This window comes from Neofelis nebulosa, chromosome 17 (assembly GCF_028018385.1).
Source record: "Neofelis nebulosa isolate mNeoNeb1 chromosome 17, mNeoNeb1.pri, whole genome shotgun sequence".
Taxonomy (NCBI): Eukaryota; Metazoa; Chordata; class Mammalia; order Carnivora; family Felidae; genus Neofelis; species Neofelis nebulosa.
This window is the reverse complement of record NC_080798.1, coordinates 4,767,755-4,911,933: the sequence shown is the minus strand read 5'-3', so window position 1 is coordinate 4,911,933 and position 144,179 is coordinate 4,767,755. Positions and strand designations below refer to the sequence as shown.

At 40.3% G+C, this 144,179-nt stretch overlaps 4 protein-coding genes across 4 annotated transcripts; 2 read left to right on the top strand and 2 right to left on the bottom strand.

Annotated features, from left to right (window-relative positions):
- Window positions 1–21,232: 21,232 nt before the first annotated feature.
- On the bottom strand, window positions 21,233–22,286 carry LOC131499844 (phospholipid scramblase 1-like). The gene is given in 2 exon segments (XM_058708280.1): window positions 21,233–22,125; window positions 22,128–22,286. Coding segments are annotated over 2 exon segments (963 nt in total). The 5' UTR covers window positions 22,246–22,286; the 3' UTR covers window positions 21,233–21,280.
- An 11,811-nt stretch (window positions 22,287–34,097) lies between these two features.
- On the top strand, window positions 34,098–35,532 carry LOC131500109 (KRAB domain-containing protein 5-like; the record flags this gene model as incomplete). The annotated part of the gene is made up of 2 exons (XM_058708848.1): window positions 34,098–34,242; window positions 34,743–35,532. Coding segments are annotated over 2 exons (252 nt in total), but the record flags the coding sequence as incomplete, so codon positions are not given.
- A 16,811-nt stretch (window positions 35,533–52,343) lies between these two features.
- On the top strand, window positions 52,344–57,225 carry LOC131499840 (zinc finger protein 345-like). The gene has a single exon (XM_058708272.1). The coding sequence runs from the start codon at window positions 53,513–53,515 to the stop codon at window positions 55,943–55,945; it is 2,433 nt and encodes an 810-aa protein (XP_058564255.1). The 5' UTR covers window positions 52,344–53,512; the 3' UTR covers window positions 55,946–57,225.
- A 23,686-nt stretch (window positions 57,226–80,911) lies between these two features.
- Window positions 80,912–136,014, bottom strand: LOC131499839 (zinc finger protein 345-like). The gene is given in 5 exon segments (XM_058708271.1): window positions 80,912–83,549; window positions 83,551–85,682; window positions 96,896–96,991; window positions 97,495–97,621; window positions 135,566–136,014. Coding segments are annotated over 5 exon segments (2,640 nt in total). The 5' UTR covers window positions 135,575–136,014; the 3' UTR covers window positions 80,912–83,273.
- Between the last annotated feature and the right edge of the window lie 8,165 nt (window positions 136,015–144,179).

Sequence of the window (144,179 nt, the reverse complement as noted above, 5' to 3'; positions counted from 1 at the left end):
TCTCTGGTCGTGATATCACAGTTTCATGCATCTGAGCCCCAGTTGGGCTCGGCACTGGCAGCACAGAGCCTGCTTAGGATCCTCTCTCTCCCTCTCAAACCCTCACCAACTTGCACTGTCTCTATATCCCTCAAAGAAATAAACTTAAAAAAATGATAAAAATAAAAATGAACTACCCTTTGTGTGTGTGTGTGTGTGTGTGTGTGTGTTCCTGACAACCTAATTCTAAATTTTTTTGTGTGCCTTTAATATAGAACAATTGTTTTGACGTGAATTTTCCTGATGTATATATTTTTAGGTTGAAAGCAGATGCATAAAGTTTGGGACAGGTGACATTTGTGGTGTGTCTGTATCACAACAAATGTAAAAGTGTCACAAATATTAGTGTGCTAAAAACTCCTTGCATTATAAATGCATTACTTCTGGTTCGTAGTTAGTTTTCTTAAGTCCATTTTTAATACCAAATATTGTTTAGGTTGGTGACCTCTCTTCAGGCCAATACTGTCCAGATGGTATAAATTTGTAAAATAAATTTTCAAAACTGACCATTCTTCTGCATTCAAGAGCAAAGCACATACATGCTTGTGTAGAGCTCAGAGGTGGAATACATTTCTCTTGAACATTTGGGAAAACATGAAGTCTTTTCAAGAACATCTGAGAAACAGAATAATCCTAGCCTGCTGACACTAAGGAAAAAAACTTGCCTGAAACTTTGATTTTGTTTCTTAGCAATTTCTGTTGCTTAGAGAGCTCAAGGGCATGGTTTGGTTGAGGATCACTAAGAAACTGGGTGTCCTTGATTGGAGACCTGTGAGGCCATGTTAGCAGATGTTACTTGATAACTTCTGCTGCCACTTTGCCTGATACCCCAGAGGTGTATTCCATCTCAAAAGACTTTGAGTTACAAAAATATCTTCTTTTTCTTAAAGGATTTATTAGGTGCATCTGGTAGCTCAATCTGTAGGGTAGTGCTGATTAACTGCTTGTAAGCTAGTGGGGTTACATTGCTATCTCTTGAGCTTCGGCTGCATATTCTTTGGCTGGCACAGCTGGGACTGGGGCCAATATGGCCTGTAGTGTGCATTTTCTGCTCAGGTCCTGGTCTCTGGGTGGTGAGTTCAAGCCACATATTGGGCCTCTACTTAAACACCAAAAAAAAAAAAAAAAAAAAAATTCTCTTGGGCCTACAATGTATCAGTTGTCTTTGGCCCCAAAATCCTTTATGCCAAAGTTACTCATCTTGGGGCAACCTATCCTCGGCCCCTAGGGAACATTGCTTTAAGGTATTCTCTGCATACAGAGCTGTGTATCATGTTAGATAAACTCTAGGTCAGATAACCTTGGTAAAAGCTTGTTTTCAATTTGTTGGTTGTTTGGCAAAATACTGTCATAAAAGCCAAAGGAATTATATATTTGGTCTCAAATTATTTTCATATTTATTGTTTTGCATTAACTTATAAAGAATTGTTACAAGGCTGTCTAGTGACTACTTAATGTTTAAAATGGATTGCTGTCATAATTCAGATACCAGGAGAACTTGTACTTGCCATAAGAGCATTCGATTCAAATTCTTCAAGTAATAGCTTTTTTAGGAAATGATTTTCGAGAATTCTACATTGCCCTCTCTCCTCTATCTACCGAGGGCAATGTTGGGCTGGAAATTTGAGAATCTCCAACACAACTCATATTCCTATTTTTTTTTTTTTTTTTTAATTTTTTTTTTTTTTTACGTTTATTTATTTTTGAGACAGAGAGAGACACAGCATGAACGGGGGAGGGGCAGAGAGAGAGGGAGACACAGAATCGGAAGCAAGCTCCAGGCTCTGAGCCATCAGTCCAGAGCCCAACGCGGGGCTCGAACTCGCAGACTGTGAGATCGTGACCTGAGCTGAAGTCGGACACTTAACCGACTGAGCCACCCGGGCGCCCCTCATATTCCTATTTTTAAAATAAATGGATTTTGTTCTATCTAAACCATACCTGGTCACCATTTTGGAGCAAAGATGGAGCCCTGGGATGTAAAGACAAAGTGTTTTACATCCAGATTGGTGGGAATGAATCAGCAGATGACACAGGTTCGGTCCAAAGGCGAAGGAGGAGACTGCACCTTGCCATGTAGTTTGAATGGAAATGATTTTCAAGAAGCTTCAGTTCATTGATCTTTCTGTCACCAACAGACAATCCTAACACTCACCAAGCTTTTACATCCTGTGACATTCTCGTTCTTCTCCCCTGCTCTTCCATCGTATTCAAAGTGAGAGGCAAAGAACTTTCCATAAGCAGTTAGGGTCTGCAGGATCTGTCTACTTTCCTATGGTTTTTGGGGGTCTGGGGAAATTTGTGCAATTTTCTGAGGAACTCTACACTAAGCCATTTTCTAAGTTCCATTTTGCCCTCATGACAGAAGTTGCTTTTTACCGTATTTCTTAACAAGTAGGATATTCTAGTTTTATTTATGTGAAGTTCCTGTGACTGTGTTCTATATATATTACTCAGCATATTTAACAACAATTATAGTGTTTCTTTATGCAGAAATTTCTTACTGTTGTTGCTGTTGCTTGCAAAGGACGAATAACACCCTTGGCATTTTCTGTAACAGTGAGATTATCTCTTAATAAAAAATTCTCTAATGTCATTTAAAGGCTTATCATAAAATTTTTCTTACCACCCATTTCTTTACTTCCAATTTCGGTCTCAGTTATTACAACCCATTGCTCAGTAATAATGGATTGTCTGAGAAATTTATTTCTTTAATGTTTCTTTATTTTAAGAGAGAGGGCAGGGAGGGGTAGACGGAGTGGTGGAGAGAGAATCCCAAGAAGACTCCTGGCTCTCAGTGAGGAGCCTGCTGTGGGGCTTAATCCCCGGAACCATGCGATCATGTCCAGACAGAAATTAAGAGTTGGACACTTTATCTACTGAGCTACACAGGCTGTCCCTTCTGAGCAATTCATGTCATATAACATATGCTAGTGCCTCAAATGCATGGGATTTTTGAGTGTACAGTCTCAGTTTATACTTATATGAAAGGATCCTTTTAAAATAATAAATGTTTTATTCAGATTTTTTTTGTTGCAACTACTCTTATTGTTGTTTTGTATTTCAATAAAAAAGCTTCCTTTTTTGTGAATGGAAAATAGCTTTATTTTAAAATATCTTTTTTTCCTCCAAGTTTTTATTTAAATTCAATTACTTAACATATAGTATAGTATTGGTTTAAGGCTTTGAATTCAGTGGTTCCTCACTTACATACAACACCCAGTGCTCTTTACAGGTCCTCTCCTTAATGCCTGTCATCCATATGGCCCAGCCCACTACCACCTCCCTTCCAGCACCCCTCAGTTTGTTCTCTATACTCAAGAGTCTTTTTTTTTTTAATTTTTTTTTCAACGTTTTTTATTTATTTTTGGGACAGAGAGAGACAGAGCATGAACGGGGGAGGGGCAGAGAGAGAGGGAGACACAGAATCGGAAACAGGCTCCAGGCTCCGAGCCATCAGCCCAGAGCCTGACGCTGGGCTCGAACTCACGGACCGCGAGATCGTGACCTGGCTGAAGTCCAACGCTTAACCAACTGCGCCACCCAGGCGCCCCGATTTCATTTTACTTTTAATGACATGCCAATGTGTCGTTGTTTTCTACCACTACCACAATCAATTGCATGCATTTAGGAGCTATAAAAACATAATTCTGTTTAATAAGTCTGAAATTCAGTGGACTTGGCTGAGCTTTCTGTGGAGGACACTCTAATGTTAAAATCAAGGCTCATGAGGCATTGGATCTACTTGGGAACCTCTACAAGAGCAGTCACTTCCAGGACCATTCAGGTTGTTGGCAGAATCCATTTTTTGTTACCATGGTTTCCACATGATCTCCATGGACACACCTTGTGCATGGTATGTCCAAAGAAGAGAAAAAGTGTTGAGTCTCACTGTTTACTCAAGATTTCAACTGTGGTCCTTCATTGTCTATTCAGTTGAAAGGATTACTGGGTGCTTTATAGAAGTAAGGTTTTTGCCTCATGGGCTGAAATTCGAAACCGTTCACAATTGTGAAATCAGAGAATTAATGGGTAGAATGAATTCATGACAGACAAATGGACCCTGCAATTGTCATCTCCCCCAGCTGCACCCCTCTTCTCCTCTGTGTCCCACATTGTGACCTCAATCTCTTCACTCCTGGAGCCTCTAGATATCCATGAAACCTGACTCTTTCCCTGCAAATGACACTTCTGGTCGTCTTCATTGCTGTTCTCCGTCCGTCAGGTGCAATTTTTTTTATTTCTATATGTTTATTTAATTTTGAGAGAGTTTGAGCAGAGGAGGGGCACAGAGTGAAGGGGACAGAGGCTCTGAAGTGGGCTAAGCACGACAGCAGCAAGCCTGATGTGGGGTTCAAACCCATGAACCGTTAGATCAAACCTGCGCCAATGTTGGACACTCCACCTACTGAGGCACCCGGCATCTATGTTTCTTTCTCATTTAAAAAATAAAATAACATGTTCATTTGCTTTTGAGAAAGCATGAGCAAGGGACAGGTAAAAGGAGAGAGCGGCAGGGGATCTGAAGCTGGCTCTGCATGACAGCAGCGAGCCCTATGCCATCAGGTGTATTTAGACCTCTATACAAACAAAGCACATTTCACGTCATCCCAGAGCCCTCATCCCGAATTTCCTTCCCTTCCACTGCCCCTAAATACTCCATTCTCCATTCTTTCCTCCTTCCCCATTCCAATACGTCAGCCCACTTCCTGTGTCTTTTATGTCCACTGCTCTCGTGTGCCAGCCAACATTTATCAGGAGTCTTTACTTCCTCATGACCCAGAACTTATTATCCCCACCCCTACACTTCCTGACTGTTTCTCATGGGCTCTGTAGCTTACTGATTCCCGCCGTTCTCCCAGTTGTCAATGTCCCCGAACACCCACGCTAATCATCTTTTCTTTCCACACTTTCTCTCTGGTTGGAGCACTGAATTCTCTCTGGACTCCATTCACAGGCAACTATCTCCTTTCCATCCCTATGTTCTCTAACCGTTCATAGGCAGAAAACGTTTGTATGCTCTTAACCCAACCTTGCCACTTCACTCCCTTTCGCGAATTAATTTGTCATCCATTATTCCCCTCCTTCCTAGGATTTTTTTTTACCCTCTTATTCTCTCCACACATATAGGCCAGCCTTACTGTCCCTGCCTACACTCCACTCCCAACCTCAAACCGGTAGTGCACCTTAACCCCTCAGTCACATTTCACAACCTAGTGTCTTTTAGCCTTAGTGTGGGTTACATAGTGTGCATCAAATAAATATGCCCGAGTGCTAACCCTCAGTACCTGTAATTGTACCCTTATTGGGCAGTAAGCTCTTGGCAGATGTCTTTACATTAAAATGAGGTCATGCTAGATTTGGGTCAATTTTACTCCAATGACTGGTATCCTTATAAGAAAAGAAAAATGAAGACACACAGAACAAGATGTGATGATGAAGGCAATGATGGAGTGAGATACACCGACAAGCCAAGCCAGACCAGGGACAGCTGACAGTCCCAGGAGGTAGAAAGAGCAAAGTCTCAATTCTTGAGGTACAGTGTGGCTCTGCCAACTGCTCGCTTCAGACTTCAAGAGCCCCCAGAACTGTGAGACAGTAATTCCTCAGTGTGCTTAGACTAAGAGACCAATGCAGCATTGCTCATTTTAGCCAGCCTATATTGTATATATGCAGCATATTATCTACGCAACTGACTATGGACACAAGTTATTTTCATGTCTTGGTTATTATGAATAATGGGGCATGTTGTTTAGTTTTTACATATTTGTGAGTTTTCTAGTTTTGTCGTTTTACCTGACTCTAGTTTCATGCCATTGTGGTTGAAAAGCTGCTTGATGGGATTTCACTCATAAGTTTATTAAGACTTGCTTTGTGTGCCAACATATAATCTATACTGGAGAATGTTCTGTGTCCGTGTGAGAAGAATGTGTTTTCTGTTGCTGTTGGATGCAATGTTGTAGGTCCGTCTGCTGAATGTCCTTGAAGTCCGATGTTTCCATATTGATGTTGTGTCTGAATACTCAATACATTATGGAAAGCGCAGTGCTGAAGTCCTGCTGTATACTTATATAGGTGCTTTTATGTGGGGGGGGGGCGGTAAATATACAAGTTCTATCCTTTGGTGGAGTTGACTCCTTTATTTTTGCAGTTTTCTTCTTAGCAAAAGCAGCTTATATTTATTCCAAAAAACTGTAAAAGTTTACTATATATCTATAAAAGAAAATGATTTTAAAAATAAGTGATGCGTATGTATCCAAATGTGACCAAATCAACACAACAATTCAATGCACAATAAGAGTATTATGTAACTCATGGAACAAAAAGCAAGACACAACTAAATGGTTTGTCAATACAAATGCTACACACATTTACAAACCTACAGCTGTAATGCAACACAAACAAATCCTAAGTACATGGGATACCTGCCTTTCTCCTACATTAAAGGAGTGAATGTCTTCTATGTAGTAAATAGGCATATAATGTATAAAAACTTTAGTCACATATAATGTAATCTAAAATGTGGGACCCAAGTGGAATGTAAGGTTAGCTTATGGAAAGATACACATTTCAGAAATAACTCAACTTGAAATAAATCTGCTATATTGACACAGTGATCCATAAAAAAACCATCATTGCAAATGTATACAAAGAACTGCCCAGAAATATCAGAAATCTTACTGAGAGGTATTATGGTACCCTGCCTGAAATAAAAAATAACTTGCTTGATGTGTTTATAAGCGTAGATAACAATGAAAATTAAATACCATGTGAGTGAAAAAAATTGCAAGGTATAATAGCACGATGTTTCAAAAGTGAATAATCTGGGAAAGATGTATTAGCCTGTACAGGTTGGTTTTGATGAACTCTTGGCTGCTTTTGCAGTAAATTACCAAGATTTTCATTGCAACAGTATTTTCCCCCACACTTCAAAATCTGGAAGCATTAGTCTTTCCAACATTGTCATTTAGCGTTCTTTTTTTTTCCCCCAACCCTCTAAACAGAGCAATCGGTTTTTGAATATCAAGTTGCCATTTCAAGGAGTCATAAGATACAGATGTTCAGAAACATTACACAAACTACAACTCAGGCACCTGCACAAAAACCACCAACACTTATGGAAAAAGGTGTTTCTTTTCAATGTGGTCAGTACGTGAGTTAAAGAACCACACTATTACTGTCCTCCAAAAACAAAATGGGGGCAAACTTTATTGTAATTCTGCCAAACAGCACATTAACTAGAAACCCTGCACAAACTGACCTGTTTGTTTAATACTGACCTTTGCCGTGTCTTATTATAGTCCTTGCACTCAATTCTATTTTGTCTGAAGCATAGCTACCCCATTTCTTTTGGTTTCTGATTGCATGCAATATCGTTTTGAATATCTGCACTTTCAGGCTGAGTGTGTTGTGAGTCTTGTGAAGGCAGCATAGTATTGGGTCTTGGATTTCTTTCCACTCAGCCAATCTCTATCTTTTGATTGGGGAATTTAGCCCCATTATATTTAAAGGAAGCATTGATACAGGCATGGAGTTACTGTTGTCATTCTTTTCTTGGTTTTCTGGCTACTTTAGAATTCTTGCTCCCTTTCTTATCCATTTTCTCTTTACCTTTGTGATCTGATGATTTTCAAGAATAGTAAACCTTGATTCTTCTCTCTTTATCTTTTGGGTATCGATTGCCACTTTGGCTTGGTGGTTACCATGAGGATTCAGAAGACATGACAGTCTATTTTAAGTTATATACACCTTAGATTTGCCTACTGAAATTCCTTCAGGCCTGAGGTGATTCTTCAAAAATGTGAATGTAGAATCCTAGCCATTTTAGGAAGGTTTTGCTATTCTCTTTCTGATATCTGTGAATGTTTTTTTTCCTTTCAATCACATCAGTTGATATTCTGTACTTGTAACTATTGCTATGATAAGCCGCATTTCGTTTTTGAGTGGACTGACCCTCTTTTCCTTAAAGACCATTTACTACAACATTTTATTTGTAATAGACACGTTTAGTTGAAATAAATGGACAATGGTGTCCTGAACACCTCTTTCATGATAATTATAGCAAGGTTAGAAGCACAGAAAGTATCTCCATTTAGATTGTATTCAACTCTTCTTCACATTCCTTGGAGAATTACATACGTATAAGTCCGACCTAAAGAAGAAGGGAACTCATATCATCGATGTAGCAACAGTCAGGCACATACGTTCACACACCCAGTAGGAATAAATGAATTTTCTGAAGTGATTTGAGAATAAGAAGTATATTAAGGTTTACTAGTCACAAATCTTAAATAAGGTTAATGTAAAAACATTGAGATTATACCTATGCAAAACTCCATCCCTTTTATCATTTAAAGCATAATAACGTATACATTATCTAAATGTTTAACTTTGTATTATTCCTTCTAATAAGTGTTTTGATGTAATGTCTGAATACACTGACTTACTGCTTTCTGCTGTGAATCCTGTGACACGTGTTGACATTTTATGTTCAGTTACATATGTTTTTATTTTATTTTATTTTATTTTTAATTTTTTTTTCAACGTTTTTTATTTATTTTTGGGACAGAGAGAGACAGAGCATGAACGGGGGAGGAGCAGAGAGAGAGGGAGACACAGAATCGGAAACAGGCTCCAGGCTCCGAGCCATCGGCCCAGAGCCCGACGCGGGGCTCGAACTCACGGACCGCGAGATCGTGACCTGGCTGAAGTCGGACGCTTAACCGACTGCGCCACCCAGGCGCCCCCAGTTACATATGTTTTTAAATACTTCTTTCAACTTACGTTCTTTTTTTTAACTGAATAGAAAAAATTTTATTTTATTTATTTTTTTTCAATATATGAAATTTATTGTCAAGTTGGTTTCCATACAACACCCAGTGCTCATCCCAAAATGTGCCCTCCTCACTACCCATCACCCACCCTCTCCTCCCTCCCACCCCCCATCAACCCTCAGTTTGTTCTCAGTTTTTAAGAGTCTCTTATGCTTTGGCTCTCTCCCACTCTAACCTCTTTTTTTTTTTCCTTCCCCTCCCCCATGGGTTTCTGTTAAGTTTCTCAGGATCCACATAAGAGTGAAACCATATGGTATCTGTCTTTCTCTGTATGGCTTATTTCACTTAGCATCACCCTCTTCAGTTCCATCCACGTTGCTACAAAGGGCCATATTTCATTCTTTTTCATTGCCACGTAGTACTCCATTGTGTATATAAACCACAATTTCTTTACCCATTCATCAGTTGATGGACATTTAGGCTCTTTCCATAATTTGGCTATTGTTGAGAGTGCTGCTATAAACATTGGGGCACAAGTGCCCCTATGCATCAGTACTCCTGTATCCCTTGGGTAAATTCCTAACAGTGCTATTGCTGGGTCATAGGGTAGGTCTGTTTTTAATTTTTTGAGGAACCTCCACACTGTTTTCCAGAGTGGCTGCACCAATTTGCATTCCCACCAACAGTGCAAGAGGGTTCCCGTTTCTCCACATCCTCGCCAGCATCTATAGTCTCCTGATTTGTTCATTTTGGCCACTCTGACTGGCGTGAGGTGATATCTGAGTGTGGTTTTGATTTGTATTTCCCTGATGAGGAGCGACATTGAGCATCTTTTCATGTGCCTGTTGGCCATCCATATGTCTTCTTTAGAGAAGTGTCTATTCATGTTTTCTGCCCATTTCTTCACTGGGTTCTTTGTTTTTCGGGTGTGGAGTTTGGTGAGCTCTTTATAGATTTTGGATACTAGTCCTTTGTCCGATATGTCATTTGCAAATATCTTTTCCCATTCCGTTGGTTGCCCTTTAGTTTTGTTTGTTGTTTCCTTTGCTGTGCGGAAGCTTTTTATCTTCGTAAGGTTCCAGTAGTTCATTTTTGCTTTTAATTCCCTTGTCTTTGGGGATATGTCAAGTAAGAAATTGCTACGACTGAGGTCAGAGAGGTCTTTTCCTGCTTTCTCCTCTAGGGCGTTGATGGTTTCCTGTTTCACATTCAGGTCCTTTATCCATTTTGAGTTTATTTTTGTGAATGGTGTGGGAAAGTGGTCTAGTTTCAATTTTCTGCATGTTGTTGTCCAGTTCTCCCAGCACCATTTGTTAAAGAGACTGTCTTTTTTCCATTGGATGTTCTTTCCTGCTTTGTCAAAGATTAGTTGGCCATACGTTTGTGGGTCTAGTTCTGGGGTTTCTATTCTATTCCATTGGTCTATGTGTCTGTTTTTATGCCAATACCATGCTGTCTTGATGATGACAGCTTTGTAGTAGAGGCTAAAGTCTGGGATTGTGATGCCTCCTGCTTTGGTCTTCTTCTTCAAAATTACTTTGGCTATTCGGGGACTTTTGTGGTTCCATATGAATTTTAGGATTGCTTGTTCTAGTTTCGAGAAGAATGCTGGTGCAATTTTGATTGGGATTGCATTGAATGTGTAGATAGCTTTGGGTAGTATTGACATTTTGACAATATTTATTCTTCCAATCCATGAGCACGGAAATTTTTTCCATTTCTTTATATCTTCTTCAATTCAAATTACGTTATTTTTGGTACTCTCTGCTGTTTTCCAAATGGTATATTTATGAAGAAGGGCTTTCTTCATTCATTAGGTTTGTATGGTTTGAACTCACATGCATTTGGAGATATTGAATAAGGATTGAATTCCAGATGAAAGCTTTGTCATTCTCTTTACATTTTAGAGATTTCCTCTGATATGAGAACTATGATTTTGAATAAGGTAGGACTTCCACCTAGGGGTTTGCCACATTCATCACATTTGCAATGTTCCTCCTATGTATGAACCATGTGATAGTGACTAAGGCTTGAGCCATGTGAAACGTTTCACCACATTCTCTACAATTATGAGGGTTCTCTCAAGTATGAATTTGGTGGTGTGGAATGAAGATTGAGCACCATTAAAGGGCTTCCTAGATTCTTTCTATGTGGAAAATCATTTCTATAACACATTCTTTGACAAGAAATCAGGGATCAGCATTGGGCAAAGTCTTGCCACATTGTTTACTTGTGTATCGTTAATCTTCCATGTGGAGTCTGTGATGTGGAGTAGCATTGAACAGTCCTTAAAAGTTCTCTTAGAGTCTTTGGGCGCCTAGGTGGCTCAGTCACTGAGGCATCCAACTTTACCTCAGGTCATGATATCGCGAATTGTGGGTTCGAACTCTGCCTCAGGCTCGGAGCTATCTAGTCCGACATCTCAGACTCTGGAACCTACTTTTGATATTGTGTGTCTCTTTTTCTCCACCCTCCTACTCATTCTGTCTAAGAAAAAAAAAATTTTAATAAAAAAAGTTCTCTCAAAGTCTTAAACTCTGTCTTAAACGTTTGCTCCAAGATAGTTTGTGTGATATTGAATAAAGGGTGAATGGTGATTAAAGCCTTTTGCACACTCGTTACATTGGTAAGGTTCTCAACTGTGAATTTTGTCATGTCGAGTAAGTTTTGAGTGTTTGGTAAAGGCCTTGCCACATGTCTTACATTGTTAAGGTTTCTGTCCAGTATGAATTCTGTGATGATCAGTAAGGTTTGACTGCAACCTAAAGGCCTTGCCACATTCTTGACATTGGTAAGGTTTCTCTCCAATATGGATTCTGTGATGCTGAATAACGCTAGAACAGAAATTAAGAGTTTGCTGCATTTGTTACATTGGTAAGGTTTCTGTCTGGTATGAATTCTGTGATGTCGAGTAAGGATTGAGTACTCACTAAAGGCCTTGCCACATTCTTGACATTTGTATGGTTTCTCTCTGGCATGAATTCTCTCATGTTGAGTAAGCTGTGAGTACACCTTAAAGGCCTTGCCACATTTGACATGTGTAAGATTTCTCTCCAGTATGAGTTCTGTGATGTTTACTAAGGTGTGAGTGCTGGATAAAGGCTTTGTCACATTCTTGACATTGGTAAGGTTTCTCACCAGTGTGGATTCTGTGATGCCGAGTCAGGGTTGAGTATTCACTAAAGTCCTTGCCACAGTCTTGACATTTGTGAGATTTCTCTCCAGTGTGGATTCTGTGATGTTGACTAAGGGATAATTGCTAGCTAATGGCCTTGCCACATTCTTGACATTTGTGAGGTTTCTCTCCAGTGTGGATTCTGTGATGTTGACTAAGGGATGTTTGCTGGCTAAAGGCATTGCTGCATTCTTGACATTTGTAAGGTTTCTGTGCAGTATGGATTTGCCTGTGTGCATGGAGTGATGACCCATGCTTAATGGTTTGACCACCTTCTTCACATTTGTCAATTTTTTTGCAGTATGCATTTGCTGATGTTGAGGTAGTGTCGAGTGCCTGTCAAAGGTTTTGCCACATTCCTTGCAAATGTACCTTTTCTCTCCAGTACCACTTGTCTTATAGGTATTTAGGCTTAATGGTTGATTAAACATGTTCCCAGATTCATTATATGTGTATGGGTTTCCACCCCCATGAATCCTCTGATGATCAGCAATACTGGAGGACTGCTTCAGAGCTTTCCCACATTCATCATACTTGGAAGTATTTTCTCCCCTCTGCGTACTCTTACTCTTGGTACATTTGGAGTTTGGATAAAAGACTTCCTCATCTTTATTAGATTAAAGATGGTTTTCTTGCAGAGGAGTCCTCAGACGTTTGCTAACATGGGATCCCTGGTTAGACTGTGTCTCAGATTCACTGTATTGAGCCAGTGTATCTCCATTGAAAATGCTCTGGTAATGTTGCAGGGTCACCTCCTCTGTGAAGCACCTCCCAAATTGAGACGTCCTAGGCCTTTTATCTTCATTTTTGAATCTCTGAGTTTTAGAAATATTTGACTGAAAGGCCAATCCAATCCCACTTTCACAACGGTTCAAAGCATTGTTTTCAGCGTGGACGAGGTAACTTTCCAAATGTTCCAAATTTTCGTTGTACAAATATGTATGTTTGCATATTTGAATGGAACTTCTGCTTACAGGTGAACAGTGCTTTGCACAAATAGTGGATGTAAAAAGGGCAGTTTTCCAAGAAGTTTTATGTCCTTGGCCACCTGCAGCTATGAAGTTCTTGTTATGGGCGGTCGTCTCAATTGGACCACGTCCTTCATGAAACTTCTGATGTGCTTCATTCTTTCTTCCACTGTCCCAGTTTATCATTAAGTGTAAATTCGCAAGGGCACGATGTTTCCATGTACCCAGTGACACATTTTGGGAAGAGGTTTCTATGCATGGCTTTGGCAGGAGGCTCTGGGTGCCATGTGAAGATATAGCTGAAAGATAGCAAATAACAAAAAAAGGAACATCATTCCAATTACTACTCTCACATGAATGTACTGACAACTTCTAATATACAACCTTCAAATCAGTCAGAGAATGTCAGGAAGATGTTGAGAAGGATTCATCGGGAATTCATTCTTCCTTGACACAGAAACTTACACACAACGTGCTGAAGATATAGCCTAATAGATCATTCTGTAGTTGTTTAACAGTGTAGCACAAATCACATTCCTGTGCCACAAATAATCAGGAAAGTACTTTATTAGCCAAAATTTAGAAGGACATTTAACTGAAAAGTCAAACAGAAATTATGCAAATACGATATAGCAAAAGTAGGAATAAAACAACAGGACGAGTTTGTTTTCAGAAATAACCCAAAAATTTCACAGATCTATAACGCCATCAAGTAAGGATGAAAAATTGAAGTTCACCTAAAATCTGAAGTGAAGAAATAAAACAAGACACAGTGCAAGTGATATCATAGAAATAAAAGTAATTATAATTGGGAAAAAGGATAATAACATGCTAACAAATATGTATCCAAAAAAAAACACCAAAAACTACGTATTTCAAAAAAGGTATAACCTACCTGACATCATCATGGAGAAAAGAACATAATGAAAGGGGAGCCTGGGTGGCTTAGTTGGTTGAGTGTCCAACTCTTGATTTTGACTCAGGTCATGATCTTAGGGTCATGTGATGGACCCCAATATCAGGCTCTGCCCTAAGCATGAAGTCTGCTTAAGATTCTCTCTCTCTCTCCCTCTACCTGCTCCCCCACTCACTGAATCTCTCACATTCAAAAAAAAAGAAAAAGAAAAAGAATAAAGTCAACTGATTTACAACCACTAAGTATATTAAAACTGTGACAAATAAACTCCCAACAAGGAAGTCCTGTGCCACATGAATTCACAGGATCATTCATAGACACACACGACAAAGTACTAGAAATCTCCCCAAACATTTCCAGGGAGGGAAGAGAAGGGAGATTATGAAACCACTTGATCATATGAGCATTAACAGGTTATCAAAGCCAAAGGAAGATGCGACAAGTATACAAGAATATGAATTATTACCTGTGGGGAATATTCATGCAAAGTCCACCATAAAACTAAGCAAATAGGGGAGCCTGGGTACCTAAGTCAGTTAAGCACCCAACTCTTGACTTCAGCTCACATCATGATCTCAGTCGGGAGATCAGACCCCATGTCCAGCTCATTGCAGACTGTGAAACCTGCTTGGGATCCTCTTTCTTCCTCACTCTCTACCCCTCCCCTTCTCCTCTTCCTCCTTCTCCTTCTCAAAAAAACAAAAACCAAACTGAATCAAAAGCACATTTTACCATTTTACAACATAATCAACTGGGAATTCTTCTTGAAATTCAAGGGTGTTTCACCATATGGCAAACTATCGAGTTGGGACTGAGTTGGGACTGCACATTACAGACTAAAGATCACAAAGAGAGGATAATCTCAATTGATACAGGACAGGAAGTGAGCATATTGGACACCATTTTACGATTAAAGATACTCAATAAAGGAGAAATCAAAGGAAACTTAGTCAACCTAATAAAGATCATGTATGTGTGAAAAGCTGAAATCTAACATAATCAATGAGAAGACCAAAAGCTCCTCCTATAGGATCAGAAACAAGGTAATGAAGCGACTATCCCACCCTCATTCCACACAGTACTGGGACTCTTCACAACAATTAGGCAAGAAAAAATACATAAAAGGAGACCAAATTGGGGGCGCTTGGTTGGCTCAGTCAGTTAATTGTCTGACTCTTGGTTTTCAAGTGGCTCCTGATCTGACACTTTGTGAGTCTGAGCCCCCTTGGACTCCTCTGCATTCAAAGACTATCCTTGAACATGCCTTGGAGTGCTGTTCCAGTGGTCACAAACTCCTTTAGTTTCTGTTTGACTGGAAATCGCTTTCTCTCCCCTTTAGTCTGGATGATAGTCTTCCTGGATACAGTATTCCTAGCTGCATATTTTCCCCATTCAGCATTTTGTGTTTTTTTTTTAATTTTTTTTTTAACGTTTATTTATTTTTGAGACAGAGAGAGACACAGCATGAACGGGGGAGGGGCAGAGAGAGAGGGAGACACAGAATCGGAAGCAGGCTCCAGGCTCTGAGCCATCAGCCCAGAGCCTGACGCGGGGCTCGAACTCGCAGACCGCGAGATCGTGACCTGAGCTGAAGTCGGACGCTTAACCGACTGAGCCACCCAGGCGCCCCCACCCATTCAGCATTTTGAATCTACCTTTCCTCCCATCAGGCTTGCCAAGTTTCTGTTGAGAAATCTTGAGCTGGTCTTATGGTTTGTTCATGGTAGGTGAAATACTTCTTCCACATTGCTGCTTTTAAGATTTTGTCATTCTCATCATCGTTTGCAAACTTGATTCCAAGATGTCTTGGTGCTGGCCTCCTTTTGGTGATTTCAATGGAGTTCTGTGCCTCCTGAGTCTGTAGGTCTGTTTCCTTCAACTGATTAGGGATGCCTTCTGCTACTGTTCCCTGAAATAACTTCTCTAACCCCCTTTCTCATCGTCTTCTGTGACCCCTGTAATATAAATGTTATCACTTTTGATGGAGCCCCTGATTTCCTAAGTCTATTACATGTTGCCTAAGTCTCCTCTCTCTGTCTGTCTGTCTGTCTCACTCTCTCCACCTTAAGCTTCACTATTTTCCATTATTTTGTTTTCAAGGTCACTAATTTGCTGCTCTAATTCCCCCAACCTGCTGTTCATTGAATCAATGTGTTTCTCATCTCATTTATTGCATTCTGCATCTCTCATCCTTTGTTAAACCTCTTGTCTCTGTGTTAAGAGTCTCACTGTTGTTGTCTTTTCACAAGCCCAGTGAGTATCCATAATGTAGTTCCTTCAGTTTACTATTGAAAATGTTACTGACAAAGGTTTCACTTAGAACTCTGGCTGTGGCCATAACTTGTTCTTTCATTATGGATAAAATCTTCCATCTTGGCATTTTGTCTAAGTCTCTGGCACCCTCTGTATGTTAAAACATTCAGTTATGTCTCCTGCTCTATCGTTGTGGCCAGTGGTCTGCTGAGGCTCTCCTTCCAGGGTTTGGACCCTGTCCTCAATGGATTGAGTTTTAACTAGTTATGCTGTGGGCTGCTTGTGAGATGAGACCTGACATCACCTCCACCAGAACTGAGGCCCTACAGAACTGTGTGGTCACGTGAGGTGTGGGAAACAGCTTAAGTAAATCTCTTGGGGAGGGGCAGCCTTGCTGGGATTGAGTCAGGCTTGACTGAGATGGGCAGTCCCACCAGAGGATAGGGGCTTGGGGCTTGCTGTAAGTAAGGCAGACAGCCAGTGTCCCCGCTGTGCCCTTTCTCTCAGGGTGCTCTGTGTTCCTGCTGAGGAGGATGGGAAGGAAATGGAATGAGCCAGCTCATTTGTTCCCATCATGCACCTCATTGAAGGGCCACTAGGATATCAAATAATCTCACTCATGTGTGCCCCAAGTGCTCTTCACATTGCTGTTTCCATGCTGTCTACCCTCAGGTTGTGGGCCTACCTTCTGTTCAGGAGCAGTGCAGAGCCCTCTAGAATCTTTCCCAGCCAAGCTTGCTGATCTTGAAAACTCGAGGCTTGAAGCCACACTGCTTGCAAGAACACAAAAAATGCAGGCCTTCTCATTTTCCAAGACAATGACACTAGGGAAATATTCTCCTTGTGCATTCTTCTTTGGGCTCCACTCTCCTACCCTTCTCCACAACCACTGCTCCCTGCTTTCAGCAGCACTATAATCTGTTGCTTCCCCAGCCAAATCTCTATACTTCCTACAATCTTCGATGTGCCTCTTCTCTCTCATTAGCTGCGTAGTTCCTCTTTCAGTCTTAAGGTTGCTTTTTGGGATACTTAGGATAGCTTGGTGGTTATCTACATGTGTGTGGGTGGGATGTGATGAGGGTAGGATACTCCTAGTCTGTTACGATACTATTTTCTTTTTCTCTGAAGAATCCCTATTTTTTTTTTATTTTAAATTATTTTATTGGAGAAAGAGAGTTTGTGCAACTAGGGAGAGGGGCACAAGGAGGCCAAGACTCTCAAGCAAGCTCCATGCGGTGTGGAGTCTGAGGCAGGGCTTGATTCCATGACCTTGGGATCATGACCTGAGCCAAAATCAGCAGTCAGACACTCCACCAACGAGTCAGCCAGGTGCCCCTGAAGAATCCTCATTTTGAAAAACTTATTAAAACTCAAACAAATTTTACAAAATTGGAGATTACAAAACCAACACACAAAAATTCATTCTTTATACACAACAAAGAACAATTCCCCCAAAGATATAATTACAGTTACATTATTGTCACAAAGAATAAACTGCTTAAGACTTAAAATAATGTTAGAGGTCAAAACTAGTGAAAAGAAAACTATAAAATATTGTGAAGAATCGAAAGAAGTAAGTGAAAACACATCCATGTTCTTACATTGGAATACATCAAATTATCCAACTGTCAGTATACTCTAAATGATCTACTGATTTCTTGCCCCCTCCATCAAATTCCCAATGACATTTTTGGCAGAAAGATCACAACCAAATGGAACATTCACATGGATATTACAGGATAATATATAACCACAATAATCTTGAAACATAAAGAGTACTCTGGTGGCACCACACTTCCTGATTTGCAGCATACTAGAAAATCATTTATCAAAATAATATACTACAGAAGAAAACAGAGGCATGCAATAATGAAAAAGTGATGGTGACCTACACGTGCACTTCAATGTCAATGTGTATGAAAACAAACAGAGCATCTTCTTAAAACTCACATTTTGATTTGGATTTTTAGGTGGGGCCTGAGTTTCTACATTTCTCACAAGCCTGAAACTCATGCCAACATCTTCACTTCAAGAGCCACACTTCTATATTCCAAGAAAAAAAAAAAAAGAAGAAGAAATCACGGAGGACTTTGAACTTGAAGAATAATGAGCAAATTACTACTCCTCATATCATGAACAGAAACAACCATTCTCCTTGAACACTTACTACACAGTACAGACCATTCTAACAGTTTTGCATAAATTCACCCACCAATCCCAGTAACTTATAAGAACAATAGTATTGTTTTTCATCTTTCAAAAGAATATGTGGCACAATTGCAGTAATAGTATAGTATGTGTCTTTATCCAGATGATCTGACTTAATTCACCTAAGAGAAACACACCAACCATTATACAGAGATCATCCTATAAGAAGGTTCACAGAAAGTTTCAATATGACAATGGTAATGCAAATATGATAAAACCACCAAACTGAGTAACATAAAGCGAAAAGTGAGGATACCACATAAAATACGAATATTACAAATTGAATACAAAAGAATAAAAGTGATAGAATAAAATGTTTACTCTCCCTAAAACTAAGAAATGTTTTCAATGACATAAAGTTTAAATATCTATTGGTGGAGAAGGGTTTGGTGACTTGCTAACACCACAAATATACACACTCACAAATAGAAATAGGTATTGTTTTTGAGTCTTTTATAGCATTCAAAGTCTAGGTCTCAATTCTCTTTTGTGCTGGATTACATTTTACAATTTGAAGGCATTTGAACATATATGATGCATATTTTCTTTTTCTGGAGCAACAGAAAAGAGATAAGGAAGAGTATATATGGGTCACACAGGCAGAATACAATGGAAATTTACAGGACTGAGCCCTGATTCACAATCTCTACTTCAAACAGCAATTCCTACAGCACACATAGGAGAAATCCTTCATTCCAAAGCAGACAAGAAACAAAGAGAAATGAAGGAGGAAGCTTCCAGAATAAATGAGATGATTATGCATATCTTCCCGTAAAGATACTTAATGATAACAGAGAAAATATATCCACCTTCTAGTGGAGGGATCCAGCATAGAGCACACAGGAAATAAGGAACCTGTAATGGGTCACATTGGGATCAAGTGCCTAACATTCTTCAAAGGACATATATGACAGCTGTGAAATAAACGTCCAGAACAAATATGTAATCAGTGTCTACATGCCAACATGAAAATATCCATTTTATTCAAATACCAAGCCAATAAAGCATGGCGAACAATTCAAATGATCATCTTAGAGAGACTCCTGGAGGAAGAAGAGGGAACACGTAACTAAATGATATCAGGAAAACTCTGCACGACCAACAGGTCAACCCAAATGATCTACCTCATACCTCATGAGGTGCATGCCATGTCAGAATTTCGATCTAATGAATCAGAAATGAATCTCATGAAGAACCCTCAGAAAGTAAAAACGTTTATGACAAAGACACAGGAATTTGCTATTATACAAGAAAAAAAGTTGGAAATGATGAAGTTACTAAGAAATAATGTAACCATTGAGACTTCATTACAGATTGTGAGTTCTAAGTTCTCAATGTTCTAGTTCCCCTGTGGCATTAATGTTGGTAGGAATGCGAGAATACACATAGACTAGTTCACCATTGAGGAATGGAACACATAGAGTGGAAATTTCTTATAGTTCATAAGAAAAATGAACTTCTGAAGTGAAACAGAGGATGAGATTTTCTCATTTTAGAAAGTGCTTTTTTATCTGATGAAAGTACTCAATCTCAGTGTTGTACGATGAAGATGAAAGCCTCAGTGGGGCGCCTGGCTGGCTCAGTTGGTTGAGCATCCGACTTCAGCTCAGGTCATGATCTCATGATCTGTGAGTTTGAACCCCACGTCAGGCTCTGCGGTGACAGCTCAGAGCCTGGAGCCTGCTTCTGATTCTGTGCCCCTCTCTCTCTGTCCCTCCCCCACAATGGCTCTGTCTCCCTCTCTCTCTTGCTCAAAAAGAAATTAACATAAAAATTTTTTATATCCATAATTTTTAATTCAGTTGTTTGTTCATGTAAATAACAGACAGTTACTGCAGTTTCTACTCAGATGGAATATATATGTTCTATTGAACACCTGAGTGCTCTCCTAACTATCATGCTCTGTGAAAGACAGAATGAATACTGGAGCTAAACATTCCACGTGTAAATAATTACTTCAAAAATTATAACAATCCTCCAGTTCTATAATCAATTTTTAAATGCATCCTTCTTTAGGGCATGTCTTTTTCAGAAAATCATTTAAAAAATCTGTAATTTATTTTCTTATCAATAATGAAAGTTTTTTTATAGTAGCAGATTAGCTTACAAAAGAAGTTTAATATACTGTGACTTGCTGAACAAAAGACAAATACATGTTTTATTTTTCTTTGGTAATATGAATATTAAGTATTAGTTTAACATAATTGTAAAGGAAACAAATTATATTCATTTTTAACTTTTTTGAACATACATTATTTGGAAAATAACAACTGTTACGTGTGAAATAAATTGGAACCATATTTAATAAAATGCACATTTATATTTTAAAATTAATAAGGACTTAATTTGGTGTAAAATTTGAAAATAAAACAGATTGTAGTTCAGAACAATTTGCCACAGGAAGTTTCATGATTAAATATAAAAAAATTAACATATCCTTTCTCTAAAATACACAATGAAAAAGAAAATGTATAAAACAAAACAAAATGCATAAAAACATTTATAGGTAAGTGATATAGAAAATAAACTCTATAATTTGAAAAGTCATCACATATACCAGGCATCACAGTAGAATTCACAAATGCTAGAAGTCATTTCAATAAAGAAAAGAAAACCAATTAGTTTTTCCTTGACAAAGTCCCAGTAAGTATACAGACTTCACACTTTCTTTTTTTTTTTTTTTTTTTTCAACATTTTTAATTTATTTTTGGGACAGAGAGAGACAGAGCATGAACGGGGGAGGGGCAGAGAGAGATGGAGACACAGAATCGGAAACAGGCTCCAGGCTCTGAGCCATCAGCCCAGAGCCTGACGCGGGGCTCGAACTCACGGACCGCGAGATCGTGACCTGGCTGAAGTCGGACGCTTAACCGACTGCGCCACCCAGGCGCCCCTGGACTTCACACTTTCTGAGGCTTTCGTTGATCCCCTACCACACTCCTTCTTTTTATTCTGTGTTTCCACTCCTTTCAAAAAACAAGAAATCAATGCGGAAACATGCACCAAGCATTACAGCTTTCATTTTCACATCAAGGTCTAAAGGGAACTGGATACCAAAGTTATCAGCATCCGTAAATGCCTCTCTCACAAAACCAGTCCACTGCTTGGAAATCTTGCCAACTATAGTTTCTTCATCAAGAGATTTAATCTCAAAATCAACATCTGCACAACAGCTGCACACAACACATGGACCAATAATTTTTAGTACATCCTCTCTCCTCTCATTTTGAATTGTAAACCTTGGCAGGCATGGATGCCAGGTCTGAGTAACATAACCTACAGGTACACCAGGAGGAGCATGGACTTCAATCTTCTGAAGGTAGCAAGGGCAACAACAGCTGTCACACCTTAGTGGTCTCTCCAGAGTTATAACTTCTTGGCCCATATTATCAATAATCCTCATGGTAAAAGGCCGAGAAGCCCCACAGCAATTCCGGGTACAGCAGTCTGTATCCTCTACTGCAAAGTAAATCTTCTGTCCAAAGCTGTTCTTAATTTCATATTTGTTATTAGTTTCAAAACCTGTTATGACTTCCAGAAGCTCAATTTGCTGATGAACCAGTATCTGATCTATCTGACTTAAATATTCTAATCTGGGTGGACAGCCTGATGGAGGTGGTGGTGCTGGCATCCAGGGTACCCCTGCAGGTCCACCTGGCTGATTATACACAGGCTGGTGTTGGACAGGAAACCCTACTGGGCCAGCACCTGAATAACCAGCCGGTGGAATTGAGTAGCCAGCCTGGGGGCCAGGATAGCCAGCCTGGGGGCCAGGGTAGCCAACCTTTGGCCAGGGTAGCCAGTATGTCCTGGAGGTCCTTGGAGTATTGCTGAAGGATATTGAGGGGGATAGTCAGATGGTAAATTCATTCCTGGGTGAGGAGCATTCAGTTGTCTGTTTTGCTTTTCCATGATTTATAGAGTTCTGGGGCTACAGGTGCTCTACACTGCCGAGAACCCTAACATAAAAATTTAAGAAAAGAATTAAAGCCTCAGTAGCATTGGAAAGCATAAACCAGAAATCACATGATCCCTGTCCCCAGTGTTCTTGCGATTTGGGCACCAAACACAGTATGTCCACCACTACCCTGACACCCGTCTCACAGGAGGCAAAACAGAAATTGGCAATGGCTTAGGATAGAATATCTCAGAAATATGGAGAATTCCCCAGGCCCCTCAACGCAATGGAGAAGCTCTAAGACTTTGGAGACCATCAAACTCCAAGGGGGGGTCTCCTGGCACTCACTGTGGAGATGATGGACCATCACTGGAACAGAAGAAAGAATCCTTAGAGAATGTAAGAGCATGATGTGTTGGATAGCTGATGTCCTGCCATGAGAGGGACAGACATAATACTAGGCTTCTCAAACTAATTTCCATTCAAGGAGAGCTACTCCCACCACATTTTAAGGTCTAGTTCACCCTGTTTACATTTCACTTTTGTCATCTTTTCATTCATGCCCAGCAACCTAGGGGTGAGGCTACAGTCTTCTTTCTCTTCACATTCCAGAGCTCCCTCTTTTGTTCTAAAAAAAAATAAAATAAAATAACCAGGTCTGGATTTGACACAGTGACACTTGGTTATCAGAAAAAAAAAAGGAATGTAACTATTTCTCAGATTCTACCTTTCAACCCAATATTGTGCTCAGTACACAAGAGAGGACAGTGCAGAATTCTAGAAAATGATTTCCCAAATGCTGTGGCCCAACAGCCCCTTTAGTACACTCAACAGGAATTTCCAGTGTTCACATCATAACCTCACTTCCAAGTACTACCACTACAGAAAGGAGTAGCAGTTGGGAGCATGCATACATGGGCAGTACCAATTTATGCCACTCAATGTTTACAATTACCACTCATCTATAGATGATGATGCTCTTACCAAACCTTAGAGAAGGGGAATCTACAGCTGAAAAGGACACCTCATGAAGATATTTCTCTGTATCTACAAACTCCTACTTCTTTCCCTGACTGCAGGGATCTGAATCCCAGTCATGCAAAGAGGAAGTTTCCAAGAGACAGTCTTCAAAGGAAGGAACAAATCCCTGAGTGTGGTTTGGGAAGTCTGGAAGGAGTTATCCTCACCCAAGAAGAGGAGGTGTCCATAGGTCCCTAACATCACATCCCTGTACATTTCTCACTGACTCTGGTTCAGGCATCCCCACTCGTCCTGGGAGAATTCTGTGGCCACATCCCTGAAGGTCAGAAGTCCCTGCAACAAATGCCACAGTTACCAAGTAGCCATAGGCAGCATTCATAATGGTACCTAAGATGCAAGAGGGAGTTAATGTCACCAGCTGGACCCCAAGACATAACCTTCTCTGCTTACTTGTTGGTACCACTGCCCTTGGGCCCTCATTTTATTTCACTTCTTCTTTCAACCTTATCTGTTACTTCAGGCAACAACACCCCAGGGCCATCTTATCCTGTGATGGAAACAGAAGGTATACAACAAAAGATAATGTCTTCTGAGAAAGAGCTTATACCCACCCTGTCTGAGCTCATCCCCTGACTCACACCTAAGCACGTGGACAGTGTTGCCAACCAAGGGAATAAGATTGTTACCATGACCTCATTATAATACTAAACTCTCCAGCCAAGGGCAAGCACAAACCTCATTTACTATGTAACATCCAGAGTATGTATAGAAGGGTTTGCTTTAAAAAAGAAAAAATTCGAATGTGTATTTATTTTTGAGAGAGAGACAGAGCATGAGCACGGGAAGGACAGAGAGGGAGACACAGAATCAGAAGCAGGCTCAAGTCTTTTGAGTTGTCAGCACAAAGCCCAATGCAGGGATCGAACTCACAAACCACAAGATTTCGAGCACACAGCCTGCAAGATCATGACCTGAGCTGAAGTCGGATGCTCAGCCAACTGAGCCACCCAGGCACCCCTGTGTACAACTGTTTTCTTCAGGCCAAAATGGTGGCATGAAACCAACAGCAAGTCTTGCTATTAAACTAAGTAAGCTTTTTTTCTATTGGGGAAACCTCTCCTTATCCCTTCTTACTTTTTTTTTTTTTTTTTTTTTTTTTTGTCTTTAAGGAACAAAGTCCCACACTGGAAATATGATGACAAAGGCTGGCAACACAAACACAATTCCTGATGAAACCTATGGGTCGTGTATTTCCCTATAACCCTCCCCCCCAACCCCCAGCCCCTTCTTCTGGGTGGGCTTGCAAGGTTGAAGGCTTTAACCTGCTTCAGCCTCTTCTGCCAAGGAAAACAATAAAGCTCTTATTCCTCTTTTGCCCAAACTCTGTCTTCACATTATATTTTAGCTCTGAAGAACAGAAATCAGTTTTTAACAGCAGAAAGAATGTGTATGAGAAGACAATTTTTCTTCATCTGTTCTCTGTTCTTTGGCCAGCCTATCAATTAAACTGACATAAGGCATGGTCACAAGAGAAAAAAAATAATTTCTTAGTTATGAGAAACTGAAAGATGATGAGACTCAAAGTCAGGCAGTTGATACTTATATACCATTTTGAATTAAGGAGAAGGGGATAGGGATTTACATCTCAAAAAGGAGGAAGTACGTTCAAAGAGAAAGGAAAGAGCAAATGTTTATCCAACATATGTTTGCCCTGCCAGGCAGGTAACTCTTTATAAAATGTTCATCGTGGGTGCACCTGAATGGCTCAGTCAGTTAAGTGTCCCTCCTTGGCTTAGGTCATGAACTAAGTTGGTTAGTTTGAGCTCCACATGGGGCTCTCTGCTGTCAGCAAAGGGCCCACTTCAGATCCTCTGTCTCCCTATCTGCTCCAACCCTGCTCGTTCTCTCTGTTTCTCTCTCTCTCTCAAAATAAATCAATAAACTTTACAATAAATAAAAATTAAAGTCTCATCTTTGCTATTAGCTCCTTCCTGGTAGAGGTCCTTCATTAATTTATTCTTGGTATATGTATCAGCCTCAGAAAAGAAGGACATTTTTCCATTGCCAGCAACTTAGAGGTTGCTAGAGGATATTTTGTTAAGTTAAATAAACCACATACAGAAAAATATATACTGTATGAAATCACATACACGCAAATCTTAAAAATGGCAAAATTATTAAAGATTAGCAAGTTTGTTGCCAGGGGCTGAGGATGGGGGAAATGTTTAGATGTTGGACAACTGGCAAAAGACACTACTAATGCAGGATGTGTGAGCAGTGAATGTTTACACCTCGGTGAGTGTGCTTAATACTAGTGTATTGTACCCTTGAGATTTGCTAAGAGAGGCTATCGGAAGTGTTCTCAAGACACACGGGTACACACACACAAATTAACAATGGGAGATGAGGGACATGTTTATTGGATACATTGTGGTAATGACTTTGTAAGCAGGACCCAAGGGTACAGGAGCACCTGGTTCCAGTGGCCCCAGACAGACCCAGTTCTGCCACTCATGGCTGACCAAATCCAAGGGCAAGACAGAGGACTTTTGCTGCCTCAATTTTGACCTCAAACTTCCTCACTGGGTTCCTTCCAGCTTGTCTCCTGGCTCAGGAGGAAGGCACTGAGGACGAAGTATCCCTCAGGGGAACTGGAACTACCCCTCAACCCTCAAAGACTGTCCTGAGCCAGAAAGACCCTACCCTAGACTGACTCCTAGAAAATGACAGACTTCACTGTCTACCTGCAGGTCTTGACTCCTTTTGCCCCTACACCCACCTCTCCCCTTTTCCCTTCCATACACCTGGAAGTGTATCCAGCACTTTGGAGACAGGCCTTGAGACATTAGTCAGCCATCTTTGCAGTGTCAGCCTCCCTGAAATAACTTCCTGTCTTGTTTCACCACCTCTCATCTCTCTGCCTTTGGATTTTGTCACTGGCAAGTGGCCAAACCTGGTCTCTGTGGGTCCCCCAGAGAAGGCAAGAACAGCAGTGGGATGAGTGGTGATAAAACAAGAAGGAGATTTTCTTCACGGAGGCCAACACTGAGAAGAGAGGTGACCAACAACTCAAACACTGTCCCCAACCTGCTGAAAATCCTTCCAGGTTTATATAAAGAAAATGTATGACGAAGGGTGGTGGTGCATGAAGGTGATGAAGGTCAGGCCAATCACTGCACTGCTGTGAGGCATGTGGGGTCTTGCTGGCTCAGGGCAGTGCCTGTTGCTGGAGGGGGTAGTTTCCTTTCCCATCCTGGGATGCTTTGCCTGCTGGGGCTTCTTCCTGAGCTAAATGCTGACCTGGAAAGAAGAATGGAATCAGTTAGAAAGTACAGACAAGGTCAAAAGAGAGACAGTTGAAGGCACTGCTGGGTCTTCTTTCCATTTCACAAAGTCTATGTATATTTACTTTTTAAAACTTGACTGACCTCTAGATGTTCAGAAATGGGAAACAGGGTGATGAATGGGTTGGCTCCTGAAACTCCCATGGAGCAAGAATGTCCTATCCCCTTTTGGGGGTGTCAGAATTCCTGTCCCTTTCTGGTTGTTCAGGCTGAACTAAGAAATTGACATGAGACTGGGTGGCTCAGTTGGTTGAGGGTATCTTGATTTTGTTTATGAGATCAGGGATTGTGAGATCAAGCCCCACATCAGGCTCTGCTCTGACAGCACAGAGCCTGTTTGGGATTCTCTTTGTCCCTCTCTCTCTGCCCCTCCCTGGTTCTCACTTGCTCTCTCTCTCTCTCTCTCTCTCTCTCTGTCTCCCATTCTCTCTCTCTCAAAATCAATAAACTAACATTTTTAAGAAAATTGAGACTGGCAAAGACTATCCTTGTAACCTGTTTCTTTTCAAAAGAGTCAATTGACATCAAAGCTCAATATAGACCAAGTGAACTTCAGCACATCTATCCATTTCAGTTCCTCAGCCTGGAAATGTCTATTCATTATTGACTACCACCAGCTTTCTTTTTATATGTATCAGCTGACACATTCACCTGCATTTTCTTCTGTCCCAGGCAGTTCACTATTACAATTATAACTGAAAATACTTAAACATGCTAACGGATTTCCTAGAGTATTTCATCTGTCAAGACATCAACATTTCTCCTAGGATACAAGACACAATGTTCACCACTTGGTCTGTAATGCCTGCATTCCCTAAAACCTAGCTTTCCCTACAGCTTCACCTGTAGTCAGTTGCATTACAGTTCAGAAACAATTTCCCTTACCCCTGTTTCTTGAAGGACCTTCTAACCTTTAAACTGTCTTTGTGCAACAGTCTTCAAACTCTGCACCCAGATAAATTGGGAAACTATAATGTCTCATATTGAAAGATACACATTCAAAGATAATTTCAAGTGTTTCTTCATTATTACAGGGAAAACTGTTATATTACTGCTAAGACTCTGGCCTTATTGCTGGAACCATTAACAACATAATTGTTAATAACAAGCTGCTTATATGATAATTATGAAAGGTTTCATTTTATGCCTTAATTTATTATTTTTTACTAGATAGATTACATTTTTTCTTAGTTTATTTTAATTAATTTATTTTGAGAGAGAGAGACTTCCCGCACAAGAAGGGGAGGGGACAAGGAAGGGAAGACAGAATCCCAAGCAGGCTCCACATCATCAGTGCACAGCCTGATTGGGGCCGAACCTCAAACCGTGAAATCACCTTAGCCAAGATCAAGACTCAGAGGCTTAACCACCTTGGGCCACACAGGCATCCCTAGAATACATTACTTTATTCACGATTTTACTTACAACGTCACTGACATGTAATTGATATAACACTCTGGGAGGCATGAATATATAAATGACTGACAGGAAGAACAACAGACTACATTTTTCTCATGAGATGGGGGAGTTTGGGTATAAAGGTTACAAAGATGCTCCCTAGGACAAGGATGCTTGAGGTAGCTGTTATTTCAGGAGACAATCTACTTGTGGTACTACTCCTATCAATAGGTTGTCCCCTCAGCTTGCACATGCATAGAAGGAAAACCATAAATGAGTCCTAAACACAAAATATCTGAGGTGTGAGGATCATCATCCTGTCTAGAGGATGTGCGAGTCTGCAAAAGAAGTCTTAGGAAGTTTAGGAAGAGTAAAATCATACAAGTATCTTATTTTGGCTACCATGGACAGAAACTAAGTTATTCTTTGCTTTTAATGTGTATTTATTTGAGCGAAGTGTGAGTGGTGGAGGGGGAGAGAGGCTCCATACTCACTGTGGAGCCCCATGTGGAGCTTGACCCATGCCCATGAGATCAAGACCTGAGCAAAATCAAGAGTTAGACACCCCACCAAGTGAGGCACCCAAGCACCTCTAATTCCATTTTTAGTTATTTTAAAACCTCATCTACTGCTCTCCTGAATGGCTCCTGCACCACTTTGCATTCCCACCTACAGTGCAACAGGGTTCCCCTTCTCTTCATCCTCGCCAACACCTGTGTTTCTTGTGTTGTCAATTTTACCCATTCTGACATATCTCATCAGTGGAAAGTGATATTTCATTTGTGTTTCCCTGGTGATGAGTGATGTTGAGCATCTTTTCATGTGTCTGTTAGCCATCTGCCTATCTTTCTCCCAAAAGTGTCTATTCATGTCTTCTGCCCATTTCTTAACTGGGTTGCTTGTTTTTTGGGGTGTTGATGTTGAGAAGTTTTTTATAGATTTAGACTTTTCATTCAAGTCTCAATTACTATGTCATCCCCATATTTCCAAATGATAGGGTTAAGTTTGTCCTTTTTTGGTAAAGTACATAAACTTTGAGCTATAAGAGAGAATTTTGGAATCGAATTTCAGAAAAAACCAAACAGTCACAGAAAGCCTCAGAATTAGTACTTAGTGGTAGGTTTTTGATTTTCAGGATGCCTTGAAACCTAGTCCTTGTTCTGACAACAAGTGCCTTAAATACCCATGCTGGTTTTGAGCAAACCGCAATTTTTCTTTGGACACTTGATGTCTCTTTAAAAAACCACAAGTTTTCACAGGTGTATGCTGGTGTCATGCAAAGAATCTTGAGAAGGGGAGCAGAGAACAAAATTATGTACATACTATAACAAAGGAGAGCCTGCAGAAAATTTACTATCATCCAATATACCCTTAAGATTGTCATCCATAGGATGGACTCTCTGTGGGACCCTTAGGCATTACTGCCCAGGTATATTGACTTTCCTCCCAAGTAAAGGTAAAAAGATACTGGATATCCCTGTCAAATGGACTCTTTTTAAAAGGACTACATGGGCCAGTTTCAGGGAAAAATTGGTTTTCAGTAGGAATCGATGTCATTAGGGCATGAATGTTGGGAAAAACAGGATACAGACAGATACTAATGTTATTTATTGCTCAAGGGTCCTAATCAAACTTCCATCCTCAGCCTTCGGGTTTTCTCACAGGTACAATAGGGGTGACACAGGACTGGAACAACTCCCCTCCTGATATACCCTTCCCTTGCCAGGACTCTCCTTCCCAGGAACCCCCTTTCCCCCAGGACCCCTCCTCTTCCCCAAAGGAGCTCCTCCACCCCCTGCTCTCTGCCCCCTCACCCAAGGCTACCATGGTCCCAGGTCCTGGTCTTCATAGCAGCAGTGGCCCAATATGGCTTGAGCATGACCATTGATCTAGGGCCTAAGCCTTGTAATCCACTATAATGTGCTTGATGCCTTGTTCTGTTTCTTTCTTTATAGGGTAATAATTCCAGGCATAGATTTTGAGGGATCTATTTGAAACTCAATGAGTGATGCCCTGTGGACTGTGCCAATATTCATTGAACATTTTCCTCACAAGAAGGTTGGTAGCTCATCCAATAGGACTAAATGATCAGTTCCGCTAACCTCACCTCAAGTGCCATCAGAGACAGAGCATAGAAAACACGTTGAAATGTCATTTATCTCCCCTTGTTTCCAAATGTGGTTACTATACTGTCAAATCCTAGATTTTCCCCCTTTTTGGGAAAAAGAAATTTTAGCATGACATTTTCCAAAGAAATCTCAGTCCAGTAAAGGAACTGTGGCAAGTGAATTAGGAGAAATGGGTGTGTAATGCTCCAAAGGCCTAGACACAAAGGAATAAGTTCATAGACAGGGACCCATTGGTATTTATTGAAGACCTGTATTCTTTGAATTGTTTTAGTTCTCTGAGGCAGGGGCTGCTGGTAACATTGGGTTGGAGCATTAAGAGTGTAGCTCAGGTGTCAGTAAGGACAAAGACAGGTTTATTCCCAGGGCACAGAGTAGTTTCTCCAAGCCAGCTGACAGGGAGGTCTAGGAAGACACCTGTGGTTCCTTGGAGCCCTGTCTTTGGGAATTAGGAAGACATGGAAAAGGCTGGCTAAAGAGCTGAAGGTGTGTTTGGCTCTTAATTTTGTAACTCTATTTTTTCCAATGTCCACAAACTCTGATCAGTGGGGAAGAAATGGGTTTAAACCTGGATAATAACCAAAGCCTTCCTTACTGCTCCCAATGGTTCCCAATGGGATCGCGTGTGGAGTTTCAAAACTGACCCTTGCTGTTGGCCCCCTCCTGAGATTCTGTCGATTGTTGTGGTGGGAAACAACAGTGTTGACTTAATTAAGTGCTCCAGGTGATGCTACCTGAGGCCAGAGTCAGTCGGCAAGGCTTCCCATTAATTTATGAGATTTGAGTGCAGGCTTTTGCTCAAGGAGAGGTAACAGGGTCTCCTCTACGTGAGTGTGGGAGGATTAGGTCTGCGCAGCACACTGTTCCTATGCTGTAGCAGAATTGTGGGTGTCTGTGGGAGTGGAAGCCACTGAAACTATACAAGGAAAACTCAAGAGATTGGGCTCCAAGTACATAGTCTCCGTTTCTGAAAAGCTCCTGACACAAAAAACTCGGAAGCTTGGCCCACCTGCATTTCAAAGTCCTCCCTGCCAGTGAGCACTTTAATGGTGAAGACGTTCTATTGGTACCTTTGAAGGCATTTTCTCCTGATGTAGCTGAGATTTGTCCAGAAATACCTTCTGAGAAAAAAATCTAGAGGACAAGGGGAAAGAAGAAATGGACAGCTCTCAGGTAAGCTTGGTGTCCCAGGTCAGAGGCTGTGTCACCTTTTCCCCCTAAAATTCCATGCATTTAGAAATCACAAATGTTGATTTCTCTGTGTTTGGTGTTTCTGCCATATGTTTTCACCAAAGCTTTAAAAACTTCTCAGGAAAGATATTCAAGGTTAGGTCTTGAGAACTCTTCCCCCATATAAGCACGGGTCTTCTCTACATTCTCAAACAAGGCTTTCACTAGGACATCAACACTTGTCACTTTGAAGTAAAGTCCGGCAAGTATTGCAAACATTCCCTTTAGGACAGACCCAAAGGGGAAGTTGTTGAGTCCAAGATTCCTGTTGCTGATGGGGTCTGGTGCTGGGGTTTCAGTCGAGGAGAACTGTTCCCCTTTAGTTCCCCATTTAGTACGTCTCTGTAGAGCAGGATGAAGAAAAAGAAAAATACAAGGCCCCAGTATCTTAGGAGTCCTCTTTAGCATATGAGAGTCCTTCTGGAGACCACCCTTTTGTTTCTCCCTCCCACAGCTGTATAGTATATAACCAGTCACTCTTCACAACCCCACTGTGGCACGTGGTGCCCACAGGTCCTCTCCTTGTGCCATAATAAAGCCACTTTTTCGCAGTAAAAAAATTAATACAAATATACACAGTCTTGATATAAGGTCCAGAACAACTTGGAAAGTTAAAAAAGGGGGCGGGGGGTAGTCTTGGTTTGTAAAATGTGAAAAAGATACCCCGTTTAAATATACTAGACATTACAGGACAGGGAAACAGCCATCTAAATGTGGTGTTTCTCTCATTCAGATGGGGGCTCCCAAATGCGGGTCAATGATCCTGTGGAAGCTGAGGGCATGAGCAGTGAAAAGAATTCACCTATGGCAGAATAAGGTGATAGATTTGTGAATACACCTCAAGGGAGTGGTGGGCAGGACAGCAGAGGAGAGGCTCCTGCTTTGAGGCAATGACTTGGGGCTAATTTTGCAGGGGGAAGATGCCGTATGTATGCTAACTTACAGAATTTGCCCTCATGTGGTAATTCTGCCTCGGTTGTAATGGGTTACAAATGGGTTGTAAGTACCCATTTGTTAGTTCGTTAGGGCCTATAGATATTTTAAGGCAGGTCACCTGTTGGGCCTGCCTCTCTTCAGCCAGGTGGGCTCTGTGGACTCCTCTACAATCTGGTGCTCAAGCCTGTTTGCCTCAAAGCAGCCTCTACTGGAAGTATATGTGATTGAAGTTTGTATAAATCCACTGTATTCTCTCATAATTAGACTGACAATCAGATTTACTGTTTGGGGGCCAACAGAACACACCAGGGATCATGTGTCCTTTGGTGTGTCTTAGGCACTGAGAGCAATTTGTTTCCTTACACTTCGTGTTCACTTCTTTAACTGGCCTGGTTCACTCTGCCAGATTTCTCCTCTATAACGTTGATCTTTCCCCCCCATCTTTGCTAAGGATCTTAGATTTACTGAGTGATGTGCAGAAGCATCACATTTCAGCTGGAAACTTCTTTCTTCTGGGTTTCTCTTTGCTTGTAGTTTCTGGTGAGGAGAACAAAGCCAAAACAAATGTAGCTTCCATTAAATTTCCTTACACCTTGAAGCCCATTAATAAAGGAACGTTATACCCTGCCTGTCTCAAGTATTTAATAAAAATTAAACATTAAGGCATGAAAGCAGCTATGATTTCCTTGAGGAAGGGCATATCCTGCGTGTCTTAGGTGCCTATCATTGGCTGCAAGGTGTAAGGAAATTTAATTGAAGCTACATTTCCCCGCTTGAACGAATTACAGCCTTACATCCTTAAGGTTGTTAAAGATGGAAGGTCTCCTCTTCAGTAGCTTCTTCCTGCTGAATCGGTTCCTACCGATGAGTGGAGGTTGGCCAGTTGAGAATTTAGTAGGAGTTGGAAAGGCAAGGCAGCTGTCTTTAGAGTTGATAACATGTGGAAGTTTCCGTGAACACAAAGAGTCATCTGTCTCCTTGAAGTCCTGCCACTGAAAGGGTCTTGTCACCAGGTGGAGAGAAAAAGGAGAAAACAGCAAAACATGATAAAATGACAAAAATGAAAGAAAGCCCAAGAAAGTTTGTATTTACCTCCACACTCTGGTCACAGAAACACCCTTCTATTTACTGCTTTATATTTTCAGAAAATGAAAACAAGATTCACATACTTGACATGTTTGTGTGTTAAAATCCTCAAATATAATAGAGTCGTAGATAGAAAGTGCAGCACGTGAGGTTGTCACACACAGGAACCTTGATTTGCAGCCAATAAGCAGATCAGAGGGAATAACTTCCAAAGGAGAGACGCACAGAGCAAGAGGGAGGGGCATGATCACTTCCTTTTATTTAAGTTTTGATGGACAATTAGGAAGTGGAGCCATGTCATTTTCTCTGAACTGGGCATAGGGCGGCACACGTGCCTTAAGAGAACACTTCTGTACATACGCATGTGTTATGCAAATGAGGTTTGTGCTCCCCCTTGTGTGGAGATTTTGGTATTACACGGGGTCAAGGTAACTTTCTTCACTCCATGAGTTAACCCAGTCGTCCATCTACATAGGTATGAGTCGGGGGTTAAGCGCAAAGTTGGCCTGCCCAAGCTCTTCCTTAGGGCAGTCATTACATGTTGTTGTATGTTTTCTGTTTCCATGACAGGAGACTGTGCCCATAGGGTGTTTGCCAGAAGTAAAAGACAAGGTAGAAAAAAGAGGTGAAGTAAAATGATGGAGTATGGTCCGTGGGTACAAGTAGGTAAGCGGTGAAGAACAACTCTTGGAGTCTAGCTGGTGACATTAGCTTTCTCTTGCCTCTTAGGTGCCATTATGAACTCTGCCAATGGCCACTTCATAACTGTGGTTTTTATTGCAGACACTGCTGACCTTCAGGGACGTGGCCATCGAATTCTCTCAAGAGGAGTGGGGATGCCTGAATCACAGTCAGAGGGAACTGTACAGAGATGTGATGTTAGAGACCTATGGACACCTCCTCTTCTTGGGTGAGGACATCTCCTTCTAGATTTCCCAAGCCCCGCTCGGGTTTTGTTCCTTCCCTTGAAGAGTCTCTCTTGGAAGCTCCCCCTTTATATGACTGGGACTCAGATCCCTGCAGCAAGGGAAAAAAATGGGGATTTGTAGACATAGAGAAATATCTTCATGATATTTCCCTTTCAGCTTTAGCCTCCTATCTTTTAAAGGTACCATCATCATTTTTGTAGATAAATGGCAATTCTAAACATTGAGTGGCATAAGACGGTATGGCCCACATCTTAAACTCCAACTTTTACTCCTTATTGTATTGGTAGCACTTGGAAGGCAGGTCATGATTGAATGTTTGAAAGTCCTCCTGCATGTTGTAAAGGGACTTTTTCTTGTGCAACAGTGTTTGGGAAATCAATTTTTAGAATTCTCCCATGTCCCTTGTTGTCTGCTGAGTACATTACCGCGTCGAAAGGTAGAAACTCCAGCAATAATTATATTCCTTTGTTCTGATAAACAGGTCTTGTGTCAAAACCAGACCTGGTCATCGTTTTGGAGCAAAAGAAGGAGCTGTGGGGTGTGAAGAGAAAAGAGACAGTAGCCTCACACCCAGGTAGGTGGGAGTGAAGCACACGACACAGGTGAGGTCCAAATGTGAAGGAGGAAGATGGATCTTACAATGTTGTTCAGGTAGCTCTCCTTGAATGGAAATTCATTTGCAAAGCTGAGTTTTATGTCTTTCCCTCTCACAGAGGGACATCTGCTCTCTAACACATCATGTCTTTGATTCTCCGAAGAGTCTCCTTCAGCTCCAGGGAAGGTCCACCATATCCATGGTGAGGACCTCCATAATCTGAGAGCTTCTCCATTGCTGTGAGAGCCCTAGAAGATCTCTCTGTATTTCTGAGGAACTCTATGCTAAGTCATTTCTAAATTCTGTTTTGCTGCTTGTGATAAGTGTGTGAGGGTAGTGGTGGGCCCATTGGGGTTTGAGGCAGAAGCCTTGAGAACACTGGAGACAGAGATCTCATGTTTTCTGGTTTAGGATTTCCAAAGTTACAGAGGATTTAATCTTAAGTGTACAAAATTCAGGCTCAGTAATTTCATAAGATCACAGAACACGTCCCTCAAATGAGAAAATCTAATCCTTTATTTCACATCAAAAGTTTATGTGTCTTTGTAGTAATTAAAATTTGAAAAATCCACTCTGTGTTCCACTGCTCAATGGTGAAATAATTTAATGTATCTATGTGTTTCGTAATTAACTATATATTAATGCCATAAAGGAGCTAGAACATTTACAAGTTAGAACCCACAGGCTATAATAAAGTTTCCATCATTACCTTTATTTCCTAGTAATTGCATCATTTTATAATTTTGTATAGTTGGAAGTTCCTGTGATTTTTTTCATATGTGTCTTCACTTTCTAAAAACTTGTATATGAGACTCATCTCTGATTTTTTTAAATCAAAAGTTCTCTATGACCTGGGTATGTGCCTTATAGGAAATAGAGGGTGACTGAGTGGCTCAGTCAATTGAACATTGGACTTGGGCTCAGTTCATGATCTCACAGTTGGGGAATTGGAACCTAGCATGGGGCTGTCTGCTGTCCATGTGGAGCCTGCTTAGATTATCTGTCCCCTCTCCCTTTGCCCCTCCACCGTTTGCATGATCTCTCTCTCAGTAATAAATAAACTTTAAAAACAAAAGGAATTGAAGTAGATAATTACTAAAATCCATATTAAAAAAAGAAAAGGATTGTTTATAAATGCAATCTTACCTCATGAAAAATTAATCACAAGATTATTCTCTCACTTTCCTCAGCATGTATCTGAATTTCATCCCAAATATTTATTTGATTATGAAGTGATTGTCACTGTATATCCCAACTTTGGCAGTGTTTGTTGATGTAAAAGGAAAGGTTTTTTTTAGTCAGCTTGGTTCTGAAGAATGGATTATACCCTTACACTCTGTGTAAGAAGAGGAATATCTTAAGAAAATAATACCTTTGTAATGTCTTTTACGTGCTTATTTGTAAAATTTGTAAAATTTGATTTTAATGGATATCTTTCCTGTGAACTGCCAATGAAGACATGACAATTCAAAAGCTTCTTTTTCATGGGTCCATAGTTGCAGTTTAAAATTATAGTTACATAGTACATTTCCTTTGAAAGGATTAATCTATTTCTTTTATGTAGACTGGTTGGAGTTAAATTTTGTCTGATTCTGGTTTTGCATTCTATAATAATGTGCTTTCTTTTGTATGGGACGTTCCACACATGAGTTAGTTGTAGTTTCATTTACCTGTGTATCTTGTTACAGGATGTCAGTGTTCATCGAGTACATTTTAAGAACATGTGAGTTGGAGTCAAGTATGAATCAGCCATGCCCCTTACCAGTAAGGTTATGTATGTATTTCTTTGTATAAATATGACCCATACATAATTTGGGACTCATCTTATTTTTCTCTTTCCTTGGTTAGTGGTCAGTGAATGTTTTATCATGCCTCAGTGAATTGTCATAATAATAGACAACTAATGTCTTGGTTAGTTGTCATAATAGACCATTAATTTCATCTTGTATTTATTGGTGACTTTATATTCTCCTTGCATGAGAGAATCTCTTTTATGAATTGAAAGTAATTGTCCAACATTCTATATCTCCAGAGTACCTGGGTGATTCAGTATGTTAAACATCCAAGTCTTGATTTGGGTTCAGGTCATGAGCTCAGGGTCATCAGATTGAGTCCATGTCAGGCTATGAGGTGAGAATGGAACCTGCTGGGATTCTCTCTCCTTCTCCTTCTGCCTTCCCCCTGTTCTCTCTCAAAATAAATAAATAAATAAATAAATAAATAAATAAATAACAATTCTCTACCACTGTATCAAGTTTAGAATTTTTTTATTATACTCTTTTCCATAAATTTTATTATGAGGATTTTTTTCTTATAGTTTATTTGAATTTTCTTTTTTTAATTTACATCCAAATTAGTGTATATTGCAACAATGATTTCATGAGTAGATTCCTTAATGCCCCTTACCCATTTAGCCCACCCCCCTCAACACTACCTCCAGTAACCCTCTGTCTGTTCTCCATATTTATGAGTCTCTTATGCTTTGTCCCCCTCCCTGTTTTTATACTATTTTTGTTTCCCTTCCTTTATGTTTATCTGTTTTGTCTCTTAAAGTCCTTATATGAGTGACGTCATTTGATATTTGTCTTTCTCTGACTAATTTCGCTTAGTGTAATACCCTCCAGTTTTATCCACATAGTTGCAAATGGCAAGATTTCATTCTTTTTGATTGCCGAGTAATACTCCATTGTATAGATGTACCACTTCTTCTTTATCCATTCATCCATCAATGGACATTGGGCTCTTTCCATACTTTGGCTATTGTTGATAGTGCTGCTGTAAACATTGGGGTACGTGTGTCCCTTCGAACAGCACACCTGTATCCCTTGGATAAATACCTAGTAGTGCAATTGGTGGGTCATAGGGTAGTTCTATTTTTAGTTTTTTGAGGAACCTCCATGCTGTTTTCCAGAGTGGCTGCACCAGCTTGCATTCCCACCAACAATGCAAAAGAGATCCTCTTCCTCTGCATCCTTGCCAACATCTGATGTTGCCTGAGTTGTTAATATTAGCCATTCTGACAGGTGTAAGGTGGTATCTCATGGTGGTTTTCATTCATATTTCCCTGATGATGAGTGATGTTGAGCATTTTTTCATGTGTCCGTTGGCCATCTGATGTCTTCTTTGGAGAAGTGTCTATTCATGTCTTTGCCCATTTCTTCACTGGATTATTTGTTTTTTTGGTGTTGAGTTGGTAAGTTCTTTGTAGATTTTGGATACTAACCCTTTATCTGATATGTCATTTGCAAATATCATCTCCCATTCTGTCTGTTGCCTTTTAGTTTTGTTGACTGTTTCTTTGGCTGTGCAGAAGCTTTTTATTTGGACAAGGTCCCGGTAGATCATTCTTGCTTTTGTTTCCCTTACCTCTGGAGACTTGTTGAGTAAGAAGTTATTGCGGCCAAGATCAAAGAGGTTTTTGCCTGCTTTCTTCTTGAGGATTTTCATGGCTTCCTGTCTTACATTGAGGTCTTTCATCCATTTGAGTTTATTTTTGTGTATGGTGTAAGAAAGTGGTCCAGGTTGATTCTTCTGCATGTCGCTGTCCAGTTTTCCCAGCACCACTTGCTGAAGAGAAAGTCTTTATTCCATTGCATGTTCTTTCCTGCTTTGTCAAAGATTAGTTGGCCACACATTTCTGGGTCCATTTCTGGGTTCTCTATTCTGTTCCACTGACCTGCGTGTCTGTTCTTGTGCCAGTACCAAACTGTCTTCAGGATTACAGCTTTGTAGTGTAGCTTGTAGCTCTGGGATTCTGATGCCTCCTCCTTTGGTTTACTTTTCAAGATTGCTTTAGCTCTTTGGGGTCTTTTCTGGTTCCACACAGATTTTAAGATTATTTCTTCTAGCTCTGTGAAGAATGCTGGTGTTATTTTGATACAGATTGCATTGAATATGTAGGTTGCTTTGGGTACTATTGACATTTTAACAATATTTGTTCTTCCATCAAGGAGCATAAATCTTTTTCCATTTTTTGTGTGTCTTCAATTTTTTTCATAAACTTGCTATAGTGATTTTCAGTGTACAACTTTTTCACCTCTTTGGTTAGATTTATTCCTAAGTATTTTATGATTTTTGGTGCAAATGTAATTGAGATAAATTCCTTGATTACTCTTCCTGTTGCTTCATTGTTGGTGTATAAAAATGCAACCGATTTCTGTGCATTGATTTTATATCCTGAAACTTTGCTGAATTCATGAACCAGTTCTAACAATTTTTAGTGGAATCTTTAGGGTTTTCCATTTAGAGTGTCATATCATCTGCAAAGAGTGAAAGTTTGACCTCCTCCTGGCCGATTTTGATGCCTTTTATTTCTTTCTGTTGTCTGATTGCAGAGGCTAAGTCTTCCAATACTATGTTGAATAACAGTGGTGAGAGTGGACATCCCTGTCTCATTCCTGACCTTTGGGGGAAAGCTCTCAGTTTTTCCCCATTGAGAATAATATTAGCATTGGGTCATTCATATATGGCTTTTATGATCTTGAGATTTGATCCTTCTATCCCTACTTACCTGAGGGTTTTTTTTTTTTATCAAGAAAGGATGCTGTATTTTGTCAAATGCTTTCTCTGCATCTATTGAAAGGATCGTATGGTTCTTGTCCTTTCTTTTATTGATGTGATGAATCACGTTATTTGTTTTGCAGATTTGAACCAGCCCTGCATCCCAGGTGTAAATCCCACTTGGTTGTGGTGAATAATTTTTCTAATTTATTGTTGGACCTGGATGGCTAATAACTTCCTGAGGATTTTTGCATCCATGTTCATCAGGGAAATTGGTCTATAGTTCTTTTTAGTAGGGTCTCTCTCTGATTTTGGAATCAAGGTAATGCTGGCTTCATAGAATGAGTTTGGAAGTTTTCCTTCCATATCTATCTTTTGGAGCAGCTTCAAGAGAATAGGTGTTAACTCTTGCTTAAATGTTTGGTAGAATTCCCCTGGAAAACCATCTGGCCCTGGAATGTTGGTTTTGGGAAGATTTTTGATTACTAGTTTGATTCCCTTAGTAGTTATGTGTGCGGTTCAAATTTTCTATTTCTTCCTGTTTCAGTTTTGGTAGTGTATATGTTTCTAGGAATTTGTCCATTTCTTCCACGTTGCCATTTTATTGGCATATAATTGCCCATAATATTCCCTTATGATTGTTTCTATTTCTGCTGTGTTGAGATCTCTCCTCTTTCGTTCTTGATTTTATTTATTGGGGTCCCTTCCTTTTTCTTTTTGATCAAACTGGCTAATTTATCAATTTTGTTAATTCTTTCCAAGAACCAGCTTCTGGTTTCATTGACCTGTTCTACTTGTTTTTTGGTTCTGGTAGCATTAATTTCTGCTCTAATCTTTATTATTTCCTGTCTTCTGCTGGTTTGGGGTTTATTTGCTGTTCTTTTTCCAGCTCCTTAAGGCATAAGGCTACGTTGTGCATCTAAGATCTTTCTTCCTTCTTTAGGAAGGCCTGGATTGCTATAAACTTTCCTCTTATGACCACCTTTGCTGTGTCCCAGAGGTTTGGGTTGTGGTGTTATCATTTTCATTGGCTCCCATATACTTTTTAATTTCCTCCTTAACTTCTTGGTTAGCCCATTCATTCTTTAGTAGGATGTTCTTCAGTCTCCAAGTATTTGTTACCTTTCCAAATGTTTTCTTGTGGTTGATTTGGATCAAATTTAGAATTTTTATCCTTAATTGTGGTGCTATTCCCATGACATGATTTGGTACCATTCTCATTAACTTGTGTGTCCTCTGTAGTATTTGTGGCTTAATAAAGATTACTTAAAGCAACTTCAAGGTATAAAAACTCATTTTAAACTGATACTCTCAGTTGCATACACAATCATTCTACTTTTCATCTCCACCCCTGTGCCCACCTTAACTTACTGATGCCACAAATTCTATCTTTTCATAAGTACTTTATTACCTACATTTATGATTTTTTATACTCTTTTTTTTAAGTTTGTTTCTTTTTTTATTTATTTAGAGCAAAGGATCAGGGAAGGGTCAGAGAGAGAGTGGGACAGAGGATTGAAAGAAGGCTCTGATGGCACAGAGACCGATATGGGGCTCAAACTCATGAGCAGCGAGATCATGATCTGAGCTGCAGTTTGATGCTTAACTGACTGAGCCACCCAGGCACCCCTGATTTTTTTATACTCTTACTGAAAAAAGTATTGTAACAGAAATTAAAATGACTTGTTCTACCTCATTACAAGGTGACAGGTTTCTATAATTGTGTAGTTTTTTTAGATTTCGTAATGTGTTTTGCACAGAGAGTGCAAATGGGGGAAAGGTAGAGAGAGACAGACACACAGAATCTGAAGAAGACTCCAGGTTCTGACTGCAGCACAGAGCCCGACATGGGGGTAGAACTCATGGACCTTGAGATCATGACATGAGCAGAAGTCAGTCACTTAATCAACTGAGTCACCGAGGCACTCCAATTGTGTATTTTTTATATTTAGCAGAGAGCTTTATGTTCTCATGTGGTTTTAGTTACTGGTTACAATCCTCTTATTTCAACCAGAAGGATTTGCTTAATATTTCCTGTAGGACAGTTCTACTTGGAAACTTAGACTGGTTTTTACTTGGGAAAGTCTCCATTTCTACATTCATGGAAAACAGTTATGCTAGGTAGGGTATTCTTAGTGGATATGTTTTGAACTTTCAATACTTAAATACACTGGCACTTTTTCCTATAAGATCTACTAATCATCCCACAACTAATCTTACAGGAGCTCTCTTGGACGAGACGAGTTGCTTTTGCCATACTGGGTCAAATTTCTCTTCTTGCCTGTGAGTTTTGATAGGTTAATTATAAGGTGTCACTGTGTTCACATCTTGATATTTATCCTACTGTGAATTGACTGAGCTTGTTGCAATTGTCTCCTCTTTCCACATACAAGACTTGAGCTCTTCATATCAATGCTCTGCCCCCTTTCCCTCCCCTCTCCTAAGGGGTTCCCATAAGGTACATATTGGATCACTTGTTGGTGTTCCATGAGTCCATAGACCCTGTCCTTTGATTCTTAGCAGGTATTGAACACAAGAGTACTTTAGGTTGTCTGATTCTTTATTCTACTTGATCAAGTCTGTTGTTGACCCCTTAGTGTATTTTTAAATTCAGCAATTGTACTCTTCATCTCCCAATTTCTTGTTCATTGTTGGTGATATGTTCTGTTTCCTTGGCTTTACATTTTGGTCATGAATAGTTTTCGTGCTATCATTTAGTTACCTATTTTTCTTCTTCCTCCATGAGCATCTTTATGGTGGTTATTTTGAATTCCTTGTCAGGCAATTAATACTACTTTATTAACTTAGGACCAGTTTTGGAGATATATTTTGTTCCTGTAATTGGAACGTGATTTCCTCTTTCTTTGCATCCCTTGATATCTTTGCTTAATATCTTTGCTTGACATTTGGTAATTAACAAACAAACAAAAACAACGCAAACAAACCATAAAAACATAAAACAAAACAAAGAAAAGCCTCCGGGCTCTGGATGATGGACTTGATTTGTAAAGAGGAACACAAAATATAGTAATTCTGGGGGCAGTGACACACGTTCTGGGCATTTGTCATGTCTGAATTTCTGTAACTGCCAAGTTTAGAAATGCAGTTACTTTTTAGAGCCCGTGATACCTTCCTGTCTCGGTTTGTCTTCAGCTCTGTAGTCTCTCCCGTGTTTGAACAAATGCTCACCTTCTGTCTGAGCAGCCAACACAGAGTATCCAGAGGATGCTCTCATTCCTTCTGATTTCCATGTCATGAATGACAGGAGGGAACCCCTCAGGACAGCGAAGAAGCCAGATCGTCGAACATACATTTGTTTCTGTCCTCAACAGAGGGAACACTTTTCTCACTGTATTGCCATAGAGTGTCAGGGAGGGTGAGCAGCTGTTGTAGGCAAGTGTCCATGTGACTCTTCTTCATTTGTACTTGACTGTGTGTGCTGTATTCTCCTAATGGGCTTCTGGAGCCCTCCAAAAGGTCCTTTGGTCTATTTTTGTCTCCATGGAGGAGCAAAGTCCTGGTGCTTCCTATTTCTCCATGCTGGTCGTATCCTATCATGGGTATTTTTGCACATTAGCGTACTTACATATATGCATGTCAGTGTACTAACTGTGATGACTGCTTTTGTATCTCTTAGTTGTATCTTTCCATAACACCCTAGGCTTGTTGGTAGACAAACCAACAAAAGTCCTTTGGTAGAGTGATATGGGAAGAAGTGGACACTGTGGTCCTGACTATTTATACTTAAGGGATGATGGGCAAGGTGATGGGGTGCAGGGAAGTGCAGAGTGTTTACTATGATGGGTATAACAAAACAGGAACAATTATCCGTAATGAAATGCTACTGCTGGAAGAGATCAAGGATAGAAAACCTTCTGGGGAAAACCCCACCTTAAGTCAGTTATTTGCAGAACAGTGTCTTTGAAGCAGTAGTCAAAAATCCATTTTGAAACAAACACATTCTCTGGAAGGATGTTTCGAAATGCTGAAAAGTCATCTCGTCCATACTGAAAATGGTCACTGGAAGTATTTCAAATATAAAGTTGGATTAGCCATTCCCTGAAATATTCTGAGAGTTAGGAATTTGGAAAGGAAGATAAAAATTCTAAATGTGATTGATTTGAGAAGCCCTGTTTGGAGGGTTCATTATACTTCCACCAACATGTAATCCCCCTGTTCCCAAGGCTCTGATTTTGATAAACACAGGAGGGTTTAATCCACACATCACCGTTCAATAGTTACAATATAAGACTTACTTTGGAACAGGTATTTATGTGCTGTGATCTTAGGAAGGCCTTGAGTTGAGCCCTCTAGCTTCTGTAATTACTGTGTGTTTATAGTGGAGATAGAAGGTACCAAGGCACTGAGTGTGGGAGAAACATGAATCCAGGGTGAAATGTTAATAGACATGAGAGAACTCCATCTCCAGAAAACCAGTATAAGATTAAGAAATGTGGAAAAGTCTTCTATGTAAGCTCAAATCTGATTGTACATGATTGTATCCACACTGTAGAGAAGAGTTACAAATATAATCACTCTGGACAGCTTTTAGCTAGTCTTCAAAACTCACTCAACAGCAGAGATGTATTTCATAATGGGAAGAAATCTAACAAATTTATACAATGAGGCAAAGTCTTTACCACTCAATACGCTTCTACCTAAGGAGGTACATACTGGGGAGAACCCTAAATAAATGTATTTAAGTATATATAAACACACACACACACACACACACACACACACACACACACACACATGCCCGGCAAAGTTGTTAAGCCCAAATACAAAATTTCTGAGCATCAGCGAGAGTACACTGAGTGAAACCCTACAAATGTAAAGAATGTGGTGAAGCATTTAGTTTGTAAGCAAAACTGTTCAAAATGAGATAATACATCCTGGGGAGGTAACTTACAAATGTCAAGAATATTGACAACCTCTTTCCCTGGAACTGAACCCTTCCTCAGCATCAGAGAAAACATACTGGATAGAAACCTTAGAAATATAATGAATGAGGAAGTATTTTGGGTTTTAATATATACTTCAGGAAAAACCAAAGCCTTTATAAAGGATAAAAACTTTACTAAGATGTAGACATTTGGCAAAGTATGGAATGAAAAGGCAAATCTAAATAAAATGAGAGAATTCACCCCAGGAAGCAGTAAGTCAATACCACTTTTCAGACATGATTCTAAATCAGAGTGTTTATGGAAAGGAAAATCCAAAGTTGAAACCTGGATATCACTTCCATCAGTGTAGGCATAAGGGGCACTAATCCCTCCATCATGGAAAATCTGAGTATCTCTTGAGTCCTTGGAACTTAAAACCATACCTACTATTCCATGGAAATAGCCTATTGTTGACCCCAAGGCTTACCTACAACATCACCAGTCAATCATCCCATTCTTAGTTGTCTGTGGTATAAATGGTATTGTTAGAATTAAGGAAGCCTGAGAAAACAAAAGATTAAGAAAACTATAATGAAAACACATTTACAGTAGTGAATGGGTTTATATTTTTTAAAACCTGTGTATAAATGGACACACCCAGTTTACATGCATGCTATTGAATGGTCAGGTGTATTTTTAAGATGTCTGAAAGGATCAAGGCAGAATGGATGTCTGGAGAAGGACAATTATTCTCAGTCTGTCTCCTTTTTTCTATTGTCCATATTTGAGGGTTTATTTAACATGGCATATATTACTAATTTTACCCATAAATCATCTCATGCTATGGCTTTAGTGCTTCTGTGCGTGGAAAATGATTTGATTTGTGTTGTCTCACAGACATGAGGGACTCTTTTATGATAGGAAATTCATGTTTACCTATTTTTTCCTGGGAAGATTAAGGACTCTGGTATGTCCTACGTAGGAAGGAATCTTACATGCGGATGCTGTTTGTGATGGATATATAAGAGTGACATCAGCCACCAAGAAGTGTTCAAGGCATCATGTTTTGCAAAAAAATGCTTGACAGAGAAACGTTCTGAATTTAAATATTTTGCCAATTCGTGTGTAGAAAAAATATGGTGGTAGCTCATAAATACCTGAGTATATCGTCATAATAGCAATTGTTACAAGTCAAGAATATTAGTTATGTATCCGAAATCAAGATATTTTCACGGATATCTGAGGAAAGTATAGCTAACTCTTCTCTAAAGGGGTGAAAGATGATTGTCGATCTACTTTTACTCAATAATTAGCCTTAGTTTGAACAACATGGAAAGTACAACTCACAAATCAATACATTAGAGAAAAAATAGTGGTTCTTGAAAGATTTTAATGTGTATTTTGACCAAGGATCACACAGTGATTTTGTAGTGGTTTGTTAAGAGTCTATTTGAAATTAATATATATTCATTAATCATCCTGAATGGATTTGAATATGTTAACACGGATTTATACTGAAATAAGTGGTATCCTAATGCAACCTTAGCCTGCCCCATCTTCATCAAGGTTGCAGGTAAACAGGAACACAAAGTACACTTGACTCTTGTACAAGATGAGTTTGAGCTGTGTGGGTCCAACTTATAGGCAGATTTATTTATAGTACAGTACTGTAAATATAACTTCTCTTCCTTTGAATTGTCTTAATATTTTATTTTCTTGGGCTTCCTTGGTGGTAAGAATACCATAATAAACACCTATAACATACACAGTATATTTTAATTGACTGCTTTTCTTGTCAGTAGTAGGCTATTAAAATGACGTGTTGGGGAGTCAAACTTGTACACAGATTTTCAACTGCATGGGTGGTGGGTACACCAAACCCCTGCCTTATTCATGGGTCACTTGTACTTGTTTAAGCAGTGCGAAGCTATCACTAATAATTTTTTTTTCCAGTGGACTTAAACCTCAAATTCGTTGAACTTAATTTTCCCAAAGTTTACATATTATATCTTTTCTTCCTTTTTTAAGTGCTGGGGTATTAGGTGCTTTTAATAAGGATGCTATAGGAGTATTATTGAGAATGTAGCTGAACAATTTCCTGATACTGCTGCCTTGCAGTCCATTTTGTATAAACAGACTGACTACAGGGATTTCAACTGACTCTAGCTTCACCCAATAGCAAACTCAGTAAATAATAGCCCCACAGTCACAAGCAAACAGAGGTTCCTGATAGGAGTTCCCCAATCATCATTTGTGTAAGAGTGCCCACTCTCAGTATATTTGCCTGTCACATCCTTTAGAGAAGGCCCCTGCAGAGAGCGTCTGCCATTCTCCACTCATTTTGATGTGAATTGTGCATTCTAGACTTAGCCCAGGAGCTCCACAGCTGTCCAACCACGCACTCCAAAAAAGACACATGTCCCAATTCCTGCCATTCCCTCTGCCTGTGCTCATCCTTGACCTCTACATCTTGCCCCCCATGACATGTTATATGCATACTCCATGGCCTATGAGTAGTCATTTATTTCTCTTTATTGATCCTTGGCCCACGGAATGATGCACAATGGTTCTACCTAACACCTACTAACTGAACAAAGTTGCTACAAATATAAGACCTCTCTACCGAACTCAATCACTATTTAAAGTCTTAACCTATGTGTTTAGTTTAGTTTTTTTCCTTCTGCGGTTTCTGTGACCATGTGGAACACAGATTTTTATGGTTTTGATAGGCACAGAATGCAACATGTTATATTAAGTTAAGAATGATTTTGGAATAACAGTACTAATTAGGAGGAAGTAGACGTGTGCATATGTGTGTACCCAAATATAGATCTTAAGAAGTAATGGGAATATTTGTTCAAATGAGGATATTCCAAATCTCAAAATTGATGATTTCCTTACAACCAAAAATGTTACGAATTAAAAAAAAAAAAGGGAATACTTCTCTACATTGTTTGTATTGGCTGTATGTGTCCTATATCTCTGTGCATCTTGGTGTGAGAATCTCCCCATGCAAATCCTGTCGTGCCTGCCTGGCTATCACTCATGTAGGATGTACTCTGTTGCCATGTTCCAAAGTTTATAAACTGTTGCTTCTATGACTTGTGCAGTGATTTTAAGATTAGTTTGCATGAAATGACATGGTGTTCTAATGTTATTTGAATATGGCAGTAATTCTACAGGGAGTATATTAAATTCCATGTAGTTTATTTGATACATTTACTTCCTTCTCGATTAGAGAAGAACACTGAGTAAAACTTCTTTAGATACTATTCTTTTCCCTTCTCAAGAGTGACCTCATCCAAGTTACTCCCTTTAGTGGAAGAATTTGCTGAGGTGAAAACTTGGAGAACCGTGAGTCATGGGTTGTTTTCAAATTTATTTGAAAGGAACATGGACAGTGCTGAGAGTTAAGTAGATGTTCTAACTGTAGGAAGAAAACAGTATTCTATTAAGAGTGATGATGCAGCTCAAGATAAGAGATAAAAAACATCCAGGCTGAAGCATTGGCATGAATTCTTCATGTGGGGAAGGACATCTGTTCTAGGCTGCACGAGTGACTCTGAATTATAGAAGGGTAAATTTTACTCGTTTTCTTTCCAAATCCTCTCCAGTTCTTCTGTCTCCTCATCTCCATTCCAGTGATGTAGCCATCATGATTGTTCTTTCCTCAGTTAGGGAGACTGTCCCCTCCCACAAAAGCCATGCTGGCTCTTCTTGGTTTTTAGTAGCTTAGAATTTTTAAATTTTTAAAAATTATGCTTAATTATCAGAGAGAGAGAGAGAGAGAGAGAGAGAATGGTGAAGGGACAGAGAGGGAAAATGAGAGAACCCCAAGCAGGATCTGCACTGTCGGCACAGAACCTGATGCACGGGGCTCAAGCTCATAAACCGTGAGATCATGACTTGAGCTGAAGTCAGATGCTAAACTGACTGTGCCATCCAGGCGTTCCTAGAATTTTTTAATATAAAAGAAATGGTAGTTGAATCAACTGAGCCATTTATAATATCGCAATACATTGTTGACATTAGAATGACATGGTGTTCTAATGTTATTAGAAGGAAGGAACAGGAAAAAAAAAACATCAATTGTACACAGGATTCCTTCAGGCACTTAGAATGGAGAGAATTATGAGGACAGATAAAACATGAGGATAATATACTTTGAGAGGAAGATAGGTCTTACTGAAAGCAAATATGGGACACTCCTGAAATGTGATGAAAGCTCTGACAAGAAGCTCCCTGTGGTCACTGCAAGGTCTTTGAAAACTTCTTGTGATGAACAAATGTGACAGAGATGGGGACTTGTGAATCAACGTGGTGGTTTTCTGGGATTGAGTCAGATCCTTTTCTCATGATTGATTAAATTCTCTAGTGGTACTGTGGACAAGATGATGTTGGATGCCATAGGTGTCTGTCCTTTCCCAGGCCCAGTTTTGTGGAGGTTGATGGAGAGGAGAACGTTGTGGGCATAGCTTGAAGATGTCACATGCCAGAGATGGTGTTGAAGAGGAAGAAGGCTGCTGGACACTAACAGTTAGAACCAGCAAGGCATGTGGGTAGTTCCTCAAAGCACTGGCATCACAGGAATATAAGCCCAACATAGGTCTGATCCAGTGTTGATGGGTGTTCTTCCAGGGATCCTGACCCACAGCTGGCAGAGACCTTCCTCACATCCACTCAGCCCTGTTGTGGGTCAAGTCTGTGCTCTGAACTGTGTGCAGAGCACTGATTGCTTGGGAAGCTGGTCACCAGTCACCAGCACTGAGCATATTTCTGCTCTAAACAGCCTACCCAGTTTTTAGGCTAGATGATGCTATGATGTTTCACAGCCTGGGCTGTCCTTACACCCATTCGGACCTGAGTGGGAAGAGGATATCTATCAATTGTAGAAACCAATAAGATAAAGTAGGGTAGCATGTTCTACCCACATTTCACATTGGCTCAACAGAAGGACAAGAATTCCTTTTCAATACCTGTTATTTTGGGGTATTGAGATTTCCCCAGTGATGTCTCATGTGAATAGTTGCCAGTTGAGCTTACTCTGAGAAGTACTGAGTGGGAATTACCTCTGTCACTATTTTTGTGATGTCACTCCTTTATGATGAATGTTTTTATGTCTCATGAGCTAAGAAAGGTTTCCCTATATACATGTATTTATATTTGTATGCTTAATACAAGTGTACATGTGTGTATAAATATGCACACACACACACTAAGATTGTTTATCCATGGAGTAGAATATTAAAATAGTGTAACTTGATATTGAAAAATAACACTATTAATACAGTGACAAAGTCCTTCCTTTTTTTTCATTAAATTTTTTTTTACATTTATTTATTTCTGAGAGACAGTGAGAGATAGAGCATAAGTGGAGGAGGGGCAGAGAGAGAAGGAGACACAGAATCCGAAGCAGACTCAAGGCTCCGAGCTGTCAGCACAGAGCCCAATGCGGGGCTCGAACCCACAAACCATGAGGTTATGACCTGAGCTGAATTCGGATGCTCAACCGACTGAGCCACCCAGGAGCCACCAAAGCCCTTCCTTTTAAAGATTATTCTATATGATATATTGCTTTGTTGCTTGTTTGATTGGTTATGACTGCATGGTTGTTGTCTTTTGCTTCTTTTCCTATTGTTATTGTCTTCTTGTAGGTATAGTTCTAGGAAAATTTCAATGGACTATCTTCAAGCAAATTTTAGCTGCCAGGAACATATTGTTTACTTACGTTTAGAATTCTAATGAAGATATTGTGGTTTGGATTTACCACGTTTTTTTTTTTCCAGACACCTTACCTATTTTTTGTTTCCTGTGTTTCCCTGTATTCATATTCAGAAAATAGTTCTAAATTTCATTCTATTTCTCTGGACATTGTATACTCAGTAACATATTACTTTAGGTAGAAATTAAAACCTACTTTTTTTTGAAGCATGCTTTTAAAATCTAGTCACTGTGTGACATTACTTTCTACATTTAATTTCAATTTGTTACTATATGTACACTGATACTTATCTATTGACTACTATTTTTTGATGAGTTTTTTCTTTTTAAGTGAAATCACATGTACAGATCATAAGGGAACACTTCAGTAGAATTTCACAAACTGATCACATCTCTATGATCCACTGAGAACAAGAAACATAAATGTTGGTCCTCTATAATTCTTTTTCATGGCTAGTGGGTTTTTTAAATATGTTTTAGAAATCTTCTCTAATATTGAAACCACAGGCACAAATCTTTTTCTTTTTCCAAACATATCATTATCTTTACGATTCCAATCAGAAATGTATTAAAAATACCTGTTGTATGGTTTGCGTACAGACATAGATTTCTATTCTTTGTCTTTCCCCAACATGGCTACAAATTTCAGTGTATTCTGAAAATGTTTGAGCATGCTTTCTTTTCATTGGCTTGAACAAATCATTTCTTCACATGGACTAACCTCATTATTATCTTGGAACAGACTTCTGTCAGTTCTCTGTCTTTTTCTGCCTCTAGTGATGTTTAGAAATCTCACAAGACTACACCCTCAATGTCAGTTTTGAGGTCAAAAACGTTCTATCTGGAGCCCCTTCTCTCCCCTGCCCCTCAGCATAAACACAGAGCCACCCGAGGGAAGTAACTCAGTAGAGACCCTGGATGTCTGCCTACCTTACTCCAAGCTCCCACCTCCCTATGCTCTGGTGGGCCTGCCCTTCTCTCTCAAGCCTGCCTCATTCTCAGCAAGGTCGGTCCCTGCCCCAAGAGACCTGGACAAGTTGCTGCCCACACCTCATTTCCTGACCAAACGGTTCTGGAGGGCCTCAGTTCTGGTGGAGTTGATGTCAGGTCTCAATTCACAAGCAGACTGCAGTGCATCTAGCTATGACTTACCATGTTCAGGCCAGGGACCCTACACTGTCCATAGCAATCAAGGAGAGCATCTACAGGCCGCTGTCTAAATGGTCTATGGGAGACATAACTGTCTTTTCTAACATACAGAGGAAGGCAGGGCCTTAGACAAAATGCCAAAGTGGAAGAATTTATCCAAAGTCAAAGAAGAAGATATGGCCATGAAGAGAGATTTAAGTGAAATGGTTGTAAGTAACATGCTTGATGGAGAATTGAAGGCAATATTCATAAGGATACTCTCTGGGTTGAAAAAAGAATAGTGAGAACCTTACCAGGGAGCTAAAACAGCTAAAAAAGAATCAAACAGAGAAGAACAGTGCAATGAATGAGATTGAAGGACACTTGGGTGGGTCCTTGAATTAAGCATCCAACTCTTGATTTTGGCTTAGGTCATGATGTCACGGTTTGGGAGACAGAACCCCAACTTGTTCTCTGCAGTGACTGCCTCTGGAGTCTGATAGGGATTTTCTCTCCCTCTTGCTCTGCCTCTCTTGTGCCTTCAGTCTCTGTATCTCTCGGAAAAAATAAACATTTTTTTTTAAGTAAAGAAAAGGAAAAGATTGGAAACAGGCTTAGCAGTGAACAGCAGGCTGGAAGTACCAGAGGAATGACTTTGTCACCTAGAAGAAGAAAAAAATGAAGAAAAATAATGACTCTAAGCAAAAGACAGGAGAAGAATCATGCAACAGTATTGACTCGGGGAACTCAGAGACTCCATCAAATGTAATAATATTTGCATGATAGGAGTCTCAGAAGCAAAAGGGAGAGAAAAGGTGGGGGGGGGGGGAAGTACTTTATTTTAAGAAATATTAGCAGAAATCTTCCATAATCCTGGAAGAAAACAGACCTCCAGATCCAGGAATATCAAAATAGATAAAAACAAAAAAATAAAAAACTATATGCTGCTTCTAAGGACTCATTTAGACATAGAGACACCTGCAGGTTGTTTTCTTAGAAAAGAAACAGGTTGTTTTCCACTGCTCCCCAGTGGATTTCTTTTCTAAGTTATTTGATTTGTTAGGATATCATTGTATATCTAGTTGAAGCATTACCAATTTTGTTATTTTTCTTATTACACTGGGCATTACTTTCAATGTTATGTTATTTTTTATTCTGGTCTCTATTTCATTTATTTCTGATTTTTCTTTCTAAATAAAATATTTTCAGATTTTGCTTTGTAACTTCTTCCTCTACTAAATTTCAGCTAACAGCCTTCCTTTTCTAGTTCCTTTTGGTGTAATGTTGTTAATTTCAATGTTTTCCTTAACTGAAGCATTTATGGCATTAAAAAATAGAAAACTCGAAAGCAGTAGAAAACCTAGCAGAAATAACTCAAGCGATGACCAAAATAATACAAAATAAAAATAAGGATCCTTTAGGGTTTTCTATAGATCGTGTCATCTGTGAACAGAGATAAGATTTTTAGGAGTTTGTAGCCTTCTTTACAATAGTTATTCCTTTCATTTGTAACCTGGTAATGCTGGTACCACAGAGAGTATTTTCATATTTTCCCTTATCTTCACTCCTTGGAAATACTAGAGGAGATTTTAAGTACTTTCTCATGAAATGCCTGTTTAAATGATCCACTGAATTTATCGGACATAACAGCTTTCCTTGTTTAGAGTTAGTTTGTTTTTTTGTTTGTATTTGTTTAAATTACTCTTTGAATCTACTTACTACTCAGCAGTAGTGATTTTTTTTTGTTTGTTTTCATGATGGAGTATAGGTGGTTATACCTTATTTGAATTCATTACCCTCTGTTGGTATCAGTTTGTGGGCATATAATTATCCATTGTTGCCTCTTTTATTCATTTTATTTCAACAGTATCAGTGATAACATGTCTGCTTTCACTTCACTGCTGCTTTAGTTGGTCGTTTCTCTTTCATTCTGACTTGCTTGAAAGGTCTATCAATTTTGTTCATTTTTTTCTCAAAGCCAATGCTTCCTCTGGTTGCTATGGTCTTAGTTTTACTGTATGCTATTTTGTTGATTTCAGTTTTATGTTTAAGTTTCCTTCTGTGGTGATTTTGGGCTCATGTGATAGTTTTCCTGATCATTCAAGGTATAAGAAAATGATTTCTACGATAGCATGACAGTACTACAGAATTATCTATTAGGACATATGGTCAGTATGTTGCATGCAACTTTATGTGTCCGTGAAGGAATGAAGTCCTGATGATTCCTTCTCAAACATTTAGTCGATGTTTTCTGATTGATTCTAAGGTTACACAATAGAAGTCTTCAGTATATTCATCTGAGAGTAGTAAGTGGGATGATTTTACTTTTCTGTTATTTGATATCTTTCAGCTGTATCTTCACAATGCACCCAGAATTTCCTGCCAAAGCCGTGCTTAGAATCTTCTCTCCAAAAAGTGTCAATGGGTGAACATAGTACCCTTGAGAATTTACACTTAATGATAGATTGTGACAACGATGGGGAGAGTGAAGGGCATCAAACATATGACGGACATTTCCAAAGGGAGACATCTGCCCATAGGAAGAATCTCACTGACCCATATGCTGAAGGATATAAAGTATTTTGCAAACCCTCCCCTTTTAAGTTAGCTACTTCTACAAAGCAGTGTGTTTCCGTCACCAAAAACTCAAGTCAAAGATTCAAACATAAATATTTGTCGAAAGAAAATTTGGAAAATGTGGAAAGTTACCTCATTTGGGTGGAAAATAAGTATTTGAACCAATTTGAAAATAGGATCGGATTGACCTTTCAGACAACTGTTTCTGAAAATCATAAATTTAAAAATGAAGAAGAAATTGTTAAGGGGTGTCAATTTGAGGGGCACGTCACAAAGAAGTCAACCCTACAAACCTACAAGAGTATTTTCAATGGACATAGAATTGTTCCTTGCACTGCATCTGAGAAAGCATTTAACCAGGGCTCAATTGTTAACAAATGTCTACGTACTCATTTGCCAGATAACCATTTTGAATGTGATAAAGGTAAGGAAGTTTTGTCTCAAAGATCTAAACATATTATACAGAAGAGTATGCCTATAAAAGAAAATCTTTATAAATATAATGCATGTGGGAAAGATCTGAAGGAGTCCTCCAGTGTTGGTGATCATCAGACAATTTGTGTGGGAAAAAACACATACATTTGTAATAAATCTGGAAGTGTGTTGAGTCAGTCACAAAGACTAAATGCACATAGGACAATTGGTCCTGGAGAGAAAAGGTACACTTGTAGGGAATGTGGCATAGTCTTTCATTGGCACTCGGCACTATCTCAACATCAGCGAATGCATGCTGGAACGAAATTGTACAAATGTGAAGAATGTGGTAAAACCTTTAAGGACTACTCATCACTAAATAAACACAGGCAAATCCGTATCAGAGTGGGACATCACAAATGTCAACAATGTGGCAAAGCTTTTAGGAGGCACTCCTACCTTCCTAGACATCAGAGCATCCATACTGGAGAGACCCCTTACCAATGTAAAGAATGTGGCAAGGCCTTTAGCCAGCGCTCAACCCTTACTCAACATCTACGAATTCACACTGGGGAGAAACCTTACCAATGTAAAGATTGTGATAAGGCCTTTAGCCAGCACTCAAACCTTATTCGACATCATAGAGTTCATACTGGAGAGAAACCTTACCAATGTAGAGAATGTGGCAAGGTCTTTGGCCAGCACTCACACCTTACTCAACACCACAGAATTCATACTGGAGAGAAACCTTACCAATGTAAAGAATGTGGCAAGGCCTTTAGCTACTACTCAGTCCTTATTCACCATCACAGAATTCACACTGGAGAGAAACCTCACCAATGTAAAGAATGTGGCAAGACCTTTACCGAGCACTCAAACCTTACTCGTCATCTGAGAATTCATACTGGAGAGAAACCTTACAAATGTAAGGAATGTGGCAAGGCCTTTGCCCAGCACTCAATCCTTACTCGACATCTCAGAATTCATACTGGAGAGAAACCTTACAAATGTAAGGAATGTGGCAAGGCCTTTACCAGGTACTCAAATCTTATTCGACATCTCAGAATTCATAGTGGAGAGAAACCTTACAAATGTAAGGAATGTGGCAAGGCCTTTAAAGGACCCTCAGACCTCACTCGACATTACAGAATTCATAGTGGAGAAAAACCTCACCAATGTAAGGAATGTGGCAAGGCCTTTACCAGGCACTCGCACCTTATTCAACATCTCAGAATTCACACTGGAGAGAAACCTCACCAGTGTAAAGAGTGTGGCAAGGCCTTTAGCTACCACTCAGTCCTTATTCACCATCACAGAATTCACACTAGAGAGAAACCTCACCAATGTAAAGAATGTGGCAAGACCTTTACCGAGCACTCAAACCTTACTCGCCATCTTAGAATTCATACTGGAGAGAAACCTTACAAATGTAAGGAATGTGGCAAGGCCTTTACCCAGCACTCAAACCTTACTCGCCATCTCAGAATTCATACTGGAGAGAAACCTTACAAATGCAAGGAATGTGGCAAGGCCTTTACCAGGTACTCAAATCTTATTCGACATCTCAGAATTCATAGTGGAGAGAAACCTCACCAATGTAAGGAATGTGGCAAGGCCTTTACCAGGCACTTGCACCTTTTTCAACATCTGAGAATTCACACTGGAGAGAAACCTTACCAGTGTAAAGAATGTGGCAAGGCCTTTAGCTTGCATTCATGCCTTATTCAACATCTCAGAATTCATACTGGAGAGAAACATTACCAATGTAAAGAATGTGGCAAGTCCTTTACCCAGCCCTCAATCCTTACTCGACATCACAGAGTTCACACTGGAGAGAAACCTGATAATGTAAAAAGAATGTAAGTCAGTGCCTGTAAGTGGTGCCCAGCCCTTACGGGACATCAGAGAATTCCTATTAGAGAGTAACCGTACAAATGTAAAGAATGTGCAAGCTCTCCCTGCAAGTCACAACTTACTCCACATTCTAGTTATCACATAGGAACCACAGTGTGAAATGGAAAGTGGCCATGCCTTTACCTGGAATTCAACCTTTGCTCGATATCACAAAATGCACCCTAGATGCAAACCCTAGAAATGTAATGAATGAAGACCCTCATTTTAAATATACACTTTAGGAAACACAAGAGATGCATATAAGAAAGTAACTGGAAAGATAGATTTACAAAAGTATTTCATTGAACATCAAATGTGAATCATGTTACAGAAATCAAGTACAAAGGAATATATCAGTCATTTCATTCAGACATTGCTTCAAAATACTTATAAGTAATAACACAGAGTTAGACACTTAGAAAACATATATGCTATTCTGGTCCTAAAGATCTAGTGGATCGGTTTTTGAATAGGTATAATTAATATCAAAATGTGCTTTGTTTTGTTTTTTGTTTTTTGGGTTTTTTTGCTTACATTGACCCTCTTTGGGATTTGTGACTAGCAAATATTAATGTTTCCTACTCTCAAATCCCTTCGGAAGATTCACTTATTCCTGGTGGATGTGTGAAACCATGTGGCTGACTGTTGTTGCATCAAAGGTATGAGATGCCCTTCTTCATTAGATGGGACACAGGCATGTCTAATTTTCCACAGAAGATAAAGGATAGTTTGATGCACAACATCTGAAGCAAATCTAAATGGAGATGCTGTTTGTGGTTATACCACTGATGTAAGTTGTCATGAGACAGGTGTTGAGAACACCATTGTCCATTTATTAATTCTAAAAACTTCCTGAATATTAGAAAGAAAATGTTTTACATTAAGGTCTTAAAGGCAAAAGAGGTGGCAGTCCAGTGCACTGATAGATCTTTATAACAGCAATAGTCAGAGCACATGAGTTGATGTGGCTGCAATGAAGACATCTTCACAGATGGCAGCCAGAGCCTAGCTAACTCTTCCCCCAAATGGCATAAATTGTACATCCACATCTCTCAACAATTACGTCCTGCCTGATATTTATGGAAATCACTACTCCCCTGTCATTACATCAACACATGAATGCTTTTTTACCACTTGTATTCTATATTTTGAACGATTTGTTGAGTCGAGTGGATTTGAAAGGCATAAATCGGTCTGTGTGAACTTAATATATTTTAATTAATAAAACATAATTGTTTTTAATGTGTTAACATGGATGTGTAATGAATGAAGTGTGATCCAACCAGCAATGTTACCACATCCTCTTGTATTTAAGGTTGTAGGTAACTGATGGAATCTATAACTCTTTTCCTAACACAACGGCATAACATACCCAGTAATCCGTTTTCTCTGTGGCCTTAGGATTTACATAATGTGCCATTATTTTTCCCCTAGTTTATCCATTATACCATTTTCTCCTCTTTGTGAATACTGTGATATTATTATGGATATATTATGGAGTCTAGAGGGGTACTGCTGACCTTTTACCTAAGGTCCCCCGTGAAACGCTATTTGGCATTCATTTTGCACAGACAGTCCATTTGTTTTTAAGTTTATTCTGAGACAGAGCATAAGCATGGGAGGGACGAAGTAGTGGGGAGAGAATCCCAAGCAACTCTGCTGTCAGCACACAGCCAGACACAGGCTTCAGACCCATTAACTATGGGATCAAGAGCTACATGCTTAACCTACTGAGGCATCCAGGTGCCCCTAGCCAGGAGTTTTACTGGGCCTTGACTGACACCAGCCCCTTTCACTAGTACATTCCCTAGACAACACCCTACAGACTCACAAGATAATGTAACTTTTGATAAGACAGTTTTAATCTGCCCCTGTGACCAACCGGGTCTCCTTTCTCCCAGTGCTTTCCCCTCTGTGTCCCTTACAGAAGGCCAGAGCTTGCTTAAACCTGCTATAGTTTGAATGGCGAAATGTGGACTAAGCCAGAGGCTCTAAAGCATGCCATCATGGCAGCTAAGACAGCTATGTGCCCCCAGTCATTGGGGGGTGGATGTTGTTTTCATGTGCATATGAAGCAAACATGCACATATGCTAGTACTGGGTGTGTAATAGATACCCCATAAGTAGGAGAAACAAATTCCAATAGTAGTGATAATGTAGCCCCAGATGAGACATAGAAAATATACAAGGTAAAGAGTTAGCATAGTGGATTCTGTGTGTGGAGGAAACACCTGTCCCAGGTTGCATAACTGAGAATGCGTATAGAAACATAACTTCTACTTGTTTTATTTCCCAGTTGTCTCCATATCTCCACTGCTGTGTTTGTTCATCTTTGGTGCCAGATTTGTAGACATCACAAACATTCTTCTGTGCCTGTGTTGTGGTGAGCGTGTCCTCACTAGCTGCTTAGTTGAGATGAGAGAGATGTAAGGCCGTGGATATTCAGACCTGTAACGCTGGAATGTGGGATGAGAATAGAAGTAAAACATGATGAAGCCATCATCCTCAGAGAGAACGATAAGACCTATGAAAAGAAAATGTGAAGGACTCTTTCCAACGCAGGGAAGTACCTGGAGGCGGTTCCCTTTAATCACCCATGGTCCTTGGCAGCTCTTGCTGGTGTCATTGGATGAATAAGTGTCATGGAGATAAGGAATTGGCAAAAGTGGTGGATTTCTGAAGATTGGGGGTGTCCTCCTTTGTCTCCATGATTGCACTGAATTCCTTTGTCTTACTGAGGCCCAGAAGCTGTCAGATGACAATGATTACTGGTTTGCCCAGGCCTAGATCAGAGGCAGTGGATGGAGGAGGGGTATTAGATGATGCAAACATTTTGGGCATAGCTTTAAAATGTCACATGGCGGGGCGCCTGGGTGGCGCAGTCGGTTAAGCGTCCGACTTCAGCCAGGTCACGATCTCGCGGTCCGTGAGTTCGAGCCCCGCGTCAGGCTCTGGGCTGATGGCTCGGAGCCTGGAGCCTGTTTCCGATTCTGTGTCTCCCTCTCTCTCTGCCCCTCCCCCGTTCATGCTCTGTCTCTCTCTGTCCCAAAAATAAATAAAAAATGTTGACAAAAAAACAAAAATTAAAATGTCACATGGCAGAGTCGATTCTGGAGATGAAGAAGACTTCTGGACATTGTAATGGAATCAGCAGGACATGTGCTGTGGTTGTTCAAGCACTAATATCCCAGGATATAACTCCAATGAAAGTGAGATCCAGTGTAGATGGGTGACCTTTCAGGAAAGACAATTCATTGTTGTGAGGGACCTTCCTGTTGTCAGTCAGCCCCATGATGAGTATAGGCCTGTACTCTTGCTCTGTCCATGGCCCAGATTTGTTGGAGCAGCAGTTCAACAGTGACAGGCAGTGAGCGTCTCTGATTCCAACAGTCTAGCACAACTGTTCACTGACTAAATGAACAAATATTTGATGTGTATGTGAATGTTAGTAGGCATAAAAAGGTATGAAATCTTGCCATTTTTTTAAACATTTATTTATTTTTGAGAGACACAGAGAGGCATAGCATGAGCAGGGGAGGGGCAGAGAGAGAGAGAGAGAGAGATACAGAATCCGAAAAAAGCTCCAGGCTCTGAGCTGTTTGTTAGCACAGAGCCTGACATGGGGCTCGAACTCACGAACTGTGAGACCATGACCTGAGCTGAAGTTGGAAGCTCAACCAACTGAGCCACCCAGGCACCCCAAAAATCTTGCCTTTTGTATGAATGGGTGGTGTTACAGAGTGTTATGCTAAGTGAAACAGTCAGAGAAAGACAAATCCTATATGATTTCACTCACATGTGGAAATCAAGAAACAAAACAAGAGAGCAATGGGAAAGAAAAATAACAAAAGGGAGAGGCAGACCAAGAAAAAGACACTTAACTATAGAGAGCAAACTGATGGTTACCAGAGTGGAAATGGGTAGGCAGATGGGTTAAATAAGTGATGGGGAATAATGAGGTCCCTTGTGAGTTGAGACCTGGGTGTTCTATGGAATTGTTGAGTCAGTATATTGTCCACAGGCAACTAATGTTACACTGTATGTTAACCACCTGGAAGATAAAGAAAACCCTCTGGGAAGTGTTTTTGTTGTTTACTGATTGAGGAACCTTTTCCTCTTAGGTTAACTGACTTCAGCAAGTGCACAGAATATAACTTGGCAAACAAATGGAAACATTTATCTCTTCTTCCTACCTGGTTCTTCCAGATCTCAGAAAATCTTGGTGCCTATTCTTAAGGTTTATTCTAATACATAGCTTGCATAATTTCAATAACAGTCTTTCCTCCGTGTGACAAGACATAGTTGGAAACACTTAGGTAACTAAGACTTAGACTAGAATATCATAGCTGAAAAGACTGAAATCAATTCAGAAATGAGGAGACAGCTATAAGGATCTCTGATGGACTTAATGGACCCAATTAAGCCCCCTTGGAAGTATGAGCATGATTCCTTGCTTACAGAGTCCCTGGAAGCTTTCCCAGGTGAATCAAGAACTTTATTTCCTAATAGTTTCAATAATCTTGGCATGTTTTGGAGACCTCAAGAATATAGGAATTCACCCAAATCTATAAGTGTTGCAGGCAAAACCTGATGGCAAGTATTTGGCTTCGTTTCTGCCCTTGAGAGGCTATTAAAAGTTTAATGTAGTGACTTCTTATGAAAAATTACAGCAAAGCCGGTTTTAAAGAGTCTATCGGTCAAACCTCTATTGTGATTGCACTTATGTAAATAAGGAGGTCAAGTTTTTTTTTTTCTCCAAATACACTGAGTTTGCAATCCCATTACTGTTAATTTGGCTCTACTTGGTAAACTGAGGATGATTATACACAAAAATGTTTCAATAACACATCTTTGTAGATTTAGACTTTAATAGTATTCATCATAAATTTTACCAGATCCTGATTTCTTCTTGTGTCCTCCATTGCCTGGCTAGAAATCCTGAGAAGAATGTTTTATTAAATCTGTGTTGAATTTGAGAGAAAGAGAAAGGGCGCACAAATGAGGGAGGGGCAGAGAGAAAGGGAGAATCCCAAGCAGTCTCCCTGCTGTCAGTCAGGGCAAAGCCCAAAGCTGGATCAATCCCAGCAACTGTGCAGTGATGACCCAAGTCAAAATCAAGATTCGGGCACTTAATGGACTCAGCCACCCATGCGCCCGCCACCCCCTAAAATAACATTTTTATTTTTCTCCTATCTTTCTGTCTTGGAATCATTTGAGGACAAAACTTCCTTCTGTCCTGAAGTTCTGAAAACTTCATATAAGCACTTGATGTTAAGAAATTGATCATTAACATTGGAAACACCGTGAAGAAGTTTAAGTTTCTAAGACAAAGAGTCATTTCTGCCACAGAACTGCAATCTGTGGTTTATTGTGGTCGTGCAGTATTACCAACAAATTTGTCTTTCTTTTAGTAGAGTCCCAAGGGAACAGCAACTGACTGTGTAACATGCAGCCACACAGGCTGCACGTGGGGAGCCAAATCAGCAACACTTGCCCATTGCTAGCCAAGAAGCAACTGAAACATGACACACAGGGAACTAGAACCAGAAAGCATCTCAGATGCTGAAACCTGCTATAAACAGAAGAGGACCAGTCCTCAGGGAAATGAGTTGATGATGAAACACCAACCAAGTAATTAAGAAAGTTCTTTACCAAGACAGTCCTTCCAGCCAGATTCCTTATTTCTCTCACTGCAAAATGAAAGCACCATAGTCAAGAGACATTTCACATTTTCCTTCATAGTCTTCTCAAAGGTGAATTTTTGATAGGCTCCGTCATTTTAAGCTAACCTTTTTTGGGGCACCTGGGTGGCTCAGTCAGTTATGAGTCTGAGTCTTGGTTTCATCTCTGGTCATCATGTCACAGTTTCATGCATTTGAGCCCCAACTGGGCTTGGCAGTGGCAGCACAGAGCCTGCTTAGGATTCTCTCTCTCCCTCTCAAACCCTCCCCAACTTGCACTGTCTCTGTCTCCCTCAAAGAAAAAAACTTTAAAAAAATGGTAAAAATAAAAATTACCTATGCTTTGTGTGTGTGTGTGTGTGTGTGTGTGTCTGTGTATGTGTATCTGTGTGTGTGTTTGACAACCTAATTCTAAATTTCTTTTGTGTGCCTTTAATATAGAACAATTGTTTTGACACGAATTTTCCTGATGTATATATTTGTAGGTTGAAACCAGAGGCATACAGCTTTGGACAGGTGACATTTGTGATGTGTCTATATCACAACAAATGTACCAGGGTCACAAATATTAGCGTGCTAAAAACTCCTTGCATTATAAATGCATTACTTCTGGTTCTTGATATAACGGGATATACTTAAAAAACAATGTGTACAAAGTTATGAGCATTTCGTAGTTACTTTTCTTGAGTCCATTTTTTTTTTTATTTTATTTTTTTTTTTCCAACGTTCCTTATTTATTTTTGGGACAGAGAGAGACAGAGCATGAACGGGGGAGCGGCAGAGAGAGAGGGAGACACAGAATCGGAAACAGGCTCCAGGCTCCGAGCCATCAGCCCAGAGCCTGACGCGGGGCTCGAACTCACGGACCGCGAGATCGTGACCTGGCTGAAGTCGGACGCCCAACCGACTGCGCCACCCAGGCGCCCCTCTTGAGTCCATTTTTAATACCAAATATTGTTTAGGTTGGTGACTTCTCTTTAGACTATTACTGTCCAGATGGCATAAATATGTAAAATAAATTTTCAAAACTGACCATTCTTCTGCATTCAAGAGCAAAGCACATACATGCTTGTGTAGAGCTCAGAGGTGCATTACATTTCTCTTGAATATTTGGGAAAACATGAAGTCTTTTCAAGAACATCTAAGAAACAGAATAATCCTAGCCTGCTGACACTAAGGAAAAAAAAAACCTGCCTGAAACTTTGATTTTGTTTCTTAGCAATTTCTGTTGCTTAGAGCGCTCAAGGGTATGGTTTGGTTGAGGATCACTGAGAAACCGGATGTCCTTGATTGGAGACCCGTGAGGCCATGTTAGCAACTGTTACTGGATAACTTCTGCTGCCACTTTGCCTGATACCCCAGAGGTGTATTCCATCTCAAAAGACTTTGAGTTACAAAAATATCTCTCTTCTTTTTCTTTAAGGATTTATTAGGTGCATTTGGTAGCTCAGTCTGTAGGGTAGTGCTGATTAACTGCTTGTAAGCTAGTGGGGTTACATTGCTATCACTTGAGCTTCAGCTGCATATTCTTTGGCTGACACAGCTGGGACTGGGGCCAATATGACCTGTAGTGTGCATCCTCTGCTCAGGTCCTGGTCTCTGGGTGGTGAGTTCAAGCCACACACTGGGCATCTACTTAAACACCAAAAAAAAAAAAAAAAAAAAATTCTCTTGGGACTACAGTGTATCAGTTGTCTTTGGCCCCAAAATCCTTTATGCCAAAGTTACTCATCCTGGGGCAACCTATCCTCGGCCCCTAGGGAACATTGCTTTAAGGTATTCTCTGCATAGAGCTGTGCATCATGTTAGGTAAACTCTAGGTCAGATAACCTTGGTAAAAGCTTGTTTTCCATTTGTTGGTTGTTTGGCAAAATACTGTCATAAAAGCCAAAGGAATTATATATTTGGTCTCAAATTATTTTCGTATTTATTGTTTTGTATTAACTTATAAAGAATTATTACAAGGCTGTCTAGTGACTGCTTAATGTTTAAAATGGATTGTTGTCGTAATTCAGATACCAGTAGAACTTGTACTTGCCACGAAAGCATTCAATTCAAATTCTTCAAGTAATAGTTTTTTTAGGAAATAATTTTCCAGAAATCTACATTACCCTCTCTCCTCTATCTACCGAGGGTAATGCTGGGCTGGAAATTTAAGATTCTCCAACACAACTCATATTCCTATTTTTAAAATAAATGGATTTTGTTCTATCTAAACCATACCTGGTCACCATTTTGGAGCAAAGAAGGAGCCCTGGGATGTAAAGACAAAGTGTTTTACATCCAGATTGGTGGGAATGAATCAGTAGATGACACAGGTTTGGTCCAAAGGCGAAGGAGGAGACTGCACCTTGCCATGTGGTTTGAATGGAAATGATTTTGAGAAGCCTCAGTTCATTGATCTTGCTGTCACCAATAGACAATCCTAACACCAAGCTTTTACATCCTGTGAGATTCTCGTTCTTCTCCCCTGCTCTTCCATCATATTCAAAGTGAGGGGCAAAGAGCTTTGCATAACCAGTGAGGGCCTGCAAGATCTACTTTTCTATGTCTCTTGGGGGTCTGGGGAAATTTGTGCAATTTTCTAAGGAACTCGACACGAAGCCATTTTCTAAGTTCCATTTTGCCTTCATGGCAGAAGTCGCTTTTTACCGTATTTCTTAACAAGTAGCATATTCTAGTTTTATTTTGTGAAGTTCCTGTGACTGTCTTCTATGTATATTACTCAGCATATTTAACAACAATCATAGTGTTTCTTTATGCAGAAATTTCTTACTGTTGTTGCTGTTGCTTGCAAAGGACGAATAACACCCTTGGCATTTTCTGTAACAGTGAGATTATCTCTTAATAAAAAATTCTCTAATGTCATTTAAAGGCTTATCATAAAATTTTTCTTACTACCCATTTCTTTACTTCCAATTTCGGTCTCAGGTATTACAACCCATTGCTCAGTAATAATGGATTGTCTGAGAAATTTATTTCTTTAATGTTTCTTTATTTTAAGAGGGAGGGCAGGGAGGGGTAGAGAGGGTGGGGGAGAGAGAATTCCAAGAAGACTCCAGCCTCTCAGCGAGGAGCCTGCTGTGGGGCTTAATTCCCACAACCACGAGGTCATGTCCTGAGCAGAAATTAAGAGTTGGACACTTTACCTAATGAGCCACACAGGCACCCCATTCTGAGCAATTCGTGTCATATAACATATGCTAGTGCCTCAAATGCATGGGATAGTTGAGTGTACAGTCTCAGTTTATACTTATATGAAAGGATCCTTTTAAAATAGTAAATGTTTTATTCAGATTTCTTGTTACTATCCTCTTATTCTTGTTTTGTGATTCAATAAAAAGCTTCCTTTTTGGGGAATGGAAAATAGCTTTCTTTTAAAATATCTTTTTTTTTCTCCACGTTTTTATTTAAATTCAAGTTACATAACATATAGTATAGTATTGGTTTCAGGAGTTGGATTCAGTGGTTCCTCACTTACATACAACACCCAGTGCTCATTACAGGTCCTTTCCTTAATGCCTATCACCCATTTGGCCCAGCCCACTACAACCTCCCTTCCAGCACCCCTCAGTGGTCTATACTTAAGAGCCTTTTAAGATTTGCCTCTTTCTCTGCTCTTACTGTATTTTACTTTTCTTTTCCTTCCCCTGTGTTCATCTGTTTTGTTTCTTAAATTCCACATACGAGGGAATTCATTTGTCTTTCTCTGGCTGACCGAGTTCACTTATCCTAATTAATTCTAGTTTCACGCACAACATTGCAGATGGCAAGATGTCCTTCTTTTGGATGGCTGCGTAATATTCCATTGCGTATATATACTACATCTGGTTTACCCATTCAACCCACCATGGACATTTGGGCTCTTTCCATAATTTGGCTATTGTTGATAGGGCTGCTATAAATATGGGGGTGCATGTGCCCCTCGAATCTGTATTTTTGTATTTTTTGGGTAAATCCTAGCAGTGTAATGGCTGGGTCGTAGGGGGGGGTTCTATTTTTCCCTTTTTGAGGAAACTCCATATTGTTTCTTTTTTTTTCCAATATATGAAATTTATTGTCAAATTGGTTTCCATACAACACCCAGTGCTCATCCCAAAAGGTGCCCTCCTCAATACCCAACTCCCACCCTTCCCTCCCTCCCACCCCCCATCAAGCCTCAGTTTGTTCTCAGTTTTTAACAGTCTCTTATGCTTTGGCTCTGTCCCACTCTAACCACTTTTTTTTTTCCTTCCCCTCCCCCATGGGTTTCTGTTAAGTTTCTCAGGATCCACATAAGAGTGAAAACATATGGTATCTGTGCTTCTCTGTATGGCTTTTTTCACTTAGCATCACACTCTCCAGTTCCATCCACGTTGCTACAAAAGGCCATATTTCATTCTTTCTCATTGCCACGTAGTATTCCATTGTGTATATAAACCACAATTTCTTTATCCATTCATCAGTTGATGGACATTTAGGCTCTTTCCATAATTTGGCTATTGTTGAGAGTGCTGCTATAAACATTGGGGTACAAGTGCCCCTATGCATCAGTACTCCTGTATCCCTTGGATAAATTCCTAGCAGTGCTATTGCTGGGTCATAGGGTAGGTCTATTTTTAATTTTCTGAGGAACCTCCACACTGCTTTCCAGAGCGGCTGCACCAATTTGCATTCCCACCAACAGTGCAAGAGGGTTCCCATTTCTCCACATCCTAGCCAGCATCTATAGTCTCCTGATTTGTTCATTTTGGCCACTCTGACTGGCGTGAGGTGATATCCGAGTGTGGTTTTGATTTGTATTTCCCTGATAAGGAGCTACGTTGAACATCTTTTCATGTGCCTGTTGGCCATCCGGATGTCTTCTTTAGAGAAGTGTCTATTCATGTTTTCTGCCCATTTCTTCACTGGGTTATTTGTTTTTCGGGTGTGGAGTTTGGTGAGCTCTTTATAGATTTTGGATACTAGCCCTTTGATCGATATGTCATTTGAAAATATCTTTTCCCATTCCATTGGTTGCCTTTTAGTTTTGTTGGTTGTTTCCTTTGCTGTGCAGAAGCTTTTTATCTTCATAAGGTCCCAGTAATTCACTTTTGCTTTTAATTCCCTTGCCTTTGGGGATGTGTCGAGTAAGAGATTGCTATAGTTGAGGTCAGAGAGGTCTTTTCCTGCTTTCTCCTCTAAGGTTTTGATGGTTTCCTGTCTCACATTCAGGTCCTTTATCCATTTTGAGTGTATTTTTGTGAATGGTGTGAGAAAGTGGTCTAGTTTCAACCTTCTGCATGTTGCTGTCCAGTTCTCCCAGCACCATTTGTTAAAGAGACTGTCTTTTTTCCATTGGATGTTCTTTCCTGCTTTGTCAAAGATGAGTTGGCCATACGTTTGTGGGTCTAGTTCTGGGGTTTCTATTCTATTCCATTGGTCTATGTGTCTGTTTTTGTGCCAATACCATGCTGTATTGATGATGACAGCTTTGTAGTAGAGGCTAAAGTCTGGGATTGTGATGCCTCCCGCTTTGGTCTTCTTCTTCAAAATTCCTTTGGCTATTCAGGGCCTTTTGTGGTTCCATATGAATTTTAAGATTGCTTGTTCTAGTTTCGAGAAGAATGCTGGTGCAATTTTGATTGGGATTGCATTGAATGTGTAGATAGCTTTGGGTAGTATTGACATTTTGACAATATTTATTCTTCCAATCCATGAGCAGGGAATGTCTTTCCATTTCTTTATATCTTCTTCAATTACCTTCATAAGCTTTCTATAGTTTTCAGCATACAGATCTTGTACATCTTTGGTTAGATTTATTCCTAGGTATTTTATGCTTCTTGGTGCAACGGTGAATGGGATCAGTTTCTTTATTTGTCTTTCTGTTGCTTCATTGTTAGTGTATAAGAATGCAACTGATTTCTGTACATTGATTTTGTATCCTGCAACTTTGCTGAATTCATGTATCAGTTCTAGCGGACTTTTGGTGGAGTCTATCAGATTTTCCATGTATAATATCATGTCATCTGCAAAAAGCGAAAGCTTGACTTCATCTTTGCCAATTTTGATGCCTTTGATTTCCTTTTGTTGTCTGATTGCTGATGCTAGAACTTCCAGCACTATGTTAAACAACGGCAGTGAGAGTGGGCATCCCTGTCGTGTTCCTGATCTCAGGGGAAAAGCTTTCAGTTTTTCCCCATTGAGGATGATGTTAGCTGTGGGCTTTTCATAAATGGCTTTTATGATCTTTAAGTATGTTCCTTCTATCCCGACTTTCTCGAGGGTTTTTATTAAGAAAGGGTGCTGGATTTTGTCAAAGGCCTTTTCTGCATGGATTGACAGGATCATATGGTTCTTCTCTTTTTTTTTGTTAATGTGATGTATCACGTTGATTTATTTGCGAATGTTGAACCAGCCCTGCATCCCAGGAATGAATCCCACTTGATCATGGTGAATAATTCTTTTTATATGCCATTGAATTCGATTTGCTAGTATCTTAATGAGAATTTTCGCATCCATATTCATCAGGGATATTGGCCTGTAGTTCTCTTTTTTTACTGGGTCTCTGTCTGGTTTAGGAATCAAAGTAATACTGGCTTCATAGAATGAGTCTGGAAGTGTTCCTTCCCTTTCTTTTTCTTGGAATAGGTTGAGAAGGATAGGTATTATCTCTGCTTTAAACGTCTGGTAGAACTCCCCTGGGAAGCCATCTGGTCCTGGACTCTTATTTGTTGGGAGATTTTTGATAACCAATTCAATTTCTTCGCTGGTTATGGGTCTGTTCAAGCTTTCTATTTCCTCCTGATTGAGTTTTGGAAGCATGTCGGTGTTTAGGAATTTGTCCAGTTCTTCCAGGTTGTCCAGTTTGTTGGCATATAATATTTCATAGTACTCCCTGATAATTGTTTGTATCTCTGAGGGATTGGTTGTAATAATTCCATTTTCATTCATGATTTTATCTATTTGGGTCATCTCCCTTTTCTTTTTGAGAAGCCTGGTGAGAGGTTTGTCAATTTTGTTTATTTTTTCAAAAAACCAACTCTTGGTTTCATTGATCTGCTCTACAGTTTTTTGAGATTCTATATTGTTTATTTCTGCTCTGATCTTGAATATTTCTCTTCTTCTGCTGGATTTAGGCTGCCTTTGCTGTCCTGCTTCTATTTCCTTTAGGTGTGCTGTTAGATTTTGTATTTGGGATTTTTCTTGTTTCTTGAGATAGGCCTGGATTGCAATGTATTTTCCTCTCAGGACTGCCTTCGCTGCGTCCCAAAGCGTTTGGATTGTTGTATTTTCATTTTCGTTTGTTTCCATATATTTTTTAATTTCTTCTCTAATTGCCTGGCTGACCCACTCATTCGTTAGTAGGGTGTTCTTTAACCTCCACACTTTTGGAGGTTTTCCAGACTTTTTCCTGTGGTTGATTTCAAGCTTCATAGCATTGTGGTCTGAAAGTATGCATGGTATAATTTCAATTCTTGTAAACTTATGAAGGGCTGTTTTGTGACCCAGTATATGATCTATCTTGGAGAATGTTCCATGTGCACTCGAGAAGAAAGTATATTCTGTTGCTTTGGGATGCAGAGTTCTAAATATATCTGTCAAGTCCATCTGATCCAATGTATCATTCAGGGCCCTTGTTTCTTTATTGACCGTGTGTCTAGATAATCTAACGATTTCTGTAAGTGGGGTGTTAAAGTCCCCTGCAATGACCACATTCTTATCAATAAGGTTGCTTATGTTTATGAGTAATTGTTTTATATATTTGGGGGCTCCGGTATTCGGCGCATAGACATTTATAATTGTTAGCTCTTCCTGATGGATAGACCCTGTAATTATTATATAATGCCCTTCTTCATCTCTTGTTACAGCCTTTAATTTAAAGTCTAGTTTGTCTGATATAAGTATGGCTACACCAACTTTCTTTTGGCTTCTAGTAGCATGATAAATAGTTCTCCATCCCCTCACTCTCAATCTGAAGGTGTCCTCCGATCTAAAATGAGTCTTTTGTAGACAGCAGATAGATGGGTCTTGTTTTTTTATCCATTCTGATACCCTATGTCTTTTGGTTGGCACATTTAATCCATTTACATTCAGTGTTATTATAGAAAGATACGGGTTTAGAGTCATTGTGATGTCTGTATGTTTTATGCTTGTAGTGATGTCTCTGGTACTTTGTCTCACAGGATCCCCCTTAGGATCTCTTGTAGGGCTGGTTTAGTGGTGACAAATTCCTTCAGTTTTTGTTTGTTTGGGAAGACCTTTATCTCTCCTTCTATTCTAAATGACAGACTTGCTGGATAAAGGATTCTCGGCTGCATATTTTTTCTGTTTAGCACACTGAAGATATCGTGCCAATCCTTTCTGGCCTGCCAAGTTTCAAAAGAAAGATCAGTCACGAGTCTTATAGGTCTCCCTTTATATGTGAGGGCACGTTTATCCCTTGCTGATTTCAGAATTTTCTCTTTATCCTTGTATTTTGCCAGTTTCACTATGATATATCGTGCAGAAGATCGATTCAAGTTACGTCTGAAGGGAGTTCTCTGTGCCTCTTGGATTTCAATGCCTTTTTCCTTCCCCAGTTCAGGGAAGTTCTCAGCTATAATTTCTTCAAGTACCCCTTCAGCACCTTTCCCTCTCTCTTCCTCCTCTGGGATACCAATTGTGCGTATATTATTTCTTTTTAGTGTATCACTTAGTTCTCTAATTTTCCCCTCATGCTCCTGGATTTTTTTATCTCTCTCTCAGCTTCCTCTTTTTCCATAACTTTATCTTCTAGTTCACCTATTCTCTCCTCTGCCTCTTCAATCCGAGCTGTCGTCCTTTCCATTTTGTTTTGCATTTCGTTTAAAGCGTTTTTCAGCTCCTCGTGACTGTTCCTTAGTCCCTTGATCTCTGTAGCAAGAGATTCTCTGCTGTCCTCTATACTGTTTTCAAGCCCAGTGATTAATTTTATGACTGTTATTCTAAATTCACTTTCTGTTATATTATTTAAATCCTTTTTGATCAGTTCATTAGCTGTTGTTATTTCCTAGAGATTCTTCTGAGGGGAATTCTTCCGTTTGGTCATTTTGGATAGTCCCTGGAGTGGTGAGGACCTGCAGGGACCACAGTCAGACTGGTGTGTGCCTTCTCTTCCCCTCTCCTAGGGGCGGGATTCACTGTGGGGTGGTGTGGCCTGTCTGGGCTACTTGCACACTGCCAGGCTTGTGGTGCTGGGGATCTGGCATATTAGCTGGGGTGGGTAGGCAAGGTGCACGGGGGCAGGAGGGGCAGGCTTAGCTTGCTTCTCCTTAGGTGATCCACTTCAGGAGGGGCCCTGTGGCAGCGGGAGGGAGTCAGATCCGCTGCCGGAGGTTTGGCTCCGCAGAAGCACAGAGTTGGGTGTTTGCGCGGAATGAGCAAGTTCCCTGGCAGGAACTGGTTCCCTTTGGGATTTTGGCTGGGGGCTGGGTGGGGGAGATGGCGCTGGCGAGCACCTTTGTTCCCCACCTAACTGAGCTCTGTCGTCCGCGGGCTCGGCAACTCTCCCTCCCTTTGTCCTCCAACCTTCCCGCTTTCCGAGCAGAGCTGTTAACTTCTGACCTCCCAGACGCTAAGTCCCACTTGCTGTCGGAACACAGTCCGTCCAGCCCCTCTGCTTTTGCCAGCCAGACTCAGGGCTCTGCTTGGCCTGTGAGCTGCCCCTCCACCCTGGCTCCCTCCCGCCCGCCAGTCTGTGGAGCGCTCACTGCCTCGCCGCCCTTCCTACCCTCTTCTGTGGGCCTCTCGTCTGCGCTTGGCTCTGGAGGCTCCATTCTGCTAATCCTCAGGTGGTTTTCTGGGTTATTTAGGCAGGTGTAGGTGGAATCTAAGTGATCAGCAGGACGCGCGGTGAGCCCAGCATCCTCCTACGCCGCCATCTTCCCTCTCTCCCTCCATATTGTTTCAAAACTGGCTGCACCAAATGCATTCATCCCATCAGTGAAAGAGGGTTCCCCTTTCTTGGCATCTTCACCAACATCTGTTGTTTCCTGAATTGTTAACTTTAGCCAGTCTGACACGTGTGAGGTGGCAGCTCACCGTGGTTTTGATTTGTATTTCCTTGATGATGAGTGATGTTGAGCATCTTTTCATATATCTGTTGGCCATCTGGATGGTTTCTTTGGAAAAATGTCTGCTCATGTCTTCTCATTTCTTATCTGGGTTATTTATTTTTGGAGTGTTGGTTTTGATAACATGTGTATAGGTTTGGGTTACTAGCCCACTATCTGAGTTGTCATTTCCAAGTATCTTCTTCTAATCTCTAGGTTGTCTTTTAGTTTTGCTGATTGTTTCTTTCGCTGTGCAGAAGCTTTTTATCTTGATGAGGTCATAATACTTCATTTTTGCTTTTGTTTTCCTTGCCTTTGCCAGCATGTCTAGTAAGAAGTTTTTGCAGCTGAGGTCAAAGAGGTTGCTGCCTGTGGTCTCCGGTAGGACTTTGATGGTTTCCTGTGTCACATTTAGGTCTTTCATCTGTATTGAATTTATTTTTGTGTATGGTATAAGAAAGGGGTCCAATGTCTTTGTTTTTTAAGTTTAATTATTTACTCTGAGAGAGAGGGAGCATGAGTGGGGGAGCGGTGAGAGGGAAAGAAAGAAGGAGAGAGACAGGATTCCAAACGAATCATCCACGCCAACATCACAGAGCCTGACACAGGGCTACAACCCATGAACAACGAGATCATGACCTGAGCTGAAATCCAGACTCAGATGCCCAACCAACAGAGCCACCCAGGTACCCCAGAAGATGGTCTACTTTCATTTCTCTGCATGTCACTCTCCAGTTTTCCCAACACCATTTATTGAAGAGACTGTCTTGTTTCCTTGAGTATTCTTTCCTGCATTGTCAAAGATTTGTTGACCATATAGCTGTGGGTCCCCTTCTGGGTTTTCTATTCTGTTCCATTCATCTACTTGTCTGTTTTCTGTGCCAATACCTTACTGTCTTGCTGATTACAGCTTTATAACATAGCTTGAAGTCCAGAATTGTGGCGCTTCCTGCTTTCCTTTTTCAACAACACTTGGCTATTTATGTTTTCTTGTGGTTCCATACACATTTAGAATGGTTTCTTTCAGCTCTGAAAAAAATATCAGTGTTGTTATGTTCGGGATTACATTGAATGTGTAGATTGCTTTGCAGAGTATAGACATTTGAAGAATATTTGTTCTTCCAAGCCATGAGCATGGAATGCTTTTCCATTTCTTTGTGTCATTTTCAGCTTCATTCAGAAGTTTTCTATAGTTTTTAGAGTACAAATATTTTACCTCTTTGGTTAAGTGTATTCCTAGGTTTATTGCAGTTTTTGGTGCACTTCTAAATAGAATCAATCCCTCTCTTTATTTTTAAGTTCATTTTTTATTTTACATCCAGTTTAGTTAGCACATAGTGCTCTAATGATTTCAGGAATAGATTCAAGTGATTCATACTCTATGATAAACCCAGTTCTCATCCCAACAATTGTCCTTCCTAATGCACATTACCCATTTTAGCCCATGCCCCCACCCGACCCCTCCAGTAATCCTCGGTTTGTTCTCTGCATTTAAGAGTCTCTTATGTTTTCCCCCTCCTTGTTTTGATATTATTTTTTCTTCCCTTCCCTTAAGTTCATCTGTGTCATACCTTAAATGCCTCATATGAGTGAAGTCATAAGATATTTGCCTTTCTCAGTCTGGCTAATTTCGCTGGTCATAATACCCTCTAGTTCCATCCATGTAGTTGCAGATGGCAAGATTTCATTCTTTTTGATTGCTGAGTAATACACCATTGTGTGTGTGTGTGTGTGTGTGTGTGTGTGTGTGTATGAGTGTGTGTGTACACACCCCACATCTTCTTTATCCATTTATCCGTCAATGGACATTTGGGCTCTGGAATTGAGTTCTTAGTTTCTTCTTCTGCTGCCTCATTACTGATGTATAGTCATGCCAATGATTTCTGTGTTTTGACTTTATATCTTACAACTTTGATGAATTCATGTATCTGTTCTAGCAGTTTTTTGGTGGAGTCTTTGGGGTTTCTACATAGAATATCATGTCTTCCGTGAAAAGTGATAATTACACTTCTTTCACACCAATTTGGATGGCTTGTATTTCTCTTTGTGGTCTGATTTCTGAGGCTAGGACTTCCACTACTATCTTGAACAACTGGTGAGAGTGGACATCCCTGTTGTGTTCCTGACCTTAGGGGAAAAGCTCTCAGATTTTCCGCAGAAGGATGATGTTATCTGCGGGCCTTTCACATATGGCCTCTCTGATTGTCGAAGTATGTTCCTTTTATCCCTACTTTCTTGAAGATTTTTATCAAGAAAGGATGCTATATTTTGTCAAATGCTCTCTATAAACCTTACTTTTTTTATGATAGTAGCCACTACACTAATTAATTGTATTTTTGGATTTCATCTATTTTTTATGCTTTTGGATAACAATTTTCAACTGAGTGTTTTTGAAGAAACTGTAGGTGTTTTTTTGTTGTTGTTTATTTACTTTTGAGAGAGAGAGGGAGACACAGAATCCAAAGCAGGATCCAGGCTCTGAGCTCTCAGCACGCATGCAGGTGTGGATCTCAAACTCACACACTCTAAGATCATAACCTGAGCTGACTTCAGACACTTAATCAACTGAGCCACCCAGGCACCCAGAAGACTGTATCAGTTTTAATCCAAATAGGAATCAGTCAGATGTCAGTTGTCAATATTGTTATATGTGTATTTTTTGTGTCAATATTAAACATACATTTTTGGTATATGACTTACCCTGTTTGTTTCTTTTCATGGTAATTTGTCAAAGGTTGTTTCATCCTAGGTAGGCTGTCATATGGTATTCTTGTCATCACCTATTTGTGGGTGAATTTATATTCTCTTTGAGAAGCAAACAGGTTTTTGAATTTAAGGTAATTTTTTTTACCTTGGGTTGGTAATCTTATTTTATGTGAGTTCTTCCTTCTAAAACCCTGGGAAATGAGTATCGTATGTTCATTTATCGAGGAGGGTTTGGTTGCTGGGTGAGCCTTCCTGGGAGTAGAGATTGTTTCTCTTCTTTTGCATTATCTAAAAAATAATATTACAAATAATATTGGAGGTGAGGGCACAAGTATACACAGCGGAGTGGGAGATAGTAAAGAAGGCTGAAATAGAGGCTCTGAGGAAATTTTGATGGGTCAATCATTTGCATTTGTGTATTTGGTCAATTTGAATGTGTGACTGTCAATGGACATCCCAGAACTGGAAGATGAGACGCGACGTATTACCTTGGAAGCACAGTTTGAACCAGAAAGGTGAAACTGACTCCCCAAACTGTAAGTCCTTTCTCTCCTCTATGTGAGTCTGAATGTCAGGAAAGTATGAATGCCAACTTGGGCGGCCCAGCAGGTAGAAAAGTCAGGAACTCTGTTCTCAGAAGGGAGGATCAGAGACTAGCAGTGGAGCTGTGGAGAACAATTTTGTGGCGTAAGAGGTAATTTTTGACAGAATCTGAAGGGACAAGTCTCTGTTAGGGTCTTCAGGCCCCATGTAGGCAGAGGTACTATTCCCAGTTCATAATCTGGGGCAGCTCAGCTGTGTACCCACAATATTAGGCCTGAAATATGAAACCGGCAACTGGGAACGTGAGAAGTTCCACTGGAGAGGTGGGACTGACGGTTGGCTCATGAGTTTCTACTACACAGTGTGGTCCTGGGTAACCAGATCCCACTCCCCATTCTTCTCTGTGGTCCTGTGCATTGCGGGAAGGGCCTCATCCGGGTCCTGGAGGGCTTCACCTGCATTCTCTCTGTGAACATGTGGGAAGTTTTGGCAACAGGAAAGACAGAATTGGGAGAGGGCATCAAAAACTCTTGGTATGATAAGGGGGTGTGGGTGACTCAGTCAGTTGAGTATCCGTCTTTGACTCAAGTCATGATTTAGCAGTTTGTGGCTTTGGGCGCTGCTTGGGGCTCTGTGCTGACAGCTCAGAGTCTGGAGCCTGATTCAGATTCTGTGTCTCCTTGTCTTTCTGCCCCTAACCCACGTGCACTGTCTTTGTCTCTCTCAAAAATAAATAAACATTAAACAGAAGAAGAAGAAAAACTCTGGGTGTGGTTACAACATTGTTCAAAGGGAGGACTGGTCTGGACATAGACTCTGGTATCAGTTTATCAAAAATGTGAACTCAGGTGTGTGGGCTTGGTTGAGATGGGATTCAAAGCTAGTGCCCTGGAGACCTGGGATGGTGGGAAAAGGAGCACATGAATGCAGGTTTTGGCCCTGGAGGAGCTATAGGTGCAACCCGTCCTCTGCAGTCATGTACAACATTTCTTGGGGAAACTGTGCAGGAGCTATGGAGAGCTTTGCCAAAGTTGAAGTCTGGGCAAGGGAGGGCAGAGTCACACTGGTGTCCTAGGTGCATGTGCAAAGAGGATGGTGAGAGGCTGTGAAAGGTGTCACGCTGAGTCTTCTGCCCAAGTTTCAAGTGGGCAAGGTGTTCAAGCCATGTGGGAAAGCAATCAAAATGAAAAGGGGTACTGTGTAGAGTTAAAAGATGAACTGATGTACATTCCAGTTTTCAAGACTTAATTTGACCATTTAATTTGTCTTTCTTATTTGTATGCAAATAGACCTGCTCCATCTGTAGGAAATGGTAGTAAGGTTATTACAGAGACCATGTGGAAACAAAACAAGGGCAGTTGTTGATTGGATATATCTTAAGCATTTCCCTTCTTTTTGGGAGTCCTAATTGACTGCAATTATTTGCTCATTTTTTTTTTCCATTCAAGTGCAATGACTGAGAATTAAGTTCTGGTTTCATTACAGAGGCTGCCATGGCATTAGAGCCTTCTCAGGTTATGGCTTCCCTATTTAATTTACTTCACAGTGGAAGCACATTTGGTAGGATACTACCAGATTTATGTTTTTTGTTGTTGCTGCTGTCATTGTGGTTTTTTTGTTTTTCTTTTCTTTTTGTTTATTTATTTATTTATTTATTTATTTTTTGAGAGAGATAGTGCAAGCAGGGGAAGAGTGGCAGAGATTAGAGAAAGTCTTAACAGGCACCATACTCAGAGTGGGGTCCAACTCACGGCTGTATCTCACAACTCTAGGAATATGAGCTGGGCTCCAAATTCCAATGAGTTTTTCATCTGACTGAAACACTAGGGCACCTTGTTTGTTTGTTTTTGTTTTAATCCATTTGCCAGTGTGTTTAGCAACTGTCCACCCATTATAAGAATGGTTCTTATGGTACAACAATCCCATGTCCCAGAACCACCCAATTAAGTCACATATGTACAAGGGAAACATCCACATTTCAAGATGTGTGTGATAACAGAAGACAGATACATTCAACCATGCAGTTGTATAAAAAAAGAGTGTTTCCACATGGAGGTTTTCCTTACAATTACCTTGGGATATGAGGTGTTTCTGTGTTGCAGTAGATCCGTTTCTACCTGTGTGAAAATATCACCTTCATGTAGCATGGTTAAGGGAAGCATTTGATAAGTTCGATGTGACAATACTTATGTAAACATTGAACCAAGTACAAAATATTTTAGTGTCTTTGTGTTAAACAATTACAAATGCAATTTACATACACTGTGAAACTGCATAGTAGGCAGGAGCCACCTCAACTTGACAGACTGTTATGTTTGAAGATCGATCTATTATTGATATAGGTAATTAATGGAGATTTTTACTTGATTTAAATATTTTATGAGTTTACCATTTTCATTTTACAATTAATGACATGCCTAGGTGTAGTTGTGTTCTACCACTACCACAATCAATTGCATGCATTTAGGAACTATAAAAACATAATTCTGTCGTTAATAAGTCTGAAATTCAGTGGACTTGGCTCAGCTTTCTGTGGAGGGCACTCTGATGTTAAAATCAAGGTTCAAAACTGAGTGTTGATGGGGGGTGGGAGGGAGGGGAGGGTGGGTGATGGGTACTGAAGAGGGCATCTTTTGGGATGAGCACTGGGTTTTGTATGGAAACCAACTTGACAATAAATCTCATATATTAACAAAATAAAAATTAAAAAAAATAAAATAAAAATTCATGAGGCATTGGATCTACTTGGGAACCTCTACAAGCGCAGTCACTTCCAGGACCATTCAGGTTGTTGGCAGAATCCATTTTGTTACCATGGTTTCCACATGATCTCCATGACCACACCTTGTGCATGGTTATGTCCGAAGAAGAGAAAAAGTGTTGAGTCTCACTGTTTACTCAAGATTTCAACTGTGGTCCTTTATTGTCTATTCAGTTGAAAGGATTACTGGGTGTTTTATGGAAGTAAGTTTTTTGCCTTGTGGGCTGAACTTACACCACTCACAATTGTGAATCAAGTTCAAATCAGAGATTTAATGGGAATGAATCCATGACGTACAAAGGGACGCTGCAATTGTCATCTCCCCCATCTCAACCCCTCTTCTCTGTGTCCCACATTGTGACCTCAATCTCCACTCCTAGTGCCTCTAGATATCCATGAAACCTGACTCTTTCCCTGAAAATGACACTTCTAGTCTTCTTCATTGCTCTTCTCAGTCCTGCAGGTGCACTTTTTTTTTTTAATTTGTATATTTGTTTAATTTTGAGAAAATTTGAGCAGAGGAGGGTCAGAGAGCGAGGGGGACTGAGGATGTGAGGCGGGCTCAGCACGACAGCACCAAGCCTGATGTGGGGTTCAAACCCATGAACCGTTAGATCAAAACCTGTGTCGATGTTGGACACTCCACCTACTGAGGAACTCCGACACATGTATTTCTTTCTCTTTTAAAAAATAAAATAACATGTTTGTTTGCTTTTGGGAGAGCATGAGCAAGGGAGAGGCAAAAGGAGAGAGTGGCAGGGGATCCGAAGCTGGCTCTGCATGACAGCAGCGAGCCCTATGCCATCAGGTGTATTTAGACCTCTATACCAACAAGCATGTTTCACGTGATCCCACAGCCCTCATCCCGAATTTCCTCCCCTTCCGCTGCCCTTAAATACTCCATTCTCCATTCATTCCTCCTTCCCCATTCCAATACGTCAGCCCACTTCTTGTGTCTTTTATGTCCACTGTCCTCGTGTGCCAGCCAACATTTATCAGGAGTCCTTAGTTTCCCCATGTCCCTGCACTTATTACCCCCAACTCTACACTTCCTGACTCTTTCTCATGATCCCTCTAGCCTCCTGATGCCAACTGTTCTCCCATCTCTGAAGGTCTCTGTCCACCCACACTAACTCCCTGTGCCCATGTTTCCTAGGCATCATCTTTTCTTTCTACTCTTTCTCTCTGGTTGGAGCACTGAATACTCCCAGGACTCCAGTCGCTGGCAACTATCTCCCTTCCATCCCTATCTTCTTTAATCCTTCATTGGCAAAAAGGTTTCTATGCTCTCTACCCAACCTTGTCACTTCACTCCCTTTTGCGAATTAATTTGTCATCCATTATTCCCCTCCTTCCTAGGACTTCTTTTACCCTCTTATTCTGTCAACACATATAGCCCAGCCTTAATGTCCCTGCCTACACTCCACTCCTAACCTAAAATAAGTAGTTTGCCTTAACCCTTCAGTCACATTTCACAACCTAGTGCCTTTTAGCCTTAGTGTGGGTTACATAGTGTGCGTCAAATAAATATGCCTGAATGCTAACCCTCATTACCTGTAATTGTACCCTTATCGGGCAGTAAGCTCTTGGCAGATGTCTTTACGTTAAAATGAGGTCATGCTAGATTTGGGTCAATTTTACTCCAATGACTGGTATCCTTATAAGAAAAGAAAAATGAAGACACACACAGAACAAGGTGTGATGATGAAGGCAAAGGTGGAGTGAGATACATTGACAAGCCAAGCCAGGCCAGGGACAGCTGACAGTCCCAGGAGTTAGAAAGAGCAAAGTCTCAATTCTTGAGGTACAGTGTGGTCCTGCCAACAGCTCACTTCAGACTTCAAGAACCTCCAGAACTGTGAGACAGTAATTCCACAGTGTGCTTAGACTAAGAGACCAATGCACCATTGCTCATTTTAGCCAGCCTATATTGTATATATGCAGCATATTATCTACGCAACTGACTATGGACACAAGTTATTTTCATGTCTTGGTTATTATGAATAATGGGGCATGTTGCTTAGTTTTTGCATATTTGTGAGTTTTCTAGTTTTGTCCATGTACCTGACTCTAGGTGCATGCCATTGTGGTTGAAAAGATGCTTGATAGAATTTCACTCATAAATTTATTAAGACTTTTTTTGTGTGCCAACATATAATCTATACTGGAGAGTGTTCTGTGTCCGTGTGGGAAGAATGAGTTTTCTGCTGCTGTTGCATGCAATGTTGTAAGTCCGTCTGCTGAATGTCTTTGAAGTCCGATGTTTTCATATTGACGTCATGTCTGAATACTCAATCCATTATTGAAAGTGCAGTGCTGAAATCCTACTGTATACATACATAGGTGCTTTTATGTGGGGGGGGATAAATATTTATACAAGTTCTATCCTTTGGTGGAATTGACTCCTTTATTTTTTCAGTTCTGTTCTTAGCAAAAGCAGCTAAGAACTATAAAACATTACTTTATATCTATAAAAGAAAATGATTTCAAAATTAAGTGATGCACATGTATCCAAATGTGACCAAATCAACACAACAATTCAATGCACAATAAGTGTATTATGTAATTCATGGAACAAAAAGCAAGACACAACTAAATGTTTTGTCAATACAAATGCTATACACATGTACAAACCTACAGCTTTGTGCAACACAAACAAATCCTAAGTACTTGGTATAGCTACCTTTCTCCTACATTAAAGGAGTGAATGTCTCCTATGTAGTAAATAGACATAGAATGTATAAAAACTTTGGTCACATGTAATGTAATCCAAAATGTGGCACCCAAGTGGAATGTAAGGTTAGCTTATGGGAAGATGAACATTTCAGAAAGAACTCAACTTGAAATAAATCTGCTATATTGACATGATGACCCATAAAAAACTGATCATTGCAAATGTATACAAAGAACTGCCCAGAAATACCGGAAATCTTACTGACAGGTATATTATGGTACCATGTCTGAAATAAAAAATAACTTGCTTGATGTGTTTAAAAGAGTAGATAACAATGAAAAGTAAATAACATGTGAGTGAAAAAAATTGCAAGGTACAATAACATGGTGTTCGAAAAGTGAATACTCTGGGAAAGATGTATTAGCCTGTATAATTTGGTTTTGATCAACTATTGGCTGCTTTTGCAGTAAATTGCCAAGATTTTCATTGCAACGGTATTTTCCCACACTTCAAAATCTGGAAGCAATAGTCTTTCTCACATTGTCATTTATTGTTTTTTATTTTCCCCAGTCCTCTCAAGGTAGCAATCGGTTGTTGAATATCAAGTAGCCATTTCAAGGCATCATAAGACACATGTGGAGAAACATTACACAAACTACAATTCAGGCATCTGCACAAACACCACCCACACTTACGGAAAAAGGTGTTTCTTTTCAATGTGTCAGTACGAGTTAAAGAACCAAACTATTATTGTCCTCCAAAACCAAAACAGGGGGAGACTTTATTGCCATTCTGCCAAATAGTGCATTAACTAAAAACCGTGTACAAAGTGACCCATTTGTTTAATACTGACTTTGCCATGTCTTATTATAGTCCTTGCATTCAAGTCTATTTTGTCTGAAGCATAGCTACCCCATTTCTTTTGGTTTCCGATTGCATGCAATATCGTTTTGAATATCTGCACTTTCAGGCTGAGTGTGTTCTGAAAGCAGATGTGAGTCTTGTGAACACAACATAGGATTGGGTCTTGGATTTCTTTCCATTCAGCCAATCTCTATCTTTTGATCGGGAATTTAGTCCTTTTATATTTAAAGGAAGTATTGATACAGGAATGGAGTTACTGTTGTCATTCTTTTCATGGTTTTCTGGCTACTTTAGAATTCTTGCTCCCTTTCTTATCCATTTTCTCTTTCCTTTGTGATCTGATGATTTTCAAGAATGGTAAACCCTGATTCTTTTCTCTTTATCTTTTGGGTATCAATTACCAGTTTGCTCCATGGTTACCATGAAGATTCAAGAAGACACGACAGTCTATTTTAAGTTATGTACAGCTTAAGTTTGCCTACTGAAATTCTTTCAGGCCTGAGGTGATTGTTCAAAAATGTGAATGTAGTATCCTAGCCATTTTAGGAAGGTTTTGCTATTCTCTTTCTGATATCTGTGAATATTTCTTCCTTTCAATTACATCAGGATATTGATATTGATATTCTGTACTTGTAACTATTGCTATGATGAACCTGCATCACGTTTTTCAGTGGACTGACCCTCTTTCCCTTAAAGATCATTTAGTACAACATTTTATTTGTGATACACACTTTTAGTTGAAATAAATGGACAATGGTGTCCTGGACACCTCTTTCATGATAATTACAGCAAGGTTAGAGGCACAGAAAGTATCTCCATTTAGATTTTATTCAACTTTTCTTCTTCACCTTCCATGGAAAATTACATATGTATGAGTCCCACCTAAGAAAGAAGGGAACTCATATCATTGATGTAGCAATACTCAGCCACATACGTTCACACACCCACTAGGAATAAATGAATTTTCTGAAGTGATTTGAGAATAAGAAGTATACTAATGTTTACTAGTCACAAATCTTAAATAGGTTAATGTAAAAATATTGAGAGTATACGTATGCAAAACGCCATCCCTTTTATCATTTAAAGCATAAGCATATACATTATCTAAATGTTTACCTTTGTATTATTCCTGCTAATAAGTATTTTGATGTAATGTCTGAATACACAGACTTACTGCTTTCTGCTGTGAATCCTGTGACACGTGTTGACATTTTATGTTCCGTTAAATATATTTTTAAATACTTCAATCTTTCAACTTACTTTCCTTTTGGTACTCTCTGATGTTTTCCAAATGGTATATTTATGAAGAAGGGCTCTCCTCATGCATTAAGTTTGAATGGTTTGAACTCACATGCGTTTGGAGATATTGAATAAGGATTGAGTTCCAAATGAAAGCTTTGTCATTCTCTTCACATTTTAGAGTTTTCCTCTCATATGGGAACTATGATGTTGAATAGGGTAGGACTTCCACCTAAGGGTGTGCCACATTCATCACATTTGCAATGTTCCTCCTATGTATGAACAATGTGATGGTGAGTAAGTCTTGAGCCGAGTGAAATGTTTTGCCACATTCTCTACAATTGTAAGGATCTCTCAAGTATTAATTTGGTGGTGTGGAATGAGGCTTGAGCACCATTAAAGTGCTTTCCAGAATCTTTCTATGTGAAAAATCATCTCTATAACACATTCTCTGACACCAAATCAGGGATCAGCATTGGTTAAAGTCTTGCCACATTGTTTACTTGGGTATCGTTAATCCTCAATGTGGATTCTGTGGTGTGGAGTAGCGTTGAGCTGTCCTTAAAAGTTCTCTCACAGTCTTGGGGTGCCTGGGTGGCTTAGTCAGTGAAGCATCCAACTTCACCTCATGTCATTATATAGCACTTTACAGGTTCGAGCTCTGCATCAGGCTCTGAGCTGTCTGTGCCAAAACCTTGGAGCCTGGAACCTGCTTTTCATTCTGTGTGTGTGTCTGCCTCTGCACCCTCCTACTCATTCTATCGAAGAAAAACTTTTTAAAAAGTGGGGGAAAAATCCCTCACAATCTTAAACTCTGTAACATTTGCTCCAAGATGATTTCTGTAATCTTGAATAAAGGATGATTGGTGATTAAAGCCTTTTGCACACGGTACATTGGTAAGGTTGGCTCAAGTATGAATTCTGTGATGTTGACGAAGTCCTGAGCATTTGGTAAAGCCCTTGCCACATGTCTTACATTGGTAAGGTTTCTCTCCAGTATGAATTCTGTGATGGCCATTACGGTCTGACTGCAACCTAAAGGCCTTGCCACATTCTTGACATTTGTAAGGTTTCTCTCCAGTATGAATTCTCTGATGCTGACTAAGGGATGATTGCTGGCTAAAGACCTTGCCACATACTTGACATTTGTAAGGTTTCTCTCCAGTATGAATTCTGTGATGCTGAGTAAGGGTTGTTTGCTGACGAAAGACCTTACCACATTCTTGACATTTGTAAGGTTTCTCTCCCGTATGCATTCTGTAATGCTGAGTAAGGGATGATTGCTGGATAAAGGCTCTGCCACATTCTTGACATTGGTAAGGTTTCTCTCCAGTATGGATTCTGTGATGCTTAGTAAGACTAGAAAACAAATTAAAGGTTTTGCTGCATTTGTTACATTGGTAATGTTTCTGTCCGGTATGAATTCTGTGATGTCGAGTAAGGGCTGAGTATTCACTAAAGGCCTTGCCACATTCTTTACATTTGTGGGGTTTCTCTCCGGTATGAATTCTGTGATGTTCAGTAAGTCGTGAGGAATAGCTAAAGGCTTTTCCACATTCTTGACATTGGTAAGGTTTCTCGCCAGTATGGATTTTGTGATGCTGAGTAAGGGATGATTGCTGTCTAAAGGCCTTGCCACATTCTTGACATTTGTGAGGTTTCTCTCCAGTATGGATTCTGTGATGTCCACTAAGGGATGATTGCTGGCTAAAGGCCTTCCCACATTCTTGACATTTGTAAGGTTTCTCTCCAGTATGAATTCTGTGATGTCGACTAATTGATGTTGGATGGCTAAAGGCTTTGCCACATTCTTGACATTTGTAAGGTTTCTCTCCAGTATGCATTCTGTGATGCTTAGTAAGGGATGCTGGCTGGCTAAAGGCCTTGCCACATTCTTGACATTTGTGAGGTTTCTCTCCAGTATGAATTCTGTGATGTCGAATAAGGGATGATTGCTGCCTAAAGGCCTTGCCACATTCTTGACATTTGTGAGGTTTCTCTCCAGTGTGGATTCTGTGATGCTGAATAAGCAATGATTGCTGGCTAAAGGCCCTGCCACATTCTTGACATTCATAAGGTTTCTCTCCAGTATGCATTCTGTGATGTTGAATAAGGGATGATTGCTTGCTAAAGGCCTTGCCACATGTTTGACATTTGTGAGGTGTAGTATGGATTTGCCTGTGTGCATGGAGTGATGACCCATCCTTAAAGGTTTGACTACCTTCTTCACACTTGTCAATTTTCTTTGCAGTATGCATTTGCTGATGTTGAGATAGTGTTGAGTGTCTGACAAAGGTTTTGCCACATTCCTTGCAAATGTACCTTTTCTCTCCAGTACCACTTGTCTTATACATATTTAGACTTAACGATTCACTAAACATGTTCCCAGATTCATTACCTGTGTATGGGTTTTCCCCCACATGAATCCTCTGATGATCAGCAATACTGGAGGACTGCTTCAGAGCTTTCCCACATTCATCATATTTAGAAGTATTTTCTACCCTCTGCATTCTCTTACTCTTGGTACGTTTGGAGTTTGGGTAAAAGACTTCCTCATCTTTATTAGATTCAAAATGGTTTTCTTGCAGAGTCCTCAGTTGTTTTCTAACATGGGAGCCCTGGTTAGACTGTGTCTCAGATTCACTGTATTGAGCCAGTGTATCTCCACTGAAAATGCTCTGGTAATGTTGCAGGGCCACCTCCTCTATGAAGCGCCTCCCAAATTGACACGTCCTAGGCCTTTTATCTTCATTTTTGAATCTCTGAGTTTTAGAAATATTTGACTGAAATGTCAATCCAATCCCACTTTCACAATGGTTCACAGCATTGTTTTCAGTGTGGATGGGGTAACTTTCCAAATGTTCCAAATTTTCATCGCACAAATATGTATGTTTGCGTATTTTATTGGAACTTCTTACAGATGCACACTCCTTTGCATAAATAGTGGATGTAAAAAGGGCGGTTTTCCAAGATGTTTTATGTCCTTCACCACTTGCGGCCGTGAGGTTCTTATTATGGGCACTCGTCTCAATTGGACCACGTCCTTCATAAAACTTCTGATGCGCTTCATTCTTTCTATCACTGTCGCAGTTTATCAAGTGTAAATTCTCAAGGGCATGATGTTTCCATGTACCCAGTGACACATTTTGTAAAGAGGCTTCTATGCATGGCTTTGGCAGGAAATTCTGGGTGCCATGTGAAGATATAGCTGAAAGATAGCAAATAACAAAAAAAGGAACATCATTCCAATTACTACTCTCACATGAATGTACTGACAACTTCTAATATACAACCTTCAAATCAGTCAGAGAATGTCAGGAAGATGATTGAGAAGGATTCATCGGGAATTCATTCTTCCTTGACACAGAAACTTACATACAACGTGTTGAAGATATAGCCTAATAGATCATCCTGTAGTTGTTTAATGGTGTAGCACAAATCACATTCCTGTGCCACAAAGAATCAGGAAAGTATCCTATGAGCCAAAATTTAGAAGGAAGGACATTTAATTTAAAAGTCAAACAGAAATTATGAAAATACGATATAGCAAAAGTAGGAATAAAACAACAGGACGAGTTTGTTTTCAGAAATAACCCAAAAATTTTACAGATCTATAACACCATCAAGTAAGGATGAATAATTGAAGTTCTCCTAAAATCAGAAGTGAAGAAGTAACGCAAGACACGGTACATGTGATATAGATATAAAAATAATTATAAATGGCACAAAGTATAATTACATGCTAACAAATAGGTATCAAAAAAAAAAAAAGTACCTATTTCAAGAAAAGGTATAACCTACCTGACATCATCATGGAGAAAAGAACATAATGAAAGAGGAGACTGGGTGGCTTAGTTGGTTGAGCGTCCAACTCTTGATTTTGGCTCAGGTCATGATCTTAGGGTCATGTGATGGACCACCGTATCAGGCTCTACCCTAAGCAAGAAGCCTGCTTAAGATTCTCTCTATATATACCTCTGTCTTTTCCCCCACTTACTGACACTCTCACACTCAAAAAAAAAAAAAAGAAAGAAAGAAAAAAAAGAAAAAGAAAAAAAGAAAAATATCAACGGATCTACAACTACTAAGTAGATTAAAACTGTAATAAATAAACTCCCAATGGGGCGCCTGGGTGGCTCACTTGGGTAAGCATCTGACTTCAGCTCAGGTCAGGATCTCACAGTCCGTGAGTTTGAGCCCCGCATCAGGCTCTGTGCTGACAGCTCAGAGACTTGAGCCTGCTTCGGATTCTGTGCCTCCCTCTCTCTCCTCCCCTCCCCTGCTCATGCTCTGTCTCTTTCTGTCTGTCTCTGTCTCAAAAATAAATGAAAACATTAAAAAACATTTTTAAATTAAAAATAAATATAAAAATAAATTTCCGGGGCGCCTGGGTGGCTCAGTCAGTTGGGCAGCCGACTTCGGCTCAGGTCATGATCTCGCGGTCCGTGAGTTCGAGCCCCTCGTCGGGCTCTGTGCTGACAGCTCGGAGCCTGGAGCCTGTTTCAGATTCTGTGTCTCCCTCTCTCTGACCCTCCCCCATTTATGCTCTGTCTCTCTCTGTCTCAAAAATAAATAAACATTAAAAAAATTAAAAAAAAATTTCCAACAAGGAAAATGCTTATGCCAGATGAATTCACAGGATAATTCATAGACACACATGATAAAGTACTTGAAATCTCCCCAGACATTTCTAGGGAGTGAAGAGAAGGGAGATTATGAAAACCCTTGATCATACCAGCCTTAACAGGTTATCAAAGCTGAAGGAAGATGCTACAAGTATAGAAGACTATGAATTACCATCTGTGGGGAAAATTCATGCAACGTCCGCCATAAAACTAAGCAAATAGGGGAGCCTGGGAGCCTAAGTTGGTGAAGCACCCGACCCTTGACTTCAGCTCAGGTCATGACTTCAGTCGTGAGATCAGGCCCCATGTCCAGCTCATTACAAACTGAAAAACCTGCTTGGGATCCCCTTTCCGCCTCACTCTCTGCCCCTCCCATTGTCCTCTTCCTTCCTCTCCCTCTCAAAACAAATAAACAAATGAAAAACAAACTGAATCAAAAGCACATTTTACGACATAATCAACTGGGAATTCTTCCTGAAATTCAAGAGTGTTTCACCATATGGAAAACTATCGAGTTGGGACTGCACATTACAGACTAAAGATCACAAAGAGAGGATTAATTGATAAAGGACAGGAAGTGAGCATATTGTACACCATTTCATGATTAAAGATACTCACTAAAGGAAGAATCAAAGGAAACTACTTCATCCTAATAAAGATCATGTATGTGTGAAAGGCTGAAATCCAACATAATCGATGAGAAGACTGAAAGCTCCTCCTATAGGATCAGAAATAAGGTATTGAAAGCGACTTTCCCATGTCCATTCCACACAGTACGGGGACTATTCAGAATAATTAGGCAAGAAAAAAATACATAAAAGGAAACCAAATCGGGGGCACTTGGTTGGCTCAGTTAATTGTCTGACTGTTGGTTTTCAATCTGGCACTTTGTGAATTTGAGCCCCACATCAGGCTCCATGCTGATAGCACAGAGCCTGTTGGGGTTTTCTCTCTCTGTCTCTCTCCCTCTCTCTCTGCTTCTCCCCAACTCCCACTCTCTCAAAATAAATAAAATTAAAACAATTCTAAAATCGAAACAAATTGGAAAAAAAAAACAAACTTATCGTTGTTAGAGGATGAAATTATCTCTATAAAATCCTAGGGAACTTTTTTTTTGGTAACCATTATTATTCATTTTTGCTAATTTTTCTACTAGACCCTCCACTTTCAATTTTTTATGCTATAAATGATTGAGTTAATTACTGTATTTCACCTTTTTTCTTTTATTACACTCAATGAACAAAAAGAAAAGAAATTTAGGTAAAATTCTGTGAAAGGAAACACTAAAGAAAAATAAGAAAGAAGTAAAATGAAGACCCCAATAAACAGTAACATAACATTGGAAGTAATTCCATTTCTCCAATACAACACACAAAATTGGCAATACCTTAAATACATTTACAATGAAAAAAAAAAACCCACAAACGAAAAATGGAAAAGAAAATGAGGCAACAGTTACCCACAGAAACATATAGTGTGATAAAAGATTCCTAAAGCAATCATACACTAACATATTAGACATTTTGGAAAAGACCAGGACCACATGCCTTCACTGGTCAATTGACCAAACATTTAAACAAGTAACTCCTTGGATGCTCCGGTGGCTCAGTTGGTTAAGCATCCAACTGTTGGTTTGGGCTCAGGTCATGATCTCACTTTGTGAGTTCCAGGCCCACACTGGGCTCTGCACTGACAGTGGGCATCCTTTTTGGGATTCTCTCTATTTCCCTCTCTCCTTACCTCTTCCCTCTTATCTCTCCTGTCTCTCAAAATAAATAATTATTAAAAAGGTAATGGAGAACATTATATTTTTTTAAAAAAGCAATTATGATAAAATTCATCAAAATTCTACAAATAGTAGAATAGAGGGAACCCATTGAAAATCATTCTAGGTAGGAGGCATTACCCTGATACCAAAGAGGACATAACCACAATACAAGAACAAAAAAAGGCTAGTTTGTCGAATATAAATATTGCTACACTGACCTTCTTTTGACATCCATTTGCATGATAACTTCTCTAGCCCCTCACGTTTAATTGGCAGACGGCTGCAGGTCTAAATTGAGTCTTTTGTAGGCAGCAGATTAATCGGTTTGGGTTTTTTTAAATCCATTCAGACACCCTATGTGTTTTGATTGGAGTGCATAGTACATTTCCCTTCAAAGGAATCATTGACTAGATACCTATTTGCTGCCATTTTATTATTATTTTGGCATTGTTTCTGGAGTTTTTTTCTGATACTTTCTTGTCTTTCTCACTTTTGCTCTCTCCTCTGAAGTCAAAGATTATCTTTAAACATGTCTTGGAGGGCTGTTCCAGTGGTCACAAACTCCTTTAGTTTCTGTTTGACTGGAAATCTCTCTCTCTCCTCTAGTCTGAATGATAGGCTTCCTGGATAGACTGTTCTTGGCTGCCTATTTTCCCCATTCAGCATTTTGAATCTATCATGTCCTTCCCTCAGGGTTGCCAAGTTTCTGTTGAGAAATCTTGAGCTGGCCTTATGCTTTTCAGGATGGGTGAAATACTTCCTCTGTGTTGCTGCTTTTAAGATTTTGTCATTATCACCATAGTTTGCTAATTGGATTCCAAGATGTCTTGGTGTTGGCCTCCTTTTGGTGATTTCGATGGAGTTCTGTGCCTCCTGAATCTGCAGGTCTGTTTCCTTCAACTGATTAGGGATGCTTCCTTCTAATATTCCCTGAAGTAACTTTTCTGACCCCCTTGCTCATCTTCTTCTGTGACCCCTGTAATATAAATCTTATCACTTTTGAGGGAGTCCCTGATTTCCTAAGGCTATTTCATGTTGCATAGTTCTACTCTGTCTCTCTGTCTCTCTCTTCCTTAAGTTTCACTATTTTCCATTATTTTGTCTTTAAGGCCACCAATTTGCTGCTCTCATTCTTCCAACATGCTGTTCATTGAATCAAGTGCATTTCTCATCTCATTTATTGCATTTTACATCACTCTTCCTTTGCTAAGCCTCTTATCTCTGTAGTAAGAGCCTCACTGCTGTCTTCTTTTCACAAGCTCAGTGAGAATCCTTATGACAGTTGCCTTCAATTTTCCATTTGGAATGTTACTGATACAGTGTTTCACTGAAATCTCTGGCCACGGCCATATCTTGTTGTTTCATTTTGGAAAAATTCTTCCATCTTGGCATTTTGTCTACATCTCCACCACCCTCTGTATGTTAAAATAGCCAGTTATGTCTCCTGCTCGATCTTTGACGCCATTGGTGTGCAGAAGCTCTCCTGCCAGTGTTTGGACCCTGTCCTCAATGGGGCGAGTTTTGACTGGTTATGCTGTGGTCTGCTTGTGAGATGAGACCGGACGTCAACTCTACCAGAACTGAGGCCATGCAGAACTGTGTGGTCACATGTGGTGTGGGAAGCAGATTATGTAGGTCCCCTGAGGTAGGGGCCAACCTTGCTGGGATTGAGTCAGGCTTGACTGAGAAGGGCAGTTCCACCAGAGCATAGGGGCTTGGGGCTTGTTGTAAGCAAGGCGGGCAGCCAGTGTCCTCGCTGAGCCCTTTCTCTCAGGGTGCTCTGTGTTCATGCTGAGGAACATGGGAAGGAAATGGAACCAGTCAGCTCCTTTGTTCCCCATCATGCACCTCATTGAAGGGCCCCTAGAATATCAAATAATCTCACTCATCTGTGCCCCAAATGCTCTTCACATTGCTGTTTCCATGCTGTCTACCCCCAGGTTGTGAGCCTACCTTCTGTCCAAGACAGAGCAGTACCTTCCTGGATCTTTCCCAGCTAAGCCGGTCGACCTTGAAAACTCGAGGCTTGAAGCCACACTGTAAGAATGCACAAAATGCAGGCCTTCTCATTTTCCAAGACAATGACATTAGGGAAATGTTCTCCTTGTGCATTCTTCCTTGGGCTCCACTCTCTCTCATCCTTCTCCACAACCACAGCTCCCTGCTTTCAGCAGCACTATAATCTGTTGCTCCCCCAGCCAAATCTCTATACTTCCTACAATCTTCGATGTGCCTCTTCTCTCACATTAGCTGGGTAATTCCTCTGTCAGTCTTAAGGTTGCTTGTTGGGATACTTAGGACGGTTTAGTGGTTATCTAGATGTGTTTGTGGGATGTGAGGAGGGTAGGGTACTCCTAGTCTGTCACGATACTATCTTCTTCTTCCCTGAAGAATCCCTATTTTTTTATATTTTAAGTTATTATTTTTTGAGACAGAGTGTGTGTGCAAGTAGGGTACTTGCACAGGGAGACAGAGACTCTCAAGCAATACTTATATCAGACAAACTAGACTTTAAATTAAAGGCTGTACCCTTCATAAGTATATAAGAATTGAGATCATACCATGCATACTTTCAGACCACAATGCTATGAAGCTTGAAATCAACCAAAGGAAAAAGTCTGGAAAACCTCCAAAAGCATGGAAGTTAAAGAACACCCTACTAAAGAATGAGTGGGTCAACCAGGCAATTAGAGAAGAAATTAAGAAATATATGGAAACAAATGAAAATACAACAATCCAAAGGCTTTGGAATGCAGCGAAGGCAGTGCTGAGAGGAAAATACATTGTAATCCAGGCCTATCTCAAGAAACAAGAAAAATCCCAAATACAAAATCTAACAGCACACCTAAAGGAAATAGAAGCAGAACATCAAAGACACCCCAAACCCAGCAGAAGAAGATAAATAATAAAGATCAGAGCAGAAATAAACAATATAGAATCTAAAAAAAACAGTAGAGCAGATCAATGAAACCAAGAGTTGGTTTTTTGAAAAAATAAACAAAATTGATAAACCTCTAGCCAGGCTTCTCAAAAGAAAAGGGAGATGACCCAAATAAATAAAATCACGGATAAAAATGGAATTATTACAATCAATCCCTCAGAAATACAAGCAATTATCAGGGAATACTATGAAAAACTATATGCCAACAAACTGGGGAACCTGGAAGAACTGGACAAATTCCTAAACACCCACACACTTCCAAAACTCAAACAGGAAGAAATTGAAAGCTTGAACAGACCCATAACCAGAGAATAAATGGAATCATTTATCAAAAACCTCCCAACAAATAAGAGTCCAGACCAGATGGCGACCCAGGGGAATTCTACCAGACATTTAAAGCAGAGGTAATACCTGTCCTCAAGCTATTCCAGAAAGTAAAAAGGGAAGGAAAACTTCCAGACTCATTCTATAGAGCCAGCATTACTTTGATTCCTAAACCAGACAGAGACCCAGTAAAAAAAGAGAACTACAGGCCAATATCCCTGATGGATATGAATGAAAAATTCTCAATAAGATACTAGCAAATCTAATTCAACAACATATAAAAAGAATTATTAACCATGATCAAGTGGGATTCACTCCTGGGCTGCAGGGCTGGTTCAACATTCGCAAACCAATAAACATGATACATCACATTAATAAAAGAAAAGATAAGAACCATATGAGACTGTCAGTCGATGCAGAAAAAGCATTTGACAAAAATCAGCATCCTTTGTTAATAAAAACCCTCGAGAAAGTCGGGATAGAAGGAACACACTTAAAATCATAAAAGCCATTTATGAAAAGCCCACAGCTAGTATCATGCTCAATAGGGAAAAACTGAAAGCTTTCTCCCTGAGACCAGGAACACGACAGGGATATCCACTCTCACCACTGTTGTTTAACATAGTGTTGGAAGTGGTAGCATCAGCAATCAGACAACAAAAGGAAATCAAAGTCATCAGACTTGGCAAAGATGAAGTTAAGCTTTCACTTTTTGCAGATGTCATGATACCAAACATGGAAAACCCGTGATAGACTCCACCAAAAGTCTGCTAGACCTGATACATGAATTTAGCAAAGTCGCAGGATACAAAATCAATGTACAGAAATCAGTTGCATTCTTATACACTAATATTGAAGCAACAGAAAGACAAATAAACTGATCCCATTCACAATTGCACCAAGAGGCATAAAATACCGAGGAATAAACCTAACGAAAGATGTAAAATACCTGTATGCTGAAAACTATAGAAAGCTTATGAAGGAAATTGAAGAAGATATAAAGAAATGCAAAAATATTCCGTGCTCATGGATTGGAAGAATAAATATTGTCAAAATGTCAATACTACCCAAAGCTATCTACACATTCAATGCAATCCCAATCAAAATTGCACCAGCATTCTTCTTGAAGCTAGAACAAGCAATCCTAACATTTGTATGGAACCACAAAAGGCCCTGAATAGCCAAAGTAATGTTGAAGAAGAAGACCAAAGCGGGAGGCATCACAATCCCAGACTTTAGCCTCTACTACAAAGCTGTAATCATCAAGACAGCATGGTATTGGCACAAAAACAGACACATAGACCAATGAAATAGAATGGAAACCCCAGAATTAGACACACAAAAATATGGCCAGCTAATATTTGACAAAACAGGAAAGAATATCCAATGGAAAAAAAGACAGTCTCTTTAACAAATGGTGCTGGGAGAACTGGACAGCAACATGCAGAAAGTTGAAACTAGACCACTTTCTTACACCATTCACAAAAATAAACTCAAAATGGATGAAGGACCTGAACGTGAGACAGGAAACCATCAAAACCCTAGAGGAGAAAGCAGGGAAAAACCTCTCTGACCTCAGCCGCAGCAATTTCTTACTTGACACATCCCCAAAGGCCAGGGAATTAAAAGCAAAAATGAAATATTGGGACCTCATGAAGATAAAAAGCTTCTGCACAGCAAAGGAAACAATCAACAAAACGAAAAGGCAACCAACGGAATGGCAAAAGATATTTGCAAATGACATATCGGACAAAGGGCTAGTATCCAAAATCTATAAAGAACTTCCCAAACTCCACACCTGAAAAACAAATAACCCAGTGAAGAAATGGGCAGAAAACATGAATAGACACTTCTCTAAAGACATCCAGATGGCCAACAGGCACTTGAAAGATGCTCAACGTCGCTCCTCATCAGGGAAATACAAATCAAAACCACACTCAGATACCACCGCACACCAGTCATAGTGGCTAAAATGAACAAATCAGGAGACTATAGATGCTGGAGAGGATGTGGAGAAACGGGAACCCTCTTGCACTGTTGGTGGGAATGCAAACTGGTGCAGTCGCTCTGGAAAACAGTGTAGAAATTCCTGAAAAAATTAAAATAGCACTACCCTATGACCCAGCGATAGCACTGTTAGGAATTTACCCAAGGGATACAGGAGTGCTGATGTATAGGAGCACTTGTACCCCAATGTTTATAGCAGCACTCTCAACAATAGCCAAATTATGGAAAGAGCCTAAATGTCCATCAACTGACGAATGGATAAAGAAATTGTGGCTTATATACACAATGGAACACTACTTGGCAATGAGAAAGAATGAAATATGGCCTTTTGTTGCAACATAGATGGAACTGGACAGTGTTATGATAAGTGAAATGAGTCATACAGAGAAAGACAGATACCATGTATTTTCACTCTTATGTGGATCCTGAGAAACTCAGGACCATGGGGGAGGGAAAGAAAATAAAAAACAGGTTAGAGAAGGAGGGAGGCAAACCATAAGAGACACTTACAACTGAGAACAAACTGAGGGCTGATGGGCGGTGGGAGGGAGGGGAGAGTGAGTGATGGGTATTGAGGAGGGCCCCTGTTGGGATGAGCACTCGGTGTTATATGGAAACCAATTTGACAATAAATTTCATATTAAAAAAAAAGAAATACCAATAGGTATTGTTTTTGAATCTTCTATAGCATTAAAAGTCTAGGTCTCCTTTATGTTTTGTGCTGGATTACAGTCACAATTTTAAGGCATTTGAACTAATGCGATGCACATTTTTTTTATTTGCAGCAACAGAAAAGAGATAAGGAAGAGTATCTATGGGACATGAGGGCAGAATAAAATGGAAATTTACAGGGCAGGACTCTCATTCACAATCTCTACTTTAAACAGCAGTTCCGGGGCGCCTGGGTGGCGCAGTCGGTTAAGCGTCCGACTTCAGCCAGGTCACGATCTCGCGGTCCGTGAGTTCGAGCCCCGCGTCAGGCTCTGGGCTGATGGCTCGGAGCCTGGAGCCTGTTTCCGATTCTGCGTCTCCCTCTCTCTCTGCCCCTCCCCCGTTCATGCTCTGTCTCTCTCTGTCCCAAAAATAAATAAAAAACGTTGAAAAAAAATTTAAAAAAAATAAAAAATAAAAAATAAAAAATAAACAGCAGTTCCTACAGCAAACCTAGGAGAAATCCTTCATTTTCCAAAGCATACCACAAACAAAGTGAAATAAAGGAGGAAGCTTCTAGAATAAATGAGATGATTTGTGCACATCTTCCCATAAAGATACTTAATGATAACAGAGAAAAAATATCAACCTTCTAGTGGAGGGATCCAGCAGAGAGCACACAGGAAATAAGGAACCTGTAATGGGTGACACTGGGATCAGGTGGCTAATGTTCTTCAAAGAACACAGAACGACAGCTGTGAAATAAATGTCCAGAACAAATATGTAAATCACAGTCTAAAGTCCAAAAGGAAAATAACCATTTTATTCAAATATCAAGCCACTATTCCATGGCAAACAATTCAAATGGTCATCTTAGAGAGACTTATGGAGGAAGAAGAGAGAACAGGTAACTAAATGATATCAGGAAAACTCTGCAAGACCAACAGGTCAACCCAAATGATCTACCTCATACCTCATGATGCACATGCCATGTCAGAATTTTCATCTAATAAGTCAGAAATGAATCTCATAAACAGCCACGCAGAAAGTGAAAACATTGATGACAAAGGCACAGGAAGTTTCTATTATACAAGAAAAAAGATGAAAATTATAGTGTTACTGAGAAATAACGTAACCATTGAGTCTTTATGGCAGGCTGTGAGTTCTAAGTTCTCAGTGTTCTAGTTCCCTTGTGGCATTAATGTTGGTAGGAATATTCGAATACACATGGACAAATTATTTCACCATTGAGGAATGGAAGACATAAATTGGAAATTTCTTATTATCATTCATAAGAAAAATAAGCTTCTGAAGTGAAATAGAGCATGAGATTTTCTCATTTTAGAAAATGCTTTTTTATCTGAGGGAATTACTGAATCTCAGTTTTGTATGATTAAGCCTAAAGCATCAGTGGCGCGCCTGGGTGGCTCAGTTGGTTGACCATCCAACTTCAGCTCAGGTCATGATCTTGTGGTCTGTGAGTTCAAACCCCACATCAAGCTCTGTGCTGACTGCTCAAAGCCTGGAGGCTCTTTCAAATTCTGTCTCTGTCTCTTTCTGCCCCTCCCCCACAATTGCTCTGTCTGTCTGCCTCTCTCTGTCTCTCTCTCAAAAACAAACATTAAAATAAAAGAAAAAGATTATAGCCTCAGGAACATTGGAAAGCATAAACCGGAAATCACGTGATCCCTGTCTCCAGTGCTCCTGGGATTTGGACACCAAAACCCACTCTGTCCACCACTACTATGACACACTTCTCACGAAAACAGAAACTGGGAATGACTTACAATAGAGTTTCTCAGAATAGGGAGAATTCTCCAGGGCCTTCAAAGCAAAGGAGAAGCTTTCAGACTTTGGAGATACTCAACGCACAAGGGGAGTCTCCTGGCACTCACTGTGGATGTGATGGACCATCACTGGAGCAGAACAAAGAATCCTTCGAGAATGTAAGAGTATGACGGGTTGGAAAGCTGATGTCCCGCTATGAGTGGGACAGACATAAAACTGGACTTCCAAACTAATTTCCATTCAAGGAGAGCTACTTGAGCCATATTTTAAATATTTGCATATCACCACTGTCATCTGTTTTGTTCATGCCCACCTACCTGCTGGTGAGGCTACCGTCTTCTTTCTCTTCACATCCCAGAGCTCCCTCTTTTGTTCCAAAAAAATGACCAAGCGTGGTTTCGACACAATGAGGCCTGATTATCAGAAAAAAAAAAAAAAAAGAACATGCCTGTTTCTCAGATTCTTTCACCCCAATACTGTGCTCAGTACACGAGAGAGGACATTGTAGAATTCCAGAAAATGATTTCTGAATGCTGTTGCCCACAAGCCCCTTTAGTATACTTGACAGGAATTTCCAACCTTCACATCGTGACCTCACGTCCAAGTACTACCACGACAGGAATGAGTAGCAGTTGGGAGCTTCAGTGGGCAGTACCATTTTATGCCACTCAATGTTTACAATTACCACTCATCTACAGATGATGATGCTCTTACCTCACCGTAAAGAAGGGGAATCTACAGCTGGAAAGGAAACCTCATGAAGATATTTCTCTATATCTACAAAATCTACTTCTTTCTCTGACTGCAGGGATCTGAATCCCAGTCATGCAAAGAGGATGTTTCCAAGAGACAGTCTTCCAAGGAAGGAACAAACCCGCGAGTGTGGTTTGGGAAGTCTGGAAGGAGTTATCCTCACCCAAGAAGAGGAGGTGTCCATAGGTCTCTAACATCACATCCCTGTACAGTTCTCGCTGACTCTGGTTCAGGCATCCCCATTCCTCCTGAGAGAATTCTATGGCCACATCCCTGAAGGTCAGCAGTCCCTGCAACAAATACCACAGTTAGCAAGTAGCCATAGGCAGCATTCATAATGGTACCTAAGATGCAAGAGGGAGTTAATGTCACCAGCTGGACCCCAAGACCTGATCTTCACTGCTTACTTGTTGATACCCACTGCCCTCAGTCCCTCATTTTAATTCTTCTTTCAACCTTATCTGTTACTTTAGGCAACAACACCCCAGGGCCATCATCTCTTGTGATGGAAACAGAAAGTATACAACAAAAGGTATGTCATCTGAGAAAGAGCTTATACCCACCCTGTCTGAGCTCATCCCCTGACTCACTCCTAAGCAAGTAGACAGTGGTGTCAACCACGGGGAGAGGATTGTTACCATGACCTCATTATAATGCTAAACTCTCCACCTAAGAGCGAGCACAAACCTCATTTCCTATGTAACATCCAGAGTAGGTATGGAACTGCTTGTTTTCAAAAAGTAAACATTCCAATGTGTATTTATTTATCTTTGAGAGAGAGAGAGACAGAGCAGGAGCAGGGGAAGGACTGGGAGGGAGACAGAATTGGAAGCAGGCTCCAGGCTCTGAGCTGCCAGCACAGAGCCCAGTGCAGGACTCGAACTCACAAAACGCAAGATTTCGAGCATACAGACTGCATGATCATGACCTGAGCTGAAGCTGGATGCTCAGCCAACTGAGCCACCCAGGCCCCCCTGTATACAACTGTTTTCTTCAGGCCCAAGTGTAACCTTATCTGCACCTTTACATAAGGTGATGGGCTCTCCTCTAATTCTCCACCGTGACTATATATGAAACCATTCCCTTCCCGGGGTCTCTGCTTTGGAAGTGATTCCCTGTGATCTCCTTAATTGTTGAAAATCACGTTTCCTTTGTGTGACAACCCCAGCTGGTATAGATTCTATCTGTGACTCACCAAGAAGTGAATTCCTGTTTGTTGAGGTATATTGGGAAAACTGGTTCTGACTTAGAGGGGTTTCCTGCTTTCTGCAGGAAGACCTTTTTCAACACAATGATATGCTTTCATCTATTTTCTTACTTTGAGGTAAGAACCAGTGTAAATATTGTGTTTATTCAAGCGAATTTATAAAATGAAGGCATCAACAAAGGCATCCACATTTTTAAATACTATATTCACATCACGTAGTATACCTGGTGTCTATTTCTTAGATGGAAAGTCTGGGTGTGTTACAATGTACGTAGCATATTCTAATATGAATTACAATTTCACAATGGTGCATTGAAGAGCTTTATTTTTTTTAAGTTTATATGCTTATTTTGAGAGGGGGGGAGAGAGAGCAAGTGGGGGAGGGGTAGAGAGAGGGAGAGAGAGAGAATCCCAAGGAGGCTCCCCACTGACAGTGCAGAGCCTGACTTGGGGCTCCATCTCAGGAACCATGAGCTACTGACCTAAGCTGAAATCAAGAGTCAGATGCTTAACTGACTGAGCCACCCAAGTGCCCCCAGATTCTGCATTGCTGACAAGACATTAGCCTATTGGCCAGGGAATAGATATTTGAATAACAAAGAGCAAGAATTCAAAGGCAGGAACTCATGGAGTACTTGGAACTAAATGGGTTTTATAACAACCACAGGTTCTATTAGAATAGCAAAAAAGGCAACAAGGAGACTTCTGAGCATTTCCTACTTACTACATAGCATCTACTCATTTTTCATAAATTAATGGAAAATGAATAATCATAATTATAAACAATTATCATCTATGAGAGCAAACAGGTTATTCTTCTGTTTCTCTGTCAATATTTTGTCAAGCATCCAGTACATGGAAGGGATTCCGTTTTAACCCAGGTTATGTGACCTAGAGTTGATCTAAAAAGACACAGTGGTCAATATCCAGACGTGACCCTAAAGCAAAGTTCGTAACACGTGTGAAAGCTAAAAAGAATGATGGAGAGAAGAAAGTGTCCACACAAAATTGATCTCCTGTTTTACACTTCATGCACACATCCATACATTTAGAAAGCAGTTATAGACTCGGAGGGAAGATGGTGGCTTAGGAGGACGCTGGGCTCACCACGCATCCTGCTGATCACTTAGATTCCACCTACACCTGCCTAAATAACCCAGAAAACTGCCAGAGGATTAGCAGAACGGAGTCTCCGGAATCAAGCGCAGACGAGAGGCCCACGGAAGAGGGTAGGAAGGGCAGTGAGGCGGTGCGCGCTCCACGGACTGGCGGGAGGGAGCCGGAGTGGAGGGGCGGCTCGCCGGCCAAGCAGAGCCCCCGAGTCTGGCTGGCAAAAGCAGAGGGGCCTGACGGACTGTGTTCCGACAGCAAGCGCGACTTAGCGTCTGGGAGGTCGTAAGTTAACAGCTCTGCTCAGAAAGCAGGAAGGCTGGAGGACAAAGGGAGGGAGGGCTGCTGAGCCCCCTGATGACAGAGCTCAGTTTGGTGGGGAACAAAGGCGCTTGCCAGCGCCATCTCCCCCGCCCATCCCCCAGCCAAAATCGCAAAGGGAACCAGTTCCTGCCAGGGAACTTGCTCGTTCCGCGCAAACACCCAACTCTGTGCTTCTGCGGAGCCAAACCTCTGGCAGCGGATCTGACTCCCTCCCGCTGCCACAGGGCCCCTCCTGAAGTGGATCACCTAAGGAGAAGCAAGCTAAGTCTGCCCCTCCTGCCCCCGTGCACCTTGCCTACCCACCCCAGCTAATATGCCAGATCCCCAGCACCACAAGCCTGGCAGTGTGCAAGTAGCCCAGACGGGCCACACCACCCCACAGTGAATCCTGCCCCTAGGAGAGGGGAAGAGAAGGCACACACCAGTCTGACTGTGGCCCCAGCGGTGGGCTGGAGGCAGACATCAGGTCTGACTGCGGCCCCGCCCGCCAACTCCAGTTATACACCACAGCACAGGGGAAGTGCCCTGCAGGTCCTCACCACTCCAGGGACTATCCAAAATGACCAAACGGAAGAATTCCCCTCAGAAGAATCTCCAGGAAATAACAACAGCTAATGAACTGATCAAAAAGGATTTAAATAATATAACAGAAAGTGAATTTAGAATAACAGTCATAAAATTAATCGCTGGGCTTGAAAACAGTATAGAGGACAGCAGAGAATCTCTTGCTACAGAGATCAAGGGACTAAGGAACAGTCACGAGGAGCTGAAAAGCGCTTTAAACGAAATGCAAAACAAAATGGAAAGGACGACAGCTCGGATTGAAGAGGCAGAGGAGAGAATAGGTGAACTAGAAGATAAAGTTATGGAAAAAGAGGAAGCTGAGAGAAAGAGAGATAAAAAAATCCAGGAGCATGAGGGGAAAATTAGAGAACTAAGTGATACACTAAAAAGAAATAATATACGCACAATTGGTATCCCAGAGGAGGAAGAGAGAGGGAAAGGTGCTGAAGGGGTACTTGAAGAAATTATAGCTGAGAACTTCCCTGAACTGGGGAAGGAAAAAGGCATTGAAATCCAAGAGGCACAGAGAACTCCCTTCAGACGTAACTTGAACGATCTTCTGCATGACATATCATAGTGAAACTGGCAAAACACAAGGATAAAGAGAAAATTCTGAAAGCAGCAAGGGATACCCATGCCCTCACATATAAAGGGAGATCTATAAGACTCGTGACTGATCTCTCTTTTGAAACTTGGCAGGCCAGAAAGGATTGGCACGATATCTTCAGTGTGCTAAACAGAAAAAATATGCAGCCGAGAATCCTTTATCCAGCAAGTCTGTCATTTAGAATAGAAGGAGAGATAAAGGTCTTCCCAAACAAACAAAAACGGAAGGAATTTGTCACCACTAAACCAGCCCTACAAGAGATCCTAAGGGGGATCCTGTGAGACAAAGTACCAGAGACATCACTACAAGCATAAAACATACAGACATCACAATGACTCTAAACCCATATCTTTCTATAATAACACTGAATGTAAATGGATTAAATGTGCCAACCAAAAGACATAGGGTATCAGAATGGATAAAAAAACAAGACCCATCTATCTGCTGTCTACAAAAGACTCATTTTAGATCGGAGGACACCTTCAGATTGAGAGTGAGGGGATGGAGAACTATTTATCATGCTACTGGAAGCCAAAAGAAAGCTGGAGTAGCCATACTTATATCAGACAAACTAGACTTTAAATTAAAGGCTGTAACAAGAGATGAAGAAGGGCATTATATAATAATTACAGGGTCTATCCATCAGGAAGAGCTAACAATTATAAATGTCTATGTGCCGAATACCGGAGCCCCCAAATATATAAAACAATTACTCATAAACATAAGCAACCTTATTGATAAGAATGTGGTAATTGCAGAGGACTTTAACACCCCACTTACAGAAATCGTTAGATTATCTAGACACACGGTCAATAAAGAAACAAGGGCCCTGAATGATACATTGGATCAGATGGACTTGACAGATATATTTAGAACTCTGCATCCCAAAGCAACAGAATATACTTTCTTCTCGAGTGCACATGGAACATTCTCCAAGATAGATCATATACTGGGTCACAAAACAGCCCTTCATAAGTTTACAAGAATTGAAATTATACCATGCATACTTTCAGACCACAATGCTATGAAGCTTGAAACCAACCACAGGAAAAAGTCTGGAAAACCTCCAAAAGTGTGGAGGTTAAAGAACACCCTACTAACGAATGAGTGGGTCAGCCAGGCAATTAGAGAAGAAATTAAAAAATATATGGAAACAAACGAAAGTGAAAATACAACAATCCAAACGCTTTGGGATGCAGCAAAGGCAGTCCTGAGAGGAAAATACATTGCAATCCAGGCCTATCTCAAGCAACAAGAAAAATTCCAAATACAAAATCTAACAGCACACCTAAAGGAAATAGAAGCAGAACAGCAAAGGCAGCCTAAACCCAGCAGAAGAAGAGAAATAATAAAGATCAGAGCCGAAATAAACAATATAGAATCTAAAAGAACTGTAGAGCAGATCAATGAAACCAAGAGTTGGTTTTTTGAAAAAATAAACAAAATTGACAAACCTCTCACCAGGCTTCTCAAAAAGAAAAGGGAGATGACCCAAATAGATAAAATCATGAATGAAAATAGAATTATTACAACCAATCCCTCAGAGATACAAACAATTATCAGGGAGTACTATGAAATATTATATGCCAACAAACTGGACAACCTGGAAGAACTGGACAAATTCCTAAACACCGACATGCTTCCAAAACTCAATCAGGAGGAAATAGAAAGCTTGAACAGACCCATAACCAGCGAAGAAATTGAATTGGTTATCAAAAATCTCCCAACAAATAAGAGTCCAGGACCAGATGGCTTCCCAGGGGAGTTCTACCAGACGTTTAAAGCAGAGATAATACCTATCCTTCTCAACCTATTCCAAGAAAAAGAAAGGGAAGGAACACTTCCAGACTCATTCTATGAAGCCAGTATTACTTTGATTCCTAAACCAGACAGAGACCCAGTAAAAAAAGAGAACTACAGGCCAATATCCCTGATGAATATGGATGCAAAAATTCTCAATAACATACTAGCAAATCGAATTCAACAGCATATAAAAAGAATTATTCACCATGATCAAGTGGGATTCATTCCTGGGATGCAGGGCTGGTTCAACATTCGCAAATCAATCAACGTGATACATCACATTAACAAAAAAAAAGAGAAGAACCATATGATCCTGTCAATCCATGCAGAAAAGGCCTTTGACAAAATCCAGCACCATTTCTTAATAAAAACCCTTGAGAAAGGCGGGATAGAAGGAACATACTTAAAGATCATAAAAGCCATTTATGAAATGCCCACAGCTAACATCATCTTCAATGGGGAAAAACTGAGAGCTTTTTCCCTGAGATCAGGAACACGACAGGCATGCCCACTCTCACCGCTGTTGTTTAACATAGTGCTGGAAGTTCTAGCATCAGCAATCAGACAACAAAAGGAAATCAAAGGCATCAAAATTGGCAAAGATGAAGTCAAGCTTTCGCTTTTTGCAGATGACATGATATTATACATGGAAAATCCGATAGACTCCACCAAAAGTCTGCTAGAACTGATACATGAATTCAGCAAAGTTGCAGGATACAAAATCAATGTACAGAAATCAGTTGCATTCTTATACACTAACAATGAAGCAACAGAAAGACAAATAAAGAAACTGATCCCATTCACAATTGCACCAAGAAGCATAAAATACCTAGGAATAAATCTAACCAAAGATGTAAAAGATCTGTATGCTGAAAACTATAGAAAGCTTATGAAGGTAAATGAAGAAGATATAAAGAAATGGAAAGACATTCCCTGCTCATGGTGGAAGAATAAATATTGTCAAAATGTCAATACTACCCAAAGCTATCTACACATTCAATGCAATCCCAATCGAAACTGCACCAGCATTCTTCTCGAAACTAGAACAAGCAATCCTAAAATTCACATGGAACCACAAAAGGCCCCGAATAGCCAAAGTAATTTTGAAGAAGAAGACCAAAGCAGGAGGCATCACAATCCCAGACTTTAGCCTCTACTACAAAGCTGTCATCATCAAGACAGCATGGTATTGGCACAAAAACAGACACATAGGCCAATGGAATAGAATAGAAACCCCAGAACTAGACCCACAAACGTATGGCCAACTCATCTTTGACAAAGCAGGAAAGAACATCCAATGGAAAAAAGACAGTCTCTTTAACAAATGGTGCTGGGAGAACTGGACAGCAACATGCAGAAGGTTGAAACTAGACCACTTTCTCACACCATTCACAAAAATACACTCAAAATGGATAAAGGACCTGAATGTGAGACAGGAAACCATCAAAACCTTAGAGGAGAAAGCAGGAAAAGACCCATCTGATCTCAGCCGTAGCAATCTCTTACTCGACACATCCCCAAAGGCAAGGGAATTAAAAGCAAAAGTGAATTGCTGGGACCTTATGAAGATAAAAAGCTTCTGCACAGCAAAGGAAACAACCAACAAAACTAAAAGGCAACCAATGGAATGGGAAAAGATACTTGCAAATGACATATCGGACAAAGGGCTAGTATCCAAAATCTATAAAGAGCTCACCAAACTCCACACCCGAAAAACAAATAACCCAGTGAAGAAATGGGCAGAAAACATGAATAGACACTTCTCTAAAGAAGACATATGGATGGCCAACAGGCACATGAAAAGATGTTCAACGTCGCTCCTTATCAGGGAAATACAAATCAAAACCACACTCAGATATCACCTCACGCCAGTCAGAGTGGCCAAAATGAACAAATCAGGAGACTATAGATGCTGGCGAGGATGTGGAGAAACGGGAACCCTCTTGCACTGTTGGTGGGAATGCAAATTGGTGCAGCCGCTCTGGAAAGCAGTGTGGAGGTTCCTCAGAAAATTGAAAATAGACCTACCCTATGACCCAGCAATAGCACTGCTAGGAATTTATCCAAGGGATACAGGAGTACTGATGCATAGGGGCACTTGTACCCCAATATTTATAGCAGCACTCTCAACAATAGCCAAATTATGGAAAGAGCCTAAATGTCCATCAACTGATGAATGGATAAAGAAATTGTGGTTTATATACACAATAGAATACTACGTGGCAATGAGAAAGAATGAAATATGGCCTTTTGTAGCAACGTGGATGGAACTGAAGAGTGTGATGCTAAGTGAAATAAGCCATACAGAGAAAGACAGATACCATATGGTTTCACTCTTATGTGGATCCTGAGAAACTTAACAGAAACCCATGGGGGAGGGGAAGGAAAAAAAAAAAAGAGGTTAGAGTGGGAGAGAGCCAAAGCATAAGAGACTGTTAAAAACTGAGAACAGGGGCGCCTGGGTGGCTCAGTCGGTTAAGCGGCCGACTTCGGCTCAGGTCATGATCTCGCATTCCGTGAGTTCAAGCCCCACGTCAGTCTCTGTGCTGACAGCTCAGAGCCTGGAGCCTGTTTCAGATTCTGTTTCTCCCTCTCTCTGACCCTCCCCCGTTCATGCTCTGTCTCTCTCTGTCTCAAAAATAAATAAACGTTAAAAAAAATAAAAAAACAAAAAACAAAAAACAAAAAACTGAGAACAAACTGAGGGTTGATGGGGGGTGGGAGAGAGGGGAGGGTGGGTGATGGGTATTGAGGAGGGCACCTTTGGGGATGAGCATTGGGTGTTGTTTGGAAGCCAATTTGACAATAAATTTCATATATTAAAAAAAAAAGAAAGCAGTTATATACATATTAAAAGTGATAGAGTGGAAGGCCACCTGGGTGGCTCAGTTGGTTAAGCATCTGACTTTTGATTTTTACTGAGATTGTGATCTCAAGGCTCCTGAGTTTGTGCCCTATGTTGGGCTCTACGATGATAACAGGAAGCCTGTTTTTAAACTGTCTCTCTCTTCCTCTCTCTGTCTGCCCCTTCTCCACTTGTTCTCTCGATCTTCCCGTCTCTCACACAAACTACAGAAAACAAGTGAAGAGCAGGAAATGGTCATGGAAACTAAGAAACATCCTCAATGACATTACACTCATAAATCTAGTTTTAGATAATGATGCTTAGGTCTTTTATTCACACTGTCAACACAAACACATTGAATGATATACATAAATCAGCTATTATTTCTGAATCTAGTATGGTGAGGGATACAAACAGGAAAATGTGCACCTTCACCACAGAAGGCTGACCTAGAGCCTACAGAGTTTTAATAAGCATCAAGTGAGTGCTGGTTGCTACATTCTTAAGGGGTCTCCTGACTGCCTATACATCTCAATAAGTAACGTTGAACTGAATGGTAATCACCAGAGAAATCCTGCAGAAGCAGTTTTACACTCAGAAATTCAAAGGAAGGGCCTTCTGAGTTGCTCAGTGGGTTAAGCCTCTGTCTCTTGGTTTTGTTTCGGTCATGATCTCACAGTTCATGAGTTTGAGACCCCAGTAGGGCTCCATGCTGCCGAGTATGTGGAGACTCCTTGCGATTCTCTTTCTCTCCCAATTTTTCCCCGTTCCCCCCACACGTGCTCTGTCTCCTTCTCAAAATAAGTAAATAAACTTAAAAAAAAATAAAAGGAACATTTGTGATCTTATACTGCATGTAACTCCCCTCCCCCCAGGACATAAAAGCTTCGTGAAGCCACAGTATCGCTCTCTCTGACAACAGGTCCAGTCTCTGTGCTACTCCAATAAACTATCTTGCATCATCCAACATCTCAAAAATAGTTTCTCGACCATTGTGCTTGATGATCCCACCATATACTGTTTCATTGAAAGCTTTTGTTTCAATCCTCATTTCTGCTCTATTCTGTTTCAGGATTCGAAGGTGCAAGCATGTAAACTATGGGATTCTTCTTTTCTTGTTCTGAAAATACAAACTAAATAGAAGAATAGATTTGCATCAAGAGTGTGGAGTAAACAATCTACAGGATGGAGGTCTGAGTGATTTAGAACCTCCATTCCCAGAAGTCAATATCTCTATTACACAAAGGTGAGGGCCTTCATTGTCCAATGGAAACTGCTGGGATGTGGGTTGGGAGAAAGGGTCAAGAAAGGATTCTGGAGCCCTCTTTGGTCAAAAAAGCTGTTTTCATGAAAACACAGAGAGGGGAATTGTGGCACCAAGGGCTGCAGTAGGATTGTGAGGAGACACTGATGATATGCTTTAAGTTGGAGGCATACAGATAAAAGAAGTTTCTAAAGCATTTCCAGATAGTCAAGAAGATATACAGAATACTGGCAGTCTGACTCTCCTCAAGCTAAGCTTCCCTTTTGCCTCTGGCAAAGCATTCACATGAAGGCAATTGTGAATTCCTTGAGCAATGTCATACTCTGCCTATATCTAGTGTTTATCAATGGATGGCAAGCTGTAAGAAAATTTAATCCTATCGACATTTCTTTTGCCTCTGTTCCTTTCATCAATAACTACAGGCAAAGAGAAACTCAGAAGACGTTTCCAGTTGAAATGGGATGGTTTCTGCACATCACTCAGGAAATATACCTAAAACCCTTACAAATGAGAAGGGAAATGTGAGCGTTATAGAGGAGAAATCTAGCAGATACCACAAAGCCAAGTTAAAGCATTTCATATCAGCAGTAATGAAATCAATTGTAATGAAATAAACTGAAAATGGGGTATCTTTTTTACATTCTAAAAAGCAAAAGTCTTCTTTTTATCAGACAACTTTGGAGTTAATCCGGGCCTCATTATCCATCCTGTGTATTTGTGCACTTTCTTCCTCCTGGTCTCTAGAGAGGCGATTAAGCATCCAGATCTGACCTAAATGGGAACGGTTTTCCTTGAGTGCTATCCCAGTACCAGACCCCAATCAGCAATAGGAATCTTGGACTCAACGCCTTCCCCTGTGGATCGTTCACAAAGGGAATATTTTCAATACTTGCATAACTTTAATTTGGAGTTGGAGAAGGGGGAGAAGGCTCAGCGATACAATGCAAGAGTGTTCTACAAACCTAATCTTGAGTATCATCGGAAAAGGTTAAAAATTAGGTGAAAAAATAAAGCAGAAATCTCAGAACTAGAAAAACCAACACTTGTAATTTCAGTTAGCTTGGACTTTCAAGAGAAACAGAGGGAATGGGCTCTGCCCTCGAAAGCACAGCTTACCTGAGAACTGGCCATTCCTTCTTTCACCTGGTCCGCTAGATTTCTTCTCCAAAGATTTTGCTAGAGATATCACAGCTGCAGAAGGAAATACTATCTTTCAAGCCACTAACACAGCCTCTTCCACTGTAAACTGATCACCTGCAGGCCAGACTTTGAAAAGTAGAAAAGACCCAACTTCCTACTCCTTTGCATAAAAAGCTATTCAGAACATTTTGAGCTCCTAACTGGATGCCAACCTCTGAGTTTTCATCCTCTGGCTTCTGGAGGCTTCTCCGCCCACAGATGCCACTACCCCCACAAATGCTACTACATCATAGGCACACTTTGTTACATGGCCCTGATCCTCTCCAACTCCTGTAGAGGAGAACCTGGTACCTCTCCTAGAGCCAAACCCTGCACTCACCTCTCCTAAATTATTGAGAAACCTTTGTGCTTCATCCTGGATTCCCTTAGAATCACCTGGAGCACTTAATTAAAACAACACCATTGTTTCAACAAACATTGATTGACAGAATCTGGGGGGGGGGGCGATATGATCATTTTTTGAAATTCCACAAGTGATCCTGTTGGGAAGTATTTGGGAAGGTGACCATGCAAAAAGCACCATCATAGCTATGGTTATTGTACAGATTTAAATCCATGCCTTCTCCACTGATCAGAGTTTCTGGAGATTTACACATCCCCCCTCTTTCTTCTTTGCAGTGGGAGACACCCTTCCACAGGGAGCTTTCCCTTGTACATGCAAATACCTCTTTCAAAGGGTTTCAGAGCTTTTCCTTTGTCTCCTCCTTTAAAGTAATCCTTGTGCCAAAGACACACATTTTGGAATGGTAAAATGCTCCCCTTCAGTAGCAAAGTTTTTCCTAAGTCACCACTAAACAGTTTTCCCAACTGAATGCATTCTTTAATTCCTTTGACATTTCTAATTCCTCATTATTTTCACTGAAATTTGGTGTTATCGTCTTTTCCTTATTGTAGCCATTCTAGAAAATATTGAGTGGTTTCTCACAGTAAAATATGGAGTGATCTAAGACAGTTGTGCTGCTGCCTGAAACTGAAACCACTTAAAAGCATAAAATTGAACAATTGAAAATGGAGGCATTAAAACATCAACAAGGCTGGCTATTGAACTTAGTAACTTTTTTTCTCCTGGGGCAACCTCCCATTATTCCTTCTTAACCCCCACCCTTTTTTTTTTAACCAAGTACCACACTGGAAATATGATGACAAAGGCTGGCAACACAAACACATTTCCTGTTGAAACAGGATGGATCCTGTTTTTCCCTATAAAAACCCCCAGCCCCTTCCTCTGGGTGGGCTTGCAGTGTTGAAGGCCTTAACCTGCTCTAGCCTCTTCTGCCTGGGAAAACAATAAAGCTCTTATTCCTCTTTTGCCCAAACTCTGTCTTCACATTATATTTTAGCTCTGAAGAACAGAGGTCAGTTTTTAACCACAGAATGAATGTGTATGAGAAGAAAACATTTTCCTTCATCTGTTCTCTATTCTTTGGCCAGTCTAACAATTAAACTGACATCAGGCAGTTTCAAAAGAGAAAAAAAAAATAATTTCTTAATTATGGCAACCTCAAAGATATGAGGCTCAAAGACAGGCAATTGATGCTCATATGCCATTTGGAATGAAGGAGAAGGGGGTAGGGATTTACATCTCAAGAAGGAGGAACAACATCTACATTCAATGAGCAAGGAAAGACAAATGTTTATAAAACATATTTGCACTGCCGCGCAGATAACCCTTTATAAATGGTTCATCGCTGGGGGCACCTGAATGGCTCAGTTAAGTGTCCCTCCTTGGCTTAGGTCATGAGCTAGCAGTTGGTTAGTTTGAGTCCCACATCGGGCTCTCTGCTTTCACCACAGAGCCTGCTTCAGATCCTCTGTCTCCCTATCTGCTCCAACCCTGCTCGTTCTCTCTCTGTCTCTCTCTCTAGAATAAATCAATAAACTATAAAAAAAAATAAAATAAAAATTAAATGTTCATCTCTGCTATTAACTCTTTCCTAGTAGAGGTCCCTCATCTAATTTATTCTTGGTATATGTTTCAGCCTCAGAAAAGAAGGACATTTTTCCATTGCCAGCAACTTAGAGGTTGCTAGAGGATATTTTGTTAAGTTAAATAAACCACATACAGAAAAATATATACTGTATGAAATAACATACATGCAAATCTTAAAAACAACAAAATTATTAAAGATTAGCAAGTTTGTTGCCAGGGGCTGAGGATGGGGGAAATGTTTAGATGTCGGTCAAGTGGCAAAAAGCACTACTAATGCGGGATGTGTGAGCAGTGAATGTTTACACCTCGGTGAGTGTGCTTAATACTAGTGTATTGCACCCTTGAGAATTGCTAAGAGAGGCTATCGGAAGTGTTCTCAACACACACACGTACACACACACATGTATTAACAATGGGAGATGAGGGATATGTTTATTGGATAGATTGTGGTAATGACTTTGTAAGCAGGACCCAAGGGTGCAGGAGCACCTGGTTCCAGTGGCCCCAGACAGACCCAGTTCTGCCACTCATGGCTGACCAAATCCAAGGGCAAGACAGAGGACTTTTGCTGCCTCAATTTTGACCTCAAACTTCCTCACTGGGTTCCTTCCAGCTTGTCTCCTGGCTCAGGAGGAAGGCACTGAGGACGAAGTATCCCTCAGGGGAACTGGAACTACCCCTCAACCCTCAAAGACTGTCCTGAGCCAGAAAGACCCTACCCTAGACTGACTCCTAGACAATGGCAGACTTCACTGTCTACCTGCAGGTCCTGACTCCTTTTGCCCCTCCACCCACCTCTCCCCTTTTCCCTTCCATACACCCGGAAGTGTATCCAGCACTTTGGAGACAGTCCTTGAGACGTTATTCAGCCATCTTTGCAGGGTCAGTCTCCCTGAAATAACTACCTCTCGTGTTTCACCACCTCTCATCTCTCTGCCTTTGGATTTTGTCAGTGGCAAGTGGCCAAACCTGGTCTGTGTGGGTCCCCCAGAGAAGGCAAGAACAGCAGTGGGATGAGTGGTGATAAAACAAGAAGGAGATTTTTTTCACGGAGGCCAACACTGAGAAGAGAGGTGACCAACAACTCAAACACTGTCCCCAACCTGCTGAAAATCCTTCCAGGTTTATATAAAGAAAATGTAGGACGAAGGGTGGTGGTACATGCAGGTGGTGAAGGCCAGGCCAATCATTGCATTGCTGTCAGGCAGGTAGGGTCCTGCTGGCTCAGGGCAGTCCCTATTGCTGGAGGGGGTAGTTTCCTTCCCCATCCTGGGATGCTTTGCCTGCTGGGGCTTCTTTCTGAGCTAAATGCTGATCTGGAAAAAAGAATGGAATCAGCTAGAAAGTACAGACGAAGGTCTAAAGAGAGACAGTTGAAGGCACTGCTGGGTCCTCTTTCCATTTCATAAAATCTATGTATATTTACTTTTTAAAACTTGAATGACCTCTAGATGTTCAGAAATGGGAAACAGGGTGATGAATGGGTTGGCTCCTGAAACTCCCATGGAGCAAGAATGTCCTATCCCCTTTTGGGGGTGTCAGAATTCCTGTCCCTTTCTGGTTGTTCAGGCTGAACTAAGAAATTGACATGAGGCTGGGTGACTTCAGTTGGTTGAGGGTCTCTTGATTTTGTTTGTGAGATCAGGGATTGTGAGATCAAGCCCCACATCAGGCTCTGCTCTGACAGCACAGAGCCTGTTTGGGATTCTCTTTGTCCCTCTCTCTCTGCCCCTCCCTGGTTCTCACTTGCTCTCTCTCTCTCAGTCTCCCATTCTCTCTCTCTCAAAATCAATAAACTAACGTTTTTAAGAAAATTGAGACTGGCAAAGACTATCCTTGTAACCTGTTTCTTTTCAAAAGAGTCAATTGACATTAAAGCTCAATATAGACCAAGTGAACTTCAGCACACCTATCCACTTCAGGTCCTCAGCCTGGAAATGTCTATTCATTATTGACTACCACCAGCTTTCTTTTTATATGTATCAGCTGACACATCCGCCTGCATTTTCTTCTGTCCTAGGCAGTTCACTATTACACTTATGACTGAAAACACTTAAATATGCTAATGGATTTCCTTGAGCATTTCATATATCAAGACGTCAACATTTCTCCTAGGACACAAGGCACAATGTTCAACACTTGGTCTTGAATGCCTGCATTCCCTAAAACATAGCTTTCCCTACACCTTCACCTGTGGTCAGTCACATTAAAATTCAGAAACAATTGCCCTTACCCGTATTTCTTGAAGGAACTTTGAACTATCTTTGTGTGACAGTCTTCAAACCCCATGCCCAGATGAATGTTGGACAACTATAATCTCTCATACTGAAAGATACACATTCAAAGATAATTTAAAGTATTTCTTCAATATTACAGGACAAACTGTTATATTACTGATAAGATTCTGGCCTTATTGCTGGGGCCGTTAACATATTCGAACAGCTATTTATATGATAATTATAAAAGGGTCCATTTTATGCCTGTAATTTATTTATTACTAGAATACTTATATTTTGGTTAGTTTATTAATTTATTTTGTGTGTGTGTATGTGAGAGAGAGAGCACAAAAAGGGGAGGAGGCAGGGAAGTGCAGACAGAATCCCATGCCTTTAGCACAGAGCCTGATGTGGGGCTGGAACTCAAACCATGAAAACAGGACCTTAGCCAAGATCAAGACTCTGAGGCTTAACTGACTTGTGCCACCCAAGCATCCCTAGAATAGATTACTTTAGTCACAATTTTACTTACAAGGTCACTGATGCATAATTGAACATAACACTCTTGGAGGAATGAATATATAAATGGTTGACAGGAAGAACAACAGACTACATATTTCTTATGAGATGGGGAGGTTTTGTAATTTCTCCAGGCTACAGAGAAGAGCATGAACACGTAGTGATTGTCACTCAGGATAAATGTCCTGACAGTGGGGAAAAATGCCTTTATTAAGCCCCAGTTGTTTACTTGATTCCAAGTGGCCTACTGAAAAAGAGAAAAATTGTAATGATGGAAGACAGGGTATAAAAAGTTGCAAAGATGCTCCCTAGGACAAGGATGTTTGGGGTAGCTGTTATCTCAGGACACTATCTACTTGTGATTACTTCCTATCAATAGGTTGGCCCCTCAGCTTGTGCATGAACAAAGCATGAAAACCATAAATGATTCCTAAACACAAAATATATGAGGTATAAGGATCATCATGCAGTATAGATGATGTGCAAGCCTGCAAAAAAAAAAAAAAAAAAAAAAAGTCTTAAGAAATGTAGGAAGAATTAAATCATACAAATATCTTACTTTGGCCACCGTGGATTGAAACTAAGTTGTTGCTTTTAATGTTTATTTATTTGAGGGAGATTGTGAGCAAGTGTGAATGGGGGAATAACAGAGAAAGGAAGAGAGGCTCCATGCTCACTTTGGAGCCCCATGTGGGGCTTGAGCCATGCCCACGAGATCAAGACCTGAGAAAAATCAAGAGTTAGACCCTCCACCAACTGAGGCACCCAAGCACCTCTAATTCCATTTTTAGTTATTTTAAAACCTCATACTATTCTCCTGAATGGCTGCTGCACCACACTGTTTTCCCACCTACAGTGCAACAGGGTTCCCCTTCTCTTCATCCTCACCAACACCCATGGTTTCTTGTGTTGTTAATTTTACCCATTTTGGCAGGTGGGAAGTGGTATCTCGTCCGTGTTTTGATTTGTGTTGCCATGATGATGAGGGATGTTGATCATCTTTACATGTGTCTGTTAGCATTCTGGCTATCTTCTCTCAAAAAGTGTCTATTCATGTCTTTTGCCCATTTCTTATCTGGGTTGCTTGATTTGTGGGTGTTGACTTTGAGAAGCTTGTATAGATTTAGACTTTTCATTCAAGTCTCAATTGCTGAGTCTTCCCCCTCTTTTCAAATAATTGGGTAAGGTTTGTCCTGTTTTAGTAAAGCATATGCACTTTCAACTGTAAGAGAGAAGTTTGGAATCAAACTTCAGAAATGAACAAACAGTCCCAGAGAGTCTCAGAATTGGTACTTAGTTTCAGGTTTTTGATTCCCAGGATGTCTTGAAATCTAGTCCTTGTTCTCACAGCAGGTGACTTAAATATCTAAGCTGGTTTTGAGCAAACTGCAATTTTTCTTTGGGCACCTTATGTCTCTTTAAAGCCACAAGTTTTCACAGGTGTGTGCTGGTGTCATGCAAAGAACCTTGAGAAGGGGAACAGAGAATGAAATTATGTCATACTATAACAAAGGAGAGCCTGCAGAAAACTTACAGTCATGTAGTATAACACTTAAGGTTGTCACATATAGAATGGACCCTCTGTGGAACCCTGAGGCGTTACTCAACAGGTGTATTGCCATTCCTCCAAACTGAAGGTAAAAAGTACTGGCTATCCTTATCAACTGGACTATTTTGAAAAGGACTGCATGGGTGTTTCAGAGAACAATCAGTTTTCAGTGGGAATCGACATCACTAGTGGATGAACGTTGGGAACAAAAGATAAAGACAGATAGCAATGTTATTTTTTGCTCAAGGGTCCTAATCAAACTTCCATCCTCAGCCTTTGGGTTTTCTCTCAGGTACAATAGGGGTCATACAGGGACTAGTATCCCCTTCCCTTGCCAGGGCTCTCCTTCCCAGGAACCTCCTATCCCCCAGGACCTCCACCCCATGCTCTCCAGGCCCTGCCCCCCATGGCTGCCATGGGCTGAAGTCCTGGCCTTCGATGCGGCTGTGGCCCAAGATGGCTTGAGCATGACCATTGATCTACAGCCTAAGCCTTGTATTCCTCTATTATGTGCTTGCTGCACTGTTGGGTTTCCTTATTTATGGGGCAATGATTAATTCAGGGCAGAGATTTTGACAGATCTATTTGAAGCTTGATGAGTGATGCACTGTGGAGTGTGCCAGTATCAGTTGAACATTTTCCTCACAAGAAGGTTGGTAGCTCATCGAATAGGACTGATCATTTGATCAGTACCACTAACCTCAGCTAAAGTGCCATCAGAGACAGAGCATAGACAACACGTTGAAATGTCATTTATCTCCCCTTGTTTCCAAATGTGGTTACTACTGTCAAATTCTAGATTTTCCTTCCCCCTTTTTGGGAAAAAGAAATTCTGGCATGACATTTGCCAAAGAAATCTCAGTCCAGTAAATGAATTGGGGCAAGTGAACTAAGGAGAAATGGGTGTGTAATGCTCAAAAGGCCTAGATACGAAGGAATAAGTTCATAGACCGGGACCCGTTGCTATTTATGGGAGACCCGTGTTTTTTTAACTGATTTAAGGTCTCTGAGGCAGGGGCTGCTGGTAGCACTGGGTTTGAGCACTAAGAGTGTAGCTCAGGTATCAATAAGGACAAAGGGAGATTTATCCCCAAGGCACAGAGTAGTTTCTCCAAGCCAATTGACAGGGAGTACTAGGAAGACACCTGTGGTTCCTTGGAGCCCTGTGTTTGGGAAGTAGGAAGACATGGAAAAGGTTGGCTAAAGAGCTGAAGGTGTGTTTGGCTCTTAAATTTGTAACTCTCTTTTCTCCAATGTCCACAAACTCTGATCACTGGGGAAGAAATGGGTTTAAACCTGGATAATAACCAAAGCCTTCCTTACTGCTCTAAATGGTTCCCAAAGGGATCCCGTGTGGAGTTTCAAAACCGACCCTTGCTGTTGCCCCCCTCCTCAGGTTCTGTCAATTGTTGTGGTTGGAAACAACAGTGTCGAATTAATTAAGTCCTCCAGGTGATTCTCCCTGAGGCCGGAGTCAGTCGGCAAGGCTTCCCATTAATTTATGAGATTTGAGGGCAGGCTTTTGCTCAAGAAAAGGTAATGTAGTCTCGTCTACATGAGTGTGGGAGGATTAGGTCTGCACAGCACACTGTTCCTATGCTGTAGCAGAATTTGTGGGTGTCTGTGGGAGTGAGCCACTGAAACTATACAAGGAAAACTCAGAGGTTGGGCTCCAAGTACGTAGTCTCCGTTTCCGAAAAGTTCTGACACAAAAAACTAGCAAGTTTGGTCCTCCTGCATTTCAAAGTTCCGCCTGCCAGTGAGCACTTTTCTGGAGAAGATGTTCTGTTGGTGCCTTTAAGGACATTTTCTCCTGATTCAGATGTGATTTCTCCAGAAATACCTTCTGAAAAAGAAATCTAGAGGATGAGGGGAAAGTAGAAGAAATGGCCAGCTCTCAGGTAAGCCTGGTGTTTCAGGTAGGAGGCTGTCATCTTTTCCCCCCTAAAATTCCATGCATTTAGAAACCGCAAATGTTGATTTCTCTGTTTGGTGTTTCTGCCTTATGTTTTCACTAAAGCTTTACACCCTTCTCAGGAACAATACTCAAGGTTAGGTCTTTAGAACTCTTCTCCCCTATAACCAGGAGTCTTCTCTACATTCTCCAACCAGGCTTTCACTAGGACATCAACACTTGTCACTTTAAATTAAAGTACTGAGGGGCGCCTGGGTGGCGCCGTCGGTTAAGTGTCCGACTTCAGCCAGGTCACGATCTCGCGGTCCGTGAGTTCGAGCCCCGCGTCAGGCTCTGGGCTGATGGCTTGGAGCCTGGAGCCTGTTTCCGATTCTGTGTCTCCCTCTCTCTCTGCCCCTCCCCCGTTCATGCTCTATCTCTCTCTGTCCCAAAAATAAATAAAAAACGTTGAAAAAAAAATTTAAAGTACTGAAAGTATTGCAAACATTCCCTTTAGCACAGATCCAAAGGGGAAGGTGTTGAGTCCAAGATTCCTGTTGCTGATGGGGTCTGGTGGTGGGATTTCAGTCAAGGAGAACCGTTCCCCCTTAGTTCCCTGTTTAGTACCTGTCTGTAGAGCAGGATTAAGAAAATGAAAAATACAAGGCCCCCAGTATCTTAGGAGTCCTCTTAAGCATATGGGAATCCTTCTGGAGACCTTCCTTTTGCATTTCCCTCCCCTGGCTGCAGTGTCACTCTTCACAACCCCACTGTGGATCTTGGTGCCCACATGTCCTCTCTTTGTGTTATAATAAAACTACCTTTTTGGACCAAATACTAAATGCAAAAAAACAGAGAATGGATATGAGGCCTGAATAACTTGGAAACTTAAAAAAGGAGGGGGGGGGAGCAGTATGGTTTGTAAAATGTGAAAAAGATACTCTGTTTAAAATATACTAGACATACAGGACAGGGAAACAGCCGTCTAAATGTGGTGCTTCTCCCATTCAGATGGGGGCTCCCAAATATGGGTCACTGATCCTGTGGAAGCCGAGGGCATGAGTGGTGAAAAGAACTCACCTCTAGCAGAATAAGACATTAGATTTATGAATACACCTCAAGGGAGTGGTGGGAAGCACAGCAGAGGAAAGTCTCCTGCCTTGAGGCAGTGACTTGGGGCTGATTTTGCTGGGGGAAGATGAGTATGTATGGTGACTTATGGAATTTGCCCTCATGTGGTAATGCTGCCTGGTTGTAAGTACCCATTTGTTAGTTAGTTAGGGCCTATAGATATTTTGAGGCAGGTCACCTGCTGGACCTGCCTCTCTTCAGCCAGGTGGGCCCTGTGGACTACTCTACAATCCGTTGCTTGAAACTGCCTCAAAGCAGCCTCTACTAAAAGTATATGTGATTGAAGTTTGTATAAATCCACTGTATTCTCTCATAATTAGACTATCAGATTCACTGTGTGGGAGCCAACAGAACACACCAGGGATCATGTGTCCTTTGGTGTGTCTTAGGCACTGATAGCAATTTGTTACCTTACACTTCGTGTTCACTTCTTTAACTGGCCTGGTTCTCTCTGCCAGATCTCTCCCTTATAACGTTCATCCTCCCCCCCTCCCCCATCTTTGCTAAGGATCTTAGATTTACTGAGCGATGTGCAGAAGCCATCACATTTCAGCTGGAAACTTCTTTCTTCTGAGTTTCTCTTTGCTTGTAGTTTCTGGTGGGGAGAACTAAGGCAAAAGAAGTGTAGCTTCAATTAAATTTTCTTACACTTTGGAGCCCATTGATAAAGGAATGTCATACTCTGCCTGTCTCAAGTATTTAATAAAAATTAAACATTAAAGTATGATAGCAGCTATGATTTACTTGAGGAAGGGCATATCCTGTCATTGAGTTGCAAAGTGTAAAGAAATTTAATTGAAGCTACAGGACTCTTGACTTTGTGTCCCTCATCATTGCCCCCCTTGAACAACGTAGACCCTTACATCTTTAAGGTTGTTAAAGTGGAAGGTCTCTGCTTCCATAACTTCTTCCTGATGAATCGGTTCCTACCTATGAGTGAAGATTAGTCAGTTGGGAATTTAGTAGGAGTTAGGAAGGTTAAGGCAGCTGTCTTTAGACTTGATAAAATGTGGGAGTTTCCTTGAGGAGAATGAATCATCTGTCCCCTTAAAGTTGTGTCACTCAAAGAGTCTCATCACCAGCTGGAGAGAAAAAGAAAACAGCAAAACATGATAAAGTACAAAATGAAAAAAAAATGCCAAAATAAATTTTTATTTTCCTCCACAGTCTTGTCACAGAAATACTCTTTTATTTATTGCTTTATATTTTCAGAAAATGAAAACAAGAATAAAAAATTGGCATATTTGTGTGTCTTGATCCTCAAATATAATAGAGTCATAGTGCAGCAGCAGGGGTTGTCACACACAGGAAGCTTGATTTCAGCCAATAAGGAGATCAGAGGGAATAACCTCCAAAGGAGAGACTCACAGAGTAAGGGGAGTGGGGCGATGATTTCCTTTTATTTAAGATTCGGGTGGACAGTTAGGAAGTGGAGCCTTGTCATTTTATCTGAACTGGGCATAAGGTGGCACACGTGCCTTGAGAGGACACTTCCATACATATGCTACGTGTTACATAAGGTTTGTTTCTCACAGCCTATAATAAAGTCTCAATGGTTACCTATTTCCTAGTAATTGCATCATTTTATACTTTTAGTAGGAAGTTCCTGTGACTTTTTCATAGGTGTTTGTACTTTCAAATAATTTGTATATGAGACACATCTCGAGATTTTTTGAATCAAAAGTTCTATATGATATGGATATGTGCCATATAAGAAATGAGTTAGTGGGTGCCTGAATGGCTCAGTCGACTGAGCATTGGACTTTGGCTCAGTTCATGATCTCACAGTTGGGGAATTAGAGCCTAGCATGGGCTGTCTGCTGTCCTTGTGGAGCCTGCTCTAGATCACCTGTCCCTTCTCCCTTTGCCCCTCCTTTGCCCGTGTGCTCTCTCTCTCTCTCTCAATAATAAATAAACATTTAAAGAAGAAATTCCATATAAAAAAGGATTGTTCATAAATGTAATTTTACTTCAGAAAAAAATTAATCACAAGATTATTCTTCTACTTTCTCAGAATGTATCTGAATTTCATCCCAAATATTGATTTGTTTATAAAGTGATTGTCAGGATATGTCCCAACTTTGGCAGTGTTTGTTGATTTAGAAAGGAAAGTTTTGTGCTAGTCAGCTTGGTTCTAAACAATGGATTATACCCTTACACTCTGTGTAAGAGGAGGAATATATTAAGAAAATAATACATTTGTAATGGGTTTTAAGTGCTTATTTGTAAAATTTTTCATTAGAGCATTTTATGCTTGATATAAAAAAAAAATACCTTTCCTGTTTTACGGTCAATGAAGACATGCCAACAATCCAAATGCTCCTTTTTCATGGGTACGTAGTCGCAGTTTAAAATTATAGTTATATGGTAGGTTTCCTTTGAAAGGCTTAATCTATTTTTTTTATGTAGACTGCGGTTAAATTTTGTCTTATTCTGGTTTTGCATTCTATAATAATGTACTTTCTTTTGTATGGGACTTTCCCCACGAGGTGGTTGTGGTTTCATTTACCTGTGTATCTTGTTACAGGATGACAATGTTCATCTAGTGCATTTTAAGACAATGTGAGTTTAAGTCAATTATGAATCAACCAGGCCCTTTACCAATAAATTTATGTATGTATTTCTTGGTATAAATATGACCCATACATACTTTGGGACTCATCTTCTTTCCTTCCTTGGTTAGTGGTCAGTAAATGTTTTATCATGTCTAGGTGAATTGTCATAATAATAGACAACTAATGTCTTGGTGAGTCATCATAACAGATAAATAATTTCATCATGTATTTATTGGTGACCTTATATTCTTCTTGCGTGAGAGGATTACTTTTGTGCATTGAAAGTCATTTTTTCAACATTCTATACCTCCAGGGTGCCTGGGTGACTCAATCTGTTAAGGATCTGAGTCTTGATTTTTGGCTTAGGTCATGAACTCAGGGTCATGAGATTGAGCCCCATGTTAGGCTATGAGCTGAGAATGGAACGTCCTTGGGATTCTCTCGGGCGCGCGCGCACGCTTCCTCCCTCCCTCCCTCCCTCTCTCTCTCCTTCTGCCCTTCCCCTGCTCTCCCTCTCTCTCATGTATGTATGTGTGTATATTTACACACACACATATTCTGTACCTCAGTATCAAATTTAGATTTTTTTTTAATCCTTATTTGTGGTCTTATACCCATGACATGCTTTGGTACCGTTCTCTTCAACTTTTCCATCTTCTGCAGTGTTTTCTCTGTGGTTTACATAGAGATTACATAAAACATCTTAAAGGTATACAAACACATTTTAAACTGATATTTTCAGTTGCATACAAAATTATTCTACATATCACCTCCACCCCTGCACCCACCTTAAATTACTGATAATACAATTTCTGTCTTTGAATATGTACTTACCTCGATTTATGATTATTGTACTCTTTTTTTTTTAATTTGTTTATTTAGAGACAATCGGCAGGGAAGGGGCAGAGATAGGTGGGGATAGAGGATCAGAAGTAGGCTCTGTGCTGACAAAACAGAACCTGATGTGGGGCTCAAACTCATAACCCGTGAGATCATGACCTGAGCTGAAGTCTGTTGCTTACCATACTGAACCACCCAGGCATGGCTGATTTTTTTATACTCTCATTGAAAAAGATACTGTAGCAGAAACTAAAGTGACTTGTGCTACCTCATTACAACATGACAGATTTGTGTATTTTTTATAAATTTTTAATGAGTTTTTATTTTTGAGACAAAGACAGAGATTGCAAATGGGGGAGAGGCAGAGAGACAGAGACACAGAATCCAAAGCAGACTGCAGGCTCTGAATGTCAGCACAGAACCCAATGTGGGGGTAAACTCATGGACCTTGAGATCCTGACCTGAGCCAAAGTCAGTCACTTAACCAACTGAGCCGCCCAGGCTCCCCAATTGTATAAATTTTTACATTAAGCAGAGGGCTTTTTGTTCTCATGTGGTTTCAGTTATTGTTTAGAATTCTATTATTTCTCCAGGAGGTCTCCAGAAGGACCTCCTTTAATGTTTCTTGTAGGAGAGGTCTACTTGTAAACTTAGAGGGGTTCTTACTTGGGAAAGTCTCCGTTTCTACATTCATGAAAAACAGTTTGGCCAGGTAGGGTATTCTTAGTAAATATGTTTTGAACTTTCAATACCTGAATACATGGGCCTGTGCGCTTCTTCCTATAAGATTTACTAATCATTCCACTAAGCTTACAGGAGGTCTCTTGGAAGAGATGAGTGGCTTTTGCCATGCTGGTTCAAATTTCTCTTCTCGCCTGTGAGTTTTGATGGGTTAATTATAAGGTGTCACCCTGTTCACGTCTTGACATTTATCCTGCTATGAATTTACTATGCTTCTTACATTTGTCTCTTCTTTCCACATATAAGACTTGAGCTCTTCATATTGATGCTCTGCCCCTTTCCCTCCCCTCTCCTCAGGGGTTCCCTTAATATACATATTGGATCGCTTGTTGGTGTTCCATGAGTCCCTAGACCCTGTCCTTTGATTCTTAGCAGGTAATTGAACACAAGAGTACTTTAGGTTGTCTGATTCTTTCTTCTACTTGATCAAGTCTTTTGTTGGCCACTTAGTGTATTTTTAAATACAGGAATTGTACTCTTCATCTCCCAATTTCTTGTTCATTGTTGGTGATATGTTCTGTTTCCTTGGCTTTACATTTTGGTCATGAATAGTTTTCCTGCTATCATTTAGATACCTACCTATTTTTCTTCTTCCTCCATGAGCATCTTTATGATGGTTATTTTGAATGTCTTGTCAGTCAATTAATAGTGCTTGATTAATTTAGGGCCACTTTTGGAGATGTATTTTGTTCCTCCAATTGGAACACAAAATCCTATTTCTTTGTATCCTTTTATACCTTTGGTTGACATTTGGGAATTAAAAAGCAAAGAAACAAAAACCCGAAAAACCAATGGAAACAAAACCCAAAAGTGAAAATAATAGCCTCTGGGCCCAGGATTATGGACTTGGTTTGTACAGAGGAACACAAAAATACAGTAATTCTAGGTACAGTGACACATGTTCTGGGCATTTGTCATGTCTGAATTTCTGTAACTGCTAAAGTTAAAAAGTGTGGTTACTCTTTGGAGACCATGATGCCTTCCCCTCTTGTTCTTCAGCTCTGTAGTCTCTCCAGTGTTTGAACAAATGCTCACCTTTTGTCTGAGCACCCACCATAGTGTATCCAGAGGGTGCTCTCATTCCTTCTGCTTCCCATGCCGTGCATGACAGAAACAAGTCCCTCAAGAAAGCAAAGAAACCAGATCATTGAACATACATTTGTTTCTCTCCTCGACAGAGGGAAGACTTTTGTCACTGTGTTGCCATGGAGTGTCAGGGAGAGTGGGCAGCTGTTGTAGGCAAGTGTCCTAAACGTTCTTTGTCTTTTCACTGTGACTCTTCTTCCTTTGTACTTGCCTGGGTGTGCTGTATTCTCCTGCTGTGCTTCTGGAGTCCTGAAAAAGTCCTTTGGTCTATTTGTGTCTCCAAGAAGGAGCAAAGTTCTGGTGCTTCCTATTTCTTCATTCTACTGATGTCCTATCATGGATATTACTTTTGCACATTAGCATACTTACATATATGCAATGTAGTAAGTGTGATGACTTCTTTTGTATCTTTTAGTTGTGTCTTCCCGTAACACCCTAGGCTTGTTGGCCAACAACCAAGAAGAGTCCTTTGGTACAGTGATATGGGAAAAAGTAGACACTGTGGCCCTGAGTATTTAAACTTAAGGGATGATGGGGAAGGTGATGGGGTGTAGGGAAATGCAGAATGTTTACTATGCTGGATATAACCAAACGGGCACAATTACTGGTAATGAAATGCTACTGCTAGAAGAGATCAAGGATAAAAAACCTTCTGGGGAAAACCTCACCTTAACTCATTATATTTGGAGAACAATGTCTTTGGAGCAAAAGTCAAAAATCCAGTTTTTAAAGATACATATTCTCTGGAAGGACATTTGGAAATTCTGAAAAGTCACCTAGCCCATACTGAAAGTATTCCAAATATAAAATTGGATTAACCACTGACTGAAACAATTCTGTGAGTTACACATTTGAAAAGGGAGATAAAAATTCTAAATGTGATTGATTTGAGAAGTCCTGCTTGGAGGTCTCATTATTCTTCCACCAACACGTAATCCCCCTGTTCCCAAGGCTCTGATTTTGATAAACACAGGAGGGTTTTATCCAAACATCACTGTTCAATAGTTATAATACAACACTTGATTTGGAGCAACTATTTATGTGTGTGTTACAAAGGCCTTTTGTTGAGGACTCTAGCTTCCGTAATTACTGAGGTGTTTATAGTGGAGACAGAAGTTACAAAAGCAATGAGTGGGGGAAAACATGAATTGAGGGTGAAATGCTAATAAGCATGAGAGAACTCCATCTCCAGAGAACCAGTATAAAAGTAAGAAATGTGAGAAAGTCTTCTATGTAAGCTCGAATCTTCTTGTACATCATTGTATCCGGACTAGAGAGAAGACTTAAAAATGTAGAGATCCTGAGGACCCTGATCACTTAGAGATGTAATTTTGTGGTAGAGTTTTTTCTTACAGTCTAATTAATTACTAAGCACTAAGCAGTATCCTTTAAATTACGATAGTTGCATGCCTACATGGATTAAAACACTGCAAAAAGAATTTTTAAAAATGTAGTAACTCTGGGACCGCTTTTATCTAGTCTTCAAAACTCACTCAACAGCAGAGATTTCATAATGGGAAGAAATCTAACAAATTTATACAATGAGGCAAAGTCCTTACCGCTCAAAACTTACAACCTAAGGAGATACATATTGGGGAGAAGGCTAAATAAAAATATTTAAATATGAGCAAAATTGTTAAGCCCAACTACAAACTTTCTGAACCTCAGGGAGAGCACACTGAATGAAACCCTACAAATACAAAGGATGTGGTGAAGCGTTTAGTTTGTAAGCAAAACTATTCAACACGAGATAATACGTCCTGGGGAGATGACTTACAAATGTCAAGAATATTGGCAGTCTTGACCTGAATTGAACCCTTACTTAACATCAGAGAAAATATACTGGATGGGAACCCTAGAAATGTAATGAATGAGGAAGGACTTTTGGTTTTAACATACACTTCAGTAAATACCAGTGTCTTTATAAAGGGTAAACACGTTACAGATGTAGACATTTGGCAAACTATGGAATGAAAAGGCAAATCTAAGAAAGTCAGAATTCACAGCAGGAAGCAATAAGTCAATACTACTTTTCACACATGATCCTAAATCAGAGTATTTAGAGGAAAACCCAAAGTTTAAACACCAAGAACACTTACATCAGTGTGAGCGTATGGGGCCCTAACCAACCCCCCCCCGCAATGGAAAATCTGTGGGTATCTCTTGAGTCTCCAGAGCTTAAAACCATACCTACTTTTCCATGAAAATAGCTAGAACATTGCCAGTGAATCATCCCATTCATTTGTTTGTTGTCCGTATTATAAATGGTATTGTTATAATTAAGTAAGCTTGAGAAAACAAAAGATTAAGGAACCTATAATGAAAACATATTTACAGTAGTTCATTGGATTTATATTTAAAATAATCTCTGTCTAAATGGATGCACACTGTTTAGACCCATGTTCTTCAATGGTCAGCTATATTTTGAAGATGCCTGAAAGGATCAAGGGGTAATGGATATCTGGAGAAGGATAATTATTCTCTTTTTTTCTATTGACCATATCTGAGGTGTTTTGTTTTTTTTTTTTTTTTTTGCATGTCATATTTTATTAATTTTTTTAAAAAAAAATTTAATGTTTATTTACTTTTGAGACAGAGAGAAACAGAGCGTGAGCAGGGGAGGGGCAGAGAGAGAAAGGGAGGCACAGAATCTGAAGCAGGCTCCAGGCTCGGAGCTGTCAGCACAGAGCCAGATGTGGGGCTTGAACTCACAAATGGCAAGATCATGACCGAGGCCGAAGTCGGAGGCTCAACCGACTGAGCCACCCAGGCGCCCCTGCATGGCATATTTTATTAGTTTTACTCATAGATCATTTCATGCTATGTCTTTATTGCTTATGTCATGCAAACTGATTTGACTGTTGTCTCACAGACACGAGGGGGCTCTTTTATGATGGAAAATTCATGCTGACCTATACTTACTTGGAAGATTAAGAACACTGTTAGGGACCTGAGAAGATGGCAGCGTAGGAGGATGCTGGGCTCACCGCGCGTCCTGCTGATCACTTAGATTCCGCCTACACCTGCCTAAATAACCCAGAAAACAGCTAGAGGATTAGCAGAACGGAGTCTCCAGAGCCAAGCGCAGACGAGAGGCCCACGGAAGAGAGTAGGAAGGGCGGAAAGGCAGTGCGCGCTCCACGGACTGTCAGAAGGGAGCCGGGGCAGAGGGGCAGCCCACCGGCCAAGCAGAGCCCCCAAGTCTGGCTTGCAAAAGCGGAGGGGCTGGACGGAGTGTGTTCTGACAGCAAGCGGGACTTGACATCTGGAAGGTTATAAGCTAACAGCTCTGCTGAGAGAACGGGAGGGCTGGAGGACAACGGGAAGGAGAGTTGTTGAGCCCCAGATGACAGAGCTCAGCTTGGTGGGGAACAAAGGCACTCGCCAGCGCCATCTCCCTCGCCCATCCCCCTGCCAAAATCCCCAAGGGAACCAGTTCCTGCCAGGGAACTTGCTTGCACCACGCAAACACCCAATGCTGTGCTTCTGCGGATCCATCCCTCCAGCAGGTCTGACTCCCTCCCGGTGCCGCAGGACCCCTCCCGAAGCAGAACTCTGAAGGAAAACTGAGCTGAGCCTGCCCCTCCCGCCCCTGTGCACCTTGACGATCCACCCCAGCTAATACGCCAGATCCCCAGCACCACAAGCCTGGCAATGTGCGTACAAGTAGCCCAGACGGGCCATGCCACCCCACAGTGAATCCCACCCCTAGGAGAGGGGAAGAGAAGGCACACACCAGTCTGACTGTGGCCCCAGTGGTGGGCTGGGAAAGACATCAGGTATGACTGTGGCCCCGCCCACCAACGCAAGTTATTCAAGACAGCACAGGGGAAGTGCCCTGCAGTCCTCCACCACTCCAGGGACTATCCAAAATGACGAAATGGAAGAATTCCCCTCAGAAAAACGTCCAGGAAATAACAACAGCTAATGAACTGATCAAAAATGATTTAAACAATATAACAAAGTGAATTTAGAATAATAGTGATAAAATTAATCGCTGGGCTTGAAAACAGTATAAAGGACAGCAGAGAATCTATTGCTACAGAGATCAAGGTACTAAGGAACAGCCAGGAGGAGCTAAAAAATGCTATCAATGAGCTGCAAAATAAAACGGAGACAACTATGGCTCGGATTGAAGAGGCAGAGGAGAGAACAGGTGAACTAGAAGATAAAATTATGGAAAAAGAAGAAGCTGAGAAAAAGAGAGATAAAAAAATCCAGGAGTATGAGGGGAAAATCAGAGAACTAAGTGATGCACTAAAGAGAAATAATATACGCATAATTGGTATTCCAGAGGAGGAAGAGAGAGGGAAAGGTGCTGAAGGTGTACTTGAAGAAATTATAGCTGAGAACTTCCCTGATCTGGGGAAGAAAAAAGGCATTGAAATCCAAGAGGAACAGAGAAATCCCTTTAGACGTAACTTGAACCGATCTTCTGCACTACATATCATAGTGAAACTGGCAAAATACAAGGTTAAAGAGAAAATTCTGAAAGCAGCTAGGGATAAACGTGCTCTAACATATCAAGGGAGACCTATAAGACTCGTGACTGATCTCTCTACTGAAACTTGGCAGGCCAGAAAGGAATGGCAGGAAATCTTCAATGTGATGAACAGAAAAAAATATGCAGCCGAGAATCCTTTATCCATCAAGTCTGTCATTGAGAATAGGAGAGATAAAGGTCTTACCAAACAAAAATTGAAGGAATTCGTCACCACTAAACCAGCCCTACAAGAGATCCTATGGGGGATCCTGTGAGACAAAGTACCAGAGACATTGCTACATGCATGAAACCTATGGACATCACAATGACTCTAAACCCATATCTTTCTATAATAACACTGAATGTAAATGGACTAAATGTGCCAACCAAAAGACATAGGATATCAGAATGGATAAAAAAAAACAAGACCCATCTATTTTCTGTCTACAAGAGACTCATTTTAGACCTGAGGACACCTTTAGATTGAGAGTGAGGGGATGGAGAACTATTTATCATGCTACTGGAAGCCAAAAGAAAGCTGGAGTAGCCATACTTATATCAGACAAACTAGACTTTAAATTAAAGGCTGTAACAAGAGATGAAGAAGGGCATTATATAATAATTACAGGGTCTACCCATCAGGAAGAGCTAACAATTATAAATGTCTAAGCGCCGAATACAGGAGCCCCCAGATATATAAAACAATTACAAACATAAGCAACCTTATTGATAAGAATGTGGTAATTGCAGGGGACTTTAACACTCCACTTACAGAAATGAATAGATCATCTAGACACACAGTCAATAAACAAGGGCCCTGAATGATACATAGGATCAGAGGGACTTGACAGATATATTTAGAACTCTGCATCCCAAAGCAACAGAATATACTTTTTTCTCGAGTGCACATGGAACATTCTCCAAGATAGATCACATACTGGGTCACAAAACAGCCCTTCATAAGTATAAAAGAGTTGAAATCATACCATGCACACTTTCAGGCCACAATGCTATGAAACTTGAAATCAACCACAGGAAAAAGTCTGGAAAACCTCCAAAAGCATGGAGGTTAAAGAACACCCTACTAAAGAATGAATGGGTCAACCAGGCAATTAGAGAAGAAATTTAAAAATATATGGAAACATATATGAACATGAAACAAATGTATGAAAATGAAACTACAACAATCCAAATGCTTTGGGATGCAGCGAAGGCAGTCCTGAGAGGAAAATACATTGCAATCCAGGCCTATCTCAAGAAACAAGAAAAATTCCAAATACAAAATCTAACAGCACACCTAAAGGAAATAGAAGGAGAACAGCAAAGACAGCCTAAATCCAGCAGAAGAAGAGAAATATTCAAGATCAGAGCAGAAATAAACAATATAGAATCTAAAAAAACTGTAGAGCAGATCAACGAATCCAAGAGTTGGTTTTTGGAAAAAATAAACAAAATTGATAAACCTCTAGCCAGGCTTGTCAAAAAGAAAAGGGAGATGACCCAAATAGATAAAATCATGAATGAAAATGGAATTATTACAACCAACCCCTCAGAGATACAAACAATTATCAGGGAATACTATGAAAAATTATATGCCAACAAACTGGACAACCTGGAAGAAATGGACAAATTCCTAAACACCCACATGCTTCCAAAACTCAATCAGGATGAAATAGAAAGCTTGAACAGACCCATAACCAGTGAAGAAATTGAATCAGTCATCAAAAATCTCCCAACAAATAAGAGTCCAGGACCAGATGGCTTCCCAGGGGAGTTCTACCAGACGTTTAAAGCAGAGATAATACCTATCCTTCTCAAGCTATTCCAAGAAATAGAAAGGGAAGGAAAACTTCCAGACTCATTCTATGAAGCCAGTATTACTTTGATTCCTAAACCAGACAGAGACCCAGTAAAAAAAGAGAACTACAAACCAATATCCCTGATGAATATGGATGCAAAAATTCTCAATAAGATACTAGCAAATCTAATTCAACAGCATATAAAAAGAATTATTCACCATGGTCAAGCCGAATTCATTCCGGGGCTGCAGGGCTGGTTCCACATTCGCAAATCAATAAACATGATACATCACATTAATAAAAGAAAAGAACCATATGTTCCTGTCAATAGATGCAGAAAAAGCATTTGACAAAATTCAGCACCCTTTCCTAATAAAAACCCTCAAGAAAGTCGGGATAGAAGGAACATACTTAAACATCATAAAAGCCATTTATGAAAAGCCTACAGCTAACATCATCCTCAATGGGGAAAAACTGAGAGCTTTCCCCCTGAGATCAGGAGCACTACAGGGATGCCCACTCTCACCGCTGTTGTTTAACATAGTGCTGGAAGTTCTAGCATCAGCAATCAGACAACAAAAGGAAATCAAAGGCATCAAAATTGGCAAAGATGAAGTTAACTTTTCACTTTTTGCAGATGACATGATATTATACATGAAAAATCCAATAGATTCCCCCAAAAGTCTGCTAGAACTGATACATGAATTCAGCAAAGTTGCAGGATACAAAATCAATGTACAGAAATCAGTTGCATTCTTATACACTAACAATGAAGCAACAGAAAGACAAAGAAACTGATCCCATTCACAATTGCACCAAGAAGCATAAAATACCTAGAAATAAATCTAACCAAAGATGTAAAAGATCTGTATGCTGAAAACTATAGAAAGCTTATGAAGGAAATTGAAGAAGATATAAAGAAATGGAAAGACATTCCCTGCTCATGGATTGGAAGAATAAATATTGTCAAAATGTCAATACTACCCAAAGCTATCTACACATTCAATGCACTCCCAATCAAAATTGCACCAGCATTCTTCTCGAAGCTAGAACAAGCAATCCTAAAATTCATATGGAACCACAAAAGGCCCCAAATAGCCAAAGTAATTTTGAAGAAGAAGACCAAAGCAGGAGGCATCACAATCCCAGACTTTAGCCTCTACTACAAAGCTGTCATCATCAAGACAGCATGGTATTGGCACAAAAACAGACACATAGACCAATGGAATAGAATAGAAACCCCAGAACTAGACCCACAAACGTATGGCCAACTCATCTTTGACAAAGCAGGAAAGAACATCCAATGGAAAAAAGACAGTCTCTTTAACAAATGGTGCTGGGAGAACTGGACAACAACATGCAGAAGGTTGAAACTAGACCACTTTCTCACACCATTCACAAAAATAAACTCAAAATGGATAAAGGACCTGAATGTGACACAGGCAACCATCAAAACCCTAGAGGAGAAAGCAGGAAAAGACCTCTCTGACCTCAGCCACAGCAATTTCTTCCTTGACACATCCCCAAATGCAAGGGAATTAAAAGCTAAAATGAACTACTGGGACCTTATGAAGATAAGAAGCTTCTGCATAGCAAAGGAAACAACCAACAAAACTAAAAGGCAACCAACAGAATGGGAAAAGATATTTACAAATGACATATCGGACAAAGGGCTAGTATCCAAAATCTATAAAGTGCTCACCAAACTCCACACCCAAAAAACAATCCAGTGAGTAAATGGGCAGAAAACTTGAATAGACACTTCTCTAAAGAAGACATCCGGATGGCCAACAGGCACATGAAAAGATGTTCAACGTCGCTCCTCATCAGGGAAACACAAATCAAAACCACACTCAGATATCACCTCACACCAGTCAGAGTGGCCAAAATGAAGAAATCAGGAGACTATAGATGCTGGAGAGGATGTGGAGAAATGGAAACCCTCTTGAACTGTTGGTGGGAATGCAAATTGGTGCAGCCACACTGGAATACAGTGTGGAGTTTCCTAAAAAAATTATAAATAGACCTACCCTATAACCCAGCAATAGCACTGTCTGGAATTTACTCAAGGGATACAGGAGTACTGATGCATAGGGGCACTTGTACCCCAATGTTTATAGCAGCACTCTCAACAATAGCCAAATTATGGAAAGAGCCTAAATGTCCATCAACTGATGAATGGATAAAGAAACTGTGGTTTATATACACAATGGAGTACTACGTGGCAATGAGAAAGCATGAAATATGGCCCTTTGTAGCAACGTGGATGGAACTGGAGAGGGTGATGCTAAGTGAAATAAGCCATACAGAGAAAGACAGATACCATATGGTTTCACTCTTATGTGGATCCTGAGAAACTTAACAGAAGTCCATGGGGGATGGGAAGGAAAAAAAAAAAGAGAGATTAGAGTGGGAGAGAGCCAAAGCATAAGAGACTCTTAAAAACTGAGAACAAACTGAGGGTTGATGGGGGGGTGGTAGGGTGGGTGATGGGTATTGAGGAAGGCACCTTTTGGGATGAGCACTGGGTGTTGTATGGAAACCAATTTGACAATAAACTTTATAAAAAAAAAAACGGTACCTGAAGCAAATGGTAACAAAAGAAAAAAAAAATAAAAGATAAAGAACACTGTTAGGTACTACATGTGAAGGAAATCTACATGGGGATGCTTTTTGGGATTGATATATAACAATGATATCAGTCACCAAGAAGTGTTCAGGGCATTGTTCTTTGCATTCAAGTGAGACAGAAACATTCTGAATTTAAATGTTTTGCCAGTCAGTGTATAGAAAAAATACAGTAGCAGCTCATAAATATCTGAGTGTATCTTTATAATAGCGTTTATTATAATAGAAGAATATTAATTATGTAGTTCAAATAAAGAGATTTTCAGATATCTGAGGAAAGTATAGCTAAGTCTTCTGTAAAGGGATGAAAGATGATTATCAATCTACTTTTACTCAATAATTAGCCTTAATTCGAACATCATGGAAAGTACAACTCACAAATCAATACATATGGGGAAAAAGAATGGTTCTTGAAAGACTTTAATGTGCATTTTGACCAAGGATCATACAGTGATTTTGCAGTGGTTTCTTAAGAGTACATTTGAAATTAATATATGCTCATTAATGAGCCGGAATGGATTTTAATATGTTAACTCTGATTTATAATGAAAGAAGTGGTGTCCTGCTGCAACCTTAGCCTGCCCCATCTTCATCAAGGTTGCAGGTAAACAGGAACACAAAGTACACTTGACCCTTGTACAACATGGGTTTGAACTGTGTGAGTCCAACTTACAGGAAGATTTATTTATAGTACAGTAGTATAAATGTATGTACTTTTCCTTTTGATTTCCCTAATATTTTCTTTTGATGAGTTTCCTTGATGGTAGGAAAACCATAATGAACACCTATAAAATGTGAAGTATATTTTAATTGACTACTTTTCTTCTCAGTGGTAGGCTATTAAATTGATGTGTTGGGGAGTCAAACTTGTACACGGACTTTCAACTGCGTGGGTGGTGGGTACACTGAACCCCTGCATTATTCAAGAGTCACTGGTACTTGTTTAAGCAGTGGGATGCTATCACGAATGATCTCTTTGCCCAGTGGCCTTAAACCTCAAATTATTTGAACTTAATTTTCCCAAAGTTTACATATTCTACCTTCCTTTTTGTAAGTGATGGGGCATTAGGAGCTTTTAATAACGATCATATAAGAGTATTATTGAGAATGTAGCCGAACAATTTCCTGATACTTCTGCCTTGCAGTCCATTTTGTATAAACAGGCTGGCTGCAGGGGGTGGGTTTGAACTGACTCTAGCTCCACCCAGTAGCAAACTCACTAGATAAGAGCCCCACAGTCACAAGCAAACAGAAGCTCCTGATAGGAATTCTCTAATCATCATTTGTATAAGAGTGTCCACTCTGAGTATATTCATTCACCTTGCACATCCTTTGGAGAGGACCCCTGCAGAGAGCATCTGCCATTCTCCACTGATTTTGAGGTTAACTGTACATTCTAGACTTAGCCCAGGAGCTCCACTGTCCTCCAACCATGCACCCCCAAAAAGGCATCTGCCCAGTTCCTGACATTCTCTCTGCCTGCACTCAACCTTAACCTCTACATCTTGCCCCTCATGACATTGTACACATCCACCATGGCCTATGAGTAGTAAATTGTTTCTTTTTTGTTTATTGATCCTTGGCTCACAAAATAATGCTCAGCGGTTCTACTTAACAACTGCTAATTAAACAAATTCACTACAAATCTAAGACCTCTCTACAGATTCTTGGTCACTATTTGAAGTCTTAACCTATGTGTTTTGTTCTGTTTTTTTTTTTTAGTGTAGTTTTTGTGAGCATATTGAACCCAGATTTTCACAGTTTTGAAATGCACAGAATGCAATATATTATGTTAAGCTAAAGATGGATTTTGGAATAACAGTACTAATAAGGAAGAAGAATGCGTATGTATGCAAACCAAGATCTTCAGAAGGAATGGGAATATTTGTTGAAATGAGGATTATTTAAATCTCAAAACTGATAATTTCCTGACAACCAAAAATGTTATGGATTTATAAAAACAGGAATACTTCTCTACATTTTTGGTGATGAATTTATGTCTCCTAAATCTCTGCATATCTTGGTTTGAGAATCTCCCCATGCAAATCCTCTCTTGTGTACCTGGTTAATATTCTTGTAGAATGTATTCTATTTCCACGTTCCAATGTTCATGAACTTTTGCTTCTATGAGTAGCTCAGGGATTTTAAGATTCTCTTGCATGAAATGACATGGTGTTCAAATGTTAATTTGAATATGGAGTAATTCTACAGGGAGTATATTAAATTCCATGTAATTTATTTGATACATTTCCTTCCTACTCAATGGGAGAGGAACACTGAATAAGATTTCTTTAGTTACTATTCCTTTCCCTTCTTGGGAGTGACCTCATCCAAGATATTCACTTTTGTGAAAAAATTTGATGAGGTGAAAACTTGGAGATTCATGAGCCATGGGTTGTGTTCACCTTTATTTGAAGGAAACAAATATGCACAGTGCTGAGGGCTTAGTAGATGTTCTAAATATAGGAAGAAAACAGTATTCTGTTAAGAGTGATGATGCAGCCCAAGATAAGAGGTTAAAAAAAACATCTAGGCTGAAGCATTGGCATAAATTCTTCTTATGGGGAAGGACATCTGACCTAGGCTGCACAAGTGACTCTGAATTATAGAAGGATAAATTTTACTCATTTTCTTTCCAAATCTGCTCTGGTTTGTCTGTCTCCTCGTCTCCATTCCAATGATGTAGCCATCACAACTTTTCTTTCCTGTGTTAGATAGATCCTCTCCCTGACATGAAATCCATGCAGGCTCTTCTTGTTTCTTAGTAGCTTATAGTTTTCAAAAAATTTTAAGTTTATTTTGTCATCTTAGGGAGACAAAAAGAGAGAATGGAGAAGGGACAGAGTAGGGAAAGAGAGAGAACCCTAAGCAGGATTTTCACTGTCAGCACAGAACCTGATGCAGGGCTCAAACTCACAAACCATGAGATCATGACCTGAGCTGAAGTCAGGTGCTAAACTGACTGAACCACCCAGGCACCTCTAGAATTTTTTAATATAATGGGAAATGGTTGCTAATTGGATCAATTGACCCATCTCTAATATTTCAGTACAATCTTATCACCACTTAAATGGAAGGAACAGGAAAACAATCAATTGTCTACAGGATTTCTTCAGGCAATTGGTATGGAGAGAGTTATGAGGACAGATAAAACATTAGGATAGTATGCTTTGAGAGGAAGATAGATCCTACAAAAACAAATATGGAAAACCCCTGAAATGTGATGAAAGCTCTGACAAGAAGCTCCCTTTGATCACTGCAAGATCATAGGACAATTCTTGTGATGAACAAATGTGACCTAGAAGGGAACTTGGGAACCAGCCTGGTGGTTTTCTGGGATTGAGGGATGTCAGATTCTTTACTCATGATTAAACAATTTTCTAGTGGTACTGTGGAGCAGATGCTGTTGGATGCCATAGATAACTGCACTTTCCCAGGCCCAGTTTTGTGGAGGTTGATGGAGAGGGGAACATTGTGGGCATTGCTTGAAGATGTCACATGACAGAGTTGGTGTTAAAGATGCAAAGGCTACTGGACACTAATAGTCAGAACCAGCAAGGCATGTGGGTAGCTCCTCAAAGCACAGGCATCCGAGGTATATAAGCCCAACATAGGTCTCATCCATTGTTGATGGGTGACCTTCCAAGGATCCTGACCCACAGCTGGCAGAGACCTTCCTCACATCCACTCAGCCCTGTGTTGAGTCTAGTCTATGCTCTGAACCATGTTCAGAGCACTGATTCCTAGGGAAGCTGGTTACCAGTCACCGGCACTGAGCATATTTCTGCTCTAAACAGCCTACCCAGTTTTTAGGCTAGATGTCCCTATGATGTTTCACAGCCTGGGCTGTCCTTACACCCATTCGGACCTGATTAGGAAGAGGATATCTATCAGTTGTAGAAACCAATAAAATAAAGTAGGGTAGCATGTTCTACTCACATTTCGCATTGGTTCAATGGAAGGACAAGAATTCCTTTTCAACACCTGTTATTTTGGGGTATTGAGATTTCCCCAGTGATGTCTAATGTGAATAGTTGGCAGCTGAGCTTACTCTGAGAGGTACTGAGTGGGAACTAGCTCTGTCACCGTTTTTGTGATGTCACTCCTTTGTGATGAATGTTTTTATGTCTTATGAGCTAAGAAAAGAAAGGTTTCCCTATATACATGTATTTATATTTGTATGCTTAATGCAAATGTATGTGTGTGTATAAATATGCACACATACACGAAAATTGTTTGTTATCCATGTAATAGAACATTGAAAGAGTGTAACTTGATATTGAAAAATAACAGTAATACTACAGGGACAAACTCCTTCCTTTTAAAGATTATTCTATATGATATATTGCCTTGCTATATGTTTGATTGGTTATGACTACGTTTTGTTTTGTTTTTTGTTTATTTTTCCAATTTTATCATCCTCTTTTAGGTATAGTTCTAGGAAATTTTCAATGTAGTATCTTCAAGCAAAGTTTTGTGTTACCAGGAACATATTGTTTATTTATGTTTCATATTCTACTGAAGATATTGGGGTTTGGATTTACCATGTTTGTTTTTTCCTTACACCTTATCTACTTCTTATTATTTGTTGTGTTTTCCTGTATTCATATTCAGAAAATAGATCTACGTATCATTCTGTTTCTGTGGGCATGGTATACTCAGCAACATATTGCTTTAGGTAGAAATAAAAACATCCCTTTTTTGAAGCAAGCCTTTAAAATCTAATCACGGTGTGACATTACTTTCTACATTTAATTTTAATGTGTCACTGTGTGTACAATGATACTTATCTATTGACTTCTATTTTTTGATGAGGAGTTTGTTGTTTTCAATGAAGTCACATGTGCAGATCATAAAGGAACATCTCAATGGAATTTCGCAAACTGATCACATATCTGTAAGCCACTGAGATCAAGAAACATAAATGTTGGTCCTCTATAATTCCTTTTGATGGCTAGTGGGTTTTTTTAAATCTTTTTTAGAAATCCTCTCATGTAGAGACCACAGGCACAAATATTTTTCTTTTTCAAAGCATATCATTATCTTTCCAATTTCAATCAGAAATGTATTCAAAATAACCGTGTTAGGTGGTTTGTGTACGGACAGAGATTTTCTATCTTTATTTTTTTTTCCTCCAACGTGGCTAACAAATTGCAGTGTATTCTGAAAATGTTCTAGCATGCTGTCTTCATTTGCTTGAACAAGTCATTTCTTTACATGGATTAACATCAGTGTCCTCTTGGAAGAGACTTCTGTTAGTTCTCTATCTTTTTCTGCCTCTAGTAGTGATTACAAATCTCACGAGACTACATTCTCAATATCAGTTTTGAACTCAAAAACGTACAAGGTGCCTCCTTGCTGACATGAATGCTTATTCCTCTATTTCCATAGCAGAATGGCCTGCAGGGTCTTGGCAATAGCAATAATTTCATGTTACAGAATATAGCATATGTAAAATATTGGCAAGCTGATAGCTGTTTCCCATTATCTCTCTCTTTACTGAGTGTAGGTTAAGTTCTACAGACTTTAGTGCCAAACACGAGTATAGACAACTAATTCATCACTGTCTCTAAAGGAATCTAAACCACAGTGATAGCTTTTGGATAAAAAGATGTCTGCCATGATTTTGGATGCACAAATTTTCGTATGTTTATAGAGTGGTTAGGAGTGTATCCCTTGTGCTACAATGTGCATTTTGGGTGATTTCCAGAGCATTCAGATTAGCTCTATGGTACCTGGTTGGAAGGAGCTAGATATTCCTTGAAGATACCAGGTTTTCCTATGCCCAGGGTCTCACAAACCCATGGTATGTGCAGCATCTACCTGTAGGAGTTGGGGGTGGGGGGCTGACAGGTGATATTAGAGTGATCAAGATGTTTATGGTGTTTGCTGTCATGAGCCATACAATTCTTAGATCTTGATCTAGGAGTCTCCTATCTTCAGCCAGGTTTGGAAAATAGTTACAGACCAGCTTGTTACCTTATGGAATGTGTGGAATCATGCAATTTTTATAGGTCTTGAGAGTATCCATGGTCTTTATCAAACAAAGTAGATATTCATGTGTTGGCTTCTCCTCTTGTTTGTGCATTTGTTTTGTTATTTATTAGTACATTTATGTGATATCACATACTATTCATTCTTTGACTTATGTTTCATAGCAGAATACATTCTAGGTCTATGTACATTGTTACAAATGGCAAGAAAGGACAACAAAAGCAGAAACATCTGGTTACCATGGTGGAACAGGGAGGGAGAATGGGCAAAATGGGTAAATGGGATAGCGAAGGATAGGCTTCCAGTTAGGGAATCAATAAGTCATGGTGATAAAAGATACAACACAGGGGATACATTCAGTGGTATTATAACAGCAGTGTATGATGACAGATGGTAGCTCGCTTGTGGTGAGCATAATTAACCCTGTAGATCTGTCAAATGACAAAGTTGTACATCGAACTGATGTAACATTGTGAGTCAAGTATACTTGAAGAGAAAAAAGAGAAAGCAAAGTAGATAACAATCCACATGTACATGTATAGGTTAAACCATTTTGTTAAGAAGTTGTCTATAATGAAAGCTAACTTACTCTCCAAATCATGCTCCTCCTAGGTGTTCATGCAGACTTAGGAAGGCTAATTTCTCTTTATCAAAATGGAGGTAAAGGTAAATTGCTGGAGGACAGGTAGGACATGGGAGAGAGGAGAGTGTGCGTAGCTGAGTGGAAAAGTGAATAGGAGCATCTAGAGGAGTCTGGAGTCCTAATTGGCTGAGCAGCCCAGGAGATACATGAAGAACAGTAATTTCTTTGAGAGCTTCTCAAACTGCTTGCCCTGACGTGTGCTCTGTCTCATCTCTACTCTCCTAAAGTGCCTGTAATAATGGGCACATGTCTTCTGAAGGCTGTTCTGTATAAGTGAATTCTTTTGGGAAAATACCAAAGTGCAACTAAACTTTATGTCCATGCTCATTTTAGCCAGATTTTGGGAAGAAACCTGAGTTGAAAACACAAGACATCCTGTAGCATGAAGCTGTGGGAGTTACTAAAAGGACAGGGAAAACTTGATATTCTTAAAGGCTATGGAATCGATGGGCGCCGAACTAAGAAATGCAACTTTGCAATCAGAAGCAGTTGTACCTGCATTATGGGTAAAAGAGGCAACTATTCCCAAGAATATGTTTGGAATGGTGACTAGAAGGAGGAGAAATAAAAGTGGTTGACCAAGTTCTCCATGCAAGGGTGGAGGCAGCTTGAATGAAAAGAGGAGAGAGAAGGGCCTTAGGCTCACCTATTTTGTCCTCTTCCCCGTGTTTAAGCATCCTTTGAAACTGTTCATTTCCTGTGATGCAGGCCTGGAATTTTACCTGGGGCATACGTTCTACAGCCTAGGAGAGTCAGTGTGCTTCCGATTATAGAAGTATTGTGTGGTTTTGTTTCATTTTGTAAACACACTTAGTGCCCATGAATGAACTCAAGCTGGATTTTGTGGACACTTGATTCAACCTGTTGGTTCCCACTTGAGGTGTGCCTCTTCCCTCTCTTTTTCTACCACCTCGAAAGGATTCACGTTTTTATTGTTCTTTCCTAGAGATAAATGAGGTAGGGGACTCTGCCTGTCCCTCTTCTACCTTACTGGATGAATAACATTTGTATGGAGAGGTACCTTGCTCTGGGCACTCTCAGGAGGGAATACAAGAACATCATCCTTGAGAGAAAAAAGTTAGGACATCAGTCAGCAGGAGGACTAGGGTTCCTGTCAACATGTTTGCATATTCACTTTTAGATTGTGATTTACTTACTTGCTGCTCTGGACATGTATTTCCCAGCTGTTATTATATGTCCTTTCAAGAATGCTAGGTACCTGACACAACTGTGAATCATTATGGGTCTCTGTATTTCATTTTCTCTGTGCTCTCTGCAAGATCCCTCCATGATAGGTTAATATTTTTTTTTTCCCATGTAACGTTAAATTCCTTGGGAGGATTTACTGAAAGATGTGCATAAATCACCTCATTGAAGCTGGAAATTCGCTTCTGTGAGTCATGTTGTTTTTAGTCTCTTTAGAAAATTAAAGCTCTCCTGTGTGCTGGAGATACTAGTGTAGGAAGTGGAAATTGTAAATCAGTCAGGCCTTGCTGCTGAAAGTTTCCATTGGATTCTATACTCATGTCACAGATGGACGGCTCCTTATCACCTTTCTGTTGCTCTAGAAAAAAAAATATGCATCATATATACGCAACTGTCTTAAATATGTAAAATATGATTCAGCAGAAAAGATCAATGGGGCAAGAACTTTGAAAACCCTAGGGAATTCACAAACAATAACTGTGGGTTATATCAATGTGAGTGTTGGTCTCTGTGGTGTGTTGGGGGAACACAAAAAGCTTCCACCACAAATAGATCTGTATGTTTTAAGCCCCTGAAAACATTTTTTGGTTTCAGTGACCAAAACAGTTTAATTATATCACATTTGGTTTTTTTTATTTGATTTGTAATTTTCATATTTTGTGTTGTATCCTTGCTCTGCTCTTTTGGTTGATGAGTCTGTGGTTCAGTCGTGTTTGTGTTACCTCTTTCACTTTGGAACCTACTCTGAACCTTCTTTTAGGGTTTCCTCTGTATAATGGTCAGTGTGTTCCATTAGACAAATTCAAAGTCAGACAATCTGAGCTAAAACTCAAGCTCCACTAGGACTACAGTTTTTCCAAGATATTCTTGTGAAAGATGAAAATCACATCTCATGTTCTCATCGGTCACCATGGATTCATGGGGGAATTTAAGAAAAAGTGTTAGAATGGTTTGTATTGTGTAAGAAATGTTCAAGAAAAATTGTGGTTGTTGTTCCCAAGGTTACAATTTGTACTTTCCACAATAATCTTAAATTTCAAAGTCATCATGATTTGTTCCTTTTTTTTTCTTTTTTCCCTTTTTGTTTTCTTTTGGAATTAAAATCATGTCTCTTGAAATGACTATGTTAGTGTCACTTGCAATTTGAGTGAAATATGGAAACTCACACCTCAGCCAGAAATCCAAGTCACAATATGAATTTAATGAGATCTTCAGTTCATTGTCATAAACATTAACATTGGAGAAGTCAGGTCTAGCTCACCAACACTTGTCCGTTATTCTATGCCTCTCATTATGTCTGAAGGATGTTATGTTGATAACTATGGCTTCGTAATATGGTTTATTTTTTTAATTTTTATTTTTTAGAAGACCGATCCTTTTATTATTTTATTTTTTTATTATTAAATTTATTGTCAAATTGGTTTCCATACAACACTCAGTGCTCGTCCCAAAAGATGCCCTCCTCAATACCCATCACCCACCCTCCTCTCCCTCCTACCACCCCTCAACTCTCAGTTTGTTCTCAGTTTTTAACAGTCTCTTATACCTTGGCTGTCTCCCTCTCTAACCTCTTTTTTTTTCTTCCCCTCTCCCAAGGACTTCTGTTAATTTTCTCAGGATCCACATAAGAGTGGAAACATATGGTATCTGTCTTTCTCCGTATGACTTATTTCACATAGCATAACACTCTCCAGTTCCATCCACGTTGCTACAAAAGGCCGTATTTCATTCTTTCTCATTGCCACGTAGTACTCCATTGTGTATATAAACCACAATTTCTTTATCCATTCATCAGTTGATGGACATTTAGGCTCTTTCCATAATTTGGCTATTGTTGAGAGTGCTGCTATAAACATTGGGGTACAAGTGCCCCTATGCATCAGCACTCCTGTATCCCTTAGGTAAATTCCAGGCAGTTCTATTGCTAGGTCATAGGGTAGCGCTATTTTTAATTTTTTAAGGAACCTCCACACTGTATTCCAGAGCGGATGCACCAGTTTGCATTCCCACCAACAGTGCAAGAGGGTTCCCGTTTCTCCACATTCTCTCCAGCATCTATAGTCTCCTGATTTGTTCATTTTGGCCACTCTGACTGGCGTGAGGTGATATCTGAGTGTGGTTTTGATTTGTATTTTCCTGATGAGGAACAACATTGAGCATCTTTTCATGTGCCTGTTGGCCATCTGGATGTCTTCTTTAGAGAAGTATCTATTCATGTTTTCTGCCCATTTCTTCAGTGGATTTTTTTGTTTTTCAGGCATGGAGCTTGGTGAGTTCTTTATAGATTTTGGATACTAGCCCTTTGTCTGATTATGTCATTTGCAAATATCTTTTCCCATTCCGTTGGTTGCCTTTTAGTTTTGTTGATTGTTTCCTTTGCGGTGCAGAAGCTTTTTATCTTCATGAGGTCCCAATAGTTCATTTTTGCTTTTAATTCCCTTGCCTTTGGGGATGTATTAAGTAAGAAATTGCTTGCTCGCTCTCTCTCTCTCTCTCTCTCTGTCTTTTTCTCAGCTTCCTCAAGTAAGAAATTGACATCGCTCTCTCTCTCTCTCTCTCTCTGTCTTTTTCTCAGCTTCCTCTTTTCCCATAATTTTATCTTCTAATTCACCTGTTCTCTCCTCTGCCCCTTCAATCTGTGCTACGGCCACCTCCATTTTCTTTTGCACCTCATTTATAGCATTTTTTAGCTCCTCATGACTATTTCTTAGTCCCTTGATCTCTGTAGCAATAGATTCTTGCTGTCCTCTATGCTTTTTTCAAGCCCAGTGACTAATTTTATGACTATTATTCTAAATTCTTGTTCCGTAATATTGCTTAGTGTTTGATCAATTCGTTACCTGTCGCTAGTTCCTGGAGTTTCTTTTGAGGGGAATTCTTTCGTTTCATCATTTTGGGTAGTCCGTGTAGCTCCAAACTGCAGGGCACTTCCCCTGTGCTGTCCAGAGTAACTTGTGTTGGTGGGCAGGGCCATAATCAGACATGATGTGTGTCCCCAGCCCACTGCTGGGGCCACAGTCAGACTGGTGTGTACCTTATCTTCCCCTCTCCCAGGGGTAGGACTCACTGTGGAGTGGTGTGACCCTGTCTGGGTTACTTGCACACTGTCAGGCTTGTGGTGCTGCTTTGATGGGATCTGGCCTATTAGCTGGGGTGGATCTGCAAGGTGCACAGGGGCGGGAGGTGCAGGCTTAGCTCACTTTGCCTTGGGTGGTCCCCTGCGGGAGGGGTCCTGAAGCACCAAAGGGAGGCAGGACCCTAGGAGCATGGACCCACACAAGCACAGCATTGGGTGTTTGCACAGTGCAAGCAAGTTCAGTGAGGGGAAGTGGTTCCCTTTGGAATTACTGCGGGATGGGAGAGGGAGATGGCACTTGCCAGTGCCTTTGTTCCTCTGCCGACTGAGCTCTGTCTTCTGGGGCTCAACAACACTCCCTTCCAGTGTCCTCTTGCCCTACTGCTCCCTGAGAGCAGAGCTGTTGACTTTTAACATTCCAGATGTTAAGTCCCATTGGCTGTCAGAACTCATGGAGTCCAGCCCCTCTGCTTTTGCAAGCCAGACTTCGGGGGCTCTGCCTTGCCCGGCGGGCTGCCCCTCCACTGCCCAGGCTCCCTCTTGCCAGTCCGTGTAATGTGCACTGCCTCTCTACCCTTCCTCTCCTCTTCTGTGGGCCTCTTGTCTATGCTTGGGTCTGAAGAGGCCATTCTGCTAGTCTTCTGGTGGCTTTCTGGGTTATTTAGGCAGGTGTGGGTGGAATCTAAGTGATCAGCGGGATGAGGTGAGCCCAGTGCCTTCCTATGTCTCCATCTTCATAATATGGTTTAAATTAGGAAGCATTTGCCACCAAGGTGCCTTTCATTTCTGGGTTTATTCTGGGTAAATGTTACACTGTGATATCCATATGAATGTTTGGGTGGATTTTAATAGATATGCCAGGAATGACTTTAGGATTTTGATAGAGATTGCATTAAATGAGTAGAGCACTTTGAGTACTATCAACAACTCAATAATATTAAGTATTCCAGTCCAAGAACATGGATGTGATTCCATTTGTTGTTTCTATTCCTACACAATATTTTATAGTGTAAACTAGGTTTGACTTCTTTCATTATGTCAAATTGTAAGCATTTTATATTTGGCGATGCTACTATAAATGTATTATATCCATATTTTGGGGATTGTTCTTTGTTGTGTACAAACACAACTATGTTTTATGTTTGTGTTTGTCTTCTCCAAATTTGTAAACGGTGTATGAATTTCATATATAGGAATTGTTCAGAGTGGAGAAAAATGGCAGCGGAGTAGCAGGACCCTAGGCTCTTCACATATAATGAACATGACTAGATAACTGACAAATGATTCCAAAATTCCCAGATGTGTGTCTGAACACTGACAGAACAAAGTCCCCAACTTAAGGGAGAGAAGAGGCCACATTGAAGACAGTAGAACGTTTAAAGGCATGGTTTAGGGGGAATAAGATTGCAGTGCTGCACAGAGCAGGGAGCCATGGTCAAGGAGAAGGTCATGTGAGACAGAAACACACACGTGAAAGCATAAGGAGAATGTTTCCACAGAACTATTGGCTGGGAAAATGAGAAGGGCTGAATTTCATGAGCTCTGGCAGCTAACTGTCTTAAAGTCTGGAGTTTTAAAGATCATCAGCTTGGCTGGGATAGAGCCTAGAGGGTACTGTCATTTTTCTGGAAAGA

Bases quoted from the DNA above. Each gene is read 5' to 3' on its own strand.
- LOC131499840 (XM_058708272.1), top strand. From the start codon at position 53,513: ATGGGTGAACATAGTACCCTTGAGAATTTACACTTAATGATAGATTGT.